At 41.4% G+C, this 121896-nt stretch overlaps 4 protein-coding genes across 14 annotated transcripts; 3 read left to right on the forward strand and 1 right to left on the reverse strand.

The window, feature by feature from the left end:
* The first annotated feature begins 3236 nt into the window (after positions 1–3236).
* ALG6 (ALG6 alpha-1,3-glucosyltransferase) lies at positions 3237–27815 on the forward strand. Of its 4 annotated transcripts, none has more exons than XM_054212712.1 (15): positions 3237–3298; positions 6346–6457; positions 10105–10189; positions 13620–13709; positions 14638–14726; positions 17230–17312; positions 17992–18056; positions 20324–20509; positions 21016–21151; positions 23360–23445; positions 24010–24094; positions 25209–25279; positions 25916–25984; positions 26135–26333; positions 26595–27815. In XM_054212712.1, exons 2-15 carry the CDS (start codon positions 6376–6378, stop codon positions 26790–26792), a joined length of 1524 nt encoding a protein of 507 aa, XP_054068687.1. In that variant the 5' UTR covers positions 3237–3298; positions 6346–6375; the 3' UTR covers positions 26793–27815. The 4 variants fall into 4 exon arrangements, with proteins under 4 accessions (XP_054068687.1, XP_054068686.1, XP_054068690.1 ...); XM_054212711.1 differs by lacking the exon at positions 3237–3298 and adding an exon at positions 3326–3403; XM_054212715.1 differs by lacking the exon at positions 3237–3298 and adding an exon at positions 3435–3455.
* Positions 27816–29216: 1401 nt separating this feature from the next.
* On the reverse strand, positions 29217–63598 carry ITGB3BP (integrin subunit beta 3 binding protein). Of its 3 annotated transcripts, none has more exons than XM_054211535.1 (9): positions 63501–63598; positions 59031–59073; positions 54143–54281; positions 47225–47294; positions 43862–43940; positions 42641–42734; positions 40602–40661; positions 32612–32665; positions 29217–29700 (listed from the first exon to the last, which is right to left on the reverse strand). In XM_054211535.1, exons 1-8 carry the CDS (start codon positions 63503–63505, stop codon positions 32613–32615), a joined length of 543 nt encoding a protein of 180 aa, XP_054067510.1. In that variant the 5' UTR covers positions 63506–63598; the 3' UTR covers positions 29217–29700; position 32612. The 3 variants fall into 3 exon arrangements, with proteins under 3 accessions (XP_054067510.1, XP_054067509.1, XP_054067508.1); XM_054211534.1 differs by having other exon boundaries at positions 29217–30929; XM_054211533.1 differs by having other exon boundaries at positions 29218–30715.
* EFCAB7 (EF-hand calcium binding domain 7) lies at positions 63484–92782 on the forward strand. 5 transcript variants are annotated; one of them, XM_054211525.1, is made up of 16 exons: positions 63486–63728; positions 63954–64062; positions 66223–66250; positions 66404–66591; positions 70861–71072; positions 72148–72234; positions 73093–73288; positions 74369–74493; positions 78968–79109; positions 81147–81256; positions 82260–82417; positions 82621–82754; positions 84700–84848; positions 86679–86888; positions 90782–90889; positions 91986–92782. In XM_054211525.1, exons 3-16 carry the CDS (start codon positions 66228–66230, stop codon positions 92058–92060), a joined length of 1917 nt encoding a protein of 638 aa, XP_054067500.1. In that variant the 5' UTR covers positions 63486–63728; positions 63954–64062; positions 66223–66227; the 3' UTR covers positions 92061–92782. The 5 variants fall into 5 exon arrangements, with proteins under 5 accessions (XP_054067504.1, XP_054067500.1, XP_054067501.1 ...); XM_054211526.1 differs by having other exon boundaries at positions 63486–63688; XM_054211529.1 differs by lacking the exon at positions 86679–86888 and having other exon boundaries at positions 63484–63728.
* Positions 92783–94522: 1740 nt separating this feature from the next.
* PGM1 (phosphoglucomutase 1) lies at positions 94523–121464 on the forward strand. 2 transcript variants are annotated; one of them, XM_054211532.1, is made up of 11 exons: positions 94523–94834; positions 108957–109119; positions 109405–109551; positions 110734–110859; positions 111822–112012; positions 112441–112595; positions 113172–113287; positions 116448–116583; positions 117964–118147; positions 119683–119817; positions 120748–121464. In XM_054211532.1, exons 1-11 carry the CDS (start codon positions 94589–94591, stop codon positions 120835–120837), a joined length of 1689 nt encoding a protein of 562 aa, XP_054067507.1. In that variant the 5' UTR covers positions 94523–94588; the 3' UTR covers positions 120838–121464. The 2 variants fall into 2 exon arrangements, with proteins under 2 accessions (XP_054067507.1, XP_054067506.1); XM_054211531.1 differs by lacking the exon at positions 94523–94834 and adding an exon at positions 104720–105530.
* Positions 121465–121896: the final 432 nt, after the last annotated feature.

The following is a 121896-nucleotide window of genomic DNA, read 5'->3' on the forward strand; positions in this document are numbered from 1 at the left end:
GGCGAGGTCCTTGAAAATGCAATATCCATGCTAATCTTGCCTTTTTCTAAATCAGAAACGAAAAATAGGTCAGTAAGGTAGAACCTTCCCCTTCCATTTAAAATGTGACATTTAATCTATTTAAATAACTAAGTAAACTTTATTAATTCAGGATTTGGTAAGCAAGCTGAGAAAGGAGGCACTTCGCAACTTTATTAAGACGGCGAAATGTGAGAGGGAGCGTCCACGAACTCCAGGTTCAATAAAATCACGGTTTCCTTGAGCTTCAGCAAAATGGAAACAGCCGGGACACGCGAAAACCGCTCATCCTGCCCTCTCCACGAAGGGATTTCCACGGAGGGCTCGGAGCATCCCCCGGGAGCGGAGGCAGGAGCCTTCCCGGGGCGGGCGGGGGAAGCTCCGCGGTCCCCCAGCGCTCACACCCCCAGAGAATGGCAGGAATTCGAGAAAACAAGCCAAAACCTCAAGCCTTTCTAATCACTTTATTAAGTGTTAGTATTTCGCGGGGGGGGAGGAATCAGTCTCCCTGCAGGTTATGGTAGTGGTTCCAAACGCGTTTCCTGCCCTTCGAGGGGAATGAAGATGCGAAGGAACCGCGGCTGCAGCGATCGGTGCCTGCCCAGCCTGACAAACGTCCCCGCTAAATTACGGGCGGTTTTACGGTGCCGGGAACCCGGGAAAAGGTCAGATTGTGAATCTGCAATTGCGAGCGTCTCCAGACGTTTGTTCCCCCCTCTCCCCCCCCCCGCATCGCGGCTCAGAAAGGAAATCCTAGCCGAGTTGGAAAGCAACTTTTTATAGTCGCAGCCTCTCCCAGGGCTGCTTCCCTCCCGCCCTGGGAAAGGCTTCCTCATTATCCTGACCGCATCTCGCTCCAGATTTATGGAATACCCACATATTTGCCTTCCCGCCGCTCGGCTCTACATCAACCCCGAGAGCCGGGATGGAGGAGAAGAGCCAGCAGACGGGCTGAAGCCTCCCGAGAACGCCAAGGGTTAAGAAAAGCCGTTTATCTGCTCATTATCGGTTTCTCTTTACTCCTGAGCACCAAAGCCGAGCCCCGCTTGTCTGCAACCCCGCGGTATCAATGTGTCCTTAATGCCTTTTCCAGTCATTGATCTGGTCAAAGTCACCGCAGAAATACTAGTGACAGAGACTCAATTCCAGGCGACGTGACCAATGCAAGTATTTAGAAAGCATTCAATAAAAAAGCTTTCCCGGGGAGTGAATGATTTCACCTTGCAACAAAGAGCGCTCGGCTAATTGAAATAATGCACTTGAATGTGCAGCCGTGCGCTCCTGCTCGCCCATCCCGGCTCCGGCACCGAATTATCGATAACCCGCAAGGTAAAACCTTAAAAACTCTTCATTTTTTTTGGCAGTAGGAGCCCACGGGCAACGCTCACGGCCTCGGGGGTGGCCTCGCGGTGCGGGAGACAGCTTTAGGGAAGTCCAAGCATGGAAAATCCTGGAGGGAGGAGTAGGAGAGGGGCTGGGAGAGGAGAAATTGAAATAGGGACCCGTCACAGGGATTCTGCCCCGGGCTCAGGCTGGGAATTCACTTTGTGCAGCGCGTTTTCAGTGCCGTACATCCCGCCAAAGCCGCGGTGGGGTTCAGGAGGCGTAACTCTGCCCATCTTCCAGTTTACTTTGTAGTTGACAAATCTTTAGGACTGTGCTTATTTTGCCATCCCAGAGATCCCTTAGGATCTTATCAATATCCTAAAATAGAAGCATTTTCTTTAGCAGCAACATGAGTAATTGAGTAAAACAGATTTAGGTAAAATATGTAAAATTTAATTACCATAATCTGCCATTTTCAATAGGATCATGGCTCCAAACACCTTGACAGGCCAGAAAAACAGTGTGATTTTTATGTTTACCTGTATAAGACCACAAAATTCCAGTTTCTTCATACCGTCCTGCCTGGGGTGACACTCACAAGTGACGGTTGCCGAGAATGCTGAAATTATGGCAGGCGCGAGAGGGACCAGGATGTCCAAGTAATTGGCACCCAACTGAAAAATGGTTGGGCTAGTGGAAATTAGTATTCTACATGTTATTGCATGGGAAGAACTTCAAGGAAGAAGCGCCATCTCTGGTGGTATGCAATACTGTATGTTGCTTAATATTTATATATCAAGAAAAACCTTCTATATCTAAAAAAAAAAAATCTATGAAGAATTTTGCTTTCCTATTATCCCTGGTTACTTTAACGCTTCTATTATAAGTGATCGGGTGCTTCCTGACCATACCTCCACTTGGTAGCAGTTGGGTTTAAATCCTTTACAATGTTGGGTCCTGGGATTCCAGTCCAAGGAGAGCAATGCCGGCAGTTCACCTGGAAGGTCTGTTCATGAAAACCCCAGTGTGTGGTGTTTTAAAAATAGTCAGTTTCCTACTAAATTTCATATCCCAACCTCAGTTAGACACACAACCAGAAGAAAAACACAGCAAACTAAAGAAAAACAGAGACTGTAGTTCTAAATATCGGTAAGCGTTGTTTAAAGATGACCTACGAGCATTTACGTTATGCTATGTACTTTGTCACGACCTTAAAGTGAATCACAGAGGGTAAAACTGAAAGGCTGTAAAAGAGAGGCCTGTGGTGCCCAAGATCTCTTGTCTCCAAGTTGATTCCGAGACACCGAACACCAGACGCACGGAGCGTGGAGCTGCTCCCCGGCGCAGTCGAAGAACAAGTTTCCTTCTGCAAAAAAAAAAAAAACCAAAGAAACAAGCAGTTAGATTCCTTGCCTGAATAAAACCCCACTCTTCCTGTGTGTCGAGACTACGCTCTTCACCAGCAATACCGCACCGTTACGTTGCCCCACGTCCCTTGACCGCTGCGAGGGAGACACAAGCACCACCTCCGCATGCACATGAGCAACGTAAAACAAACAAACGAAGGCTCATCGCCTCCTGACAGCACCATCCGGGGTGACACCGGGCCCGGGGCAGGCCAGGTCCCTGCCCGGCGCTGAGCGCCTCTTCCACAGCGGCCGAGCACTCCGCCATGTCTCCTGAGGAACGCCGCCATTCCCGGATTCCCCGCCACCCCCGAGGAGGACCAGGGGCCGGCGGCCCTCTCCTGCCCACCTCCCGCAACCCACCGCACCCCGGCGGAGCCCGTCTCGCCGCCCCGAGGGCAGCCGCCACCCGAGGGCGGCCGCCGCCATCCCGCCGCCGCGCCGCGCAGGCGCAGACCCGCGCCCTCCTCCCGCGCGTGCGCCCCGCGCCGCCCTAACGGCCGGAAGCCGCTTCCCAGGCGGAAGCGCGTGCGCGACCGTTGTGTCCAGTAAGGAGCGGCGGGAAGGGCCGGGCCGTGGCGGGGGGGTGGCGGTGGCGTCCGTGTCCTCCGTGTCCGGTCCCTCAGGGCTCGGGAGGGGGCTGCTCGGCCGGGGTTAGTGTGTGGGGCGGGCTGTACCCCGCATCCCCTCCGGCGCTTCCCCCGGGTGCGGGGCTGGGGGTCGGGGGTCGGTCAGAGCGGGCTGAGGGGGAGGCAGGGAGGCCCCGGGCTGCGGCTCGCCCCCGCGCCTCTCCCTGAGGCGGCTGGGGATGAATGAAGGGAACGTGAGAAATAAAAGCGTTTCCTGACAAGGAACAGGGGAGCAGTAGGGTTGTGGAGCGGGTGTTCCTTCAACAAATTGCATTCTTAATTTAGCGTCTGTGGGCTTTTTGGTTTTTTTTTTGGTTTTTTTTTTTTTTTTTTTTTTGGAGGAAGGGAAGGGTGCTGCTGAGCTGCGTGCAGCCATCTCTTTGCAAACGATGGGTTATGCTAAGGGTCGTGCGTCCGTGACTGAGTTCTGTGAGTTTCCCTTTGGCAAAAGGAGTGGGTGGTTTCTATCGGTGCTATTTATCTGAATCTTCATAGCGGGCAGCGTGAGGGATAGCGGGCGTTTGGGGCTGTGATTTTCATCCTGTGGCATCTCGCTTGAGAGACCCTTTAGTTTTGCCCATCCTGAGGCAGAAGGTGGAAACTTTAAGTTGAGACTGACTAAACCAGCTTTATCATCTCCTGGAAAGTCTTATTTGTTTAACATTGCTATCTATGGGGTAGCAAAAATCAGAGATCCATGTTTTACAATCTAATAAAAGCACGGCTTTAGTTTCAGGACGCATGGAATAATTACTAAAGATTAAAAATGTAGGAAAGAATTTTTTTAGAACCACTTTTGACAGGGGAAATTTCAGTACCCCAGAAAATGATAGTTACCCCAAACGTAGGGAATGCAGAAGGAAATGAGAGGAACAGAGATGGGAGAATCTGCAGGTGAGGTTGTCATTGTGCAGGAATTAAGGAGATACAATTAATTAATACTTGTTCTAACTGAGATAGAAAGGAAGGCCAGATGTGGGTATTTTATAGAAGGTAAAGGCCAGGCTTATGACACTTGATTTTTGTAAGTTATATAGGACCCTGGTCTTACTGGGCCCAAGTTTAGGAAGCATGAGAGTTCATTTAGAGTAAAATCTTCTACAGACTCTACCTCAGTATCTTATTTAGATATATGTGCCAATCCTGCGGCTTAGGTGCAGGTGTAGCACTGAAAGCATGCAAATATCAGGATTCACCTATAGATGGTGATCCACTGCTGTCATAGTTTTATATTGCTGAAGTAATTTTTTTTTCCCCTTGATGGTGGTGTTGGGTCATACCTTTCTGCGACTAGTAAATAAATATGGATATAGTTTGAGCAGAATAACCTAAACCTGTCTTAGATGTTGCTTGTCTGTTGCTAAAACAGCAGTTCAGTACTGCTGCTGTGTGGGACTTTTTTGTGGTTTTTTTTTTTTTTTGGCAGTGGCAAGTGTATTAAACTCACTTAAATCTGATGATGGCTCTTCTGTGACGAAAGTCTTTGTCAGTTGTACCCAGGCTCGTTCGCTATTCTGTAATGTATCTATTGCTGACTGGGGGGGGAACGGTGTTATTGCTGCTGATCTGGCAGAAGTACAGCCTTTGGATTTACTGCTGTCTCTCACTGTCAAGACTGGAGTAGTTTCTTCAATTTTTTTTCTAATGGAGATGAAAATATTTTTGATTCTCTGTGTCAAAGCTTGCATATTCTATAATTAATGTTTTTTGCATAGGGCAACATCATTACTTTCCCGTTTCTTGATTTCTGAGTTTGATGCACGTGGCTTTTAGCAAAATTTCTTAGGGTTACTAGATCCCTAGTATGGTCAAGCGAGCTTGGTGGGAGAGCAGTCCTCCTGCTTTTTTCGTTAGAAGGATGAAGATCCCTTGAGCCTGGTAGGTTTCATCTGGTGTATCCTCTAGGGAGAGGTTGCTGATGGACAGTGGGCTTATGCTTGGGAAGGGAGAGGTGGAATTTCAAGCCCCTTTTTGAGTATAAGGGAGACTGAAGTAAGACTCAGATCAGGGATTTTTGATCATTAACGCCAGATGTTTGCCTTCCTAGGTCAGTAGTATGCATTTAATTTGTGGTCATGTATTGGCTCATGACTGTATTCCTGTGGAATCAGAACACGTGATACAGAGTTTACGATGGGCTCTGCTTTTATAATGGCTGCAGGAGAACAGATAATACCTGTTCCAGCATAAGACCTGCCAGTACACTGTTAACTTTAAAATGGTTTTCAAATATGTTTAAACCAACAGAGAAGCCTATACCAGGTCTGTATGTTGCGTAATTTGGCTGTGGTGGTCTTAGTCAAGAAAATAAGTGGCATTAACTTAATACTGGGGCATTAACGCAACGCAGCCTTTAAAACTGTGTGCTTATTAACAGTATTTTTTTTTTTCTAGTGAGTTATTGATCTGTGACTTTTTATAGACTTCTTTGAAGAGGTTTTCCTTGTTCAGTGGCAAATATTAGTTTGTCAGCTACTTAACCTACATGATTGGCATGAGTATTTTGGGTACCGACGCAATCTTTTTTACTGGTCTCTTTTAGAATCTTCTCTTGTCACTTACAGGTAAAACATGCTACATGTTTGCCTAACAAATTGTGTGGAGCTTATTAAGATGATGCTTAAGTATGTACCTGTGTGTACAGCGTGGTGTTGATCTGGTATTTGATTTCTCTTAAGTGGATTGAAATCTTTTACCCTTCTTCTTGCTGTTTATGCATTTTGGCAGATGCCTTTTCAGCTTCTAGCTCAGAAACGGGAGAAATTGTTTCTGGGCAGCATTTCGCTTCCCAGTTAGAAATTTTCCAGTACTGAAACCCCCTCCTGATTGCAGCGTGCTTCCAGACGCAAGATAGTGACAGAATGTTTCTGGGTGGGGAGAAAACTGGGACTGTCAGTAGTGCCATTAAAAGCCTAAGGAACAAAAACTTGGACAGTATTGTAGCAATGATTATGGTGTTCTTTCAGGTACCTTTTGGCTTGTTACAAAGACCGACTATGGAGAAGTGGAGCTTAATGACAATTACTGTTTTACTAGCACTTACTGTACGCTGGACTGTATCGCTTGGTTCTTATTCAGGTAATACGTGTTCACGGTCTGTAAAACAACCACATGAAGGTGAATTATGGAGCTTGTGATAAATTAAAATAAACTTGCATGTAAAATCATAAATAGGAAGCAATGTGTTATTTCAAGTACTGTCGTATTTTAGTGCCTCTCTGTTTCCCTAAGGTTCATATAATACCTTATTCTTATTTTTCTGAAGTGTGCAGTGATTAACATCACAGCCGCTTGGAACAAAATACTGAAAAAAACCCTTTGCAACTTCTGTTTTTTTGGAGGGAGGGGGGATGACGGTCAGTAGTGTTTTAGGAGGAGCCAAAGAACAGCTGGCTGTTCACCCCTGTGTCTTTTTTGTTTAAGTAGCTGCAGAATATTATTGCAGTCCAATTGTACATTTGTTTAATCTTGTCCTTTAAGTTCTATAACAGATATAGCCGTAATTTGTATTTAGATAAACTGTACTGGTGATAATGAAGACAGTGTAAGGGTGACATGGAGTGAGCGATTACATTCTGCCTTGTAGCTATACTCCCTTAAGATTGTTTATAGCATGAACTAGAGCTATATTCTTTTAATAGATGAGTTTTTCTCCTCCCCATCTCATAATGCTTGCAAAGAACTAGCAAGGTTTTTTCCCAAACCTCTCAATGCCGTTCCTACACTTCAAATAAGCTTGCACAAAGCTTGCTCTCTGCAATTTTTTTTTTATTTTTTTTTTTTTTAAATGAACCATTCCTTTCAATCCCCATCAGCTAAAAGAATCGCAAGCTAAGTCAAATTCAGCTCTGGCTTTCTGTTAAGGCAATTGGGAGCCTCGTTTCCCGAGTAGTTGGAGCTGTTCAGTAGTATTCTAGTGATTATAAACTGGTAACTCCTGGGTTCCGTTTATCTGAAGGACTTTGTTTGAAGATAAGTTGCATGCATACCTTCTTGCACAGTTCTCTTATTTTGAGTTTGCTTTCTGAAAACGCCGTTATGAGAAATCTGTTCTGTAGGTAACTGAGGCTCTCTTTTACCCATCTGTAGGCAGAAAAGCAAACAGCCTGTCCTTTGCCATACCATATTAAATTTCTGTTGTACTGCAGATGCTTACAATTACATTGCTAACTAGATTTTTTTAAAAGCTTATTTAATTTCAAGCCAATCAAGATTCCAAAAGAGTCTCAAAATAATGCCTGAACTGAAACAACAATTTTAAAATCTTGTTTCATACACTATGATTGTATAATTTCTTTTGGAATAGGAAAATCTGAGCCCTATCCAATCAAGCAAATTATTAAAGCATGTGCTTAACTTTGAGCATTGGCTGGCTGGAAAAAAGACAAACCTGAATGTTAGAAAGAGCTGTCAAATGCATAAGTACAGTGAGGTGGTTTTTTTTCCTCTTTGACTTCCTTCAGATGTAATAAACCTTTAATGACAGGAGGAAGGAAAAAATCGGGCAGGGTAATGTTTAAACTGACATGGTCCTGTTGTTTTGCTTTCACTGCTGATCAATGCAATAAAGTTGAGCGAAGGATTAGAAGTAGTGGTCGTTCTCTGAAGCAGACTCTGGTAGAAATGCTGATTCGGCATAGTCTGAAGCCACACGCGGCATGGATGGCCAGAAGCAAAGAGGTTAATTCTGCCCTCATTTACTGTAGAGTCTCGTATCGTTGTATCATTTCCATTCTGTTGTTACTTGCCATCAAGCATGCTTTTGGATCTGCCTCTGGAATTAGTGATGGTGAGAAAGCAGATAACTAATACCTAGTTTTGAAAGGTTAACATTTACAATGAGCTTAGATTAGTTGGTCTTGGAGAATTATTGAGGAAGAACTTCATAGATAATGTGTAATTTTTTTTAATGCATTGCCAAACTCCTGCTAAACGGGTAGAAGCTAAATAGCCGTGTTGAAAGGCAGCTTCAGACCCTTAAAAATGTCTGTTTCCAGGTAACAATAAAAGTGAGTAACACCACTCTAAATGTAAAGTATTTGTGACCCTTTTAAAATATAATACTCTGTTTTTGTTATTTCTGAATGCTGTTTGGCTGTGTACATGATGCCTGCTGTAGGCAGAAGCTAACTATGCATTCTCTAACTGATGTGTGATCAGTCTCTGTATTTGGCTTTTTAGTAATTGATCCTTTGGATTAAGATCTCTTTTGAATATTCTGAAGCCAGATCATTTCTTCTCCTCTTTATTTTTTTTTTTTTTTTTGAGGGGGAGAAGCTGAAGTAAAACATGCTTGTGTTTATGTTTATATGTGTATATACGCACAAACACACACACATACACACTCGAAAATTTGGCTAACACCTATTTTTGTATTCTAGTAATCCTATGACAGGTTTTTTGTTCCACTAAATTTATAGTTACAGGATGGCCACCGATAAGACTGCTATTCTCTAGTGACCTCACTTATTCGGGAAACTTTTAGTTGAGTATGTCATATGGTGGAGATAATCTACTACCCAAGAATAAATTAGTGGAGATAATCTGTTCAATCCACTACCCAGGAATAAATAGTACATATCTGAGCTAGTGTGACTCCCACAAACATAGATCATGTGAAAAAAATATAGATGGCTTTCCTATATTTTAAAGAAACTCTTAAATCTCTGTCTGTCTGGTGTCAATATTTTACTCGAAGTACTATCAGTCCAGTTTCTGTTCTCAATAAGTGCAGGCTAATAGAAGTAAATAAACTCTGTGATAAAGATGCTTAATATACTGCCATTATCAGAGTTAGGCTTACATTGAGAGAATTGTTTATGAGTAGACATCTGAAGTATTTGCATTGATAAAGCTTTTTTCTGTGGAAAAAAAATATATCTTAGTTTCCTAAGAGACTTGTGTATGCATGTGTGAAAAGTGTCCTTTAACATAATCCACTTGCAGAACTGCTACATAACAATCACTCAGTTGAAAAACGTGTGAGAGAGAATTCCTGTCAACCAGAATGGAGCAGCTATTATTTTGAAAGCTTTGTAGATGATAACAAAAAAATATTCTAAACCTATTCTGTGTACTGAATGGCCTGATTTAGTAAATGGCTCATTTTTATTAACTCTTTATTAAGAAGCACGGGGAAAGGGACAGATGCAGTATTATTGCTAGTGTTACAAAGCAGGCAGCAGAGGAAAGGGAGAGGAACCTGGGGGACTTGCAGCAGGTCCTAGTTCTAAGTAAATTTAAAAATAAGGCTGGCTGTTACTTTTAATAGCAAAGTACCACGACATGGCTGAAACACAAGGGAGAACATTGTCAATTATTATATACTAAGAAAGTGAAGTAGTTCACACAAAATCAGTATAAGATGTCCTTTATGTACGTTTTCTTATTTCGGAGAAAGTGCCACATTTTTCATCTACACTTGGAAATGATTTTTTTTTTTTTTTTTTGTCAGGTGAGGAAGCAATTCTTCACAGTGGAGTATCTTGATAAATGCTTATCGCAGAAATATCCAGAGAGCCAAAAGAATACATAACTTTTTTTTTTCCTCCCTGTTAGACTGCATAGCAGACTGCATAGCAGATGAGGGCTCTATTTTGTTCTCAAATATCAGAGAAGAAAGGAGAATAAAATTAGTAATATATTAATATGCAAATACATATCTGGAGGCAAAGCAATCTGCATAAACTGAATGAATTCCTGCATACTCTGTCATTTCTTTTTAGGTGCAGGAAAACCACCTATGTATGGAGACTATGAAGCTCAGAGACACTGGCAAGAAGTTACTTACAATTTGCCCATCAGGCAGTGGTACGTAGTGCTCTTGTAGTTCAGGTTACAAACGGGTAAATGTAATGAAACTTTGGTTCGTGTCTTACTTTAATATACCTTTAAGTTTAAGATCTCTGCAACATCTTCGATTGTTCTCTGAACTGTTCTAAAAACCTTTTTATAGTAATATAATATCACCCTGTTCTTAGACGGAGGTACCATTTTCTTCACAAAAAAGAAAAAAGCTGAAATTTGGAGCTTTGACTTGCTAGCTGTGAGCTTGTATGATAAAATATTCTGACTGGTAGGACTTTCTGTGAAGCTCCGGCTTTGTTTTGAATTGACAGGAAAGATCAAGAAGCAATTTTTTAGAGATCATAGAGAAGCTTGTTCTCCTGGCTTAGAAAAAAATCATTTCGGCTTCCTGAGTTCCAGTTCTCTAATGCACAAAAACTTCCGTGATTATCAGCGCTACCAAAACGAACTGTGCTCATCTCTGCCAAGCTACGAGGCTTGCCAGTAAATGCAGAGACCTGGATTCTTGTGCTGGAGGCACTGGTTGTTTTCTACGCCTGGGAGTTTGTTGTTCACACCCATGTTCTTAATATAGATTTTAAAATGTGGGTGCCTGGAATCTAGATGTAAGGATAGTGAACTTAATTTATACAGATCACTTAAAACAGTAGGAAAATTATTCCAAATATTTTATTTATTTTTACATTATTCCTAATCCTCCTTAGAGCTTGCATGGAACGGTAAAAATTATTTAGTCCATATATATGCTACAACATAAATTGGAATACATTGGAGCTCCAGGTCTTCTTCCAACAGGGATAGTGGCATTCTGTTTGGTGTAGTTTTTTCCTCAGATATTTGTTGGGGAACAAGCTGATATGACAGAATAGAATATTAATTCAGTTGTATTTCTGTAAATATACGTGGGGCCAATTCTGAAAGTATGGTGCACTGTTGAACTCTGCAGATGACTCTCTGTTGTGACTTCAGATCATCCTCTTGTGTCTATATTATCATTTCTCTTCCACTTTTTTCTGGGATATCTAAACCCCTCATTGTGCCAGAGTTTGGATAATGGAGAGCTTACATAATAATAGACTTGGCAGCTTTGATCCACTCTGCTACGCGGAACTATATGTACTTAAAATTAAGAGTTATAGCAGTCATTATTTCTAGGCATTCCCAGGGGCCAGATGAAACTATATTGCAGGCTGGGTTTAGCCTATGGGCTGCCAGTTGGGCATCTCAGTCTTGTTGTATTTGCTCTTCGTTTTATTTATAACAGAAGTTTTTTGGATTGGGTCTGCTTTGGGAATTGAATTGCTAATACGGCAAAGTCATATTCTGTCTTGGGCGTTTGGAAAATAACATCTCGGCTGACATGCAAGGGATTACATTCTAGAATACTAAGCTGTCTTTCCCCTCCTGTATTATAGAAATACGCAGTGTGAAAAGATATTACATGCTCTGGTATGTAAAAATAGCATTCACATTTGAAGTTGAGATTGTAATCACTTCTAGTGCTGTTGTTTGTTTAGCATTTAGAAAAGCTGTCTACGCAGCAAGCACGTGCTCTTCTGTAAATTTGTCTAGGTAAATCTAGAGAGCAGATCTCTTGTGAGGGTATAGTCCTGTAAGATCTCTTGATCTTTTCACAGGCTTAATTGTCCCATTTAAACAGGCATGTATAGGTAATATAGCTGCATGTTCTGTGCTTATTCTCTTTGATCCAAACCAAAGATTTATTAAAAAAGTAATGCTGCAGTAAACTACGGTGTGGTTCGTACTTAGTTTCTTTGTGTGACATTTCACTAAGCCAGAGGCCGGAATTTAAGTATTTCTTTTTTTTAATATTATTCTTTAGAGTCTTGACATTATTTATTAAAGGCTACTTTAAGAACGTCCTTTCTTATTATACTGGTAATTAAAAGTGTGAAGGCTTTTTTGCTATATATTACTGGGTATAGGGATTGTTTTTTCTTTTGAAACTGAGTTTATGGCAGGTAAAATGAAAAAAAAAAAAAACCAAAACAAACTGGAAAGTTTACTACTAAGTTTGCAGACTATTACAGTCTGCCTGAAGAACCTGAACTGCCTTGGCATGAGCAGTCTTGAATTCTAGGATAAGAAGCAGAGGTGCAACTCAAAGAAACATGATTTATCATCAGTTCATAAGATACTTCAGGCAGCTCATAAAGGATTCAAGAAATATCATTTACTATAATAAATGTCAAAAATTGGCTGCATTTGAAGAGAGAAACTGGAGAAGCCAAGAGCTTGCCCCTTGGCAGTTAGACTAGTTAGTCTGTTTCACTGTGAGATATAAAGGGTCTGATGCCTTATTTTTGTAACTTCTGTTTTCCTGGGATAAAACCTTCTGTTTCTCATTTGGAAGAGGAGTCTTAATTCTAACTGCTGCCAGCCTTCCGTAGAAATACCAACACAGTGTAATTACAAATTGGAAAATCCTTTTCCTTTTTCTCACGTGATCCGCCTGAGTTTTGAGGTAGAACTAGGTAAAGTGGTTTGGCTGACAGATCGGATTGAGGCTGATGACCTTGTGTTGTTTATTCAGGAGGTGTTACTCTGATAACGTGGTGTTCCCTTCAAAGGAACTTTTTTGCCCCAACTCCTCCATTTGTGCTAACAGAATTGCATAGGTGCACCTGCTGTGGCATAGTTTTCTTCCAGAGCTATGCTGCTTTTTGTTTGCCTGTGTAATATCTTTACACTACCCTTTTCCACTTCTGTTCAGTTGCTTTCCAGCAGTGTAACTTCAACTGATGGGTTTTCAGAATTTTCATATTAAGGTCTGTTGAGCAGAAGCAGCTCACAACTTGCTGCAATACAGTCGAAAAGAGTAGCATTCAGAAGTCATTGTCACATACTAAATGTGCTGTCCAGGCCCAGGAAAAAAAGGAATCTAGGATTAATATAAGGAAAAAAAATCACTACTGAATTCCATTTCTCTTGAAATTTCCTTGTAACTGTATTGGTTTTATTTCCTTTTTGGCAAACTGACTGCTGTCTACCGGAATAATTGGCATGCATGAAAAATGTAGGTTTGGTTTGTAGATGGAGGTGCAGACCTGCAAAGCCTACCACATAAACAAATCTAGAGCTACAGTAGATGTATACAACTATTTTTATCCAGGCTTTGTCTTAGCCTCTGGATTTTTGTCAAACTCTGTTCACATTAAGGATTTTCCCCTCTCTAGGTAAGTGACCTCTAGCAGTTAAATCTTCCATTTTGCAAACACAAGTGAGTGTACTCTGAATCAATTTTGCTTTTGTGTTGTTGCTTGGGATTTTTTTTGCACAGAGTAAAATAAAGCAGATACAGAAATTGCTAACTTCTGTTTCATTTTTGAATACATTTATAAAAATATTTGGTTTAATATTCCACCTTTTCCTTGGGCTGGAAATGTAGATCCTTCTTTAAATTTTTTTTTAGGTACTTCAATACAAGTGATAACAACCTACTGTACTGGGGCCTTGATTATCCACCTCTTACTGCCTATCACAGTTTTCTGTGTGCTTACATGTAAGTTCATTATTTTAAATGCCTACTTCTGTGAAGAATACAAAGCATCACATTCACCTTTTTTTTTCTTTTTTTCCCTTCTTTTTTTTTCTTTCTTTCCTGTTGAGAGAAACTAGTAGCTAAAAACTACCACTCTGGAAAGTATTGTTTGCTATTTTAAAGCTAGGGAAACAGATTTTGTGTGTATCCCTGTTGCTTAAAATGAATACTGCTGTTTTTCTGTCTTGTAATTATTGCAAGGGAGACTGAAGGGTTACCTTTTTCTTTTTGCCAGGCCTCTAAATTTTAGCAGTTTTAGGTGTGATTTAGATACTTCATTTTTCATATAAGCCGCTGTTGGGTCAGTGATGCACAGAGGAAAGCGCTGTAGGAATTGGGTGCATCGCATGGGAAGCCTCTCCTGTATTGAGAGCCCAAGTGACATTTGATGACTGGATATCATGTAAATAGAATTCTGTTATTGGAATACTTTTTCCACGAGGGCTTTACTGCTGTTGGAATGAGACTTATGGAATAAGAATGTAGGTTAAAGTGCACAGGCACAGCTATGTGGGGCATCTATGTGAACTGTAAATGGTTTATATTTAATACTTAAGTATGAAAGGTATTTACAATTGTTTTTTTAAAAGTCAGTGGAACTAGACTGAAGGTGGTTATCTTGTCCTCATAAATATTGTATTCCATTTTTACTGTTCTCAAAGATTATTATTTTTTTTTAATTGTGAAATAGCAGCTAAAGTCTATAGCGTAAACTGATCTAGCGGTGAGGAAAATCTTTCATTGATCACTATTGCTCTTTGAAATATTTCTTCTCATTCATCTTAATTCTTGGAATATGCTCCTGTGCATGTCATCTTTATTGCTGAAGGGAGTGTAAAGGGAAATGAGAACTGTCTACATTTTGATGTGTCTGTACTTTGTTTTACAGTGCAAAGTTAATAAATCCTGATTGGATTGCTCTGCACACATCTCGGGGGTATGAGAGTCAGCCACATAAGTTATTTATGCGTACAACAGGTAGGAAAATTATATTTCCTTAGGATGATTGTACAGCTTTGTCTTGCTTACTAATTTAGCATGTTTAATATCATGCAGCTTCTCTGTCTTTACCAGTTTATTCTCAGTTCTTTGACTTGGGTGGCTTTGCAGGTCCATTTTTGAACCAGACTCCTCTGTTCTTTTCTTTTCTGCCATCATTTGTGAAGCTGATAAATTTAAAATATACAAACAAGTTTTCAACCAAATTGGTTCAGTAAAAATTCTAAAACAAAGCTACTTTTTTTTTCTTGTAGCATAGACGCATTCTTTAATTTTGAAAATAGCATTGTTGTTTTCCCTTCCATTCTGATAAGTACGTTTTTCATTTTCAGCTTGGCTTGGGTTTTACTGTAAAATTATTTTGCATGTAGAGTGGCATTCACTGACTTAACAGCCTCTTGAGGTCTCGGAGATCTTTATTATGAACTGAATAACTTATCTGAAAGGGAGAGATATTTGATACTTCTCTAAAGATGTCACTTTCCCTTCAAACGGTCACCACGTCCTAGAGATAAACTTCTGCTAACAAAAAAGTAAAAATGTATTTTACCATTTTTATACTAAATTTCATTTTCCTGTAGGCAATCATCTGACCATTTGATTATTTTGAACTGTCTCTACAAAGAAAAGGATAAAACAAGGGCAGAAAAAAATGTAGATAACTTAATTCAGTAGCTGTATCAGTAGGCCAGCAAACCATGTGGCCAGTGAGCTCTTGTTCTCTAAGCAATGGCAGATGCCATATTATCCTGTTACTATTTTCTTTCATTTTAAATCCGTCTTTTGCTTTACATAACAGTAGAGTTCCACAAAATGCTTTGTGATTGCAACAACAGAATTTGTTGTTCATCAGTAGCTTCTCTGTACTTCACAAACCTCTCAGTCTGGTCTCTAGTAATTGACTGAATTGAAAAAAAATAAAAATCGCTAGAACTTAATTACCCTTGAAATGGTCTTTATTAATTTTGAAATCAACTCACTTGACAAACCACTGATGGATCTAGGAGAACTAAAAACCCTTTTTTAACAATAGCCATTAGAAGAATTCATTAAAATAATTCAGAATGGTCAATGTCAGCTGTTGGTAATACACCTTTATTTTACGTGTTAGTGTATTTGTTTTGCTAATGCCTTGGGTATATTTGTTTAATTCTGGTTTAAGCCTGCACGATGATTCATCACCAAATAACTGATATCTTTAAACACACTCTTCCAAAGCCCATGACTCAAAAGAGGCAAAGTGTACTTCCCTCTTGGAATAGTTGCATATTTTCTGAGCACACCTTCACAGGTGGCTCTTTTTTTAATAAGATTTCAGTTTTTATACTTGTTTTGTACATCAGCAAGCAAATGCTGTTAGTTGAGTGCTCCAGGCCGTGCTGCTCAGTGCCATCGAGCCAGAGGGACACGGTCCTGGACTTGTGATAAATGTGGATGTTTAAATATTCTAAGGAGATATTGAATCTCAGCATCTACAGTTTATAGAAATAATGGAAGATTTTTCTCAGGCCCTTAAGACAACGCTCCAGAAGAATTCACCTGGTGGTTTAAGCAGGAGCAGGAGTTGACATAATTCTAGGCAGGTTAACCTGCTGGTTCTGTTTCCTTGTCGACCCTCTTACATATATTTGCTGTAGGCAGACGATCAAAGCCAAATGACTAGTTTTAGTCTATTTATCCACATCACTAGTAATTCACACAGATACAGTGGAGATTGTTACAATCTAGTGCTTCTTAATTATTTGTGTCTTCAGACTATCTGTTCCATCAAACAACTTGACTGGATCTAGCTGTAGTTGATTTCTTTTGAGAATTAAGAATGCCTTCTCTCGTTTCGGCATGTGAGGAACTAGAGTGTGCTCCCTTATTGACTGAGGCTGTGCCAGGAGCCAAAACAGCTGAACACATGGAAGCAGCAGCTTTTGGACATCAGAAATGATAGTGTTAGAAACATTAACAAGATCAAATTCTGTGGACCTCCTTCTTTTTGTCCTTTGAAGTGGAACTACCCAGTTTATTCTAATGAAGGACTCTCTGATATTTTAATGTTTATTTGCCTCTACTTTGTCTTTCTGAAAACAATTGAAAAAAACTCGCTTTGGTGTAATTGCCAGCTGTCTTTAAAACAGTGAGACATACTGTGAGGCAACGTAAGACAAAATAAAAGCATGTTCAGCTGAAGCTGTAGTCACACGCCTTTTGAACTTCAGTTGAATTGAATGACTAAAGTGAAGTTTTCAGTGAGGATACAGATGCAAACCCTACATTCAAAGGTAGGCAACAAGTCTTACTCCAACGCTGTGTAGTTATTGTAATCTGAGGGTTTTTTTACACCAAATACGACGAAGAAGTGGAGCATCGAGAAATTAAAACTGTAAGCAGAGTCAAAGATTCACAATCCAGATAAAAATACACAACGTGGATAGCGTTAAGACGAGGTATGCAGGAGGATTCTAACATAAAGTTAATCTTTATTTTTCAGTGTTTGTTGCTGATTTGCTGGTTTATATTCCTGCAGTTATTTTATATTGTTTTTCCTTGAAAGAAACATCTACTAAAAAGAAGGCAAGTATCTGGTGTGTGTGTAAATTAAAACCCAAAGAAAACATACTGTTAAAACAGGATAGAAATGTAACCGTATCAGAGTTAATTAAGGTATAGAACACTGTGATGTCTTCAATTGACGTAAAATGGATGACAATTAGTATATCTCGTATTAAAGGCTTTTCAGTTAAAAAGATTTAAAAAAAAGCTATTATCTTACAGCAATTATTTTAATGCTTTCAATAACAATAACAAGATGCTTTGAAGTTTAGTAGGCATGAACTCCTGAATTATTTCTTTCTGAATTTATTACTTGGGTAGTAAACCCAAGATTTGTGCTGTGACAGGGGGAATCTAGGAACTGCTTTGTCTTGCACGCTCCTTCTGGTAGAACGAATACACTTTGGAATAATAAGTCTTCTGATTTTTGGACTAATTCCAAAGGTTAAGGTGGGTGCAGGTGATCTTTGAGCTGGTTGGCAAAGGGCAGGCTGGTCTCCATTCAGTACTTTTTTATTTATGGAAAATCTGTATCCTTTTTTATTCCTCAAAATACGACTGACAGATTACTTGTAGAGAAGATGATTTCTACATATAGGATGCACCGTTTTTGTACTGGAGAAGTAGTATAAGTTCCTTGTCTGGAGTCTAACTTAGAAATAATTATTTTCCCCTTTCCTTTTCTGATCCTTCTTTCCAGGTTTCCAGCGCTCTCTGCATCCTGCTTTATCCAGGCCTCATTCTTATTGACCACGGACACTTCCAGTATCCTTGTTCTGCAGTGAAATCAGTTTCCATTTAAAATACCACTGTTCTTTAGTACTTGTCTTTAGCTGGGCAGAAGGGTACTTTTGTGTACAAAGTCATCTGAGGGGCTTCTGCCTACCCCAAAGCAGAGAATATTAAAGAAAACTGTAAGTCTTAAATATATTGGAGATAAATAGTTGATATTGGGATAGATAATCCGAACACAAATAGCTTATATTTCTGTCAGTCACTTTATTGCAGAAAACATCAATGACAGTGAAAAGAACGACGGTTTGTGCTCCTGTGATTTGTGTTTGGAGAAAGAATCACCTTAGTTCTTCTTGAGATGGCAGAGGAGTGTGTCAAGTGCAGTTGTGTAAAACGTTCAGTTCTATAAAGTGTGCCAGTCTGTCTTGCCTTTACGATTACTTGAGAGTGGATTCACATCACTTGATGCTTCACCACTTAAAAGGTAGGCATCTAATAGGAGTTGGGCCGTCAGAGCTAACTAGTCAGTATTGGTGGCAGACACCTTCACAGGTGGCTCTTTTTTTAATAAGATTTCAGTTTTTATACTTGTTTTGTACATCAGCAAGCAAATGCTGTTGGTTGAGTGCTCCAGGCCGTGCTGCTCAGTGCCGTCGAGCCAGAGGGACACAGTCCTGGACTTGTGATAAATGTGGATATTTAAATATTCTAAGGAGATATTGAATCTCAGCATCTACTAAATCAAGTTTACTAATTTGTGGTTCTCTTCCAAGGAGTGCATGGCGAACTTGAAAGATGATATATCTTAGAAAGTAGATTTGGAAGGGAAAAAAAAATCATCATGCTATTGGATATTTGAGTTACAGTTCAGGAATTCTGAAATTCTATTTTTGGTGTGACTCTCTAAAGATGTGGATCACCTGGAGACGTTGCTTACAAGAATGGGGACGGGAATGAATGCAATTCAACTTAGGTGAGAGAAGTGGTGGCCAGAAAAAGGCAGAGGGTTAGTTTTCTAATCTGCAAAAGGTGTACAAAGAGGAAGGCAATAATCTTTTCTGTTTGTCTGGTGTTGGACAGGGCAAGAAGTAATGGCCCTAAGTTACTGTAGGGAATATTTGGTTTTTTTTTAATACATGGAAAAATCTTTTGAACTTTAGTTACAGTGAAATGCTGGAATAGATTGTCTGTGGATGTTGTGGAATCTGCAGCCTCAAGATCTTTAAGAAAAGGTTCAGCAAACCTCATTGTCAGGACTGACACAGGTGTAGCAGACACTGCAGCGGACAGGTGTTCTGCGTGGTCTCCTGTGGTCTCTTCCAGCCCTGTGACTCTTAGATGAGTCACTATCTGTGACCGGCTCCTAAGAAGTCGAGAGATTTACACCTTAACTGCTGCTGCACATCTCTGCAAGATCACAGCCTTTTGGTATAACTACCCGCTGATGTGATCTCAAATATACGCGGTGGTTTTGAGTGGGAAATTGGAGTGGGCTGAAAACAACGTAGGCAATCTCGGTGTGTTGTCACAGTTATTTATATTGACAAGGAGAAAACAAAATATTGCGAAACTTCTGACAATACAAGTATCTTATTTGGTTTCTCTCGTTGTGTAAAAATAGCGGTAAAAGACAAAGCTAATCTTTTGTTGCAACTTGATAGTAAGTGTAGCTTAGTCTCTTCAAACTCAACTGAGCTTAGGAACCTGTTCTCAAAGTCCTAAGGAAGAAACGTTGCTTTTAGTAACTGTTATTCATTGTTTGTACAGCATTAGCAGCCGAGGGAACTGGTCGTGGATGAGGGTGCGTTGCGAGTGTAATATAATCACAAAAGCCTCAGGAATCCTTGAACTAAATAATATATAAATTAAATACTGATGTATTTGAATATTCTGCACGTACCTTTTGGGAGCTTGGAGGAGAGACTCTTGAAAGCTTTGTCCTTAATCATGTAAATTCCAATAAAAAAATATTTACCCTGATGTGTCTTACTTAAGTACAGTCATCAAAAACTTGGTTGACTGAGTATATATTATGCGTGTGTGTGTTAATTATACGATTTGTCCTCATTTTTGCCTGCGCGAGCTTTGAATCAAGCTCTTGGAAATACAAAAATTGCACTTTAAATAGAAGTAAAATTATTTCTGTCTCTGAACTTCGTAGTCACAACTGGCAATGTGTTTTTAAAACTAACTTGGAAAAACTTATTTTGCACGGTATTTTATGCTTGTCCCTCAGGGCGTTCGTTACTGACTTCCAGTAGGAAGATGTATATCTTGTCCTTGACATAAAAAACCATATACAACTCAGTGAGCCTGGGCTTCGCCTTGTGGGGCGTTCTTTGTTTGTCTTATGACTGGGACCTTTTGGGGTCAGTGGCATTTTGCTTGGCCTTAAATTATAAGCAAATGGAACTCTACCATTCTCTGCCCTTTTTTTGCTATTTACTTGGAAAGTGCTTCAAGAAGGGACTGAAAGGAAAGGGGTAAGTGACTTTAAACCATTTTATCTTTCTCAAGAATACGTGCAGGCAGCCTGGCATTGAGAATGTCGTTCTCCTTATTTGTATGCGGGAATTGCCGAATTAATTTCTAGTGGAAGATACTTACCTTGTTGTAATGTATTTCTCTCCAGCAAAATAAATATTTCTTGTTGAGATCTACATAAAGTATTTCCACTGAGCAAATAGCAAAATCTGTTTAGGTGTCCTTTCTTAGCACTCTTCATTCCGTAAGCTAATTTAAATATGGGCTGCAGCAGGCAACGTGATTAAATTGACAGCAGCGGCTCTGTGGTTCTCGCGGAGTTGGTATCACTAATCTGGGGATGATGAACTTTTTCTGTGGTACTGATACCTCTTCTTGTTTAGATTTGCCTTCCATTCTTTATCTCTTTTTTTAAAAAAACGTTTACGCTATAAATTAAGAACTGACTTTTGTTACCAGTAGCTGGATGTATCTTTTCTCATGTGAGCTTTTCTTTTGATTGCAGATTAGTGTTGTTAACTAAAATAGCAGGGACAGTGGTGGTTTCCTTTGCTGTCTGCTGGCTCCCGTTCTGTACCGACATGGCACAAATCATGCAAGTACTCAGAAGACTCTTTCCCATTGACCGAGGCTTGTTTGAGGCATGCATGTTTTCTTCTCCCCCACCCCGCTGTAAATGTTCTGTATTCTTAGATCCCTTGAGAAACCTTCATCGTGACCTTTAGGGATTTCATGTGGGAGACACACCACAGAACTAGTAATTTGAGCTGGCTTCTTCAGCAGTCATTTCTTGCCAGTTATTTAATCCAGTATTTAACCCCAGCTCAGCTGGCATCTTCCAGGATATTATATGAGTAGACAACACTTATCCCATCATCAAACCCATACTTCAATCCATACATTTTTCCATTGAAATAGATTCCACAGTAATTGACAGAGTCAGAAGATGTAACCGTAAAAGTTAACGGCTTCAGTCTCTGTCTTTGCTTCTGCATGGCTTTTTTCAACCGGACTTGTTATTAAAAAAAAAAAAACAGAAAAAAAACCCCAAAAATAGTGTTTTGGGTGCAGCCTAGATCTTCCTTTTTGACCCACCTTGTACTTCCAATGCAAGTTTCCACAATATTTTCCAAAAGTTTTAGGCCAGTTTTGCTTTTACTTTCCCTCAGGCTGTCGACACTTGCTGCAAGGCGCTGGGTACTGCAGCCTTTGTCCAGCAAAGCGATTACCCGCTTGCCTACTGCTGACCCCCCAGCAGTCTCCCCCATAAAAGGAAGGGTAAAGGGTACTCATTTCCCAAGTAACACTGGCTTATTGTTTTGCTTAATTAGAGCCTGAGCCTTAATATTACACTTTTAAAAGCAAATTCTCAACTTCAAGTTTAACCAATAAAATGAAGCTTTGAATTTTCAGGTTTTGATGTCACAGGGATTTAAGCAAATACTTACACGGCTTGATTAATCTTAAAATTTCTTTTAATATAAATAATATTATTATAATATAATAATTCTGTCTGAATGTCACAACTGGCACTTTTTTCTTCAAAAGTTAATGCTGATGTACCAAAGGCAGCATTTTATTTAGGCAGCTGTACAGAAGTCTTCTCAGCGTATTCTCTACTAGTTTATTAAAAAACAAACAAACGAGCCACCAAAACCCCAAACCAAACAACCCACTCCCCCCCAACGTAACCCCCACAAAAGATCACATGCACACACACACACAAAAAAACCAACCAACCAACCAACCAAAAAAAACCAACAAAAAAACCAACCCAACCCAATAACCCTATTCCTTGGGAAATATCTGGAATTTATAAAGCTTTGGTCACCAGACTTCTTATCCAGTACGAAGTTTAAAAATGAAATCTGTAAATGCCAATAACCAATGAGTGTGAAAGAGCTTAAGGATTTTAGTCTAATATTAGCCCAAATATTTTCTGAGTTGATCAGGGGAGTGACTTTGCTGGATGCTAATCTAGATAAAATGAGAAATTGTCCACGTAAGCAATGCGCAGTAAATTTATACCGGGGTGCGTGTAACAGGTTCTTTGAATCGGTTCCCATTTACAGAAGCAGTAACAAATGCTGATGGTTGTAAAATCGTATTGGCTATTAAGTAGGCGTCTTGTGTGTTTGCTGGTGCTGCCAAACCCTCTGTTCCCCCGTAATCCTCAGCAGATTTGAAGCGCATACTCTGTATCGCTGGTGAGCACAGGAGGACGATGGCTCAGTTGTTGGTGCTGGTCGCTCTCTTGCTGTTATGTCTACACAGCTGTGATTCAAGCAGCTGTTTAGGGATGAGTTTCACGAGCACGATAGCTGTAGTTACAAATTTAATTTTGAAAGTGATCCTAGCACAACTGCTAATGTCTTTAGACTTCTTGATTTATTAGAGGTTAACTCTGTCATTGCTAGCAAGCAGTAAGCACAGCTAAATACGTTCAGGTATGTAATGGAATGTGACAATACGCAGAATGTCTTCGCACTTGAAAAAAGATTCATATATGGCACTGTTTAATCAGGGACGGATCATTTCAGAGCCTTATTTTCACAAAATGTGTGATCTCATGAGTTACGAAGTAGTCTCCTGTGCTGAAGAATTATTTCTCAGTTATTTTAGAACGTTCTTTTAATTGAGTCTCTTAAAATTTTCCATTTTTGAAGACTGGAATAATTTAATGTACATCTAAGACTATGATGTATCTCTGTAAGTGTCTTTTTGTAGTATCGTGGTAAAAACACAACAATCCCCCACCTCCTAAGCTCCACTGTTGTCACAAATATAAATTTAAATGAATGAAATTATCATTAATTACCTTTTTTTTTTTTTTCTCCTTTCCTTTCCAGGATAAAGTAGCCAATATTTGGTGCAGTCTAAGTGTCCTTATAAAGATAAAGAATATAGTATCACCTCAAACTCAACTAAAACTCAGGTAAGACATAACTAAGTGGTTTAGGTAGTTTTTTTATTTGCATTATTTTTTGCGAAATGAGTATTTTTTGTCGAAGAATTAGGAGAAACGGTGTTTAAAGTCTTGAAAAAATGTTTTCTTTCCTATAGTGGACTTTTCTCCCAAGTGATAAGGGTTTCCCTAAGTACTGTGAGGAATATTTATGACTGAAAAACTTCCTCCTTATTTATATAGTGATTTAAGCTACTTGTTTGTTTAAAACTGAGTTAAAACTTTTATGCTTTCTCTTTCAAAGAATTACCTCTTTCAGTGCTTTTAGAAGTCCGAGTTCACAGTTTTGTTTTTGACAAAGTGAAGAATTCAAGTCTAGGTGTCCAGAGTCTGAAATATTAATGGAAATGCTTTATTCCCTTTTCGCAAAGGCGCTCAGTGCTCTTCTCTTGTGATTGAGTCTCCTTGAGGGATTTTGTACTTCGGAAAATTCCAACTGAATTCCTAACTTCCATCGTTTTTAAAAGTGATTATCTGATCTCGTGGATGTAGTTACTCATGTATTAAAACTGTTTTTCGTACAAAATTCTTTAGCTTTGCTGTAACATTCCTGAGCCTGCTTCCTACTTGTATAAAACTGACCGTCCAGCCTTCTCTGCGAGGATTTAAATTTGCTTTGGTAAGTGGATGTTTTTCATTGCTCTTTGTTTTATGTCCAGCACCGCTGTGCCACCACCAGTTCTGCTCACAGTCGCTGCAAGGTGCAGGGGTGCCTCTGCCACTAAATGCATCCTGTTTCTGATGAACAGAGGGGTTAAAAAGTGTTTTGCTGTCACATGTCCAGGGGGATCTGACCCGTCTTTTAAACCCAGACTTTTTTCCTTAGCCTCAGTTTTCTTAATTTAATGCTGTGTTTTTATTATCTTCCTCTGAAGAATCTTGAGAAGGTTCCGTATACATTGAAGCCTCATATAGAACTGGATTTTCTCCTCTTTTTGTTTAGCTTCCAAAGTGCTAGTTTTTCGTACTGCACTGGCTGCAAAATTCAATAAAATGTCCCAAGATGGACGTTGTCAGTTCATTAGTAGTTTGAAAAGAAAATGATGCTATTTCCAAAATCCTTGCCTTTTCTTAGTCATATTGTATCATTGAATTTAAGCACATCAACATGACTTACGCACAAACCTTGAAATCAAAATTATATGGAGCTGGTCCTAAGGTTTCAAGAGTTAGAAGATAATTTTTATTTTTAATTTTATGTGAGTACTGTTTGAGAATTTATCGCAACGTTGCTAAAACTAACATTTATCCTTTCTAAGAATTAGTTTATGTTTTACAGTGTGGTTTTATTTGGTGAAAAAAAAACCAGACTGTTTGTTTACTTTGGTGTATTGGCTGCTCATGATGATGAGCAAAATTTTATGTTAAAAAGGTGTGTGGCTTTCGCCATAACTGAACTTTGCCAGGGCTTCTGTGTGCGAATAGTCTGCGGTGTACCTGGTGGGGCTGCTCTTGCCAGTAAAGCTGAGCAAGAGTGAGGGCTCTTCACAGGAAGTGCTTTCTGAATAATTCTGGGTAAACTTTCAAACAATCTGTTTGTTTTTATGTATCGGTGGTAACAGAAGCAGCTCTGTGTGCTTGTAAATTGCACTGGAGTAAATGTAGCAGTTAATTAGAAAAATCAGATCGTTTAGCTCATATGTTCATGTAAAGTCTATGCCAGCAGAGAAACTAACCCAGTGCTTTGCATTGCGGTCACATATGCTAATACACCTCTGATTTCCTTTTCTAAGGTTAGTTGTGCATTGTCATTTTTCCTGTTCTCCTTTCAAGTACATGAAAAATCTATTCTTCTAGTGTCAGTGTAAGTAAATTATTTTTCTGTGGATATATTTTGATCTTTTTTTCCTTGTCTTGTTATTGCGTGCTGCTTTCTCGCTTACAAATGTATCTGATTTTAAAAACTCTACACATTTGATATTCTGAATAACTTGTAAGTATACAAATACAGCCGTGCTGGTCTCTGCGGGGCAGCGCTCTGACTGGCTTTGCCGGAGCAGGACGTGGCACAGAGCGTAGCTGTTTGCCCAGGGACAGGCTGCTGCGGGGTTGGTGCAGAGGGCAGAGACGTGGCTTAGCTGCCCAGCGAGGCTGGAGCCCGCTGGCAAGTTGAACTGGGCAATTGATACCTCACTAACAGCGATGGTAAAGGGGCCCTCTCTCCCTTTGTCCTTAGGGTGTGTTTTTCCCATCCCCTGAGCGACGCCCCGTGCCGGGCAGAGCGTTTGCAGGCTGGGGTTCAGTGGGGAGCAGGGCACCCCAGCAGAGGATGCCGCGCTTGGGGCACTGCCTGTGCCTGGATTCTCTGAGCCGGTGCCTGTGGGGAGTGGGCAGAGCTCTGCTCGGCCTCCCAGAGCAGGGGGAGTGCAGCGTCCTTGGGGAAGGCTGAATCACTGTCACTTCAGCATTTGCATATCTGTTTTTCCTCTTTTTGTTTTAGACCAGTCTGCTTAATCATAAATGAAATCCCCTTTATGGCTACGTGGTTTTTACTTGTATCAACTTTCAGGTGAGTTGGACACTGTTAACATTATTTAAAAACAGTGTTCTTCCCCAATTCTACTAAGTATAAATGTATTCTTTTTCCTCTTCTTTTTACGTTCTTTGAAATATAACTCGGAATGTGCACTCAATTCTGCGGGTAATTGTGTTTTAACAGTATGTTGCCCCTTCTGCTGAAGGACGGCCTGCTGCTGCCCTACGCTGTGACCATGCTGGCATTCCTCTCAGTCTGCGCGGCTTCCTTTTCCATATTTGAGAAGACTTCAGCAGAGGACCTGCAGCTGAAACCCTTCTCCCTTTCCCTGAAGGGCTATGTGTCTTGGTTCAAGTCTTTTCCCAAGATTGTCAGGAGTCTGGTAAGCAATTTTAACTCCTGTAACTCTCAGTTGCAGCTCTTTGTGGTACCGGAGCACTTGCATAAACCAGTTTTATGTCCGTAACCGTGTATAAAGCCCCGAACAGGGAAAGCCGCGCTATCTCAGTGTAGAGGTGTGCTATAATTTTTCTGCGGTGTCATCTATGTATAGACTGAAGAATACAGAGCACCCAAGTAATGATGCTTGCTCGTTTGAGGTGTTAAATCACCACTAGCTAATATATCATTCCTTATCTTACAGTTTCTTCTTTCCGTAACCCTGATGGGCGTCCTGTCTCTAGCCAGCGCTGCAGTGCCTCCTCCACACAGGTTACCGGACTTATTCCCTCTATCCGTGTCCGTTATTTCTTGCTTACACTTTTTATTATTTTTGGTGTATTTTAATGTTGTTATACTCTGGGACCCAAAGAATAGTAGAAGTCAGAAGAAAATCAGTTAATCAAGGACTAAACTGTGAAAGGGCAGAGTATTTTCAGTGAGCGGTGTCTGGCGTTGCAGGTGAACCTGTTTGTGATGTAATACAGTTCCTGTGGCCTAATGAAAATCAGGAAACGCATTATACGTATTTAAACAGAAAATAATCAGACTGTTTTAAAGGAGAAGAATTTTGAAGAGCTCTTGGAAATGTGATTTGGTGTGTTTTCTTCAGAAATGTAATACTTTTGTTACCATTTGTAAACTTATATATACCTAATAAAGGACCAAATTTTGAATTAATGCTAAAATACCCCAGTTGTGTTAGCAAATCAGCAAGCTGTCTTGTTAGCATTAAGTTGACATGTTTCCCAGCATTAAAAGCATAAGCAAGTAGAGCAGATTAAGTGGAAACTCTTGACTGGTGGCTCTGAAGTTGTCTTGCTGAGCGGTTTTATGACGCAAAGTGTTGTGTTGTCAGTCGTTGTTTCGTGTAGCCCACTGCTGTCCAGGCTGCTGTGCGAGGCGCGCTCTGATGCTGTCATCAAAGCAGGACACTGGGTTCTTCAGCTGATCGTGTGGGGAAGAAAACTTCAGCTGATCGTGTGGGGAAGCAAACTCCCCCTTCAGCAGTGTCACCGGCTGGAGATCTGTGCGTTCAGCCACCAGCTGGACCCAAGTTCTGCAGCAGCTTCACTTCACCCACAGCCTTTGGGTTTCCTTGTTTTCTGTGTGAATTTCCACATTACCAATACTTTCAGAATGCTGAAGAATTGCATAAGCCAGAGAAATGCACCAAGGCAGAGAAGCAGCGGCTGTGACGTTTGGGAAGGGGAAGGTTCTTGGGTATGTGGCAGGCGGGAGGACATCGCTTCCTTCGCTGCAGGTCAGCAGCTGCAACTTGGTTTTAACACTCACGTAGTTTTATGACTCTCAACTGTTTCTAAGAGGACTGAAAAGCCAAAAAAAAAAAAAGCTTGTTTCCACTGAAATAATAGCTGAGGTACTGCCGTGCAGGCACTAGGCTCTTCAAAATAAAACCCAAATAATGAACCCCCCCCCTTGTCACATATTAGTCTGCAGCTGTAAACTGAACTGAACTCCGCGGTTTCTCCCTCTGCCTAGTACAGCCTCCAACGCCAATAGTTCAGAGAATACAAATTGACTGAATAATTATATACATAACAAAGCATTTAGTAAAAAAGTAAATCGTAAAGCAAGTCATGGTAGTATAGTTTAATTAGGAACCCGACTATCCTTTTTCTTAATTCTGCTCTGACACTATATATATATATATATATATGTATATAAAAAAAAAAAAGCAAAGCCATCCTTGTTTAAAGCTTGTCCCCGGCCCTCCCCGCGCTGTCACATACCACCCTGTCACTGACATTAGCACATTGTGGGGCTGTCGCTGCAGCGTTGGTTGTGAGTGTGTGAATCAGCTGTTCTGGGAACTTCCAACTGTGTGAGTTATGAATACTGCAGATGAAGTGGCCACGGCCTGACTGTATTTATTCAGTTTTTCCAGCTTTACTTGTTGTGGAAAAAGTAGCCACAGCCAACATTATAGCCCTGGCAGATAAGACAAAAAAAAAAAAGCATGTTTGAGTAGTAACTGTAAGGTTATTGGGGGGAGTACAGTTCTGCAGTTTACCTACACGGTAGCAGTGCACTATAAAGCAACAAAACTTAAATATTTTCACAAGTATTTAGAATTTTTCTGAGGGTGTGACTCTAGCCATGGCATGCAAGAGCTCTGCCCACAGCATGGCCTTTCCTTTTAGAAGCGTAGGCCCGAGGGGCACTGATGTGTATCAGGACGCAGAAATAGGAATCTTTGTCTCCAGAGGCTGCGAAAGCTGAAAACCGCAGCATTCCCTGCAGGCAGGGCCCGCTGAGGCTGCCGGGGCGCAGGCAGGGCCAGCTGAGGCTGCCGGGGCGCAGGCAGTTTGAGGAACGTCTACTTCCACTGAAATAACGTCTGCAAGAGCAAGTTAAGGTGGCAGGACGCAGAGCGACTTCAGGTTCTAAGGAGCCTGTTCTCTTGCGTTCATCACGCCATCATGGTGCCGTCCTTCCCCCCCGTATAAAAACATTAGTTTTGAGTGTATCTCTTTTCTTTGTCCTTGAGATGGCCTCCAGGGGTGATAAAGTGAGAGTCATACGATCCACCTTGTGGGGAACTGGAAATGGTTCTTAACAGAGCCAGCTGTTTCTGAAAGGCAAAAGCCTGGTACACCAAGAGGTCAAAGAAACAGTAACTGCCTACATAGCTAAGGCATGCGTGAGGAGCGTTTGCAGCAGCAGCTTACTATATAACTCTGTATTTCCCTAAAAAATTATTAAATACCAAATTTCATGGTATTTAATGATTGCCGTGGTGTAAGTTAGCGCTGTAACTTCTTGTCGTCCATCATCACCTTTGCTGTTATTTTCATTACAAGTTTTATTTTATTCTTGTAAGGCTATGCAGAACAGCTTGATTTAGCCTGGCGTGCAGTTCGGCTACAGCCGCTTTTCAGATAATAATTATTTAATTTCCAGCTCCCGAGGTAACAGTCAGGTTCTGTAAACTATTCCTGGTGCAGGCGAACCCTCCCTGATCGTACAGAGCAATCGGCTGCCAAAGCCCGTACAAACAACAACCACCCAACAGCACAGAAAGCTTCGAGGAGAATGGTGTAGAAATTAAATTACCTTCAAACACTTACTAACGCTTTTTGCAATCAGACCGTACAGGTATTAAAGTGGAAAAGCACGTTTATTAATTAATAACTCCCCAAGTTTGAGCGTATACATGTTTAACCACAACCGGGAATACATTTATCATTTCAGTTCTCAGAATTTTAGTTGTACGAATCAGTTCATCTGTTCGAGTGCTTTGCAGTGGTACAAAGGCCCTTCAGTTGTGTGCGTTTATGTTGGACTTTCTAGAAAAAAAATAACATCATTTTACAGCACTTTTTCACCCTGAGCGAGGCTGCAGCTCCCGCACTGGTTTGAGATGAGGGTATTTGAGGTGGTTTTGAGGATAACGAACAAGAGGAAAAACTGTTTTCTAACAGCTTGCCCCATGTATCATTGACTAGCAAAACTGAACTGAACTGTTGACCTAAAAAGCAAACGTTATTAGAGCCGTGTACATTAACGCTTGAAACCAATGCCTTTATGGAGCGTGTCTTGGGGTGACTTTAGAGGAAACACCTTTGCAGGTGCCAGATGTCCCCAACGGTGGCAGCCACGGGCAGGGAGAGGGTTGTTTGTAAACAACTTCCACGTGCCCAGCACTCAGCAATTCCTTGCACAGTAAGAGCTTCCTCTCTCTTTTGAGCCCAATCGTCTTTAGAAAAAGTAAGAAGTTTTTAGGCAGGCTGTCACAAAACTCTATGCATTTGTTTAAATCGCGCTTTGCCAGCTTTTGGGGGGATGCTGAATTGAGGAAATGAGCGTGTGCAACCCCCGGCAGGACACACCATTTCCCACTGGGGGCCTGGCAGCCAAAGCTTGTCTTTTAGCAGAGTTTCTTCTCACCCAGTTCTTGAAGGGAGGGTTATATTGCCTTTTTTTTAAAAGCAAAACAAAACAAAACAGCAACACACACCCCCCGCCCCAAGGCAGCATAATTACATATTTGCAGTAAGAACATACAGAAAATACAGTTTATTTTCCATGCAGCAGCAAACCTAAATCAGCATTTTGTAGACACGCTTGCACAAAGCGCCCGTGATGTATTATTTGCATTGAGATGATCTGGTTGTGCACATTGTTAAGTTTAAATAGATGCCAGAAATTTTATCTAGATGTGCACCTGCCTAGCGCAACGAGCCCTCCCAAACTGGTATTTGCTGGGGAGATAGGTTTACAGTCATTTCTTCTCTCCTTTTAAGTACACTCCAGCAGATGTAGAACTTTGGGTTGACGTGGAATGCATTTTTCACATAATGCCTGCGTGGAGATAAGGAATGACTAAAATAAATAGCAATTAGACAACAGCATCATCATTCATGTGATCTGGTTAGAACCGTATGTCTGTCCCATGTCCCGCACTAGCCTCACTGTGCAAAAAAAATACGTCCTGAGGCGATGCAGAGCACCAGGCGGGCTCCCTTCAACTGCAGTAACAGCGGAAGATGTTTTAAGGGAATGCTGTAGTTTTAATCTGTAGGGAAAAAAATGATAAATAATGGCTAAAAGATAATTTAGCTATCATCGCAACTGTATTTTTTTAAGCAATAAGAAAGCAAAGGACTTTACAGTGTTGGTCACACGTGGGAAGGGGTAGAGACACCCAGAAAACGTAAATGTGCCTTTTTTTTGGCCATCGGGTGCAAACACAATATTCAGCAGCCAGCCGACACTGGCCGACAGAGACTGAGCGTGCTCTGAGCTGACTTCAGACTGAAGCCTTGTGGCTGCGGGCGGTCTGAGTTTAGCTGAAGCTAATGACCCAGTGTAAGACTTAAACTGGTTATTGTACCATAGACCAGTCACTCTCTGCATTCTGTGGGACTCAGAAATGATGCCGAAGGGTGAAAATGAGCTGCTAAGCAGGACACTCCGCTCTCCTGCACTGGGGCTGTCCCGCCATGGCTCTGTTCCCAGCCTTTGGTGGTGTAGCTGGTTTGGAAGGAGTAAGGAGTAGAAAGAATCTCTGGCCCAAGCGGCTAAGAAGCAGGAGGGTAACGTTAGCTTGTGGACTAGCAAAAAAGAGCTTTCAAACTCTGCTACTAGGTTACTTAGGACCACAAAATAAAATTTAACCTTCATCGGGAAGAAAAATGCATGTGCCTGAGCTCAATTGTACAGCTTGTAAAACCTGTAGATCTGCTTTTCCATAGTCCTCAATTACAAGCTTATGTTACTTTAACTTTCCAAAGGAGAGATGTTCTCACACCACACAGGGAATCAATATAATCCACAGACTTTAGAGACTTCTTTGTCTCACTAGACTTTATGAAAGATCATGAGCGACCAGTTTTCTTGTGCACAGGTAACATACGATGACAGACAAGGTCAGTCACTAACTGGGCTTTCGCTTACAACACTGGAGCAGAGACCAGCAGCCAAAGGAGGAAGGATTAAAAACCTCCTCGTTAACCGTGTCTCAAGGTGTCTGTTAGTATTTTGTTTTACGGTTTCTGCTCTGGGAACGCTAAGGAAGTTGATGGGGTGGATTGCTCAGCAGCGAGCCCGGCCTGTCGGCGGTGCCTGTGCAGAGGTGGGAGAGGAGGGCGAGGTGCTCTGGGGAAGGGGGTGGCTGCTGCTCTTCAGCTTCAACCAGCCCATCTGCCCCGCAGCCCACTGTCCTCGCCTGGAAAAGCCCATGGCTTGGAGGCCCCTGGTCAGCCAGGAGCGAGCGGAGGAGTTGTTCTGCGGGAAAGCAAAGCCTGAGCCCTGGCAGCGAAGTGCCGTGCCATCGACAGCACAGCGGGGCTGTGGCCGGCAGCCTCCCAGGCCAGTGCTGGGGCAGCAGTCATGGCGTTGAAGAAGGTATAAGCTGAAGTACACAAAATTTCTTGCTTTCGTTACATGTATTACAGCTGAATTGCCGTTCTTGAAAAAACATCCACTTCGATGACGAGGAGAAACGCTATCGGATGTTTCAGAGTGGGACAAGTTTCTATAGATTCAAGATGTCATTTTGCTTAATAAACCAGTAACGACAAATACCACATGCAGCGTAGCAACTGTTTTCCCATCAAGATATGACAGTCCTGACTGCAGGCCTACATCCTGGATCACTCTGCCAATGTTTTAAAATTAAGTACCTCAGTCCTTACAATTATTCAGCCTGTCCGTGGTGGCTGGAGAAGCCACGCAGCAGAGCCAGGGGCTGCTTACCTCAGTCAAGGAGCGACTTCAGGAACGCAGAGCTCCCGCCGGTCTGAACGTACACTGTGGGGCAGGAAAAATCAGCTTCGATAAACACAACAATGATGTTTACAGAATTTATGAAAATCCCCCCCAAATACGAGTTAAATAAGTTACCGCAGTGATTAACAGAACCCCTTTTACTTCATACAGCTACTGTGCCTCAACAGGAGGCCGCCCTAATTACTTGTGAGCGTGTACCCATGTGCTGCATCGTTACCAATGATGACAAAGCAGAATGGGTTACGAGTATGAGAAGCTGGTCCTTCTTTTTTCCTATTAATAATAAAAGAACAAATAAAAATTCAGCTGATTCAGCAGAATCCAGTCAAGGCTGGCATGAGAGGCACTGCCGTGCCCTGAGTCTTCTGAGGGGGTGGCAAAGAGAGAAGCAACCACACCTGAGCCCTGTCGCCAAGGAGAGCAGGGCCAGGGGAAGGGCCGAGCAGATGGCTGGAAGAAGCAGAGGAAAAGTGTGCAAGAGTAGGAAGGAACTTCGGGAATGAGAACATACGGGGAAAGGGTCTGGAAGCAGGTGCATCCGAGTGCCAAGATTTCCAAATGGCTTTTCTGCAGCAGATGATCAGCGCTGGTCTCAGTACCCTTAGTGTCTGCTGATGGTTCATGCTGCGTTTTCATCCCACCACCACAACAGGGTGAAGACAGAATTCAAAATTATTCGCTTTATATTAAACATACTGAGAACAAACAGATGCTTACAGCGGCTTATAGCTAAAGACTCCTGCTACGAGGAAAGGGGCTGCATAGAAACCTAGACAGAGAGAGGCATCAAAGCCACCAAAGCCCTGGGTGGTGGGGGGGAAGATTCTCCTCACTTGGCATATGTGGTGATTCCTTGGGTGTCCCACGCTCCCTCTGCATGCCGGGACGCAGGAGACCTGCCCGTGGATCTGACACAAGGTGCTGCAGCTGACCCCGACCAAGCCAGTTCTGTCCTAAGCTAGGGCTTAATAAGGCTACTCCATAAAAAAAAGCATCCGATTCAACTTTGCCTCCATTATAACTAATAAACAGCATTTGTTTACACAGATCGCCATCAAAAACCCACCACTAAATATTGCTGATTATAGGAAACTGTCCAGTCTTGTGTGACAAGTAACAGAAAAAGACTGATGTTTAATTACAAATTGCTATTATTTGGTTTCTTTGTGCTAAATACAACTTTCTAATTCAGTCTCTGTGAACCTTTCAATCACTGATTGCAGCACGTAAAGAACCCAACATGCCAAAGCACCCGCGCCAGGATACGCACTTCACTCTGAGAAGCTGCCTTAAAAACTGTAAGCTGCCCAGATTCATAAAAAACATCAATAACTCAGTTTTCTTTCCAAACATATACCATGACAGCACATTTGGACAAAACAGCCCTATTTATAGGCATATTTATACAGATGGCATTAAGATTTAGATATTGAAATAATCAAATAATATATGATTTACTACTCATACGCTCCCCAAACTTATAATGCTTGTTGTAGCAGTTTAAGCTTTTTTGGGTTGTTTTTGTTGTGTTTTTTTTTTTTTAAACGTGTGCACTAACAAAGATAATGGGTTGCTCTTAAAAAACCTCAACAAAACCGACAAAAAAGAATCCTAACAACCTTTCTCTCTCTTGATGTTTTTATAAGCAGAACTCCTAGGTAAGCTAAACTACATAAAAACAAGAACATTATCAAAAGTTGTGTATGAAAATGTGTTGTGAGCAGAGCAGCCGGGAAAGGACGGGCTCTGTGGAGGTGACCCGAAAGCCACCAGGGCTGCAGCCGAGGGCGACACAAGCACTAGCCGGGCGCAGGACCGGGCTCTTCCCATCAGCTCCACGTTTTCAGGTTGCGGAGGGTGAGGCAGGAGCTGGAGAGGCAGCAGGAACCTCACCCCTGCGTGGTTGGGTTGGTGGAAGCCTCGATGCCCTTCGCCGCGGTGCCTCGCGCCCCCATACCACAAAAGCATTAAAAGGGTACATTCTTCCCGAATTTCTTTCCCTCTCCTACTTTCACTGCCATTCTTCCGCAAGTTTGACTGCTCTAAAACATTTACAGATCTAAAAAGCAGAGAGAAAAAAAATGTTCACCTGTCAGGTGATATAAAACCAATCTTCTACTAAATGTGCCAGAATAATTTTTCTCCACCTCAACCACAGTTAAAACCTTCAGTCTATTCATTACTGTCTTTTTATAGTATTTTTATTTAATAAAACCTATTAAGACTACCATACAAATCTCTTTACTTATGCTTTTATCTTTTAACTGATCAATTTTTATATTGCTGACATCCCTTCTTCACCATTTGCTCATTTAAAAATTCATAGTATATGAGCTATGTCTCTGGAGAAAACGTCTATAAAATTTGTTACAGCTGGCAAATGTGTATGAGTCAGTGATAGCACATGACTAAATGCTTCACAGAAAATAAAATTTGTTTCTGTAGTAAGCAGAACTGTTTAAATGTTATTTATTTTTATGTTTCAAAGAAAATATATTGTGAAGTGCTGCATTGATTTAATACGCAACAATGTCTGTGTACACGCTGTACAAGGAAAATTTATGAAACCTTTGCACAACTCCTTTAATTGAATTTTCCAAATCTCTCACCACACACAAATAATCAATATCTTCTGCAGAGAAAACCAGTCAGAATTATTACAGTCTTTCTTTTCAATTTTGTTGTCATCAGCACATACAGAGCACCTGGATATTTGTAATGTCTGGATAGCAAGTTATTTACACCTCTTAAACGTATAATTGCTACTAAGTGAGTCCAAACTAATGTTTCTTTTCTTTTTTATTTAAAATAATTATATTCATGGGAGAAAGCAGTATTTATTCTCATGTAGGAGTTGCTACATGTAGCTCTTGAAAGAACTACAATTCTTTTTAATTTTTCATCGAGCTTAATACTCTAAAGTCTAGATCCACTAGAATTAAAAATTAATAGCTATTGCACCTGTAAAAAGGTACATAGGAAAATAGAGTATAAACAACAGAAGTGTGAAATTCATGAATAAACGTGGCTGACACCTAAATAGAAAATGCAGGTTGACAGTTCTATATGTATATACGACTGAGGCCTATAGTCGTACGTCTCATGTGCATTTCTGTATCTGCCACAAAAGTTAATAGCTTAATATTTCATCTACATAGCAGGGGATGTTAAATCTTCGGAGAGGTTTGTAATTTGCCCCCTTCCTTCCATCCAAAAAGCTTATCATGTTGGTGACCTCAGACCCAGACGCTTCGCAAATCTCAGGTTGCATTTGGAAATGCTCACTCTTAAGGTGCGAGTGGAATCCAACAGACCCATCACCTGCCGGGAAAGAGCGCGGCATCCGGGGCTCAGACAGGAACCTGGCCAACAGCTCCTTTGCCTCCCAGTAGACAAGATTACGCACTTCTAGGAAAATCACTGCCATTGCACGTTTTGGGGACCAGCCTAAGGGGGTTTTGTTACCTCTTCTAGACTGTAAAGGGCTTTGCATGGTTACAAACTAAAAGAAGCCCCACTCACACAAGGTGAGAGAAGATGTACGGTCAAATTTAGCCTGAGCAATGACAGCTTTCAATCCACACACTACAAATTAGAAGACAACACGCTCCTGCAGGTGCACTTTGGGGCAATCTCACAAATAGTTCTGATTGTCAGCACAGGAGGGCGGAAGGACATCTCTGGGTCTCTGCATGGGAACATTCAAAATAACTTACGAGTAAGTAAAACAGGCGAGCTGCCCTGAGTCCTGCTGTGCACCTGCATACTCACGCGGTCGGCACTGAAGCAGTCTGAATTCGGTTTTGCACAATGCAGTCCCAGTTACAAGTGTTCACACCGAGGTATAACTTAAAAACATAACTGAGATTAACTTTTCCCCAAGCCTACTTGTAGAAAAGTCCTTATGAGCAGAAATACAGATAGATCTTCCCCATGGAGGAGCAGACAAACAAGGCCGGGCTTTCACAGCCTTTCTGAGTTGGCCAAGAGGGCAACTCATGTCTTGGTTGGCTGCAGAACTTCAGTGAAAGCGCACTGAGGACCATCGGGGGTTGGAACTAGATGATCTTCAAGGTCCCTTCTAACCCGAACCATTCTATGATTCTATGATCTCTCTTCCAAACACCGTGCAGGGACACGAACTCGGAGCAGACATTTCTGATGTGTGGGAAAACACCAAACCTGGCCTTCAGTGCTAAGAACTGAAGTAAGCAGATCATGTGTAAACACAAGCTTTAAGTCTCCATCTAATAACAATCTACTTAAAAAAAAGTCCTTCGGCATCATCTTTGGTGCTTTTAGAGATGATGTACACCACAAAACGGCCGCTAGAGAGATCTTGTCTAACCTTTGCTGGAAAGAAGCCTAGGATTTAACTGAAAGGGCCTTGGTAGAACTAAGGAACTGCTGTTTGTGTCAGCATTAGCAGCTTTTCCCAAACAGATTAAAACTGTGGAAGAACCGAACCTCAGAAAAGCCCTAGGAGTAGGGCTTGTACAAGCAAGAGCAGATTGTTCATCCTTACCAGTCAGCTCAGGTATCGGTTCTTACGAAAGAGGCCTACACATCTGTTAGATAAAAAGGCCTTTCCCAATAGCTAGGTCCAACCCCTGCATCCATCTCATCGCTTGCCTGAAAAGCGAGTATTTGCCGTAAGCAAAGACAATCGTGGTATTTGTTCCGTTTCCTCTCAAGGAATGGAAACTGGAAAGAAACGCAGTTTCTGAATAAATTTACTTGTGAATTCATTCAGTTCACTTAACGCTTAGCCAGCTTGCAATGCTTACTTTTCCTAAAAAAGGTATAATGACATTTTTTCCCTACAAGTGGATACAAAGTTCAGCTGAGAAAAAACCCTGTGGTTTTTAGGTTAGGGTTTTTACAGTCAGAAAAGTCCACAGATACGTTCCTGAAAATATACATCTGAAGTCTGATGTCTTTCCCCCCAAAGATCCCAAAAGAGGAGGAGGAGGAAGGGTAGGTGGGAGACAGACACCCAAGTATGTCTAAAGGTCAACAAATGTATTCTACTTTACGGAATCACGGAATCACGGAATCTTCAGAGTTGGAAGGGACCTCTAGAGATCATCTAGTCCAACTCCCCTGCTAGAGCAGGATTGCCTAAAGCACATCCCTCAGGGCTGCATCCAGGCGGGTCTTGAAAATCTCCAGAGAAGGGGACTCCACAACCTCCCTGGGCAGCCTGTTCCAGTGCTCTGTCACCCTCACCATAAAGAAGTTTTTCCATGTATTTGAACGGAACTTCCTATGTTCTAGCTTGTGCCCATTGCCCCTTGTCCTGTCGCTGGGAACCATTGAAAAGAGCCTGGCTCCGTCCTCCTTAAACCCACCCTTTAATTTAACCCACCTCTTTATTTGAGAACAAGGTAGAAATAGATTGTAAACTTGATTTACCTTCACTCACGGCAACCCAGCAGCAGTCCAGACCCAAGCTAGTTAGTTGCCTGTACACAACGAGCCAGTAAAAAGTCCAAACTCAAACTGACAGGAATTGGGATACATGATGGAATATTGTATTCTTACCATTTTGTCTGTTTTGAGAAGGAACTCCGCTTATTAAGGAGGCATCTGTATTTCGCAGCGTTTGGGAAATGGGATTTTATGTTTCACCATATATACATAGTTTTCAAAAAATGGCGAGGGGGAAGTCAGTGTTACCTGGTCCCTCTCTCCAGCTTTGCTTTCGTTAGTAATTTCAAGTGGCCTTAAATGAAAATTTACCTAGTTAACCCTGATGTAGTCCCTTGGAAAGCCACCATTACTGTTGCAAAGAGTGCAAACTTCAGTCACTTGTATTAAAAACAATATGAAAGTTACGAATATTTAGAACTAAACTTAATAGGGGTGATCGTATTTGCCCATGGGCTTAGCAGGATGAACAACGTTGCAGAAAAGAAAGTATTTTTTATTTCCTTAAAAGACACAGTCTGAAAATAGTTTTCCTCAACACTGCAAGTATTTGATCTTCTATAACACTCACTTGTTGTTTCTTACTTGGACAGCAGACAGTCACGGACGTGATTTGTGTCCGTGTTTTTCTTGTCGGGAAGAAAAATATTAGTATAATTTGTAATAACCAGCTTAAGTAACTTTCCCATTCAGAACATACTCTTCACTCCTTGAAACTCTGAACTTATTAAATTGTCCTTTAAAATACGCATATCGCAACCTACACACTTATTCTCAAGACACATAAAGCGTGGTTGGGACTGCAACATACTGAGTAGATTTCATCTCTTGGCAGTTGCTTTATAGTTTGCTTACATTCTATTCAAAAACATTTTGTTTACTGTAAGTGCTAGTCATGGACAAACAATGATGCCATTTTTTATGCTGGTCACACAAAATGATATACTGAGTCCTACATAATGCTGCCCATTGAGCGAGGAATGTTTTGTATTAAGTTGTTTTAAGTAGAGGTTGTTTATGTAAAATAAATAAATTTCATGCCTCACCATGTGATGATAATGTGACATTCCGTCTGTACCAAGCCACAGAACAGTCATAAGCATAACTAATTAAAAATAATTATGAAAAACCACATCCAACACTAAAAGGCAAAGTAAAACATCTCCAAATGCTTTCATCACATACTTCCTCGCTTCTCCTACTACTGTATTTTCAAGACTGCAAAATTGAATTTATTCTTTCTTAAAGCAAAATTGACATTGAAACTTCATCAAAATTGGTCAACTTAAACTCATCATTCTATTTTCCGTCCTACTTTCACAAAATATCTCGTTTCTCATCTCACAAGTCTGGATATATGTTTAGCTTCAGGGGCTAGTTTCCAGAGCAAAGATGGAAGCACCCATGCATATACTGGTGAGCACCAAAAAGCAGCGCACAAAGGAAGCAACAACCGTTTGAATCTGCAATGGCCCATGGCGTTCACCATTATCGGTGCCAGACAGGGGCTGCGATCACTTCAACAGAAGGACATAGGGAGCTGTAAATAGAAACAGCAAATTGCACAAACGAGCCAAATTCCTTAAAAAGTGATGTCATTCCTTTTCATTTTGCGATAATCTGCTGGAGCCAAAGAAACTAAAGTTTGATCAATTTTCTCTCCTTTAAGAGAATTCCCCACAACAGAAAGAACTGAAGCCCAATGGAAGAGCAGATACAACCAAAACCAAAGGGGCTGCTCGTGATGTGAAGCAGTCGTGCTGGCTGGGACAGCTGGCAGAGCGCGCAGCAGAGGTGCCATCACCCATTCGGATTCTAGGTTAGCTCTATTTTAAGAGAATGCATGAAGACAACAGAAATACCAGAATGTCAGTGGTGAACGTTTGTTGATTTTACTGGGTGTGAGAAAAAAATAAATCTTGTGCGTATCCCCCCACCACCTTCCCAGCTAGGCAAGGCACTAAAGTGGCTATGTGGGTCAGGCTACATTAAATGCCACCAGATTCAAATATTTTCACAGCGCTAGTTATGAAGAAAGCTAATAGGTAGGATTTCACAGTCCCCTGGAGCGTGCTAAATACCTCACCATACGTATAAGGTGAAAAAGGTTTTGTTGCAAAGACTGTGTGTTACTTGGCTTATACACTGAGAATGCAGGAGGAGAGAGGAGAGCGAGGAAGGAGGAGGAACTCTGGCACACATAAAAGGTGTGTAAACTCTCTAGGACCTGACTGCACTTATTTCTAGACCATAACTCAAGTGCAAGACCATTAACGATTTCTTCTCCTTGCACGCTTTGATGGAGAAATACCCAATACAATGAAAGTAGCTGAAAAGATGAAACTCACATGTGAGTAGTGCAAAAGTTGAGGCTAGCCTGCACGCTTAGAAGAAATATATTGGATTATCATCATCTTCCCATATTAAAGGTTACCCAACTTATTTCAAGTGGAAAGAACTAAGACGGAATAAACTAAAAGGAATCGTCAAAACATCTGCTACGCAGGAGTTATAAAAAGTTTCTTACCTCGGGCAGGAAGTTTTCCATCGTTTCTTTTCAACAGCTGCAGTTCTTCTGCCTGACTCACTAGTCAAATAAATAAATCTGAAATCAGTAAATGTTGCCCCAGAGATTCCAAAGAAAGTAATATCTATGTCGCTTTTTTCACTTTCAAAGCATTTGCATTTTTCTTCAAGTGATGACCAAACCCTGCTCCTTATCTATGTATTGTGGTCAAAAAAATTAACAAACCATTTTCAAAATGAACAGAATTTTGAGAAGTTGTGCGTACAAGCCTCATACCACATTTTGTTCCCATTTTTGTCTTCTAGTGGTGACATGGTGCTTTGTTCCTAATTCAGAGATGGGGGGAAAAAGATGATTCCCATTTTGAAGGCAACAAGAAGGTAACAGAAAGAGTGGACATAACAGAAAGTGTCAACAATGGGTCCAACATTTGCGACCTTCTCCCGGATACAGAGTCTTACTGCCCTATCCACAGTGTAGGGTAGCAATGTAAACACAGACTATTTTCAGAAAACTTCATTTTGTATAAGAAAGCAGCTGCTTATATGCATTACAGTGGGAACTAGTACAGTGCAAACACATGCAAAATGAAAACAGAATGAGCATTGGAACACAAGTCAGGAAAGAAATGGTAATTTAAACAACAGTAGTTGCTGGAATCGTGTGGTGCATAAATTCCACTGCTGGGGCGCATCCACCTAATGCCTTAGAAGAGTCTCAGCGCTCTTCACTAAGAAAAATTCTCCAGCACCTGTAGCTTTACTGTCCAGCCCTTTCCAACTGCAAAGAAAGTAACAGTCCCAGTCACCCTGCGTTTTGCTTTCCTCAGCTAGTTCCAGTGTTTTTACACTCTGCAGAAAACAGAGCAACCAGACAGGGGGTAGAAAAATGTATAGCAGCAAAACATCACACTTGCTGCAGGTTAAGAAATTGTTTTATCATCTTTGCGTGCTTGTCCAGAGAGGGGCACAGGGACTATGTATATGCGTATATCATTCATATTCCCTGGTCAGCTGGAAACTAGGTTATCAGAGGTTGGTATGAAAAGCCTACAAGAACGATGTTATAGATGCAAAACTTTGAGGAGTAGTGGTGGTAAATGCCACACACCTGTAGCACAAACATGTCACGTGGGTACAGATAAAAGGTGGTGTGATTGTGAAAACAAATGAACAAACTGTTCTGAAGCATAAAGATTTGGGGCCCCTTTGGTGCCTACAGTTACCTTTCACCACTTTTAAAGGAATGGCCTGGTAAGGGAGATTTTTATTTCTTCTTCCTGAAAGCAAATAGCTTTTTTTTTTCCCTTCTGCAATTATCCCAAACTCAAGTTTTTTGCATTAGAATATTTCCCCATCACATACTCCCCCTCTAGTTGCAGAGGCAGTTGGGAAGAGAAGCAAGAACGCGCTTTTTGCTGCTGAGGATTCACATGTCCCAGGAACCTCGGACTTGGAGTAAGGACAAAAAGTTTCTTAAAAATGGGCACGTATAAATGAAAATCTTTCACTTTCTGGGTTTCTTTGGAAAAGTATTACAGATGTGCCAGCTGTAAAGTGCCCTTATCCCAACACAATAAGCATCTGGTATGTCCATCATTTAAAGACACATGAATAGCAATTTTTAAAGCCTGGAAACCTATGTTTGGCCTAATCCTCCTAACAGGCAAACAAACAAAACAACTTCCTTGCAAGAAGAGAAGAAAGGCAATGCAATCAAAGTGCAAACGTTTAGCCTAATCACTAGCTAACTACCCACTAAGTATCTAACTATTTACATAAGAAAAGGTGTTGCTCTTGCAGGTTTTCCCTCCCCATCTGTGGCTGTGAGTTAGAAGAGCGGCCGTTGGGGCTGCCTTTCTTTTATGCTCCTGGTTGGATGCACAAGGACATTTAAGGTGCATTTGTCCTGACCAAAAGAACTCACTCGTCGGAGTCCTGGGGTGTAACACAGAGCGGGATATGACACTAGGAAACGTCTGGAGTGATCATTGTTAAATTGTTATAAAGGGGATAAATAATATTGAAAATCCTCCTTACTTAGCGCTTGGGTTTTCTGCACTTCAGCACTCAAGATGCAAGACGAGTCAGAGACACCAATAATATTTTCAAGCTCTCTACTGCCCTCTAAAGCCTGGAAAAAAAACCCCGTAATTAAAGACATTGTTAAATCTCATTCCCGAACTACCTACTTCGACGTCTACAACTTATTAAAAACATCTGAAAGAAAGAACTTCTGCCAATTTCTCATAAGCTGCAAATGACGCGTGAGACTCCGGCTCACCGAAAGTCGACGGGACTACGAAGTTTCAGGGTGTCCGAACATACGCTACTTTTGAAAATGGCATTCAGGTGCCTTTGAAAGTGTTACTTTAAAATCTCTTGTTATTTACGCTTCATTCGTAAGTCTTCAGCTGTTTAAACAGATTAACACTTGATCCCCAGAAAAGCAATCTTGGCACATGCACAAGCTTGCTATAATATGTTAGCAAAATGGAAATCTACAAGCAGTTAAGATTCTATTGAACGCACTCCTCAGCATTTCATGGTAGATCTAAAAACATACACTATCAATCTCATGAGAAATATAAAGGATTTTTCAATAGAGTTTTCTAAATAATCGTTGCAATTAAAATATTTTAAATCGGTATCAGTCTTTTTTGTAAATAAAACATTGTCAGACCACATATACAAGTAAAATAAATCAATACAATACTTTGCGTACACCAAATTATTTCCCAGATATTGATATACAGCAGCCAACCCTGTGCTAAATTTACTCAGGGAACAAAATGGGAATACAACTGAAAAGTGATTTGCATTTTAGCATATATTAAACAGTCTATTAAATGATGATACATTAGCGGTAAATTAAATAGTACAATCACTTCAACACAAAGGGATATTTAATCTTCAAGAACATAAAAATCTGCAGTAATAATTCATACTTCAAGTTATAAATAATAGTTGAGAACTACTTCATATGCTTTTATTCATGTACAAAATGAGGAGTGATACAAATTAAAAACGGTGTACTTAGAAAAGCAACGCCTCTAGTTTAAAAAAAATAATGTTCTAAATTCTGGGATTTTTTTTGCATTTTCTGGATTTCCAAGTCAAACCTCCCCGGTTTCAAGAATTTAATTTGCTTAATTTGCTTCCCTATTTCTTAAAACTCAAATGTTGCATATAAGATCTTCATTTTTATTTCAAATCCTATATTAAAAGTAGATTAAAAAAATAAATCGGTGTAAACCAGACCTGTAGGCTTCTCAGGTTTGCTCTTATTTTCAGAATGCTAACCAACGATCTTTTCACTTTGGACTGCAATTCCATGAACCTGCATAAAAAGTTAAAATAGACCAATTTCAATCAATCAGCCACATCACCACTTGGTGAAAATCAGTGTTTTAAATGTTTCCCAGAGTTTCTTCACATTGTAATCAGGATGGACTTAGATAAGCTGTGAACAGATGGGCTGTGCAACCTGATTGTGTCATATAACACCAAATATATCTTTGGTTAGGATTTATATGCGAACTGCCAAAAATACATATAGCCTAATTTTAAGGACAGGAACTCAGGTTCAGCAATAGCAGAGGATTTTCTTATGATCGTGCAGGAAGACAATGGTAAAAACAGGAATTTAAGTCATTTGTTCCTAAGAACAGGAATTTAATCCAGAGGACGAGCTCCCCAACCCCATGGACTGCGAGACCGTACCCCACTGCTTGTAGACATAGGAAACGTGAGAAGTTAAAACTGAGCCCAATAAGGACGACATCGCATGATGTTATTTGTTCAGCTTTAAGCCACAAATATATTTTACTCCCAGCTTTCAGAGTTAAATGGGTCTTGCCATAAAGAGTAAAATAATATACAATCAGATTAGATCTAAATGGCAGACTTTAATGCATGATTAAGGATTTGCACTGAATATCTATTGAAAAAATTCCTGCAATGGATGTTTAGGCTATTTTCTCTTTGAACCATTAAACATGCAAATCAAATGGAGACAACAGAGAAATAATCTATTTACTGCTTCCTCCCACAGAGGGGAGAATCCCCCTTATAAGAACCCCCAAATTTAGAAACAGAACTACAGTATGAGAAAAACTTATCACTGTTGTATTTCAACATGAGAGCAGAAGGCTACACAAAAAATAAAATGCTAATGTCAGTGTATTGTACAATATATTTTCCGCCTGTAAAAATAAAGTGTATGGAAGTTCACATAGATATTACTGTGTAGGTGTTAGTTTATAAATGTGTTTTACTGGCATGTCACTAACTGCTAGTCTTCTGCAAATCTTGCAATTTTTAAAAAACATACTGAATTATTGAATGCAAACATTTACATGTCAACGAAGACTATGATTACTCAAATTCTTCTGCAATTCAAGGTTACTGCCTCTAAGAAACGAGTCTATATGTGTTGACCAAGGGATTTACTGAACCACAAAACTCGCCTAATTAATCGGTTTACAGCTTTCCACTGGTATAACTGTAACATTTTTAGTTTTTACTATCTAATGTGCCATCCAAACAATTCTACTACCTGTCAAGCTCCATCACTTAGAAGATACTTACTGTCCTACACCGAAAAAATTTCAAGCTAATGGTCAGGGAAAGCACCCATTACAAGGGAAAAAAAACCCCAAAAAACACCTTGAGAGTTCAAGTGTAATAATCAAAAGGAAGACTTACAACTTCAAACATAAGAAACATAATATTTAGTTGAATAAATGTCACAAATAGTATTTGTTAGTAAAAAAGAAACACATGCATAAAACATCTAGCCCCGAGGGAATTTTCATCTGCGACACCAGGTACAATTGTGGTACAAGTATTTAATACATACAAGAATACAGAAGCAGAGTAACAGAATCAACGTCTACTGAACTATACGATGAAAGAAACCCACTCAAGTACAAAACCCCAACTCTCTTACTGTCGGTTAACTAGCCTGCATGAATACTGCACTGGCATGGTGGTATTTCTTCCAGTAACACAAGCTGCAGCACAGGATTTACGGTATGACCTGTTGTCAGAAGCAGGAACACAAGGAAAGCACGAAGAACCCGGCCAACAAAGGAGTATGTGGGCAACGGAGGTTTGCATTGCACCGAGAGGTGAGCTCTTAGTGACAAACTGGGGTAATAGGAAACACACTGCAGATTTTGGAGACCTATAGACAGGAGAATTTACATAAAATATGAATTGGATGCGCAGGCACCAGGCCCGAATGAAATACAGGACAGTCACATTACACAGAATGATAAAAAAATATCTAACGTTGTAGAGGAGAGAAGAGGAGATGTGGCATAGCCATGTTCACGCTCAGCTGTGAATTAGACTTTCTCGGATAGGCATCAAAGATATACGTCAAGATTCCACCAGAGGACAATTTGAAGCATCAAGTAAAAAAGCAGGACAACACAACAGGATAATAAGATTTCAAGACCAAAAATGTAGACAGTGTTGAAGAAGAATGAGAATAAAGAATTTTTTAAAAAATTCTGCTAAAAGAGCTCACAAGAGTCCCTGGTGAATGCAATTTCAGTTAAGTAACAAGGATGGGGGACTACCTAGGATAATATTGTATTAGCAGCAAGAAGTATGAACACGCTCACTGAGGAAGGACACTTTCAGATTTTTAGCTAGACTAAAGCTTAAACTCTAAGAACTGTTACTGAGCATATACAACTTCCATATTAAAAAAAAAAATCGTAACTTCCAGGACTTCTGAATTGGGTAACTTCCCATTAAGATGAAAAGCATCCCTGATACAATCCAACTTACAGAGATTCACAGCTTTCCACTTCTTCACCAAGTTCTATCAGAGATGAAACAAATATTTCCTTTGTCTAACTCTTAGGGATGGATGTGTTTGTTTTAGCTGAAATACATAACACGTTTAGCCTGACATCTCACTGTTGGCACAGAAAATTTCAGTTCACTTTTCTGCTGAGGTTAGGCAATATTATAAACAATTAAATACGTTTTTCATAACAGAAAAGATCAAACAATACTAACAAAATGAGACACTAGAACCCTTACTTGTAATGCATTTTATCAATTCTCCTCCCTCACATCTATCAGGTTTAGGAAAGTAGTTTATCAAACACTTTACCTGAAATATTTATTTAAGTGCTTTACTAACTGTGGACTGCCCAAAGACCATTAACGTCAGGAAGCTTATAGCTTAAAATAAGACTGCGTGAGAAAAGACGAGAATTTTAAAAGATTTTGCAAAGCAAACGTGAAGTTTTCACCATGACCATCTGTGGCTAGTTTTTAATAAAGGCAAAGCATACCTTCTTTTCAGTAGTTTAATTACGATACCTCATTGTCTAGTAGTATGAGCGTGACTCCTGTAATTGGCAGTGTCATATGCCCCACACTACTAGTGAAAGACAGAACTGGCTGGACAGCTGTATCGCAAACCCTGCATTAATCTGTACCTGTAACTGTAAACCTGCCTTTCAGTGCCTTTGAATACCCAACCCTGTGGAATTAGAAGTATTAAAAAATAATAGCTATTAATTTAATTCTGTATGAAACGTTACTCTTTCACAAGTAAAAATCACGGCACTGCACCCACAATGCACTAAATACACTTACGCATCCTCCTCTGTTTGAGGCTGCCCTCTTCTGGATAATCCGCTTTCTGAATCGTTCTTAGCTCCATCTCCTAGGAGGTTCACAAGAAAGAAAAGAAACAATAAAGATGAAAATAAGATATCGAGCATTTGAAGCACATGAAAAAGGTGTTAGTATGAACCTTGACTGTTCGATGATCTTTTAGGAAGAGAAAAAAACCAAAACGCACTTACGAAACAGGACAGATTCCCTTATAATGACACACTCTTAGTTCACTGTAATTTACTTTTGTGTAATTTGACCTCTCATCAATTCACATTACATTTGTGGAAACCTTGGGATTATAGTATTAATAACTGGAAGCTAGTATAATTCTGACACATAGTGTGTCAGTGTCAGTGACACACTGTGTCAGTGACACAGTGACACTGTGTTCTACTCACAAGCTTTTTAATCCTATTAACTGCCTAAATACGGCATTTTACCACAAAGCATTATCATGAAAATACTGTAATGACTGAGCAATGAAACCTCCATTTTCCTTTAATAAAAAATGCCTGTCCCCCAATTCCATCTTGTAAACAACTACAAAGAGATACCACAAACTACTTCCAAAGGCTCTGACATGCTATATTGACAATATAATATTCTAGCTCATCATATGATGGGGCACGATAAATCATACGCCAGTTGCCATTATTCTGCATGGAAAAATCACATTTCTACATTTCTGTGCACTGATATTTTGAGCAGTTGCATGTTTCTGTGGGGAAACAGGAACAGGATATTACCACAAAAGTCCGTTCCCATGGATTTCTTAATAAAACCCAGGCTCACATGTGGTGTTGGTAAACTGGTGGACTGCCATTCTGTAGGTTGGGCATTCTTAAATGACCAGATTCCAAGAGAAGCGTCTAACACAGGCTGCTCTCCCAAAGCAGGTGGACAGAGGTCTTTACCATGGCCTTAACAAATGCATTGATGCTAGAACAGACCCTCTGAAATGAAGTGCTTTTCACGTTTCACTGTAATACGTCTCAGACTAAAAAAAGAGAGGCCGCACTAAGCATTAAACACTTTGATTTCTTCTTACTAGATCTAAATTATTACACATAAGTATCGGCACTCAAGGATAAATTAACTTTTAATTTTAATATTTTGTAAAACATTTAGAAATACTTCAGAATGACAAGGTGCTATAAAAATTTAAGCTGCTCCACTACAGTTGCTAAAGGTTAAGACCCCAAAAGATTTCATTTTAAATCTAAGAACTTGTAGAACTTGCACATATATCAGTCATCAGTTAGGCAACAGATACTACTTTTAGACCAGTACTATGGAATGGCAGAACCCTGGATTGATTTGAATAAAAATAAAACAATTTCAGATAAATCTTAAAAATACGTTAGCCAACAATGATGAGAAACTAGTGAATATTTAGTATTCTGTTATTTTAGAAGTTTATGTCATAAATGGATTGTGAGATTTTGGGTAGTTAGGCAAGATATGAATTATCAGGCAGCCCAACAGGACATACATAGGACATCATAAAGACCTACTATCTTACAGCTGTGTTGGTTCACGTCTTCTCCTAAAATAAATGTTACTTTTGAACAATCTTAGCATTCTGTAGGTATTTAGTCTTTTTGGAGGCACTCCTCCACAGTGTTATTCAAAAGAAAGTCATGTTCATTAGACAAGTAATTGCAATCTGACTCCTCAGTGAGGTAGACGCATGCTACTTTGTGGACTTCGCACAATGCAAAATAAGTTCTCATAGCTAATGGCATTAATTTTGTAATAAATTTCATTCTGTTTTCATAGAATCATAGGGTTGGGAGGGACCTCTGGAGATCATGTAGTCCAACCCCTGCCAGAGCAGGGTCACCCAGAGCAGGTGGCACAGGAACGCGTCCAGGCGGGTTTGGAATGTCTCCAGAGACGGAGACTCCACCACCTCTCTGGGCAGCCTGTGCCAGGGCTCTGCCGCCCTCACAGGAAAGAAGTTCCTCCTCATGTTTAGGTGGAACTTCCTATGCTCAAGTTTGTGCCCGTTACCTATTGTCCTGTCCCCGGGCACCACTGAAAAGAACCTGGCCCCATCCTCCTGACACCCACCCTTTAAGTATTTATAAGTGTTGATAAGGTCCCCCCTCAGTCGTTTTTTTTCCAGACTGAAGAGACCCAAGTCCCTCAGTCTTTCTTCATAAGAGAGATGTTCCAGTCCCCTAATCATCTCGGTAGCCCTTTGCTGTCCCCTCTCCAGCAGTTCCCTGTCCTTCTTGAACTGGGGAGCCCAGAACTGGACACGGTACTCCAGGTGCAGCCTCACCAAGGCAGAGCAGAGGGGGAGGATGACCTCCCTCCACCTGCTGGCCACACTCTTCTTGATGCACCCCAGGATGCCATCGTCCTTTTTGGCCACAAGGGCTCATTGCTGGCTCATGCTCATCCTGTTGTCCACCAGGACTCCCAGGTCTCTTTCCACCGAGCTGCTCTCCAGCAGGTCAGCCCCAACCTGTCCTGGTGCATGGGGTTATTCCTCCCCAGGTGCAGCACCCTACACTTGCCCTTGTTGAATTTCATAAGGTTCCTCTTTGCTCAGCTCTCCAACCTGTCCAGGTCTCTCCGTATGGTGGCACAGCCTTCTGGTTTTCTTACGTATTGGTCACAGAAAAATAGAATATAGATTATACTCTAACACCTCACTTACTGGTGATATGCATAATCTATTAACACACTACACTTAAAATAAAAGTGTCTTTTCAGAAAGAGAAAAGAAATTGTGGGTTTAAAAGGACAACCTGAAACCTGTGATATAAGAAGTCGTCTTATATACCACCATCTTGCAGCTAGATGAACACAGGGAAAAAAAAAAGATGGCTAGTACTACATTATGGAATAATTATCCATCTAAATGTCAGCTATGACCATGTGATCTGCCTTTTTATAGGCAAAAAGAATGTTCCCCTATGTCCATACTTAATATCAGTATAGACATATAGTACATGTTCACCTTTCCCATCAACATCCTAATATACAGGCATTTTAACGCGAGACATTTTGCCCCTCTTTTTCCTTTCACCTAAGAGATAAGGCACATAATGCAAATGCAGAGATGCTGAAAAAGTTTTAAAACTTACAGTAGATTTAAATGTTTGCGTATTATCATGTGTTGTGCCAGCAAAAAGCGTCGACTAAAACTAAAGGAAAGAGGTCATTAAAGCAGGTAATTACAAACATGTAGGGATAGCAAGATATCTAAAGAGCCATAGCATTTTTAGTTTTGTATCTGACTGCTATCGTTCTATATAATGTTAAAAGCTTTTTGCAAAGGTAAGTGTTAAAGTGCAGGTGAATATCCCGCCAGGCTGAGGTATAGTTTCATATTCTGCAGACAGCCACAAAATTAAAATCTGCATTTATACATAAAAAAGTAGAATTTTTTTTTCAGAACTGCTTTTGTGATGTGGCAACACTAACAGAAAGCTTACTGCTCCCTTTGCCTTAGACTGTGGTCAACGGGGACATAGATTGTTCTAATCTGACTCTTCCCTCAGGATACAGGCAATCTTAATTCAGCGATCATTAGTGGCTAGGTATAATATGCAGTAGCTTTGCTTGAATCTGAATACTTACTGCTTCATTCTGGCTGAGAATGGAGCTTGCCACATCATGACAAAACAATTAATTGAAGTATGGTATGACCTGACCTTTCCATGACATAGCAGATGCCAGCACAGGCATACCAACTGATGGCAGTAACAATAGCCACATCTCTGATCTGACGGAGAACACCTACTGGCAACTCTTCTCATTGAAAGGTTTCTTCCTACAGGATGAAGAGATTCAGATTTACCACAAGGCAAAAAAAAAAGTCACATAGGCTCTTTGTTCCACCCAGGAAGTACCATCAAATCCTGAGACGGGTAGAGGAGTTAATACACCCAAACACAAAATTTCCTTCTTACTGATGAAAGCAGAGACTGCCATAGAAATCTGACCTGTGAAGACTTTGAAAATACCTTTCTCTCTGAAGAAAAACAGAGTAGATAAATGTACATGTCAAAGACATAAATTCCCTAACAAACTAAGTCAGAGTGCTGCTCACTGGAAGAGTTACTTTTCACAGTAAGAAGAAAGTTGGAAAACAGTGGGGTTAGATTGCTATCTAACTTGGTTTAAACTCCAAGGAGAAAATTCAACACATAACCAGGGCTATCCGTGGGAATACTTAAGACAATGTTTTAAACAATTTTGATGAAGAAGAAAATAATCCCCAAAAGAAACTCTTTATAGTCTTTTAAGAATGCAGGGGTCAATACTTTGAACGGCTGATTAAATGTCACTGAAGATTTCTAGATGTGAAGTGGGAGTGTAGAGATACTCACTGTGCCAAATCACCATCTTTTTAGGAAGAAAGAAGTTGTCACTAGTTTTGAGAGAAGGAATTGTTCACAAGACAGGGTAGGCACTGTGGCAAAGATCCTTACTTTCTGGTAGGCAAAGTTTTACTCCCTCCATCCCAAACCGGGAAGTACATAAACTTCGTTGCAGGCCTGTCGTTGCAAATATCAATGTAGTTCTCAAAAGGCCACAAAATTAAACACATATCAACTGTATGTATCTTAAATTATGTGAAGGCAAGGGTGTCCTAAAAGACAGGTCCTTTCAATAAATCAGGTTTGCAGAACTAGTTGAGACATGCTATCACTCACTGAAAGAGTGGGGAGAAAATTAGTCTAATTATTCCTCCAAAGGTTTCTTGGAATGTCAATGGTTGAAACAGCCACTTCTGTACTAGTTGCAGGGGCAAACCCCCAATTCAAAAGCATAGCACTGGTGGAGAAGACAACCTATTCTGGGGAAAACTGGAATCAGCAGAGAACTCAGTAGGAAAATTGTGAGTATTCCAACCGTCAGCGAGTGCTCATAAAAAACTCGACTGCATTAAAACTGTTTGACAAACAGGTAACAAGGACACAAAGGCAGGTTATAATGAAGACTGGCAGCATGACAAAGAATTAGGATATAGCTGCTTCTGTTTAGTTTCCTAGCACGATACTAATTAGGAAAAATAAACCAACCCAAAACCTCGGCACACGGGCCTGTAACTGTGCATAGCTATGTTGCCACCAAAACACCCGACATTGCCATGCTTGCTCGGGTCATCTGCTATTTTTAATAAGGAAAAGGGGTGTAATGCTCACAGATTGCAGTATTTTCAGCTTGAAGGATTCCAGTAATTCTCATTTTTTGGTCAGCCAGCTTTGATAGAATCCCAAAATTTCTTGATCACATTCCTTTAAAAAAAGAAAAAAAAATCCCTTTTTTCCTAGATAAAAAAATCCACTTTTGTAGATCCATCATGAGAACATGTGTTGCAATACCTAGTGCAAAAATCTGCAGACATCTAGATAAATTTCAAACAGTGGTTATTCTATCCTGCTCAGAATATTTCTACTCATCATAATTCACGAATGTTAGTGAGGCCTCAATTACTGCACATAAATTCCAAAATATATGGGGCATAAAAAGCTCTTTAACCCAACAAAAAGGCATAACAAGAACTGATGGCTGAAAATTAAAGCCAGACAAATTCAAAATCAGACAGGAGAATTTTTTTTTTTTGTAATAGCAAAGGTAATTGAACAAGGAACTTGCTAACAAGGGAAGTGATGGATTTTTACTATTATTTTTTAAATAATTTGAATCTTCAAATCAAGACTAAACTGTCTTTCTAGGAGTTGTACTGCAAGGAAATAAAGCTCTTGGGCTCTATATGGGAAAGATGACAAGAAAGTCTCTTTGTATTAGTTTTTTAATATAAAAAAGACACACCAGGTGACCTAATGGTTCTTTAACACTTAAAAAGACCCCAACCTATACAGCCATAAAAGCAGGTTAGTCTACTGAAAATATATATAGTTCGCCTGCATCAAAAACTGTGACTGTGTAACTAAGTGGACATATATCTTAAAGTGAACTGGAAATAATATGATTTTAAAAAGGCATATTTTCTGAGAGCAAATGACATTCAGTGTTATGTTAGATTAATTAAAAATTGCCTTGAAGTGCCTTACTATGAAAAAAAATAGTAAAAAATTATGTAAAAGAATGCCAAGCAGACGAGTTAAACTTACTGAACTTCCCTTTTAGCTTTGATTTGATAAAATCTACGTAACTTTCAATATTGATAGAGAAAGACTCAGACCTGAGAAATGCTATATGTAGGTATGCATGCATACATGCAAGCATTTACCACCAGAAACCTGGAAGTACGTAAACCAGGCCTTGCATTGCAAATCGCAACACAGTTCTCAAAAGGCCACAAAAATAAACATGCATCAACTGCACCCATCTTTTCTTTACAGCTCTCTGGACCACGAGAGAGCCCAGACCTCAGCTGCGTATTATGAACAATGGATGGCACTGCCTTGCAAGAGCAAACCAGGACTTCCTTGCAATAATCTGAAGCAGCACATAGTACACAGCAATGTCAGAACATCTTCCCCTATAATCCAAAGAAGAGCAAAGTCACTCTCAGTAGCACGTACCAGTTCTGGCAATGAAAACTGGGACTTAGAAAGAAAGCAAACAAAGGACATGGCTACCATAAACAGGCCTAACCAAAGGAATTAATGGAATTATTGCCAAAAATGCCAGTATAGGCTTTTTTGTTCTGAGCCAAAGTCAAACATTTTTAATATTGATCAACAGAAAGCAAAACTTGTTTCACAAACAAGCTGTTTCATAAACACCCCCAAGATTTATACTGAAAAGATTCAAGCTTTAAAAATCAACATCAGCTTTTCCAAAAGAGATTAAAATTCTTTAAGAGGAAAAAGAAATCAAACATACCACATGAGACATAAGTTACTAAATCAAGCCAATAGCCAGAAAAATGTTGCAGTAAGAAAGGCAGAATGTTCAACTAACCATTTGATGGATGATTTCTGAGATTTTGTGCATTACGACTCGTAGGAGGTGAAAATGGACTCATTTCGCGTGTCCCTGTTGTCGGTGAATAAGAGCTTAGATTTTCCTTTCTGGTCTTCAAAGGTGTTGCATCAGATGGCTAAAATGTAGCAAAAGACAAAGAATCTAGATGAATATTGGCTAACGATAAAGAACTACCTATGACCACCTAAACATACAATGGTTGTAAACTTCCCTTCTGCAAATTAATTACATGCTGGCCTCTCCCTTTCCTATCAGTAGAGTTACATATTGCACCCCAAACCAGACAAAGCCTCTCTGAACATTTACCACCTGCTAATAGATTTTTCTAAGCAATTCCTAACTTTATGTGCTCCCATTTATGGAAAGCCCGTGTTATATGTTGTGGTGGGGTGACCTTCACTGGCTGCCAGGTGCCCACCAAGTCGTTCTAGCACTCCCCCTCCTCATTCACATTAGTTTTACTCAAAAGAATAAAAAGTTCTTCAAACGTTAGCCTCCCAGTTTTCATAAACAAAAAGGATGTGGTTTCCAGAAATTTAGATACTCTGGAATTAACACCTGGGTGCTTTTTGTTTCGTTTTTTTTTTAAAGCAGTCAAAACCTGGTATTATTTTTCCTGCAGTATTGAAAATTTAAGACACATGAACTATAAACCACTATTTTTAGATTTTAATTCTATCAAAAGACAGTTATTTCTAATGATTTTCTAAACAAGTGTTAATCAAAAAAACACCAAGTCCCTTAAATCCAAAATTTTGTTTCTGGCTTACAATTTCAATATGATATTCAATAATGCTATAAAAGGAGTTACCTAATGACGTTAAAGGAATTGTGCACAGAAGTTTTCAAAAGAACTAGTCTGCAATTCTGAAATATTAACTGGGGTTATCTGGGACACAGTTCACTCTCTATATTAGATGCTGAATTGCAACTCTGAGAAACTGGGATTTCACTGCACTGCTAATCTACAGAATAAAAAACCAAACCAGAACCACACTTTGTTTGCACATAAAGGGCTTCAGCTCTAGTAACAACTTGATTCCAACTACGAAGTTTAGCAGCTTTAAATAACACCATCAAAAAAGTCTGTCAAAAAGGAGCCATACACAAAAATACACATGGACACACAGCACTTAAAGGAGACACTTAAAGTCAGCAGTCAGCTTTATTGTACATGATTGTTCTGTAATCTCTTTAATTCATCTCTCATTTATTATTCAATTTATGTTAGAAAAAGTATAATAGGTAAGCTTTTTTTTTATAAGCTAATAATTACACTGTTTCGATAGCATAAATGAAATACAAGGTGAGGATCTGGGGTTTATATTCATTACAGAATGCACAGTACTTAAGCCAAGTTGAGGAAAAAGAAATTTCAAAAAAGCAGACAACCTGGTATTTCCACTTTAGTAACTGATATTTCCACTGCATTTTCAAATTAATAACTCATTTATTCCCTTTCCATACTTCCCATATGTTGTCCTGCTTTGCTGGAATAAGACCCTCATCCTACTCCTTTTTAAACCAGACTAAACGAAGGGTATACTAATCTTCCAGTCCAGTAAGGATTTCTCAGCGCATGAATCTCCTTGGTGCTGTGGGAAAAGGGCTACTGGGGACATGGTTGAGAGCTCAGAGCGTGGTACAGGACAGAAAGACAACTCTGAGAAGGCCTGAACCTTGTAGGTGTAAGGTCCCACAAATATCCCCTGGAAAATTTAACTACAGCAATTTTAGATTTAGGAGGCAAAAGCAGTAACCAGGTAACATGGGTGAAAGCCACAAGTCATACCAGGATGTAAGTCATATCAGATCACAAAGCTACATATACAAAGGTGACTTAAAGCCTCTACAATCCATCAGGAATCCAGGACCTGGGAAAAGGCTACATTTTATTACTGAGTAAATTAATGATAGAGAATATTAATGTTTTCATAATTAATCTTAAATTCTTGAGGTGTTATAAGGAAACTGCTTCTAAAAAGTATACATTTACAGAAGAACTAGGAATATGAGTCGTACCTAGAAGTATAATGGACAATTAGGTAACCCTCAGAAGTCGTCTTCTCGATCCTAGATGGTTAGCAGTTGATTTAAGTGTCCTGAAGCCTAACACTGCTATTTTCCCACCTACCTAGATATGCATACTCTTGTCACCTGTATGAATGAGTGTTTTTATCATGGCTTCTACTACCTTCTCGACTTTACCAAAATTACAGGATGAGTTCTAGAAGTTAACATATCATATAAGCGTTATTGGCTTTCAGTTTTCCACACCGCAATATTATTAAATTCCTCTCGATTATATAAAAGTACAAGAATGTTCAATATCCCCTCTAAAAAGCAAACAGCATAGTCTTATACCCCTTTCCTGCTCTTCACTACTGAACTCCTATTAAGACACCCTGATCTTTTAATTTCCTTCATTTGAAGGCATTTCTTGTGCCACTTGTACCACAGTCTATGTTCACACTCATTTTCTTCCACAGAATGATATAGGTTCAAAGATTATTATTTCTGCAATTATACTTTAAAGTAGAGTGACAGTACATTCAATTCTAATTCAAGTGAAGACAAAATACTGATTTATGCAATGACATTATACTTACAGTGTTGCTTGCTACTCTATTTCTTATATATCTTACTGCACTTCTACACAAAGCTGCAGTTTTGATGTTTTTCTTCTCCTACTCTGCCTTGAGTGGTTACCCTTAATCTAGAACCCAACAGTATTAGTCATTAGTAATATGACTTACACCGTATTTCAAAAGATCTAATTTGCTGCCCACTTACCTAGCTTTCTTATAGCTCCTGGATATTACTCTGTCTTGTTTTAGTCTTGAATACCCTAAATAATTTCACACCAGCTGCTTATACTCTTTTTTGCAGTCTATCAGTATTTAAACAATATCGGATGGAAATCTTCAGTCTGTTGTCACTAATATTTTGCCACATTCAAGCAGGTTACAGAAATGTTTCAAATCGTCTTAAATGAAATATTAATTATAGTAAAGTATCAATGCCACTTTAGGCATATAAATGTCATCAAAACTCTTTTGTAACAGGGAGAATCTCCAATCTGCTTACACTTTCAGGATATTTTTCCTGCTAGAACAGCAGTCACCTCAGCCACCATATTTCTGGATATGAAGTAAGACTCCACTGAGCAGCTACCTGGAAAAAGTTACTGTAGTACTTCAAAGGACAGTATTTATTTGGCAGTAAGAATTTTCCTTCCAGGAAGGAGAGTCGTGGTCCAGTTACACAATTTGTTAATGACACCACACTAACATCACAAAATCTAAAAATACTAATTTCTGATCTGGTTAGTTCAGGCATGCTTTGGGTACTGTGACCAGCAGGTGGAATGAGGGCCTCCGGAATAACAGGAAAGAAATTGTAGAAACAGTAATGGATGTGGCAGAGCTAAAAAAGATACTTCACACAAACCATGTGTTTATTACCTTACATCCTTCCTACCTCCTACAACGTTATTTAATTATGGTATACTTTAAACACTTTAAATCTTTGACATGTATCTGTTAGAGGCATTGTATGAACTAAAAATCATAGTGTAAGCCTACATTACTGAGATTCCAGTAAAAGTTTTTATCATTCAGATGGGCTTTTGTTAAGCTTTTTGCTGCACAAGAACCTGAATGCAGGTAACCATCAAGTAACTCTTTCGTTTTATCTCATGGGGAGGGGGCAGGGAAGGAACAGCTTTAAGGCAGAAAGGGAATTGTGTGTAATTTCAGCTGGACCACTCATCTACAAAAACGTTACTACAGCCCAAGAAACAGATGCAAAATTACAGTCACAGCTGCATTCTGAGCAGAACAAGTTGGGTAATGGTACACTAAGCTGCTAATTAAATTGCTAATGATTTTTTTTAGTGCCACTGCGGTACTTTGCCACCTTTGTTTAAATTAAAAAAAAAGTATCTAGAAAATTTTTAAAATTGCGAATTTCTGTTTTGCTAAATACCAACGAGACCTCCAAATATGTGCTGCATATAAACAAATCTCTTCAAAGTGACACAGACATGGAGATTTATTGGGAGCTTATCTGCTGACCAGCTATTTCTCTATCTACTTTTCCAAAATTTTCCTTCCTTTAAACACTGCCATTCTCACAAGCTCCTCTGTATGGATGTCTGCAGCAACACCCACTGTTGGTAGGAGCAGATAATAAACTGACATATGTCATGACATGCTGGTACTGAGAGTATACTATAGCTGCATTTACAAAAAATAATAGCAACAGTACAATTTTATTTTTATTGTGATAACTGTGGTGAAATTTATTGCAGTGTTAGTACTTTATTGTTTCATTATGCCAGATTAGCTGAGGGAGATAATTATATCCTTGACATGAAAACGCCTTTAGTGTTTTCATTTCAATTTTGCAGTTTGTAATATGCAGATTACAGCATTATCATAATTCCATATTGTTAGATGTACAATTACATGGCAGAACATTTGCTTCCAGGATAACGGAGCTAATTTCTAATAAATAATTTCACCAAGGATCTTAACTCATTCAGCTCTTGGGTAAATAGTGATGGCAATAAAAATATGCATATTTCTCCATTATTTTCATGTGATTCATGCAGATGTACATTACTTAGGGCCAGGCAGTTACATGACAATGGAATACAATAAATTTTATACTAATATTTTCAGCAGTAATTTTGTGCGTTGTTAGGATTTTTCTAGACAACATCGAATCTGTAACAATACAAATGCAACTCTAATGATGTATCATGTTTATATACACACATATGTATGCATATAGATATAAATACACACACGTACATATATATATACAGCCCAGATGATTCCATACACCAAAAAATACTTACATCATCTTTTTTAATGGTGTCCAACTTTAATGCTCTCTTAACTCTGAAAGAGAAAAATATGGACAAGTTTTATGGTCACCTAGACACAAAGATTGCTGGTAGTAAGGTCTATAATCTGTAATTTTAAAGACATTTTCCTTTTTTGTGTTTCACATTTTTTTATACTACACAAGAAAACTAATCTCATCCAAAGCAAATACATTAGCTGATTAAAATACTGTGTAACAAAAACACTGCCTGTTTAGAGGAATAAAATGTTTGCATAAGAAAATCCAATTCTCCATTTTATACTAGAGATAAAAACCAAGACAGTGAAGTAAAATCACATTGTATATTTGTCTCTTTCTCAAAGACTATAAACAATGAAAAAATACAAAAGCATTAATATTTACATACCTTCTGAGCAAGGGTTGAAATTATTTTGCCATTAGTAGAAATAATGTATTAGGCATTTAAAACAGGTACAGCCAAGGTGAAAAAAGTAGTTCTTCCCATCATTTTAGCTCTTAACATGATTCAGTGCTACCAGACTATGACTTAACCGGGGAACAGATGCTCTATGTCTTTACAGGTCCCCAAACCATAAGAAACTATTTTCTAGTCTTTTTCACTATACTGATTCAGGAACATGCCAAGCTCTCTCTGCAAAATCTGCTCTGCTGAACTGGATGCCCAGCTGTTAATGGCAACGCTAGAAGAGGAAAGCTGAATATTTATAATACTTTATATCGTACAGCTGTCTTCTAAAGAGCAGTCATCAAAATTTTATTGAATGCAGACTAAATGCTCAAAGGAAAGAAAGGTCAACATAAATTAAGACTATTTTTCCCAGAGACAACTGAAACTTTTTAAGCACATTCCTAAATCTTAACAATAGTTTAAAGCATTATATAAAACAACGAGGAAAAAAATTTAAAATCTTTATAAGCACAGACCCCAAGAAACATATATATTGTATCAAATTAAACAAGATTTAGAAAATGCATCATATTTCAAGAACTTAGTTCACAGTTTTCGTCTTGGAAAAGAATACTTTGACTTGTAAGGAATTAAGATGACCTCATTCCAAACATATAGTTTTAAAATTTATGTTACGATTCCAAAACTGTAAATTAAAGCATTGGAAAAATGGAATGAAAACACATTTTTGAAATATAACTCAGGTAACGGTCTTATATAAATACTGTTTCACAACTATCTCTATTACAAAAAGGGGAAGAGAAGTATTCTGTCTTAAAAAAGCCAAGTAAACAGGTAACATTTAAATTAAAAAAGCGTGGGAAATTCTTGCCAAAGGGCAGTCAAAGCTGTAACAGTTTGATGGAATTCTTTACAATGTATTTCTTTTTTAAATAGAAACCCATATTGCTTAAGGAATGCAGACTCCATTACATCTTCCACCCCAGTGGCAGCAGAGAAACATTATATTTATTAATACATGTACTCTGAAAGGATGCTCTAGGGGCCAATGCATTTGCATGTTATACTAAGGCATGTTATGATGGAAGTTTTTATGATGGACTTCAAAAGAAGCTGGAAGCCAAAGTAAAGCAGAATCTGGAGTCAACATAGCTCTAGGATGAAGATATATGAGAAACTACCTGAAAATCCCACCAGATTATAAACATTTAGAAAATTTCTTAGAGAGAAAGTTGTGGACTGGTCAAGACTGTGTTCTTTCAAGTCTGCCAAGTACTGTGTACAGCGATAGAGTTGCAGTCAGCCCAAAATTCTCTCTTCTGGCCTGCAAAGCCCCCGCAAATACCCTGAGCTATGGCGACGAAGAGGCAGCCTCATTCCACGCAAGCACTTCAACCTTGGAAGGAGCTGCATGGATAAAATTTTGGCATCAGGAGGTGAAATTTGCCTTGCTTTTCCCACTCCATCCTACCCAGCAGCCTGGTTTGCTTCTGGGCTTGTTTTTAGTGATTGTCTTTCTGACGCCATAATATGAGAAGGTAAATCTCTGGTGACTGTGATTCACTCAAAATAAGTTAAAATTTGTGCTCTTAGTCTACACGCGGTCCCTGGCTAGGACCATGGACACAAAATTCATCCAGACTTCTAACACTAAGACTCAGTTGGCCAAAGTGTCTTCCCTCAGATTTTTCAAAAGATGCACATGGAGAAAAAACAATATGAGCATTTAGGTGCAAACAAAATTCCTAAAGTATTTTAGGACCCACCATGGAGGAACAGCACCAGCTTTAGTTTGGTTTATCTTCTCTATATGGCTCAAAAAGCCTTGCTTTGGCTATGGCGTAGAATCAAATGTCAGAGTATGAATAAGAAAAGGACACAAAAAGATGCAGTATATGTGATGACAGTACACAACAACTTATTTACCTGAGTTTCCTACCCTTGAATTCGTTCAAAATTCCCTCAAAGAAAATTTTATTTTCTTAACTATGCAGAGTATGATGGCACATGTTTATAGGTAGCCGTACAACCTGCAATTATTATTTTCCCCATAATATTTATAAGGTTAAATAACTACATATTAGTTCTATAGTGTATTATCTATCAGGTCATACTGTCAGTTCCTTGCTAATACTGGGAGACCTTTACTCACTTGAATAGTGCTTTGATGAAAGCACTTATCTGCTTAACTGTGGGAGTGTAGGTATGCAATCTAACTTTCTATAAAGAAATTGATATTTTAATATTATTTTTAATTACACATACACTTAACTTTCCTTCATAATTCATTTATGAATTAATGCAATGGTAGCAATCACATACAGTATCATGGACTTGACTATATTCTTTCATTAAAAATACCCTAGGGATTATTGTAGCGCATTTTGAAGGCATTTCAGTTAGCTTCCTCTTAAGTTTCTGCTTTACTGGGGGTGGGGGGGAAACAAATCACCACAGAAAATAGCTCTATGCTATTTACGTTTTGCTTCATCTTCAAAACTTGCCAGTAAAAACGTCTTACTAATTGTAAAAGCGTAAAGAATATATGATCATTTTCTATGTTCATTTTAAATGGTAGTTAAACTCAGCGTGCAACCAGCGAGAAACAGACTTACTTACACACCAAAATATCAAAGCTTGTATATTGTTAAGTTTCCTTTGTATTACTACTGTCTGGCATGATTACTTCAACCACCTGTGGTCAAGAGAAAGACTGGCAGAAGTTGGAACCTATGTTAGCTCTAACATAAGTGATCTTTGAAATGGCATGAGGAGCTGTAAACTGGGACAATATCCCAAGCCTATATATAGGCAGCAGAAGTCTTACAGCTTCACCTTACTGCTGTTGAAGTTAGCAAGGTCCTACACATTTTCTTTATTGTTATTCAGAAGCCCAAGATTAGCAAAGATACGCAAGAATAGCATCAGACTTACATGACTATTGCTTGATAAATTGCTAAGAATGGTACAAATAAGAACAGGAGACACTACAAAGAGATACAGACTGATGGAAAATGGATAGGGAACGTGTCATGGCCTGCCATAACTTCCCACAGCAGCCTGCAGCACAAACCCCTGGTGTCAAACTCAACACAACCCATCTGTGACAAGGCTCCTGCCCCTCTTCCACCCCTAGAGTCATAAAATTATTTAGGTTGGAAGGAAACTTAAAGCCCACCCGGTGGCACTCCCTGCCCCGGGCAGGGACACCTCCCACCAGCCCAGGTTGCTCCAAGCCCTGGCCAACCTGGCCTTGAACCCCTCCAGGGATGGGGCAGCCACAGCTTCTCTGGGCAACCTGGGCCAGGGGCTCACCACTCTCAGAGTGAAACACTTCTTCCTGATATCTAATCTAAATCTACCTTCTTCCAGTTTAAAACCATTCCCCCTCATCCTATTGCAACAGGCCCTGCTCCAGAGTCCCTCCCCAGCTTTCCTGGAGCCCCTTTAGGGCCTGGCAGGGGCTGGAAGGTCTCCCCGGAGCCTTCTCTTCTCCAGGCTGAACCCCCCCAGCTCTCTCAGCCTGTCCCCACAGCAGAGGGCCTCCAGCTCTTGGATCATCTCCGTGACCTCCTCTGGCCCCACTCCAACAGCTCCATGTCCTTCTGCCGAGGGCCGCGGAGCTGGAGGCAGCACTCCAGGAACACGGAACATACATAAAGCATTACCCATGCCAGTGGGCATTGCCCACCCAAGCTCCATCTGGACAAGGCCCTGCCCCGAGGAACAACCATCTTAACTATTCCCGGCCCCATCCAACAACGGGAAGACGGAGCTAGAAACAAAACCCGCCCTTCCCCAGGCAGTAGCCTGCTCCTCCGCTCTCCGGGACGACGCGAGGAGCACACTTCTCCTCAGGGAACAAGCTCCCAGCCGTACAGAAGCCGCCAGGCCGCCGGGGAGAAGCGCTCCGCCTCATCGCGTCCCACACGGGCCCTGGCTCCACCGCCCGCCCCGCTCCGCTCCAGCGGCTCCCGGCGGGGGGGGGGAGGCCGACAGCGGCACCCGGAGCCGAGCGGACCCACTCGGCCACCCCTACCCGATACCTACGACATTGCGGTGCCCGGAGCCGCTCCCGCCGCCTTTTGCAAAGCTCCCGCCTCCCGCCGCCGCCGTGCACCGGCCAAACGCCGCCGGCTGGAAACGGCGCCGAGAGGGCGGGACGCGGCCCCCGGCTCGGGCGGGCCGAGGGCCGGCTCGTCGGGCCCCGCTGCCCCTGCTCTCGGTGCTGTGTGACGGTAGGAGCCGGGCCGGTGGCGGCCTCCGCCCCTCGGGAAGGTTTGTTCTGGGCTGGGAGGTGAGGTGCGGGCAGAGCCGGCCCCTCAGGGAGGCTGGGGACGCCGGGCAGGGCGGGAGAGTTGCTTCCCCATCTGTCGGGCGCCGGCAAAGGGATTGTAGCGTCTTTTGCGCGATGGTGGGTGATAAATTTTGCTCAAGAAGATGCCTGCGCCCACCGGAGAGGGAGGTAACGAGATTTATGTGGTAAAAGTTTCCTCATTTCAGGGGAGTGAGGCCTGAGCGCTTGGGCTCGGAAGGCTAAGGAGCCGCAGCGCGAAGCTTCCCTGTTGGTGCGTGTTTGCTGTGGATGGAGGTGAACCTCAGCCTCGGAAAGGTCAGTATTGCCAAGAAGGGTATGACTTAATTCCTGCTTGGAAGGTGGTTTTTATTTGTTAGAATCATCGAACTAACATTGAAAGTAATAGTTAGGCTGTGTTGTCCTCCCGCCTCAGCCGAGGCCGGATTGCTCCCCTCTGTCTGTTTTGTCTAAAGTGTCATTTGTCCAGTAAAAATGTAACCACCTAAACCAAGGGGCTGCTGGCAGTGCTGTTACTAAGCTATTGCTCACTGGATTTCTGAGCGATGTGTTGGCAGCGCTTCTTGGCAGAACTGTGGCCCGTGTAAGAAATATCTGGGTAATGGGAAGTCTAAGGAGTATAAACGAGAGTTCACATTTTATAAACTAGTTACGGGAAAATTAACATTTATTCTTCTTTTCCTCCTTGACTTTAACCCACTCCCATTTTGTGTGTGTAACACTGGCGCTTAATTATAGTGACACCCGTTTGCAGTAACCAGACTGTATCACGGTGTCCCTATGGGGTCCTTCTAATGCCAGTGTAATATTAAAGTGTCAGGCAGGCGGCCTGTGTATTATAAATAGGGTACTTCATCCATGATAAGCGATTATTATCTTTCTTTCCCAAGTGTAAAAGACCTATATAACTCAAGAAGGTGCGAGTGATTTAGGCCTCCTGAGTAAAAATCCAATGAGTCCTGAAGGGGACCCTATGATGTCGTTGTCTTGTTGCTGAACTTGGGGTATTCAATTTATTATACTGGAATATGTTTTCTGAAGCCAACATTGGGTAAAATAATATGAGAGGCTGTTAGACCAACAGTACAACACGATTTAGTGTCCCTCTGTGATGGCCTTCTAAAAACCTTAATCACCCTTGGTAAAAGCAGAAAGGCTGCTGTTAAAGTTTACTGGCCATTGGTGAGCAAACAGTATTAGTTACTGCTTTGAAACATTTTAATAATTTAGAAAAAATGCATTTCATATTTTTTCATTGTTTCACAACTATATGGGTAGTGTTGTATGTAAAAGACTTACCTTACACGCTTTTATGCACATTCTTAGCGTCAGACTTATTTATTTCTATTAATTATATTTAGATAACTCTTAAAGGTACAATTCAGTGTATTTAACTTCATGTACTTGAAGGATTAAGGGTTAAAATTTTGACCAGTTTTACTATTAGCCATATGTTTAATCAAGTTATAACTGTAAAAACGGAAAACAAAATCCCATTCTGGTATGGGAACCAGAAAAAAGCATGTAATCAATTTAATAATTATTAGATCACTTTTTAAACAATGAATATTATATAGTGTTTGTTTATGACATTACACAGTGTCTCTGCTGAGGCTATGTAAATCTAGCCAGTTTTCCAGCTAAATCAGTCTTGGAAAGATGAAAGTCGACTTTTGAGTGAGGGAGGAAATCCTGACAAATATGCAGTGCAGCATAAACCAGTTACATGTAATTTGCACTGGAGGACAAAGGGAGTTTTTACTCTGCTGTTAACACCAAGAATTATAATAGAGAATCCAACATGACATGAGTCAGTCATAATCATACAGCTACAGAATGCTCTCCAGTGACGTAAGCGCTGCATCCATTCTCGATAATGTTTACTTCGTTATTGTTGTTTGGTGAAAAGGTCTTTTAAATAATTCTGTGCCTTTCGCACCTGTGGCCATGTTTAAACTGGAGTGTTTTTAGGAAAAAACCGCGAGAAGCCACTTTTGCTACTGCTGGTGAACTGTAGCAACAATGAGAGTGGCACTGGGGACAAAACAGTGGTAGATATGATATGTTCATTAATATACTGTTGTGACAAATCATGCTAGGCATAGACAATGGTAGTAAAGTCATCACAGCCAACAAGTGCACTTCTGTACAAACTTTCCCATTCTGTCATTAGGAGAATTTAGCTAACGTGGCAAGAGAGAAATTGTCGTAGAAATGTGTAGTAAGTGTGTAGTATGGACAAGCCCTAGTGGTTTACTTCTAAACATGGATATCAATGGTTTGTATTACAGATAACTTGAAAATTTGTTTTTAGGCTTTCAAATAACATGACTATATAATCACTGTGATATAAAAATGTCTGAAATTAAAATAAAATACAATAAAATGAAACTTTTGACTGCCAATAGAGAATAAACTGTTGTTAATAAGTAGAGCTCAAGCTATTTTTGTTTGCAGATCCCATGGTGCCTACCTACAAACATAGGTATGTATTCTCATCCCAGATTTAGAGAACCAAAAACATATGGCCTGGATGTTAGGATAATTTGTATTAGTCTGTGTTTCAGAGGATAAAGCAGAGACGTTATTAAACAGGCAAGAAAGTAACAAACACTAACTGTAATTGTATTCTTCACAGAATGGCCAGCAGTCCTGAGAATAACGCATCCCTCTCTGTTCAGAAAGTCACACGCTCAGAGAGTTCCCAAGCAAAGAAGTCCCAGCATGCAGAAGAAGCAATCTTTTACATGAACTGCCGAGCAGCCTATCTAACTGTTTTGAAAAGCAGTTTAGAAAATATTAAATCAAAAGAACAACTCAGTTTAGGTAACGATTAGATATTTTTTTCCCCATAACTATTGTGTGTGGTGATTGCAGCGGGTAGTTTACAAACAGCAGTCAGCAATTCAGCTGTGAGAGTATCCCAGCGCATAAACTCAGTAACTGTTTTAAGGAATTTACAGTAGTTTTAGATAGGGTTCAGATTTCAAGTGTTGGTGGCTGTATCTTTGAAGACATTTTCATCATTTACCTGTTAGAAAATATGTCATGTAGTGATTTTTTCACCATTCCTCAAAGTTTTTCATTTTCCTCAAATCCTCCTTCTTTGTTGCTAGGTGTTGGATGACTCGGGGAAGTGGGAATAGCATACAGAGCTTTTCATCTGTAAATCACCAGTATGAATGAGCAAAAGTCAATACCAGCTGACAGTTTACAGGGGACCTAAGTGAGCTGTTTAACAACACCAAATTTGATGGTAGCATTGTTGCTTGCTTGAGGTGGGCCTAGGTATTGCTTTTTGATTGTGACATTTCTGCAATAAATTTTTTCCTACTACAAATTATTAAGTGAGTTGGTCTCAGTTCAGTTTATAGGGGGCAATTGCTCCTTATTGCACTGTCACAGGAAATCTCCATGATAACTGGCATTAATTGGCACAGAGGTTTGTAGACTCATAGGAAAGGTTGTTACTGGAGAAAATTTACCCCTAAATTACTGGAGGTAGTTTACTGGAGACAGTTTACCCCTAAATTACTGGAGGCAATTTACCCCTAAAGGTAGTATCACAGATCAATTCTAAGCCACTTTGAGTAATATGTGAAAATAATTGCCTTTCCTCTACCAATTTTGTGATCAAATGGACTGTTTCAGGCACTAGTGTTTCATAAGAATTCTTACTTTATTTAAACTCCTATTGAATTACAATGTTCCCATAGACTAAAATGAAAAGTTTTGATTTTTTCATCCATATTATATTTGTGTATAAGTGTTTTGCTGTCAGCAGTACAACAAGAAAAAAATATCTCTGAATGCATCAGCTGTACTAGATAAAGATGTTAGTAGATACTGAAAGCTGTGGAGCTTAACAACTTTTGTTTTGAAAACCTACGGAATTTTAAAGTTCGTTGCATGGAATTATTGGGAAAGTTACAAAAGTTTACCTGAAAAATGGTAGTTAGGGCTGTGTATTGGAAATTGATATCTTTTTAATATACCTTAGTGACCAAGTAAGATAGGAAAGGAGTAAGATAAGTCTGAGTAATAACCTCTGAAATATGTTTCACTATCCCAGATGAAATTTCTCAAGTAAATACAATAACAACTTTTCTGTCTCTTGGAGTTGTAGGATTGTGTACCATGTCTTACCGTGTTTGGGGTTTGTTTGGGGATTTTTTTGCTTTGGTTTTTTTTTTTTTTTGGTTTTGTTTTCTCCTTCTTAGAGCATTTTTGTCCTTTCATGAAAAAGTTTATTCATGGTTGGATGTAATGGCATGGGATTGTGTTAGGAAACTTATGAAAGTGTCTTTCAGTCCTATTTTCAATTTGGAGTTTTGTGATGTGAAAATCTTACCTTGCTTTATTGGAAAAAAATATTTCCAGTTCGCATGGTTCACAAGGAAAGCATGAGAACATAAACCTTCGGTTAGATAAAGAGAACCGAAATGTATCATCATTTGAAAACAAATGATTTTTATTTGGTGGGTTTCAGGTGCAGCTTAGAATGTACTTGGGATGGATGGTAGTACAGGTTGCTTTCTCAAGTCTCCTCAGATTATGATGCCAGTAAAAAGTATGTTTATTATGGCATTGCAGTTGTTTGTAATAAAAAAAAAAAAAGCAACGGCTAAAGGGAAAAACATGCTATGCTATCTAGCAGAGAATCTAGTTTTATCAGAATTCTAGTGACCGTATTTTTTTCTGCATATGTAAGGAAATATTTTTCACTAGTGGCTGCATGCTTGGTGCCTAAAATACATGAGGTCTCCACATGGAATCCACCATTATAAAAGCTGAGTGTACTTCTCTGATGCACTGATTGTTTGTAGCTTCTTTCCCTATACCAGTGCATAAAATTCTATCCATTAGCAAGCACATTCTTTCAGCATGTGATTTAGTGTTATCCAGGCTTTCTCAGCTGTTATAAAAGTGCCTTTATAATATCCTAATGATAGTTTTGGATAATCTGTATTTTAAGATAGGAGCGGTGTGAACAAATGTCGTCTCTTTTATATATGCTTTGGCTTTCATCTCTATCCACATGCCACTTCACTAGATAGCAAGTGTTTGGGCCTTTTTGGTTCCAAGGTCAACTCAGGAAGGGCAATTAGTGGTTCAGGCTCCCAGTCTTTTCAGAGATATTTAAGGACTTCTTTTAAAATTTGTAAGCATTGAGAGTTATTATAGACTTATATTGCATCTGAAGTAAATTCTGGCATTTATCAAATAAGTGGTGCTAGTGTTTAAGCTCTCTTGCTACATGATGTTTGGCTAATATTGTAAACTGTGAAATATTCACTTAGAGATTGTCTCTGCAAAATTTCATTCATAGGAGTCTTACTTATTCACGGACAGTAGCTTCATTTCCTGTGTTGTAATATTATTTAAGGTATTTAGCAGAATCAGTCAGTAAAGAAGTATAAATAAAAGGTGCAGTCTAATTGAACTTTCACAAATATAAACTGGGGAGGCATGTGGGGTATGGCAAGTGCTGATCTCCCAGGATATATAAAAATACAGAATTGTCATATACTTGAAGGATACTCTGTTAAATATAAGTGAATACTGTGCTATATCAATATTCCAGGGAACTTTGCTATCCCCGTAAACAAACACACAGAGCAACTGCCCTTCCTTGGCTGACCTTGACATTGAAATCCTTAAACAATTGCTATGTGCCCAAGCATTGCATGGATAAAGATGTAAGCTTTGCTGTATTCTCCTGACTCCGCCTGTAGAGGTGATAGGGCAGAAATCTTTATTTAGTCCTTGGCATTCAATCGAAGATTAGCAACAAAGGTGTCTGGTTTTGTTTGTTTGTTTTTATGGTGACACGGTTGCCTACTGAGATTTGTAACAATGCCACCACCTCGTTTCACAGATGCTACTGAACTGCTCTCAGCCAGCATAGACTTGGTCATTGGTCAGCTGGCTAAAAATCAAAACTGCTGGCCTGGGTAGAGATGAAGGATCTCTTGTGTTTCCCTAAAAAACTTGATTATATGGGAAGATACAAAAGCATCCTTCCAGTTTCAGATAGACTGTGCATTTGAATTTAATTTCAATTTAACATAATACCTTATTCACCCTGGAAACTGATGCAAGTATGTCTTCAGTAAAGGCTTTTAAGAAGCTAACTAGATCCAGCAAATTCATTTTGAAGAATGCCAGGCGTAGGAGCGGTGGGGCTGGTTGCACGTATGGTATTGGCTCTTGGCCTTAACAATGTATGTCTGTTAGTATCATTTTTCCTTTACGTTTGAAATTCATGTTGCATAATTTGAACGGATAAGTTCAAATGTATAGGTATGACATAAATGATTGTTTTAGATGAATTCTACACTAGATCTCAATTCTCGACAAAATAAATGGAAAGATTTATGTGTATCTTGGTAGAAACGGGACCTAATAATCTGCAAGCTTACAAATAATAGGTTCTTGATATTAAGGCAGGGGATATAGACACTGGGCTGAATTTTACACTTGTCTCTTGAGGAGCCTGTCTTTGAATTCATGGATGTTTTCCTTAATTAATGCTTTGAACCCCTTGACTTTCTTTAAGGGAGACATCCCATTGAGTTTAGTAGAATGGTGCACACGAGTAAGTGGAAGCTGCAGATCAGAGCCTTTAAGCAAAATAGTTCCTGCGATATTGTTGTGTTATAAAGTCACAGACTACTCTCTGGTTTCTTCCTTCTTCTGTAGAAGAAAGTGGATGTGATTCTCAGCAGTGCGGCGTATGTCATCTCTGTGCTGGGTCACCGTTTGCGAGGGATGATGTAGGATGCCAGGCACTGCCTGTTTGATGACTCCTTTCAAAAGAATATGCAAGTGAGCTCATCTGCCCGTCAGGCTGCTTGAACTTCACTGGTACAAGCCACAGAATTCAAGGCCAGGGAAGGTCACAGTCAGTCTGTATCAGTAGAGTACGGGATTGAGACTATAAGCAAAACTGTCCTTCAGACCTGCTTTTCCCTTGGATTGATTTGGCTTAAAAAAAAAAAAAGTCTGAACATGGGAAGTGATTAAAGGATGTTTTGAGAAAACTCCTTTACTGACAGCTGGAATATCTAGTTAATATTATGTTTTATTGTTCAGTACTTCAACAGGCTGGAAGAAATCCATCTCAGAAGACAGTTAATAAATATTGGACTTCACAAACAACTACACTGAATTTTGATGACTTTTGTACCATTTTAAAAAAAGAAAAACCAGCTACAAAAACAGAACTGCTTGAAGCATTTGGAAAAATAGACCCAGATAACACTGGGTATATTTTACATGATGAACTTTATAAAATTCTTACAACGGTAAGCATCAGTAGAAACTTAATTATTCATCTTTAACCATTTGTAGAAATTTTTGGAAACAATTCTGAATGTGTAAACAAATATTCCTGATCAAAAGAATGAATAACTGATTCATGTTTGGATTTTGGTTTTTGTTTGTGTTTTTTTTTTTCAATTTTATGTCTAGTTTTCTGTGGTTATCTATGATATTTCTTCCATTTTTTGCCGTTACAGTCTTGCCATTGATAACCTGTCAATCTCTTTCAGCAAATGCGCCTTGGAGGTGGAAGCTGGTGGAGAAAATATTTTTAATGCTTTCAAAGAACGTTTTGTTGAAATCCTATCTATACTGCAGTGGAGTAACAGAAAGGGAAGCACATGTCCCTGCATTGGTTAAGTTAGTGCAAGTCCCTCTGTTCTTTACAGAGGCCCTCTGCAGCCCTTTGGGGTTATGAACTTTTATCAAGACAGCTGATGACATACTTGTGCGGTTCTCACCTCACAAGTTGTCTATGTGTGTACAGATAAAAAGTTAAAAAATAACATTTATCCAAGCTATACATAAAATATTATGGTCAGTGTCTTGGTTTTATCACAGCTATGACGTTCTGTAGTTCATTGAGGTCTTAAGATAAGTTGTGCTAGGGTGGGTTGATACTTTGGTTAGACATTATGCATTATCAGCCCAAAGCATGCAGATGTCAGAAGACTTACCTGTACATGTCATTGATGTGGCTTAACATAATCACATTAAAAAATATCTGGAACTAGATTCCCCAGAAGATTCCCCAGTTTATGGAAGATTTTCTGAAATTGATGTAAGTATCATTCACAGTAGGTTTCCAGAAGACACCACAAAATTGTATAAACTGATGCAATTCATCTGTTCAGTATTTAGTAGCATTGTAGGGACATAATTTTTTAAGATGTTGACCTCTATTTTGATGATTCAAATCCACGTCCATTTACATGTATTGCAAGATAAGACTCCCTGAAAGGATAAAAAGATAATCTTTCTTTGTGTTTTTATTAAATGTGTGCTGTAGGTGAACAGCATTCTTTATTAGGAACCCAAACTGAGTTGTTTTTATTGCAGAGAGGTGAAACAATGACTCGGGATGAAGCGAGTGCCATTATTAAACAAGCGGATTTTAACTGCGGTGGCAAACTTGACTACAACAAGGTATGGCAACCAGAGTGTTTTGTTCTTGTGTCTTTGGCTTGATGTTTTTAACAGTATTAGCATTATCAAACACAATACATACCACCTCTCTGTGTTGGTCCGTTGATGACCTTACCCAAGCCCCCCCTAACTGCCTATGTACTGGAACGTGGGCTGGTATATATTTCTGTTTCCCACACTTTATCTCACAACATGCTGCCCTGGATATTATCCTTGAAAAGGTCACTTGCTGCAAGTGAACTTAATGTATTGGGCACAGCCTAATATTAAGCATGAAGCCTAACAGCATGTGCGAAGATAAGAGTTAAGGAATGTCAGGATAAAGAAGACAATTGTCAGCAAACTTAGCTAATCAGTAAGAGATGCTATGTCTGTGACATTTCATAATTTCTTGTGTGTGGGACCTTATTGTATATGTTGAACATCTAATTTTCAAGATGCAACTTCTTACCAGCTTTTTTGACATCACCTCTAAGCAATGACTAAGTTTTGAAGTGAACAAACAGTCCACAAAGATTTGTACATAAATATAGTTTCATAGGAGAAAAACAACCCCCTATTAAAAATACATGTTAAAAAAAAAAATCAGTCTTCAAATATGTAGAAAGAAATTCTCTGGGGCTGAAAGTTGCACTCAATTTTCATTCAGTAGTGGACCTCCTTGTTGAATCATGTCTCCATTTTACTGTGTCGCTTGAGTGGTTGCTCTGATTCATTAAAATGAAAATTAATATTGTGCTTTTAGAGAAAATGCATTACATCTGTTGACCTGTCCTTTCCTTACTAATGTTACATTTTAATCCTTAAAACTGTGAGAAAGAATGTTTCACTTTACAGATTACTTTTCTTTCTTTAAAGTTTTGTGACTTGTACATGACAACCAGTGAGCAGTGCTGCAAGACTGCACGAGAGAAACTGGAAGTTGATGGTCGACTGAGGCAGCAGCAGTTTGGAAGTCAAACTGAAACTTCTTGTGAAGGGATCACACTGCCAGTGTCAAAACCATCACCAAGAATCTCAAGGAAAACTGATCACAAACTAGCACCAACAAAAGGTATTTATATTTCACATTGGGAGTTTTCATTCTGTTGGAGTTCATGCTCTCGGTCAACGAACAGTGGAGTATTTATTTAATTTTTCTCAGGTTAGTGAGGATGTTATTGACTAATATAAATTTCTACTGTGGCAATCGCTTAAACGTCTCAGTAGAATATCTGACCCCCGTGTTCAGATGGACTTTGGCTCCATCTATGATCTGAAGCTCTCAAGTTCTTAAGGGTGAATTTTGTTGAGTCTTATGTGACACAGTCCAGAGGGAAGAGAGAAAATGAATGCTCAGATGTTGCAACATAGCAAGTTATTTATTTTTTTCCCAGGTCAGAGATGAAACCTTAAACATTTACCAATAAGCAGTCTGTTTGTTTCAATTATTGAGGCTACTTTTCAGGCACAATCAATATGAGAGTTTAATGTTCTTCCTGAAGTTGCAAAGATACTTACAAACCTTCCCAAACTGGAAAAAGACCACAGGCTAACAGACTGCAAATGTACCATGTATGAAATATTGGCATGTAGTGTGTGCTCTTGTTAGTTGCTTCAATTCTAGGCAGTACTGTAGAGGTGCAAAGACGACAAAACAGTAATGAAGACTGAGTTTATGTAGCTAAATCAACAATTGTACCAGCAGAGTTGCCCCAACATAAGGAACCTGAAAGTAACGGCTTGGAAGTGATTGCGTTGGGCAACTGTGCATAAGCGATGTGCTGTCTGGCAGGGAAACTACATTGTCTTGGAAAGAAATAACTTTAAATTAGAAACAGGTTAAACCTCTACACTTAGGACAGATTTACCTTAATTCCAAGGTAAATGGAATCATGTGGTAACAATTTCTTGTCCTTCAGGCAGATTTGGATTCCAAGGTTCTGCCATTCATACGCCTGTTAACCTGGGATGTACAATCAGGGAAGTAAAGAATTATTAAATGTTATATAATTATAAGGGAAGTCAGCTTATGCGATTTAAGTTTTTGTCATCCGGTTTTTCTCTGTGTGCCTATAAATGCAAGGCTTTATGATAAATAGCACGAGGAGTAACCTGAAAGAATGTAATAGTAACTAAATATCTATGTTTATAGGTGATAGCAGAACTCCTTCAAGACCATCATCAGCTCAAAGTTGCAAAGCATCCGTTTCTACCACTATCAGCATGGGGGCCGGTAGCAACAGGAACACAAAGCTAATTGAGCCAGACACAATGAAGGTATCATGTAAGCTAGTCCTATTGAAATTATGCTGTTTTCCTCTAGGCACATATGTTATTGCATTTTAAATAAGAAACCGTTTTTCTCTGATTTTTAGCTTATGTTTTATTAATAGTTTGTCAAGGGGAGCTATGAACTACTGAGAGGTTTCTTCATACATATTATTATTAACGTTTTTATATACTGTTGGTTTTGCTGACATCTAGTTATTGAAAATAATTTTTCAGGTGTGAAGGTTTAATAGAACAAAGTGTGTTTTTTATAAATGAAACCACTGTTGGATAAAACATTTAATGACTTTTTGAGAAATTTAAAATTTAATAATTTATTAGGTTGGTGAGAACTTTAAATGCTTAAGTAGTCTGAAAGATTGTGTATCATAAACCTTTATATGAAAGGTAATTGGAAATAAATAACAGATCTGTGAACATATTCAGTTTGTTGGGCATTAATTTGTAAATATATGCTGTAGCCTGAAAATATTGGTTTTTAGTTAGACTAATATGTTCTATCAGTATTTTCTTTTAAATAAATCACTCATTCAATATAAATTCCTGTGGGAGAAAGACAACAAAGTCACTTCCCTAAGTCAATATTTGTAGAGTGTTAATATTGATCTTTTTCCTTTGTTTTCCCTTTCTTGACTGAACCTTTACTAGTTTTCTTTCAACAGAAAATAATAGCTGTAGAAATATAAAACATTAACTGGAAACTGCTAGGATACATTAAAAATGTGCACCTTGAGACTCCTGTATAAAAGGGAAAAAATGGTTATGACCACACAGTGTAACTGCTGCTCGAAAACTGAACTGATTGTTCTCATGAGTTACATTTTTGTTTCAAATAACAACTCTGTATTTGTTATTGAACTCTGAAGTCCTTTATATCTTCGACATTGCTATACAGTGACATTTGTTCTATATTAAAATTTAAAAACATAGTCTCAAAGGAATTTTTTGCAGTCTGTTTAGGTATCTGGACCTCCATGCAATTTAACCTGCAATTTCACCTTGTTCAAACATGATATGTAGTATATAAAACCAGCGCAGTTTCCCAATATTGGATTCCTCTTTCTATGTACAAGCCAGTAAGAACTGACTGAAAAAAAGCAGCTGTAAATACCGATTGCTATTGATTAGCATCACACAAAAACTGAAATCATTCAATAAACATGAAGAGGTATAACTAGAACTACTAATTATTTTTTTTTTAACCATAACTTTTAATGCCATGATACAAACTGTTAAAATCAATGAATAAACACACAGTGATTCATTTGTGGCGTGGTTCAGAATCTAGCATCCAAAAATTATTTTTGTTTATCTTATAGTCAGAATTTTTTTTCCTGCAGTTAACTTGTCTTTTTGGGACAGTAAGAAAATATTCCCATGATGAAGTTGGACCAATGCCAACTTTACATTTCTGACAGAACAAAAACAGTGGAAGTCAAAATATGGTGAATGTCTAAATTAAAAAGCCCCTAGAAAACATGGAATGTTTCATAGTACATTCTTCTACGTATTTTCTTTTTGTCAGTGGAGTTTTGTGACATGTTCAAAGACATGTAAATAACTTCAGGGAGAAAAAACAGGCAGTTGCAGAAGTGCTGCAGAAGTGCTACAGATGTGCATAAACAACATGCTGCCCTGTTGGGCTTCAACTGTAGCTGAATCAGAATTAATTAAAAGATGGCTAATGAAGATCTTAGATTTCCACAAAATGTTCTCTGTGTCGGTTTTAGTCAAGATTTAAGGTTATTAATAAAAAAAAAAAAAAGCGAGCAGTGTATCATTTTCTAAAATTTCTTTGCATTGGGTAGCTAACTTGTCCCTGCTAAGGATTCTCACCTCTGCATTCCGCTCTACCGAAGTCGGTGAAAGACCTCTACATGCAGTGGGTAGCAAAAGAAATGCCTGAGAAAATTGTTTTTCCTGAAAAAAGTAGTTACATGCGCGCACTCGTTGGTGAAGTAGCCTCGTGCAATTGAACTGGCAAGTCTTTCTGTGCTTGTGGAACAGGTTTGTACAAGATAAAGTGTTGAACTGAAGCTCTTTGCTTTAATCATAGGAACAATTCCTCTCTCAAACATTGCTTTTTATTTAGAATTATGCATGACTGTGTGGAAAATTCCAATAATAACTTAAATTATAATAGCGGTGGAATCCATTATTTGGGCAGTGGCCAGCACTGGCAGCAGCAGGTAGTACCTAACATTTCTTTATGATTAACATTTCTAATACAGACGTTCCCCACTATGTTAGCTGTTATTTGACAACTCTTGTTATGTTTTGAAGTGACATACTAAAATCAAAACAGAAAATAATATTTTAGCTTCCCCAGTTTACATACCTGTTTGTAATTTGACGTGGATAATTTAGAGAATATAGCACCACCTTACGCTCTCTGCAAGAACAACAGTTTAGTACTTGATTCCTAAAGCACTGTCAAATCTTTGCTTTCTGTTGCTCACATCTTAACCTGCACGTTGTTCTTTGAGATGTTTTCCCTGCTTACTTGGATTGTTTGATGTCCCTGTTGTAGCAATATCTATGTAAATGCAAAACTGCAAAAATGGTAGTCTTTCATCTGAAATAACAGCTAGAAAATGGAGGGTAAACAAACAGGACAAAGCTACTCTCCATGGACTATCTGGGAGATGATGGTTTGAAGACCACTGCCATAGTGAGAGAGGGGGAACAGAACGTGGCTGTTAAAGTAATTTTGGTACGTGAAAATTGTCGCAGTATCTCTTTGACTAGTTATAGTACATTTGGACTGCTGTTTAAACTTACGTTATGCTCTTTTATGTCTCAAAGAACAGCCACGTTGCTTCATTAGCAGACCTTTTGACTTTGGTCTTTTCAGAATGCCATTAATTTTTCAAAGAGTTTTGTACGGTATTAACTTCTTGTTAGCTTGCTATAGTCTCTAAGCTTATCTCACCTGCGTCAAGTTTTATGGAAAAATCTCAATTTACTGCATATAGACTTTAGATGAAGTTATGAGTCGTGCAAGTATTGGAATAAACAGTTTACTGAGAATGGAATGGTACTGGAATGATTTAACAGATTAAACTACATATTTGAATTCTAGCACTGATTTAGATTGACTCTAATGTTACTATTAACTCCCATGTTAGAAATGTTTAGTATAGAGGAGTTGATCCTGTTCCCACAGAAATCAGTGGCAAAATTGTGGCACAGGACTTGAAAGCGCTTAGATCTGTGAGTCCCCGAGTAATTTAAGTTCTTAAGAAAGGTAGAGTTGTGAATGGAGAAATCTAAATTCAGGATCGGAGCTACATGTATTACCAACCGAGTTACTTGGCATCCTGGGTGTGCGTACTCTAGTAAAGTCCAGTTCTTGCCTGACACCTTTAGGTCATTGGCTGTAAAGTACCATCAATGGAGTGTGAATGTGTTGTAACAAGAACTGGTTCATTAAGAGGAGAAATTAAATGTAGCACTGATGAAGGCTGTTTGGCCTTAGGCGGAGTTAGTAGTTAGCCTGGTTACTGAGAGTTACATGCAGACCTCCTCTGTTTTTTAGAAGCTCTCTTTTCAAATCTGTGTTAGCTACCTGTGACGCTGAACACGAAGCAGAGGTTCAGCCACCTGGACAGAGCTCTCTGCTGAGACTGCACTGAAAGATTCCTCCCGCTAGGCTCCGCTCAGAAACATTATCTTCCGCTGCTAGGAGAGTTACTAGAAATAACGGACTTAATCCAGACCAGGGAAGGCAAATCAAGAATGTCTTGCGCTCCTCAAGGCAGCAAAAATAAAGTCCTCCTATAAGGACTTTATTTTTATTTTGCTAAACAAGTATCATTCAAATGATATTGAAATTGAAAACTGAGAACTGCTGTTTCAAAAAAAAAATACAAAAAAAAGAGGTGAAGCATGTAGCTGTTTGAGCATTTCAGCAAAATCATGGCTTCTTTAGGAACCCTATTATTCACAAACACAGCAGTTTTCAGTTTATGTCTCTCCAATAGCTTTGACAGAAGCCAAGAAAAATCACTTAATTTGACCAGTACTTGTATTTGTGGTTTGTCTGAGCAAATAACTCCTCCGTCGTTCAGCTAATCAGTTATGTTCTTTGCTTGGTTGGCCTGATGGAACTAATGTAGCAGAATTCCAGCCTTTCAGTGGTAAATCACACAGTTCAGAGAATTTCATGAATTCAGTTTGATTCTTCCTGGCAATTAAATTTCATTTCAACTATTTGAGCATTGGGGTAATCTGTATGTTTTTCAAGCATTTTCGCAAGTGAAGCAACGTTACTAACTGCTCTGCAAAAATTGACTACAAGGAGGACTATTTGAGAAAATTAAAAAAAAAAATTAGATCAGTGCTGCATCTTGTGTTATATTTTTATGCAGGATTTACTAAATCATCAGATTAATATTTCAGAGAAGGCGTTTTTATCTTGATCAAAGATGAAGGCAACATCTAATATTTGCTTGGTTTCCAGGAATGGCAATGTGCACAATCCAAAGGATGCTTCTACTTAGAAGAAGATGGTGAAATCATTAGTCACAAGTACAGGTTGCACTTACCTCAAAGGTCTACAGTATGTATTACCATCAAGCCTTTAAACGTTCGTCAGGTAGAAGGTACATGTATTTCTATTTCTTTGGAGAATTTTCCCCTATAAAAATATTTTCTCTCCTCCTGCTGATACATCTCTCCCTTTCTCACTTTCAATACTTTGCGATATTTTGTGATCTTGCAATATAGCAATATTTTTCTCTATGGAGAGAATCCTATTGAAAATATAACTTAACTTGTCAGACCATATTTTCTGCTTTGTCATTTCGTGCTCACTGCCTGGGCAGTGAAAATCAGGTAAGTCCATTATGTTTCTCTTTGCAGTGAGACAACTTCTTAGTTTATTTTTGGCCATAGATTTGTGAAGTTTCTTACTACAAAACTGAAGTGTTAGCACTGTTTGCAGTATTTCCCTTTAAGGTGTTGATGTACTTTGTGAGAAACAACAATACAAAACTTAGTGAATATTGTGTGAAAGATTTTGTATTGTCCACCTCAGATACTTTTGTAAATACTGAAAATAGGTTATGGCTTTTTATATCAGTATGGTACCTTGATGTTTTGATTATGAAACTTGTCTGAGGGATTTATAGCTTAGTTTGCCTATTTTAATTTTCATTTTAAGAGTGAAGCCCAACATTGGAGCCGCCTGAGATTAGTCAGCCTTGTGCTCCTTTTTGCCAAACACTATTGGCTTTATTCTATCTGGTGATTTATGAAGGTGCTTTATCTAGTTGGTACGTTGGGATTTTTCTTTCCCAAGTAGATTATTCCCTCTTTAATCCCATGAAACAGGAGCCATTAGATCCCAAAGATGTTTTAGAGTCATCTGGACTGGCTGTTGTGCTACAGGTTGGTAACTGATTCTGATTGAGGCTGGTAATAAAAATGTCACTGCAAATAATTCATGGAAAGTAGTCATCTCCCAGTTACTACCTGGCTGAAATGGGAAGTTGATCAACAGACTTCTAATGGCGAGGAAAAGTGATCTGATACTAACAGATGTGTGTAACAGGATGTCTCAGTGCCCTGCTCATAACTCTTGTTTTTTCAGGTGGCACCCTTTTAAACTGTGCCTTAGAATAGTTCTGTTGCAGAATTGTCCAGACATTCTGTGGGACCAGAAGAGTAATTTAAAAAAAATAATAAAAAAAAAAAATCTACTTTTGCACAATATTATTGTCCTGTGTGTAGAAATATCTTTGTGTTTTGTTGTGAAGAGGAAGGCATAATATTGGTATGTAAGGAAAGGATTCATGTTAGCAAAGCAATTACCTTTTTATGAGAAATCAAAAACATCTTCAAATTTTTAACAAAGTTGTGTGGTGTCTAGCTACTCTTTCGTATTCTTGACTGCTAACTGTAGAAACAATAAGCCCCTGCATTCATCGCTTTGCTGTGGTCTGATTAACTTGAAGACCACTTAATAGCTCATTGATTGATTGCCCTCAGGAACCGAGCAGCTACCAGAAATCAAAGAGATACAAATGGCATCTATTCAACATACGTAAGACCAGGCCTCCATTCCAATCCAACCCAAGACAAACAAATCATACACGATCAGAGAAACAAATCATGCATGATGCCATGTAGGAGGATCTTGCTATTTAATCTTTAAAATTATTGAAGTTTATGCTTCTGAGATTGCTATCTTCTGGTATCCCTAGCTTTTGCGCATGATCTGGGTTTCCAGTCAAGATGAGTTTAACAGTATTTTACAAAACATACATACAGATATAATTTTGGTAATGTCCTTAATTGCAAATATCTAGGAGCCTTAGTATAAAGAAAAGTAATAAATAATAATGTTGTTCTAATGGCAGAAAACCATGAAAATAGCTTCCTTAACTACCAAAGGTTTTACTATTAGAGCTATTAATAGTAATCATTATCTGTAAGACAATCACAAGACTTGGAACAATTTATCTGATCCCCCTAAATAGGAAGGAAGTCCCGCTAGCGTATAATGGATTCTTTTTTTCCATCTTACGTTAACAAGGATCAATATTATAAATACCATGGAAATATCTACTTCGGGGTTCAAAGAGAAACAATTTTGTGTCATTATAAAGCATTTGTATTGGAAATGTTTTTCTTTTTAGGAAAACCTTGTCACTGGTTGTCAGTGGATACAGCTTTGTATATTCTGAAGGAAAATGAAACCCAAGAAAATCTACAGCTTGTGAGCTTTACTGAACAACAAAACAAAGAGGTTAGATGTTTTTGTTGTATTCCTTTTTTAATTGTTGTATCTTCAGTGTATGTGTTAATGGTGCATGGGTGAGTTCCCATGTGTTTGGAAGGCATTCAAACTGTAACTAATCAGACTAGAGGAGAGAAGAAACACTTGTTCTGTGCATGTTCCCTTTCAAAATTGACAGAACTTACGCAAGCTAGGATGTAATACTGTCTTAGCTGTGCCCTTTGGATGGGCTGAATTGCAAGCCCCTTGTGTAGAAGTTTAGTGAAATTCCTGTGAGGATCATATTATCATGTGGTGTGTTGGCAAGTATTGCCGAGTTGCTGATTGTCTATATAGGCACTCTGTGGAAACTCACCTGTTCTCCTGCACCTTCAAAAACAACATTTCAAAGGTAAAATTTGTTAAAATTTCCTTTAATTTTCTTTCTCCTTGCCGTATATATGATGTAGAACTTCACAGTGCACAGAATATTCTTATCCTATGGCAGAAATAAGGGAGGAGAAATGGCAGCGTTAAATTACTTCCCCCTTCCAAGCCACAGGGAACTCAGCTTGCTTCTTAAACCCTAAGTTACTTGTGACTTTTTACATAGGAAATTTTTGGTGCTAGTTTGAACAAAGCTAATAAATCAGGGAGGAAATGAAAAATTCGGTGGGTTTTGTCAGCCTGCTTCTGACTGCTTTTCTTTTAAACTTTAACAGTTAAAGACTGTTACAAAACTGAAAAATGATAGGACTGTTATTAGACACTTCCAGTAATGACTGTTATCCCCTCATCTCTGGTCCTGTACATTTTTCTAACTTTTATTATAACTAAGACATGCACTAATTTTTGTGTCTTTAAAATGGCATCACACAGCATCTCACTGTAGACATGTTTTCTTTAAGGAAAGAACCTCGCATTACCAGTGTTTTCAAGTAATTAATCACTTTTGTATGAATATTCCTACTAATAAAGAAAGGTATCATTTGAGAAGTCACTTACAAACTTGTCCGTCTTCTTTTAAGAGTAGATGTTTGGATGGAGAGGGGAGCTTGGATCAGGAGTTTACTGGCTACTCCCATTCACAACGGGCTGTAGGCTGAAGAAGGTAAAAACACAAATTACTGGAGAAGCAAAACTGGTGTATAGAGGTGAAGATGGAGAACTGGTTCTGACCAAAGAGTTCCGGTGAGTCACATTCCCAAAGAGGCATGGTAGCTATTATAAAAATATATGCTCCAAATGACACCTAGCTTTTTAAAAACTGTATTTTACTAAAGTACTGTTTGTACAGAATATTCTCAAATAGACTGAATAGTTATGGATGGTATTACGAGACAGTAAAGGAAATAGAAGTATTTGGAAATAGTTCTGCCTTTTTCATCTTTTAGAGCAGCTTTATTGGATATATTTGAGACAATTGATTTGGATGGAAATGGCCTTCTGAGTTTGGAGGAATACAATTTCTTTGAACTGAGAACTAGCGGCGAGAAATGCGATGAGGAAGCGTGGGCTGTATGCAAGGGTAAGTTCATTAGGGCTATCAATCTACTTGCGAGCTGTTGTTTATAGCATCCTACTCTGTATATAGTATAGAGGAACTGAGTATTTTGCAGCCTATACCAAGAACACATGTAGATATTGTTTTCTTCTCCCTTTGTTTTTCTTTTCTTTCCTTTTCCAGTCTCCTGTCCATTGTCTTCCTTCATTCTGGTTTGTGTGCCACTGACCTTCTGCTGAGGAAATTCCTCCCATTGCTAATTGCAAAGTATTGTAGGTGAAAGACTTTATAGCTGCCAAAACCTACAGGTTTTCTATCATGGATCATGTGGTGAATTAAGCTGTAACAGGTACTCGTTTAATCAGTCTCCTTTCTGCAGATTAAGCTGTTACTGCTTTTGTATCTCATAAAGTGTTGAGAGAGTCATTTAATTAGTGTGTATATGATGCTTTAAAAATGGCATGTAGAGCTTAGGATGATTGTTTAGAAAATTACACATTAGAAAATGCCTAGTGCAACTATATTTTTCCTTCAGATGTAAATAGTTTTTCATTTAAAAATCTGTCTTTTGAAGGTTCGCGTATGGTGTGTCAGTTTGTCCGAATCTCGCTATATGACAGCGTGAGGTTTTGAGACTTCCATGAGTGAGACAAAGAAGCTGACAGACAGTTAAGACACTTCCAGCTGTATTTTGTTTTCTGGCTGCTGATACGTCTCGTCAGTGTTACTGGGCGTTTTGCCAGCTTGCGGGAGCAGTATTAGGCCACAAGTGTCGATTTTGAAGAAAAAAGGAAGTTTAGCTGCAGTGAATGGACAAACTGGAAATTTAGAAGCCATTGTATGAAAATTAGAAATTTCTATAAGAAATGTAGTTTTTCTGCAAATTATGTCTGAAATGCCAGTATGGCATATCATTATATATCAGCCCATGTCATGTTTGATGTCATGTTGTTGTCTGTGGTAGGCTATGACATATTACTTAATCTGGGCCAAAATACTTTAAATCTGGCGAGTCCTGCTAACTTTCTCCCCAAAACATTCAAAGATACTGGATTTTTTCCTAAATGATGGAAAGCTCATACAAAAATACTTTTCTATAAATGAGTTTCTCGTCTCTCTCATCCCTGTACATGCTTTTCCACGCTTTATGACTTTGCGTTATGCCTCTGTGCGCTGGTCGCAACATGAGTAGGAGGGGTGGATGTGTGTGTGAAGTGTACAAGAGAGGAAAGAAGAGAATATGGTGAATGTTTTACCAGGTCATTAATCAGTTGAAGGGTTCAGACGAATAGCATAAATCTTGACACCAAAGTTAGCCATTTATTATAGCATCTGTACCCTTAGATAGATTTATTAAATTGGTAATCCCTTTTTAATAATATATAGTAAAGATTTAGCATTGTTATGAAGATGAGAAAACCATTTTTAAAAATCTCTGACACAAGGACATTTCAATTATGTGTTTGCTGACATTAGAGTGGTCGATCTATGATATTCTATCGAGAGAGGGGTGTTAGGGTTACTGGCATTTTATTGCTTTTTAGGAACTAAGTAAATCATTTCTATATCGAGGACCTCAAGCACTAAGGGTGCTGGCCCCAGCAGACTTTAATTTCCCATTCCTAATATACACCATACTGCTAATCTCAGCCACAACAGATACTGCTAGCAAAAAAGAAAAAAAAAAGAATCAGTATGAACTCTTTCTGTTTTGAAATCTCACCCTCTTTTGCATTGTACAAGGGACAAGCTGTTTCTAGTCATTGTCTAAAATCCACAGGAAAGCTCTGCAAAGAGCACGTGTCTGGTCAAGGACGTTCCCAAATAATATTGGAGAACCTGAGGCTGCAAGATGGCTCCATTTTTTTAAACCGCGTTAACAAAAGTGGGAGTTTGGCTCTGGAAGGATAAAGGGCGTTTATAAAGAGAACAGATGTTTAAGTGCTACCTTATATTTCTTTTTAAACAGAGAATTTTGATATGAAGAAGAATGAGCTAACAAGACAAGGATTTATGGATTTGAATCTCATGGAAGCCAATGACCGTGAAGGGGATCCTAGTGACCTTTGGGTCACTTTATTGTCTCTGGGCTACAATAAAGCATTAGAAATGACAGAGGTATGATAGCCATATAGCAAAAATAACTGCTTCACATACAACTTGCTGTACATGTTTAACTGCAGTACTGTTTCTGTCTGTCATAAATTGATTTCAGTAGGTCAGTGATCCAGTCCAAGCTGTTAATACAGGGTTCACACTATGACTTTCAGTAATTATGGTATCCTCTTTCTTAGGATAACACTGACATTGTTGAAGGAGGAAATTTGCCTTTTGCTTTAGAGAAAGACAGTATTTTGTGGGGTCGTAGAGGAAGGAATCTTGGGCTATACCTGTTGAAAGAATTCACGCACCTTGCTGGTGGGAAACGATAGGAAGACAGTGATGGTAAACTGTGACCTGTCAGCAAACCTACAAAATGCAGGACTTGCTCTGCTTAAAATAGTCACTTTCCTGGTCCAAGCCACAACGGAAGCGGATAAGGAGAAAACTTTTTTCCACATGATTCAGAATTCTTAATTTTCAGACATGGCTATTTCTGTTACTGTTGCCTTTCACAACAGTGTCCGAAGTTGTTCAATATAAAATTGTAGTGAAAGAGCTTCTGGTGGGACACTGTTTACTTTCCAGGACCAGGAGTTATTTCCCTAATGTTTCTGTGTTCTTACAGATTTATATTTTTTTTTTCCCCAAAACAATATCGGTGTCGGTGTTAGTAGTTCTCACTAAAGAAAGAGGATATGCTTAAAGAATAGAAATTATGAAAAACTAAAGAAAACATTAAATATGCAGGTAACTTCATCATTTAACTTTCATTCACAAGAAAAGCTGATTTTTTTTTTATCATACTCTGGTTATTTCTTCAGTTTTTGTTAAACTAAATCAGGTCAGTGTAGTCACCGTGTAAGATATACGTGTGTATGAAACAAATATAGAGAGAGCAAAACCGCTCATTATGGTAGAGAGACTTCAGTTGTCTCTCAGTGAAAATATTGAGCTCATGGTGAATGATTTCTTAATGAGTAGCACTTTCTCCTTTTCCTGTGGGTATGGTTAGCAGAACTGCAAAACTGTATTTCTGCATTTCAGACGTAAGAGGGAGCTATCCTCTAAGAAAGAAGATTTTGGGAAGGTTTTTATCAAGCTAGAAATTTCTTACAGGTATTTTGTGCCTTATACTAGCTGTGGTTTATGGCTATAGCCTTTGCTTTCCAGACAACATAGCTCTCCGAATGCTTTAGTCGTTCATCTAAAAATGTATATCTACTTAACCCTTTAATTCCTAGATTTCAGGTGGTTTAAGAGATTGATATTTCAGGAGCACTGAGCCTCTAACAAATTAAAGACAGAACTGAGAAATCCTGGTGGATTCCAATAGCCATTTGAAAGAAACTGAGGTGCTATTACTGAGTCGAAGAAAATGAAGACTCCTGGTTGTTACTTGTACTAATCTTAGCCAAGATACTGTAAGAGCAGAGTGCTTAATGCAACATTGCAGATATTTTAGATCTGTGTGGAGTGGCAAAAATAGCAAGAGCGTGACAGGTAAAGGAAACGGGTTTATTTCAGACACTGAAATACCTTCATACTTCGTCTTAATTCCTGTATGTTTTGCTATCCAAGGAAGGGTTTGCTGTGTTGGATCCAAATGTGCCAAACTGCATATCGAGTGTACTGTGACTGGCATAAAAAATATTCGTCCTGAGCTTTCATTTGGTTTAAAAGATTGCTGCAGCTCTCAGGTTTTGAACATTTAATATTCAGTGGCATTCTTGTATTTGGATAATTCTACTTCTGAGCATACATGAAAATACTTAGGAGCTGTGGAGGAAAACCTGAGGAGAAAAACTACAGATAAAGTGATGATGAAACTCATTTTCTCCATTGCAGGCATGCCCCTTTGTCATTGACATCTACGCAGAAAAATGCAAACCCAGAATTAAAGCCATATATCTAGAGGCAGGCAGCTGGCAACTCAACAGGGCTATTTGCAAGTCTGTTGTTAATAAAGGAGAGGCCAAAGTAATGGATGGCTGTGAAAACATAATCATCTATACCTACAAAGTGGGCAGGAGAATCACTTCTGTTATTGAAAATAAGGTATGGCATGAGACTTCTGTAAGGGACTTTATGTTAATGTCTTATTATTGTTGTTCTTCCCTCCTTCCATCATTTTTGAGAATTATATTTTCCAATATCGAGTTTTTGTATCTAGTTCAAAAAAAAAACCAAAGATGCAAAGCTCTTTTGGATATATGACTCGGACTTCAAAAAAGTCTGTATCACTGTTCTTCAGAGGGGCAGCTTGTTATAACGAGGCAAGCAGTTTTTACTGTCACATAGAATCGAAATATTTGCTTGTGTTTACATTCCAATTTTTCAATATTTTGATAATTATTGGAGAAATAAGATGTTCATAATACGAGAAAACAAATACTAAGAACAGGAAATACAATTACAGAAAGAGCAAAGATAAATAGCACATTTGCACTATTTAATATTTTCAGTGTGTATAAGAAAGTAAAAGAGAAATGACTTGCATTGATTGTGTGTTATAAGTGCATTATGGGTGAATTGTTAACGGGCTAGTCTTACACATTCACTTTATTACTAATCCAAGCTAAGAATTGTAAATCCAAGCTAAGAATTGTAAATCCAAGAAAAAGTGGTTGGTGAGAAGCAGAGATTTTAACCCTTTTTGCATAGATCCTAACAAATGTGCTGTTCATTCTCAGTTTCATTTATATCAGGAACCATGAGGAAATAAATTCAGTGCAGTAAGATGCTAAACTTAAGATGCTTTAAATCTTAAAAGATCACAACAAGAAGTATATTTTTAAATGGGCAAACATGCAAAAGGGGGTGGGTTGGTGGACTAATATTAGGACTGAATGCTGAGACTCCTCGGAACTACAGGTTTAGATCTGCACTTCGCCCTTTAGGGTGGATATACTGGAGTTATTTATATGTTTGTGGATATGTCAGAGAAGTAGATGAGGTCTGTACTGAGGCAGCTGGATGCTGTCTGATTAAATTCGCTGACCACTGCCCTTTATACCATTTAGGCTTCATAAATACCTCTGTTCTGCATTGTAGCAAATAGTTGCACTTCCCTGAAAATCTCATTAGAATTTGTAGACTGGAGGCTTTTTTTGTATTGTAAAAGTCTGGAAAGAAATAATAAAAAGACAGTTTCATGCATCCGTCATCTTTTAAGCTTCCCGCAGTGCAAGTAATCTGATTATATCTTCAGTTATTGTGCTGATGATTTCAATGGAAATAATTGTTTCTTTGTTATTTCTGTAATTAAATTAAGGAAATATGCTAGTTTCTGAGGGATTCTGTTTTAGTCTTGCATTTAATCAGCAGGGAGAGAAAGGTGCCTGTCTTCTAACCCTCCCTTGTCAGGGTGTGACCTGGGGAGATTAAAAGACTTCATACAGAGCCTCAAATTTAGAGAGCAAGCAGTACCAAATCTACTGTCTGCCCATTTGTGTGCCAGAAGAAATAGTGAGGCATTTTCTATTATCCAACATACACACTTACTATAATATACGCTCTGTGCTAGGTGAATATCTGTGACCTTCTTCCTGTTGCCATAAGTACCTTCCTGTACAGATAATTCTTTTGTTTGCCTTTATCTCACTGCCCTGTAGAAATGAGGGCTTCACCACAGTGATGCCAGAGCAGCTAGAGCAAAGTAAAAAGCAGCTTAATACTAGACTGTGTTTACATTTCTGCAACGATACCATATTTCAAGAATTACCATATTTACACTCTGCTGTCCAGAAACCCTTTGTAGCGTGAGCACCAGAGATAGATAGATCTTTTTTTTTTTTTTTTTTTTAGGTCAGTCCTTACCAGTCTAATAGCAGCTTCTTTGCTGCATGAGGCTGATTGTGTAAAGAAACTGCATTCAGATGTTCCAGCATCTCTGTCAAACTGAGATTTCTCTAGAGAAAACGGAATGGGGGGGGGGGTATAGTAGCATGTCCTTAGGTCTTCTGTATGAATATTGCCTGGGATAAACTAGTGGTTAACGAATTTTCTGTTGCCCAAGCCTTCAGTTTTATGTACTGGATCCTATTTGCATAGCTTTAGCAAGAGTATGTGTTCTTTAAGTGATTATACTTACATTAATTTCATAGAACGGTTAGAGTTGGAAGGGACCTTAAAGATCACCCAGTGCCACCCCCTGCCCTGGGCAGGGACACCTCCCACCAGCCCAGGTTGCTCCAAGGCCTGTCCAGCCTGGCCTTGAACCCCTCCAGGGATGGGGCAGCCACAGCTTCTCTGGGCAACCCGTTCCAGTGCCTCACCACCTTCGCAGTAAAGAATTTCTTCCTAATATCTAATCTAAATCTACCCTTTTGCAGTTTAAAACCGTTACACCTCATCCTATCACTACACTCCTTGATAAAGTGTCCCTCCCCATCTCTCCTCTAGCCCCTTTAGGGACTGGAGGGGGCTCTAAGGTCTCCCTAGAGCCTTCTCTTCTCCAGGCTGAACCCCCCCAACTCTCTCAGCCTGTTCTCACAGCAGAGGGGCTCCAGCCCTCATAGCATCTTTGTGGCCTCCTCTGGACCCTCTCAAACAGGTCCATGCCCTTCTGATATTGGGGGCCTCAGAGCTGGACGCAGTACTCTAGATGGGGTCTCACAAGAATGGAGTAGAGGGGCAGAATCTCCTCCCTCGACCTTCTGGCCCTGCTTCTTTTAATGCAGGCCAGGATGCAGTTGGCTTTCTGGGCTGTGAGTGCAGATTGCTGGCTCATGTTGAGCTTCTTGTCAACTAACACTCTCAAGTCCTTCTCCTCAGGGCTGCTCTCAATCTATTCCCCACCCAGCCTGTATTTGTGCTTGGGATTGCCCCAACCCATGTGCAGGACCGTGCACTCGGCCTGGTTGAACTTCATGAGGTTGGCACAGGCCCACCTCTCAAGACTGTCCAGGTCCCTCTGGATGGCATTCCTTCCCTCCAGTGTGTTGACCGCTCCACAGAGCTTGGTGTTGTTGGCAAACTTGCTGAGCGTGCACTCAATCCCACTGTCCATGTCGCCGACAAAGACATTAAATAGCGCCAGTCCCAGTAATGACCCCTGAGGAATGCCACTCATCACTAGTCGCTACTTGGACATCAAGCTGTTGACCACATCCATCCAATTCCTTATCCACCGAGTGGTCCATCTGTCAAATCCATGTCTCTGCAATTTAGAGACAAGGATGTCATGCAGGACAGTGTCAAAAGTCCATGGAGATGATGTCTGTTACTCTTCCCTTATCCACCAACGCTGGAATGCTGTCTTAGAAGGGCACCAGATTTGTCAGCCACGATTTGCTCTTAGTGAAGCCATGTTGGCTGTCACCAATCACCTCCTTATTTTCAGTGTGCCTTAGCATAGTTTCCAGGAGGATCGGCTCCATGATCTTGCCTGGCACGGAGGTGAGACTGACCGATGGCCAATTTCATCCAATATTTTTGAAACTCTCTATTAATAGAAGTCTTCAGAAATGGCCCGTAGGGGATGTTGCAAACAAAAATTGGGCAAACATCCAGTGGTGCTTTTCCAGACTACTGTCCTAGCATCCAGTGATGTGCAGTTCAAGGACTACTTGAGACAGAAATATTTTCTTTGTACTTAAAATCTAGTATGAATTTGTCCAGTCACCTCTGAAACCATGTAAACTGTTAGAATCTGTAACATTCTGTGGCAAATACTTTTCTCACTAAATGGTGTTCCCAGGTTGTATCTTTGTAAGTGCTGAAGTTATTTCAATGAGTCTTAAATTACTTTTGATAGTGGCTCTGGGCTCTGATGATGCTAACGTACATTTGAAACTGCTACTCTTGAATAGATGTCGGCGTCCTTAAAGCGTTTCTGTCCTGGGAAACAGCAAAGTCAGAGGAAATAAGAGGAATCTGTAGTTGTTACATAAAGAGCAGCCACTTAACCATTAAGAGTAATGGGTTCCTTCATGTCTTTCCACTTGCAGTCTGACAACAAAGTGATTATTCATGTCAACAACGAGCAGAGTAAGAACTGCCTAAGTAATAGGGGACTTACTGTTTTTGCTGTAGAAGTGGCACCGAAGTCCATGATGGTAAGATTTTTATTGTGTAGCCAACTTAAAATCGAAGCAAAAAGGAAGAATCATGTGACATCTGTACAGTTTCCTTTTGCGGGTCTTTTATCATGATAATGGGCATGTGGATGGTGGCATCTTCATCACCGGTACAGATCAGATATAGTTCTTGATATTTCAAAGCGGAATAGGTACTTGATGTATCCATCTTTCCCTGTGCAGATTGCTATAAAAGCCCACAGCTGTTCAGTTTTTCATACCTGTGCCTGTTTGTTGTCCATTCAATACATGTACCATTTACTAACATTTTTAAATATTCTTTTTCTAAGGCTTTATTATTTTATTTTTTTTACTTAGCAACTTTTAATCAGATCTATTGATGTCTGTGAGAAATAGACCAAGCATGTGCAAGTCAGAAACAAATATATAGGTTGCACTCCTTACGCACGGTGTGATTTGCAGATGGCTAATATTTTTTTAGACTCGACTTATGGATCATGTTTAGCCACAAGGCAATTTGATCTGCTGATCCCGGTTCCAAAGCTGCACAGGCTTTAGCGAAAATTCTAAAAGAGGGTTCTAAGGGATAGAATGAGGTTGGAAATGCGTTACAAATGCCGATGATATTTTTCTGCATTCATTTATGAAGAAAATCCCGTTTTTATTATTCTAAAAGTATGGTCTCTTCCTTTCAAAGGAGAGTCATCCAAACTATTTTATATTTCACAGCTTTCCAGTGTGGATGCATCCAAACCCCTTGTAAGCAGATACAGTCCCATGACACAGGCAGGGTGGGGGCCTATTCTGATAGTGCTGCTGACACTTTAGATGTCTATAGCCTGATCCTGTAAGGTGCTTTATTAATTTTAATTTCACCTTCATTCAGTATAAATAGTAGATTCGGTGTCCCTTATCAATATTTTGCTGTCATGCAATTAAATTCGATACTAAGTTTTGAATACCAGCTGTCATTATAGATAAAGAATGTTCGTCGTTTAATGTTAGCGATACAAGTACGGAAACTGTTCGTTTTGCTCACGTAGCACTTCAGGTAACATACACACAGTTCTCCAATAAATGACTATTTCACCTCTGTTTTCTCTCTTGTATACAGGTTTCTCAGCACGTGATGCCGCTGAACGAGCAGGAAGAATGGCTTTATAATTGCGTGCATTCCCTCTTACGTTAAACATTCCAGTTAGAGAGTCCTTCAGACTAAACCAGGATTTTTTCTGGTAGTTTCTAGGCAATTTATGGTATTTCCCTTCTCCAAAAGCTGGCATACATTTATGCTTCCCAGAGTTTGATTTGTTAAAGCCAATGAATCACATAAGCACTTATTTCTGGTATCACACTTCTGCTAATGGCTTTTAAGAAATGTATAGAATCATAGAATCATTCAGGTTGGAAAAGACCCTTGGGATCATCGAGTCCAACCATCAACCCCACTCTACAAAGTTCTCCCCTACACCATATCCCCCAACACCACATCTAAACGACTCCTTTAGTCGTTTACGACTCTTAGAGTCGTGATAGCATAGGGATGGAATAATTGTAAGTATGTAATACCCTCTGACAGACGAGTCATTATACACCGTCTAATGAAACACTTTGGCATGAAAACATTAAGACAAGATAACAATTAGTACTCTTCAGTAACACAGCTGGCAGTTGTAATGTAATTGTGTTTTATGAAGGATAGTTTCCCTAAATATGCTTTTATTTTCTGTAACATGAAATGTAGTTCCATCATGTGCTGGAACCGTTTCACTGAGAAGAAAGTTGCTTTGTTGAATTGGTCTGGTGGGTTCCTAATTAAATGCTATTGTGGTTTTGACATAAGAAGTATAAAGGGGTGGGGTTAATGATTTTGTATTGCCACCTGATAAAGGATTTGGTTCTTTTTTTAAATTTTGTTTGCTTTTTTTTGTCATTTGATGATAATATGCATCTTATACTTGTTCTGAATAATTACTGACTGTTTTAATACTCTTTTTATATAAATAAAGTCTGCCTTTTAATATGTGATAATGAAATACCATTATTTGAGGAAAATGATGGTTTTGTTTTAGGCTCTTGACTGTTAACAGCGATGAATTATTTCCAGGGTTGCTGAAATAAGGAGACTAAAGTCCACCAAGTGTAAGCTGCAATAGCAATGACAAGCAACTTTGAGGTACTAAAAATATGCAGCCGATTATGTTTTTCTAGTTCCTCTAAACGTCTGTTAATGGGGGGGGGGGGGGGAAATGATGACCCTGGCCACTGGATGCTTAAAAAGTGTCTGAGTTTAAAATAGACATTAAATGTATGTGACCTCATCTGCAAGGGCAGCAAGTAGTCTTGCAAAGTTATATTTATCTGCCAGCAACTCCTGCGCTCTGCTGTAATCGTACCCTGGGCAAGTAAATGTCAGCTACAAAATGAGAGCTCTGCTAGAGGCCGGCTGTGATTTACACGCTTCAGCAACTGGTCCTCAGGCAGCTTTACTGGTGACTGCTTAGTTTTCCTTTTTTCCTTTTCTTAGCTGGTACGGCAGATATCACTTTCGTTTTCAGAATTGTCTAAAAGAAGTAGAAGTTGTAGTAAGAGGCCCCACAAATACTTGGTGATTTCTAGCAAACAAACCTGAGCTGTGTAAATGCCGCCTGAGGTGAGGTGTGGCGGGTAGGGCAGAAGTTCCCGGCTGCATCTCTAAGCAGGAGCTGGGAAATGATGAGACACTTTCTGTGTACAGGAGACAGGAAAAGTGAGGGCTCCATTATTTGCATTTCTTTTGTTTATAAAATCAGCCTTGTTAGATGTGGCGGGAACCCATATGCTACTCTTTCTGTGTTTTAAGTTAAAACAGAAGTACTTTGCTGAGAAATCGGTGCACGTGAAAAGATACGGTTTTGCTGCAGGCAGGGTCTAGTTCAACGTGACACAGCAGTAGAGCGGAACCTTTTCTTTTTCTGATCCTCTTGCTGCTAGAATGAGTTTAATTATTATTATTATTTTAAGTGGGAAGATAGGCTAGCTCTCCAGAGTAGGTTCTACCTTTCCTGCGCAGGAGGAGATGAGAACAGGGAGCTTTTGTATCAGCAGAGTCTTTTCCAGTTCACTCTCAGTCCAGGTACCGCTAAGGTAGAAAAACATTCTAGCGTCTCTTTTTAAGGCTGAACACAGGCACCGGCCTCTCTTCTTCTGAGGGGAGACATTTGAGAGAAAAAGTGCCTGTAATTTGAATTTCTGGAATGTTATCTTCAGTGCAGCTGCATGGCTTTGCTAACGCTGGGTTCCCCGACCACCCTTTCTGGGGGCATTGGGTGGCTCTCCTGCTTGTGTCGGTGGCCAGTAGAGGCCCGGGCTGCCAGGACCTGTGGTGACATCGCGCTGGTGGCCTTGGGGGACACGGGCCCTGGAGGCGCTCGGTACCGTGCGTCCCAGCCGGGACCGAGCCCCTCAATCTCCCTCTTCTCCCCGCAGGGCCCGGCAGCGCAGCACCGCCGTCCTCCTGGCGCAGAGAGCCGCCGCTCGGCAGGAAGGCCGTCCTCCTCTCGCCCGCTCCTCACCGCCGGTACGGGGCTGGGGGCGGGAGGGATCCCCCCACACCCTCTCCGGTGCTGCCGGCGCCTTTAAGGGGCGGGCGGCGGGGCGGGCGCGGTGGCGGGGCCGGCTCCGGTTCCCCCCCCTCCCCGAGCCGCGGCCGCCCGGAACTCGCAGCCTCGGCCGGCCATGGTGCAGATCGTGACGGTGAAGACCAAGCCGTACGGCGACCAGAAACCCGGTACCAGCGGGCTGCGCAAGCGGGTGACCGTCTTCCAGAGCAATGCCAACTACACCGAGAACTTCATCCAGAGCATCCTGGCCACCGTGCCGCCGGGCGAGCGGCAGGAGGCCACGCTGGTGGTGGGGGGGGACGGCCGCTTCTACATGAGGGACGCCATCCAGCTCATCGTCCGCATCGCCGCCGCCAACGGGGTAGGGCTGCCGGGGGAGCCGGGGATCGCTGGCGCTTTGCGTGGCCGTGGCGTGGAAGTAAAGCGGTGAATGACACAGGAGCTGACGCAGCTCAGCTTGTGTTTCACACGCTAAAAATTACCCGGTGGTTTTACCCCCCTTCGATAGGCGCAGGAGCCATCAGGCTTCCGCGAGTGCGGAGGTGGGATGTGAGTGCAGCTTTCCTCTTACTGCTTTTTTTCTTGCTTGGGGCGATAGTTGTGTTTTCCAGCAAACAGCACAAACCAGCGGCACGACGTGCCAGTGGTGAGGTGCGCTGGGTGGGGAGCAACAGTGCCTTCCACCGCACTGGACTGCGTCTCGCTGCTGGAGACTTCATCTCTGTTGATTCCACTTGGCCCTGTCACTTGGTCAGCTTGAGAGAAGCCCAGCAGGGAATGTGATGTAGGTAGGGATGGCAGCGCTGAAGCTGAATTTGGAAAGGGAAGCTTTTCCCTCCACTTGGTCTTTTCCAAATGAAAAACGTTCTCTTCCCCTGGGACACACGACTCCTCCTCGTCAGCAGCAACCTTGCTTCCTCACAGACCAAGGAGAGAGCTGGGAATGCTTGGTGGTTAGGGTAGCACGTTATGGTAAAACTTCAGAGTTACCTACTTCGGCTGCCGAGGTAATCAGGTGCCTCCGTGCCTCTGTATGCCTGGCTTCTCAAAAAAAAAAAATTAATTTGAGATTGCTGTCTTCTTATGGCATAAAGAAGCAAACAACTGTTTCTTTTTAAGCCATGTAGAAATTTATCTTTTGTGACTTGTGGTAGCTGGTCAATTTTCAGTCTGTGTCCCAGCATCCCTTAACAGCACTGGCCTTGTTGTGTGCATCTGTGGAAGTGATGGATAGTGCAGCCTTCCCTGACGGGGAAAGCAACAGAGACTGGTTTATTTATTTGTTCTGAGAAGGGCTTGGAGTTGAAACGTACAGTGTTCATGCCTGACTGCGCTCATAGACAGCACCTTAGATCCCTGTGAATGAACAGACTGGGAGACTTGTTCCCTGGGATAAAGCCTTAGTTTGTGCAGGTTTCTGGATATGCACCTGGGGCCTGGTGGGATGTGGCAGCCTTCCAGGCACTGAGTTCTCTGTCATCTGTGTCTTAACTGAATTCCAGAAGCAAGCAGGGCCCGATGGTAGACTATGCTAGGTCCTGATTAGGTGTCTTCTTGGGAGGGGGTCGAGAGCCAGTCACCGCTCGAATCCTCCACCCTCATCGTGCAGATGCTCATGTACGAGCAGCATTACGGCACTGAGCTGTCTGCCGGAATTACAGAAGCCAGTTCCAAGGCGTGCACTTGCTAATGGGCATTTGTCGTGTAGAATTTGGTCCGCATGAATTCAAAGTGCTAGGCTCTAAATTCAGAAAAATGTTCTGGAAAGGCAAGAAAGGAAATGGGAAGGTAGAGGAAGAAAACAGGTGGAAGAGTATGTGGGTTAAGAGCCAAAACGCTAGTACATGAAGTGAAAAGTTTTACTTTAAAAGCTTTTCATTCTGAATCATTAATTTATAAAACAAGATAATGGCCACAGCCTGAGACAAAATGCTAGACTATTTCAAGCAAAAATCTGGCAGTATTACAGCATTACCAGTCATCTACAGACGCAGGTTCTCTATATGTTGGTTGTAGCAGAACAGAGGTAGTGGTATAGGCTTGCCGACGTGCTGTAGAGTGCCATGAAATTACCCCATTTCCCCCTTCAGAGATTTAGAGAGGACTGGCAAGTCAAAAGCACTGTAAAATTGTAGGTCTAAGTATCTCACTTAAAAAAGAGGAGGAAAAAGACCTCATCAGGAAGCATAGAAGAGAAGAGCAAAATATCCCCCAAATTAATAAATGAGCAGCAGGTAAAGCCTGAATAAGTCAGCAGAAGGAGGTACAGTGAAGTGATTTGCAGAATACGGAGCCATTGAAAACTTGATATACAATTGCCGGCTAAGTGTGAGTGGCACTGGCCTAAATAAGACAGTGCAAGTATCACATTGCCAAACTTAAGAATGGCGAAATTATCAGGTCCTAAGAAATTAGGTGACTAAAAATAAAAAGTTTCTTTAGCAAATGCAAAATGCTAGTTTGTAATAAGTTTCTATGTATCTGCTTTCCTATTTTGGAATGGTTAGGGGATGCTTGCTTCATGAGTTTTTCTCTATAACTGAAAGTACCAGTTCCCTGATAGTTACCACAGTGTAGTTGAGTAAGAGCCTGTGAAAATCCTGTTTCTTCATAATAAATGTGAAGTAACTGGAAGTCACCTGCCCTTCAAAGGGAAGGGTGAACTACTTCTGTTAACTGGTAAGAAAGTGTACTGCAGAACAGGGAACACGTGGTAACTTGTTCCTGGAGACTGGTTTTGTCTGAGTGCTGGGGGTATTTGGAGGGGGTCTCCTGATTCCAGCAGCCAGCTCTCGGAGAAAGTCTCCGTCATCTCATGCTGAAAAGTACTGGGTAATGTAGAGAAAACTCCAGAAGTGGCTGCACTGCCCTGCCTGGACACCTGAACTGACAGTGGTGTTTCGTCTGTAGAAAAAATGATTATTACAATGCATGTAAGGGGGACTGGTGTGTAGGTATAGTAAGAATGTGGTAAAATTGAAACCAAGAAGTTTTAGCTTTTCTGATTGCTGGATTGCCAAGGTATGTTATACCAGGCCGTATTTGCGCATCTAAAGTCAGCCAGCCTGCCACCTGTCCCAGAGCAAGTCCTGGAAAACTGTATTTCTGGTCCTATGGAGTAAGAGGTGTTCGGATTAATAATTTAAAATCATGTGACTTTTAAGGTCTGGTTGAGTGATTTTTCTCAAGCCACAGGAGAAACCTGAGGACTACAGTTTATTATTTTTAGTTTTATAACTTAAAAGGAAAGGATGCTAAAGTGAGTTTTAGTTTTGTCTCCATCTGGAATGGTTAATGTATAACTAAGTACTTGTATTTGACTAGCAACAACTCAATTTGTAGTTGTGTGATTAAGAAGTGTTTATTCTATTTATAACTTTGCGTTTGTACAAGTAAACTAAAATAGAGATTGTTGGTTTTGCTGTTCTCGGTTGGCATCCAGCGTAGCCTCCCTATTTTGTTTTGGTCTGTTGTGCCAGGTTTCCTTGATGTTATTCCCACATAGTTAGCGAGTCTGACTCCTTAATTACATGAATAAGAGCTTAAAAGCCCCTGTTGGAGCATCACCTGGCAGAGTAGAAGTGTGGCTTTGTGTCAAAAACATGCAAAAATTACAGAATTGAAGCTATACCTCTAGATCTGATCGTATAGCTAGCAGCAGGTTGATCCACTAACACCGTCACCCGCTAGTGAACAAATTTACTGTGCTCCTGGTTCCTTCTTAAATAAACAAATTTCAAAGTGCTGCAAAGTAGCTACATTAAAGCAAATTGCTTGAAGGTGTTCTGAATGCCAGGCAGTGCTTTGCATGTTAAATGCTAGCCTGGTTTTGTTTTACTGCTGCAGGACAAACAGTGCTTTTATGAGAAATACTGCTCTCTAGCCTAGAAAGTTTGGTTTCCTGGCTTGGCTGCTCTAAAGCTTTTCTCCACTCAATTATCCCAGGGAAACCAAGTGTTTAAACTCAGTTGCATTGCACAGCAGCTCTTTATTTGTCACTGCTCTACTTGTGTAGCTCTGCCCCCTTTTACTTTGTGCTGTTCTCCCATAGTCTCCAGACCAGTTCCCATTCTGATGGTGCCACAGAGCCCATAATAAGCGCTACGGTGTGGTGCAGGCCTGGAGACCCGCGTTCTGGTCCTGGCTCGAGTGTGGCCACGTCCCTGGCCTCAGCCGTCCCAGCTGTGGAAGGGGCATGGTGGGACCAGCATGTCTGTGATCTGCTTTGGGCCTGCTTATGGGAAGTGTTCGTTATTGCTCACCCCTGTCTCAGCCTCACTTGTTTTTCTTGTCTATTTTTTAAGAAACCTGTTACCAACATCTCTTCTGCTTGTTCCTGGCTCTGCATAGTCCTGTGTGGTCAGCCTTAGCCATATTGATTTACAGACCTTCATCCGTCCTGCAATTGGCATCGTTGTCCCGAAGAACAGACTCCCTCAGTCCTCAGGGTCAGATCTTCCCTTTAAGTAAAGCTACTGATGCTAAAACCGTCAAACTAAAGTCATCATAAAGAAAGTTCTTCCGAAAAGCAATCCCTGTGTACCGGAATTAGATGCAGTGATGCTAGATTCTACAGGCCATTAAGGAAAATCTCGGTTTCTGGTCTTTCTTATGTTACTGTTTTTCTCGGAAGCAGAAGGGGAAATAGAGATCTTATATGTGAAGTAAGGAAATAGATACCATTTGTGCTATGAGCATTCCCATGCAGATATATCCTGGCTTCAGATCACGGTGGGTTTTAGAAGACAACTATGCATGCAGCAGCTCTTACAGCTTGGAGACTGCTTTTGCGCTAGTTTAGCTTCATTTTCCCTCTAAACTTAATTGACTTATATCAGTTTACAATTAAAGGTTATTAAGGCAGTGGTCGGGTTGTCCAGTTTCAGTGCCTTTTGGAATTTTAAACTCTACAATAATGAAAGTCCAGCTCAAGGGAAGAGCTAAGGTGCTTTGCGGCTAATCTCTGCAAATCCAGCAGACGGAGAGTTGAAAGTCACACTGACGGGTTTAACCATAATCTCCTGGAACAATGACTCTGTATAACCAGAAACCTCAGCTCTGGCTGTGCTGGTGGGGCAGCAGGACAGGGTCTAATGCCCTCTCTTTGTCAAGGCAAAGTTTGGAATAGGTGAGCTGGACTGAATAGGTGCTACCCATACGTCTTATGCCAAGACTGAGCTTCACCAGGATCAAGAAATGTGCTATAGTGGGTCCTTGCCATCCTATCCTGGTTCTCTCTGAGCTGATCAATGTACTGATTAATGCTTCAAATGATGAACTGGAACATATCTTAGAAGTAAAGAGAAATAACATAGGATATCAGTAAGAAGTGCAAAGAAGGCAGCATAGGCAGATGTAATAAAATGTGACCATAATGTGTACGTTTATAATCATAGTACAAGTTGCAGAGTAACGTACTAAGCAGCGGATCTGATGAGCAGACCGCAAAGACTGTTGGCGGCATCATCCAGTTAGCCAGAAAAACAAATGTCATTCCTAGATTTTTAAAAAGGGTTGTTGTAAGTGAAACCCAGGAAATTAAGTCACGGGGAACGTAAGCCCTGATCTGGGGTACCACCCCTCAGAGAGGATGCTGGCTGCTTTGGGGAGGCTCCAGCAGGAGCGACCTGAGGTTGGGCAGATGGGGCCAGTGACGAAGGAATGAAAGAGTCTTCTTAGCCTAGAGCTGGGGAAGCACGCTGGCAGTCTGCAAACCTCTGCAATCGTGCTGCGGGGAGGGAGGTAACAACTTGTTCTCTGGCCTGCTGGGGACAGGGAAATAATTAATATTGCAACAGCAGAAGTTTAGGTTCAACATTAGAAAGCATTTTGGAAGCTTAAGGCTAATGAAGGCAGTGGGTTGCCTGGGGACGTCATTGGGTTTCTGCCTGGGAAAACCTCTAATGAGAATGGGTTGGGTAGGGTTGACCCTGCCTTGATCCTCTCCACAGCCCTTCCAGCCCTCTTTCCTGCTACTGTACTTCAGCCGCTTCTTACCCCTGGGCCCACAGACGAAGCTTCTCTAGCACATCCTAGTAAGTTTCTGAGAAAATGCTCGTGTATGTCTTGTCCTCTCCCCTTCCATCCGTGCTATTTCCTGCTACGTATAGCCACCTCCCTGTCACGTATACATACTGGGGGTTACTAGCTTGCTGCCAGGCAGCAGCTTGGTGCTGTACGCCTCAGACCTCTGTCCCTGATCCTGCAAGGTTTAACCAGATGTGTCTTTGCTCCTCATGCTAGCATCTAGGCAAGCCAGCCACTGCCCCCCCTCCCCTCTACAAGTTTGTCTGCATTTTGTAATTGTGGATTTCTTGGGTTCAGGTGCTGGTTTCTGTGAGGACCTAGGGATGGGGGCTCTCTCACAGCGGGCTGGGGCCAGGGATCCCAGAGCTTTCCTGGTTCTGCTCGAGGTAAACCAGCTGGAATTCCTCTCCCATTCCCTGGTGCAGGGGCAGGACAGCAAATGCCAGGGCAGTTCAAGGTAACATGCAGATTTTGATATGCTTTGAAGAGCTGGCCTTTGAACAGAAAGTTTCTCAGTCTTGGTTGTTGGTGTGTACTCTCCTGGCAAAGGGATGATCAGCCCCTACCAGTGTGACAAACCTGGAGCCCGTCATGGTATCCATAGCAGCCCTGCAGATGGTGCTTTCACCCCTAGCCCTGCAGAGCCCTTTGCCACCCCTCTGGCTTGTCTCTTCATTTTAACCGGGTGCAATGGAAGCACAGAACAATGTGTCGTAATTCTGGAGTGACTTGTATGTACGTGGTTGCATCTACGTACACTTGTGCTGTTGAGATGGTGCCAGATATTTTGCCTCTCCGGAATCTCTACAGCAACTTCAAAACCTAGATTTTTAATTAGCTCTTATGGAAGCAAAGAGTTTTGCAGTTGGAGCAGCACTCTTGTATGACTAATAGGCTTGCAGTTGATCTGTTTCTTTAACTTGGGCTCCATTTGTCTTGACATTGCCAAATGTCACACGCAGCAGTGGCTGCCTGGACCAGCGTTGTGCTTGGGCAGAAAGAGCATGGTTTTGGCAGCTGCACAGCGGGGCTGTTCAGGGCTGTTGGCACCCTCTTACGGCGAGCGTGCAGGCAGCAGTGCAGGGACCAGAACTTTTTTGTGCGCAAGAGCTAGGGAAATGTGTTTTCTGTTTTGAAGGAGAGTCACAAAATAAGTGCAAAAATACCTGATTTGATTCCATTTGTTCCCTGGAGTTTCATGCAGTGTAACTTTTTGATTAATTACAGAAAAAGAGCCCACTGAATGGGGAGAGAGGAATTGGAAGATGCTGAAAGGAGAGGAGAGGGGCTGCTCACAAAGGAGAGGGCATCATGGACCTCGGAGCAGCCTGACCCAAGGGTGTTTGCAGGGGATGAGAAGAGAGAATTACTGTTCAGTCTGGCTTTTGCACAGTGGGCTTTCCCCCCCCCCCCCCCCAATTATTTTGCTTGCCTGAATATCAAAATGTAAGATGGTGTCTCGGAGGAAGGCTGTGCTGAGGATGGGTTCGTGTTGGAGTGGGAGGTTGAGAGAACCCAGCTGCCTGGTCCCAGGCTTGGGGAGGGTCCAGACAGCCGCGGTCCCAAGTGGGTTGGATGAGAGAAGATGGCAGAGCTCAGGCAGGGGGAGAGGGGATGGGGCAGGGACCAGCAGTATCGAGCCAAGAGAGGAGCTGCGTGCTCTGCAATGTTTTACGGAAGTTTAAGTCCTCTCAAAATAGTCTTGTTTGTCTTTTTATCATTAACCAAAGTCAACAGTGAGTTCATGGCTTTAACTCTATCCTTGCATGTCTGAAGTGCAAGACAGTAGAAGAGGACCTAAGCTAGCAAGTGTCCCTGCCTGCAAAAGATCAGCTGTTCGGAGGCGGAAACACCCTCACCAGCCTCTGACACCCATGAGGAATAAGACACCTAGGAAATAAGACCACAAGGAAGAGTTAAGGAGGTTGGAGTTGTGTACTGTAGCAAAGAGAGGGCACTCAGAGTCTGTATGCTAAAGGTTTTTTTTTTTTAATATGTGAGAAGTTGTCAGGAAGATGATTATGATCAGTTTGTTTTCTGTGTCAGCTCAGGACAACATAAACCCCAGCAAGGAAGATGGACAGCAGATTGTGGGAAAACGCTTCTAACTACAAGGCTAATTATGCACTGGCCCAGCTTACCTAGAGAAAAAGATTTCAAGAACAAGTTGTATCAATTTTTTGGAGGATGCCCTAGGTGTGTTTGATCCTGCACCAGTTCTAGGGAGGGAGCAGATGACCCGCTGAATTCCTTTCCTGCCTGTAAGTGATCTGTAATGATCACAGTCATCCAAGCAAAGCCTCCCAGATCACAGATCAAATGACCCTTCCTCAGTCTCTGCTCCAGTCCCTAAGGTGGTCAGGGTCCACCTTTGGTGAGCTTTTTCCACCTCTGAATCTTCTGGCAACTGTGGGATCGCTGACCCCGATACCAGTCCCGGTTGGCCAATTACTGGTGATTTAGTTTATCCCCAGTAGTGATGCACATGTTGCAGGAAAGCCCTGGGACCAGGTGGGCTTGGTGTATGTGCTGGTCTTGTCCCTATGCTTTATATGCAGTGTTTTATATTTTGTTTGATAGAATGTGTTTCATTTTATGTACATAAGCATGGCACTGATGACCAATACCTTCCTCCCCAGCTTAATTTAATTTGATTCCTTTGTCCGGTACCTGTGCACTTAGTTATAAGCACAAAATCCTAACCTTGCCTAGGCCTTTTCCCTGCCAGTAAGTCCGTGTGAATCTCCTTCATTCAGCCTCCGGAGCTTGTAGGTGGCCTGTGCCCTCCTCCTGTCACTTAATGCCGCGGCATTTCGCAGGGCGGTAAGTTCATCTAGCCGGGAATGTGAACGAAAGAGCTTGCTTAGGCCTTTTCCTGCCAGGGGACTGACTGGTGTGAGGCTCCCCGTTAGCTCATTTTGGGATGTGGATTTTGTTTTCTGTGCCACTAGAGGGAAACCTGTGCCTTTGCATGAAAATAAAGGGCATCTCAGCTGCAGGATGCTGAGATAGCATGGATGTATAAAATAGAAGCCAGTGGTTTCTAGCTACATAACCCGGGCAGTCTCGCTCTTGGTGTAAAATATGTGTTGTCCTAGTTCTGCAGTACCCGTGCTTCAGTGTGGTTTGGTGGGGAAAAGAGAAGAATTAAGGAATCAGATTCTGAGCTCTGCAATGTCCCGGCTTTTGTGTAAGCCAGCGCTCGCCCCTTGGCCAAGCTTGGGTACGTGGCTGCGTGGGGCAGCCTTTGAGATTCCTGCAGGTGGCTGAAATAGCTTTCCTTTCTGGGATCAAACCTGAATTAAATTCCCCTTCCTTGGGAATTAAATCCCTTCCCTAGGGAGTAGACACGAGAGCTTGCCTGGCTCCTTTGGCTCTGTCACAGGACCTGGCTGACGCCTTTGCAGAAGGTCAGGTAGAGCCTTTGTCTCCAAAGGTGTTTTTCCGCCTTCAATTATGAGGTTTTCCCTCAGTCTCATACGAATTATCCAGCTCGATTTTAATGTACTGATAAATATAACCCTGTGGAAGAAAATCTGTTAGTTTTTGGAGCAATGACAGAATTAGCACCTCAAGAAACAGTCCAGTGAGTGCCTTCATAAATCGTCACAATTCAGCTGTGAACACATCTCCTTTTCCCCCCCTGCTTTTTAGTAATGGGACAAACCGAGTCATTATGAAGTATATGTTCTTTAATTGCTCCAGTATTATCTACAAATTGTTTCCAGCAGCTCAGACAGAGGAGTCCGAGTGTTATTGAAGAGGTTTGGAGGAAACTCTGATTTCAGTCTAGCATTCAAAGTTACCTTCCCCGTGTTCAGGAAGATGATGCTTCATAGAAGTTTCTTGGTATCTGAGGCTCTTCTGTATGTGTTAAAGCTGCTCCAACATCAGCTTTATCAGATGCAGTTTTCCAAAACATGTGAGAGTTTTTTTGTGGTTTTAATAACTCTGCCCGTGGTGAGACGTGTGGCTGTTCAGCTGACACCATCGCTCCTGTGGCTTTTTAGCTGCTCTGAGTTTTTCTTAATCAAAGAAAGGCTGTCCCACTGATGGTCGTGGATACCGTCCCTGTGTTTGAGAGGGAGCCCAAGGAGTAGTCAGGCTGTATGAGCAAATTGTAGGTAACAGATCTGTCGCCTTCCATTTTAAGAGTGACCTTTAACTCACCAGACTTTGCAAAATAACTCCAGCAGAGCGCTGCCATGCCCGCTGGAGCCTTACCTCCCGGGGACCCGCCGCCCCGGGGAGCGGTGTGACGGCCGGCCCAGGCCAGCAGCCTGGCGCTGCCGTGCAGATCTTGCTTGGCTGGTGAAAACGCTGGGCTCCGTGCCGGGGCAGCACATCGGTCCATGCATCCGAGCAGAGGGCTGAGCTCCTCGCCACCTCCCCCGTTGCCCTGCCCGAAGGGAGAACCAGATGGATTGATGGTGCTGGGCTTCGGTGGGTGATAGCCCAGAATGGCAAGGAGCTGTGCCTGTGGAGAAAAGAAGATGATAAAGAAGACAAAAATCTCTTTTTCCCAGCTGTTTCAGTGAGGGACAGCAGCGTGGAATTGTGTATTCTCCGTGACATTGATCCTCCACAACAAGTGCAAGAAAACGTCTTCAGTTACAGAAACCACATTCAGCTCAAGGTTCAAGGAGCTATTTTTGGGTCCTCAGCAGCTTCACTGAACTTCTGCCTGATAGGTGGGCCATTGCTGGTGTCAAGGTTGATTTTTGTATTTTGGCATAATTTACTTTGTAAATGCATTTTTATGAAAAAAGAACATGGAAGACGCTCCTCTACCTCTGATGACCTTGCCAACAGCTCCTTACAACGATCAGAAACCAGGAACCAGTGGATTACGGAAGAAGACCTTTTATTTTGAATCCAAGACGAACTATTTGCAGAATTTTATCCAGAGTATATTTTTTTCCATAGACCTAAGAGATCGACAAGGATCTTCTATGGTAGTTGGAGGTGATGGGAGATACTTTAATAAGTCTGCAGTGGAACTGATAGTCCAAATGGCTGCTGCCAATGGGGTTGGTAAATGTTAAATGACTAAATTCCTGTAGTTGTGTGGCTGATAAATGCAGAAAACCATAATAAATTAGTCACTATGAGATTTGATTTCCCCATAGATTTTATTCAACTGCTAATAGTTAACTTTATAATGGAAAATGAGATTGGTAATACTGAAATTGCCATTTAGTCATTTTTAAGGGATGCAGTTGGATAGAAGTATGTGGGCATACACATGCAGCAAAGAAAATAAATGCTGCTTGGTTTTCGTGTGTTCTTGTTTTGTGTTTTGACATGCCATGAGCTGTTGGCACCTGTGGATTTTGTAGTCTCTTCATCAACCCTGACATTGTTCAGAAGCAAAGTAACTGGTGGAGCCGTGGCTCGCTGCTCAGTGTCAGCTCGGCAGAAGCTCGTTCAGCGTTGGTCTGAGCTGCTCAGCAAATTGAAAAGGCAAAACATGGTTGTGCGTTTCTCACCAGGTATAAGTTGTGGCTGTGTGATAAGTACTCCGGGAGCCTTTGAAAATGGAAATAAGATGAGAGTTAGTGAGTGGCAACCTTTACAGTGATCTCCGAACGTGCTGGAAGTCTGTATTTTGGAAGCAAAACAAATGGTTCGTCTGTTGGCAGCAGAGCAGAGTTTGTGCACTGCAAGACTCTTGGGCACTGGGGTTTTGTCTTTGTTTCCTTCTGCTTTTTAAGAAGAAAAGGCTCTGCTGTCTGTCCGGGATCTCTTAGTGTGGAGCAAACTTTATGCTGAGACCTGTCTGTTAGGAATTTGACAGAAAAACTTATCTGATTGCAGCAGGGTAATTAATAGTGAATGGGAGAATAGGAGAGAACTTTTTTTTTTTTTTAAAATCAACATATTTTCCATCTTGGGGAAAAAAAAAATCCCTTGGCATTGCAAATTAATGTATTCCTCTTAAATCAGTGTATGGGCTGAGCAGAAGAGCTGGAAAATGTGCACAAAGAGCCAGGCTTGCTGCTTGGACTGCTTGACGCTGCGGCACGTTTTCTGCTGGTAAAGGTGAGGTTAGACTGGTCTTCACCAGCCGAGACTTTTCTCAGGCATTTTTTCCCAGCAGCACGGCCCACGTCTGGCTAAAATCTAGTTTTGCTGCTGGTTTTGCTATTTTTCATTGGTTGTTTTTATACAGTCTGGCTAATCCCTGTGACTCTCAGCATTGTGCTCATCTTGCTCCATAGAACAGAAGGGCTGAGCACAAGGATGGTTTCAAATGTAAAAAGCCACGAGGAGAGCGCGCGTATCGTGCTTTGAGTACGCGAAAATCTCTTTGTTGGTGTGTGGCAGAGACAGGTCCTGTTACCTCTACAAATGTGGGATCAGCAGGATTTCCAGATTGGCCCAGGCACACTTGGTATGTCGGTAGCATCACATTGCATGGCTTAAATGATGATTATTTCGCTAAAGAAAGTGACCAAAGTAATTTGTCCTCTTAACCTGACTTGTGTAAATAGAAATGTCTGTTCAGAGGCTGTAACTATGGCACAGTATATAGGATTGATGCATCTTGTGATGCGTCTCTTTTACAGAAAGAGGACTGGAAGGGTGTGCTGATGACACAATGGAGCTGTAGACACCAGCTTCCTTGGCCTGGAAAACGTGTTTTTGGTGTGAAAGTATCAGCTTGTGTTACCTGGGGGGAGAAGGGAGGCCACAGGAGGTCTCCTTTATTACCCGTGTGCGTCTTAGTGGGGCTTTCAGTAAAACCAGGGGGGAAGTGTTGCCTGGATTGCTTCGAAGTACCCTAACCCAGAATCGCCGTACAAAGTGGGTCTGTTTGTGAACAGGTCTGTTTTGAGCAGTCTGTGAGAGGTATTTCTGCATCGTTACATCCTTAGATTTTTCTCATAACAAATTCCAGAGAATTATAAAAGATTTAAGTGTAAGTTGCTCAGCATGCTGCTACACCAAGCAGCCTTTTCCAGTGGCCACCACAAAGGATTTAGCATTGGCTGGGTGGGGAACAACAGCTGAAAACCTCTGAAAGCCAAGGAGGACCCCAAATCAGAGGGCAGCTTGCCAGTCCTCCGCAGCATCCCTGGAGCTGCGTGCGAGGCCTGGCAGAGCACCGATGAAGAGGGGGGTTGCGGCTGAACGTGACCCTCGAGGGGAAGCTGGGAAACAAAAGATGAAGTTTTTAGAGAGGAGCCTCCTGGAGACTGCGTTGATTCTCGGTGAAGCTGAAGGAGCAAGACTTGGAGGCGGGAATAAAACATGAGACAAGGTGTGCTGGCTTGGGCTGAGAATGGGGGGGGAAAAAGCAAAACCCACGTAGGTTGAGCTACTTCAAATTAAATGTTTGGCGCAATAAACTAGCGCGATCAGCCTGGCAGACAGGCACCGTGAGGGCTGTAATATTACCTACTATGGCCAGCTGAAAGAAGGGCATTTGCTTTGGGTTTATAAACTGCTGTTTCGCATTTGTGCTGCTTGTTTGCTAAAGGTGCAGTTCTTTCAGCGGCACCTTGCTCGCCCAGCCGGGCTGTGACAGCTGTAGCATGTAATGACCGATCGGCAGCGGAGCCGGGGCTTAGCACCAGGCAGTGCCGTGGGAGAGGAATCGCAGTCATCCAGTGCCCTTGGCTTAGCACCGAACGCGGACCTTCGGTCTGGGAACGCTGCCTTTTGTTTTCTGGTTTATCTTGTGTTTGAATGAAATTCCTTCTCTTTTCTCAGTCGTTCGCAGGGTCTAATCTCCTCGGTTGATGGAGAGTAGTCTGGTATTTTTTTTTTTAAATCTCTGTCACCTCATTTGGGGGCTATGGTAAGGAGCGTGTTCTTACAGAAAAATTTTTGTTTTCTGTTTTATTCCATGAACTCCAGCAGCCGGATCCCGATTACCTTCTGTTGCTTAGCGCATTGGTCTGGATTTAATCTCAGTGATATTACTAAATTTATGGGAAGGAGGTGTGTTACCCGCTGCGAGTAAGAGAATCTGCAGCTGGTCCCATGGGAGCAGGGATGATGTTCGATTTTTGTTTCGTTTTGGCTTCTCTCAGTCCCATTGTGTCTTTTGACAGCAAAGTTCGAGACCATAGCCAAAGGGTTGGCTTGGGTGGGTTTTTTTTGGTTTTTTTGGGTTGTTGTTTAGATGCCTCTGGAAAGCTCAGCTTTTCAGTGCAAGCTGCCATTTCCAGTTGAGCTGCAGCATTCATAAAGGAAAATGCTAAAAAGGCAGAACAGAGCGGGGTCAGATGCTGACCTTCACTGTACACAGCGGAGAGCTTCGGCAGCCTCCCAGGAACAAGCTGTTTGCTTGCAGGGAAGCATCACCTCTGCCGTCAGCTCTCCTCTGCCATCAGCACGCCTCCTGGGGGCTCTGGTTTTACCTGTCGCCAGTGTTTGGGGTTTTGGCAGTTTTTGCCGGTTTTAGGATTTGGGACTCACAGTGGTTTGTTTTGCTCTTTAATTTTCAGATTGGCCGCTTGGTCATCGGGCAGAACGGCATTCTCTCCACCCCAGCGGTGTCCTGCATCATCAGGAAAATCAAAGCCATCGGTGGCATCATTCTGACGGCCAGCCACAACCCCGGCGGGCCCAATGGGGATTTTGGCATTAAATTCAATACTGCCAACGGAGGTAACATCGCTTGGTTCGTTTTGATTTGCTCTGTTTCTGTTTGGCCGTTTCTTGTGTTGACCCCAAGGAACCCTAATTTAACTGTCTTAATACCACAGAGTTTTGGTGCCCTGAGCAGTGGGTTTCCCTAAACAGAGCAAGTGATTGATCTGTTCCTCTCACACCCTGATATTCCTCTCTAGGGGAGGTATTCCCAGCCCCGGGTCTTCTGCTGTACTTCTGAAGTGGACGACTTTTACAGTCTGATTCTTTAACGTCTTCCCCCTTGACCATTTTATCTTGCAGGTCCTGCTCCCGAAGGTATCACGGACAAAATTTTCCAAATCAGCAAGAAAATTGAAGAGTATGCGATCTGCCCAGATCTCCAGGTGGACCTGAGCACCATTGGGAAACAGCAGTTTGACTTGGAGAACAAATTTAAACCATTTACAGGTAAACAACTGTTCTTCCTCCTGGAAAGTTTCCTTTCAGGTGTTGTGAGTGCGGACCAGCCATGGACGGACAGGGACATTTGGTGTTTTGGGAGGACAGACGTGGCCATTCTGACCTCTCCTTCTCATCTGTTGGATAAGCCAAGCAAGGACATCGCTCCTGGTCACCCTGGCATCCTGGCAATTTTTGATTATTTTCTTTGGCCTGCATCTTACCTTCTGTAAATACTTTAATTATATCATTGTTTCTGTCCTACAAAAGGTTGTACTTTGGTAGTTAAATCCGATCCATCAAACTTCACTAAAATCAGAGTCTATTTTGTCCGTAAGACTATCAGTAACATGTACTTGCGAAACAGACAACTCTGCAGTTAAAGTGCGTTTTCCTGATTAAAAATTATAGCATTACTGTTTATTCTTTGTAATTTATTTTGGTTTTTTTCCCCATGGCTTCCCGTACAAAAGCTCTCTCTGTGGGTGGGAAAGCCATTACATTTCACAGGTGACTTTTGTCAATTAGCAGTGAAATATGAAAATACATTAAAAAAAGACTTTTGAAAAACACTTACTGCAAGTATTTTTTACCATCTCTTAGTGACCCGTGCTTGTACTTAAAAAAATAAAAAATTAAAACAGAAAATATAAAAGTTGGGATTTTTCTCAGTCCCCATTTCTGCGTAGTGAGATTTTGATGTTAACGGGGTTTTCATGGCTCTGTCTTTCTATGGCCTGTTAGCTGCAAAGGTGCAACTCACTTTTTCAGACTATTAGGTCCACAGTTCCTGTAGACTTTGGTGGAAATTGGAGATCTGGTTTTATATATGTATTTTTTCCCCTTTTCCTCTAATCCTGTGCTCCAGGTAAGCAGAGTGGGACTGAGCCCTCTCAAAAGAAGTGCAGGGAGCCGTAGCTGGGAACGGTGCTTGTCTTAAGGATTTTGTTGGTCTGTTTGGTCTGTAACTCAATTAGCAGCAACAGCCTGTAATTAAATTCTTAATATAGGACCATTATACCATTATTATTGTCTTTATGAAACGATTCTATGGGTTGTTCAAAGGCTTTATGCTGAGCCCTGGCCCTTTGCGCTAAGGACTGTCGGCACACCGCCACGTGTTGCAAAATCGTTTTTTCTGCAAAGATTTCGGGCTCTGAGAGTTGGTCTCTATTTACTTTTTCTTCCCAGTGGAAATTGTGGACTCGGTAGAAGCTTATGCGAATATGCTGAGGAACATCTTTGACTTCAGTGCGTTAAAGGAACTGCTTTCGGGGAAAAACCACCTCAAGATTCGCATAGATGCCATGCATGGAGGTACGGGGGCACTTGGGATTGCGGGGGGCTGGGTGTCCCCGGGGTTTTGGCACTGACTTCAGAGAGAAAACTTTTTTCTGGTGTTTATATCCATAATTTGTAAAATTGTTTCTTGTTTTGCAACACGTTGCATTTTTCTTTTTGCAAGCGAACTGTTTATGGCTTTACATTGTTTTCTTTTGTCAAGTGCTTGGACTTGGGAGATGTTTGGGGTTTGGCGGGGGAGGGGGGATGCTGTGTCAATCCATGTCAATCCACACCTGAGACAGAGATTAGCGCCGATGCTGGGATCCGAGCTGCCCTGGCAGGCTTTGCATCAGTCCATGTCCCCTGGAGGTCACAGCGGTTAGGCGAAGGTCTGCCCTTAGATATTTGGTCCCAAAAGTGGGACCATTGGACTATTATATAATTTAATATATATATGCCAAGCTTGTGAGTCTCTTTCAATAGACGTTTTCAGGAGCACCCTAGCTTTCTTAGCATCTTGTTTCTCTTGTCTCCAGGCTACTCCTGTTCCTGTGCTCACTTATTTTTTATTGTCTACGTTATTAGCGTTTGAGAGCAGTAAATCCTCTTGTACTGCTGGAGGTCTGTGAATCACGCAGGCGTTTTGTTCTGTTCTATGGGGCTGTTGCACTAATACCTCGGTGCACTTGGGGCACAAGCCCTTCACAGTGGCAAAGGCTCATCCTCACCTCTAAACCCATGAGTGGTCTCACGTATTTAGTGGGACAGCTGAAAAGCTTCCTTTGGCAAGAGCTTGTGTGCCTGGACGGACCAGGCTTAAGCACACCTATGCGCTGCTTGGGGCTTTTGTTGGGAGCGCTTGTACTTGAGTACCATAAACCTTATAAACTGACCCAAAGTGAGCAGACCGGAGGCCCTGGGTGGCTACGTGGCTGGTGCAGAGCCGCCTGAGGGCAGAGGCTGACTTGTTTCCTCTTTCTGTTTTCCCGTGATAGTTGTGGGCCCTTACGTGAAAAAGATCCTGTGCGAGGAGCTCGGAGCCCCAGCAAATTCAGCTGTGAACTGCACCCCGCTAGAGGACTTTGGTGGCCACCATCCCGACCCCAACTTAACCTACGCTGCTGACCTGGTCCAGACCATGAAGACAGGAGAGTACGACTTTGGAGCTGCTTTTGATGGAGACGGGGTAAATGGGCTGTTCTGTACTCACTTTTTTGCCCTCTAGTCAGTTGTGGGGGGAGCGACCACTCAGCTGCTTTTAAGAAGAGGAGGATGAAGGCGAAGATCTTTTTTTTCCTCCTCTTTCCCTTCTGTAATTGCAAATAGAAGTGAACCACTTGCAGTTTGCCACCATGGCAATAGCTGGCTACTGTGTTAATAATGAAATCCAAACTGTATTTAAGTAGCTTTAAAGGCTGTGAAAAATCAGCGGGAAGGTGAAATACTATACAGGTGTTGCAATTTAACTTTTTCAAACCTTTGTATTTATTTCAGTGCAGTCAAAAAATCTGAGTTGCGTTTATAGGCTGTGCCTGCCAAGTAGAGCAACTTCTGCCATTGCAGCCTTTTTGCGCTGGGCGGGGATGAGAGCTGTTTCTCTCTTGTCTTCACCAGGACCGCAACATGATTCTTGGGAAACACGGCTTCTTTGTGAACCCCTCCGACTCTGTCGCCGTCATTGCTGCCAATATTTTCAGTATTCCTTATTTCCAGCAGACCGGAGTCCGTGGCTTTGCCCGGAGCATGCCCACCAGTGGGGCTCTCGATAGGTAACATCTACCTCTGTGTGGCGGGAGAGGGGAGCCCTGCCAAGGAGAGGGACTGTCCCTTTTTTGTGGTTTAACACGTGTCTGTAGTGGGGAGTGAGTGCATGGTCCGTCTGGAGGGTGAAGCAGTGCCAGGGCTGCGGGCTGCCTGCCAGGGGAGGCAGTGGAGTTTAATGAATTAAATCCTGTTTGGGGACATGGCGGAGCTGGGCTCTGCTCTTGGCTCTTTCTCTTCTCTACAGATAAGCCCGATCAAATGATCTTCCCCACCCTTTTTTTTATTTTAATTTGATAGTGTTACTTTCTTTGTTAAGTGCTCTGAAACCTATGACTTAAAATTGCTTTAGAAGAGCTATGTGTCTATATCTATTCTTTAGTTACGCATCCCGCCCATTTCCCAAACATTACACCGGGATAAAATAGAGAATTGCTGTACAAATAAATGTTTGTTGTAAAAAACCACAAGAGTGGCATGACCTGCCAGCAGTGTTACCCCAAAAGAGACACCCCAACCGAAGGTCCTACTGCAGTGTTTCACATGGGAGCTGTGGTGTGACTTAACCTTCTTACCTTTTGAAGGGTGGCCCACGCTACAAAGATCGCGTTGTATGAAACTCCAACTGGCTGGAAGTTCTTTGGAAACTTGATGGATGCAAACAAACTGTCTCTGTGCGGAGAGGAGAGTTTTGGTACTGGTAAGTCAGTGTTCCTGATGGCACTAATGATGGTATTATTCTTCCTCTTAGTTCCTTATTGCGCCGGGTAGCTCAGGGTTTATCTTTCATGTCTAGTTGTTAATACTTCTAAAATAATAAAATAATTTAAAAAAAAAAGAAAAAGCTTGCAAGAGTCACTGGTGGAAAGGAACACAATGCTAAAAGTTTTGTCAGGCAAGAGCTAGTTCTCCTTTCAGTTATTTAGGAAGGCATATGTAGATATGCAGGAAGTTTAAGGGCCTCTTTACTAGCCCGGTCATTGAGTCTATGGGGATTAAGTGCAGTGTTAAATGTATTTTTCAACTCTTGGTGGCCAGGAAAACCTTCTAAATGTTTTCATTTCTGGAAAGAAATATGGTTTGGAGCATGCAGTTTTATTAGGGAAGGTTTCAGGTCACTATTAAATCTCTGAGCTTAATAGGGCCCTCATTTTCCTGTTCGAAAAACAAGGTATGATTTATAAAGTTTAAATTAACACTTGCCTTTGAACAGTCTAAGCAAGTTATTAGGTTACTGAGAAACAAAGTGAACATCTTAAGGAATTTACTAGGGGTGTGCACGTGACACAAAACTATTATTTGTGCAGGGAAGTTAAAGCGAGCAGATTTTGCTCTGCGTCGGAGCAGCGTGCTCAAAACGCGCAGTGTTCCCGGGAGGCCTCGGCAGTTTCTGAGTCCTCCCATGGCGCCTACCTCATGGTTTTATCGTCCTGCCTCTGGAAATGGGACCTTCCCTGCACGCAGGAGGTCAGCACCTAAGCCACGCACAAAGGCTGAGTTTTATCTGGTCTGAATTCTCCTCGAGGTCTTGTTTTTCTTATTCTCTAACGAGCTCTGAAGAGCGGGGGCAGCCGGTGGGATATGCAAGGCACGGGGTCTTGAGGGAATTTAGGTTGGATGATTTCAGGCTCGAACCTTGTGTGTTTTGATTCCACCACCCCATATTTCAGAAAAACATTTCAGCCTGCGCGTGGGTGTCTCGCAGGGCGGGGATGGCCTTAAATCCCCAAAATGCCTGAAATCAAGTGCTTTGTGGAACTGGGGTGCACAACTTGACATGGAAGGATTACCCCGGCTTTTCTGTAGCTGAGGAAGTGGCATCGCAGACTCTGGTTGGAAGCGGTTTGCTGTGGGGCTGAAGCAGTCTTCAGTGGCACTATTTTCACAATCAAATGCTATTCTGATGCACGGGATTTGGCCTCAGGTTGGAAGGAAAGAGGAATTTCAGAAAATGTGGTATCTCTGTAAAGAAATCTTGAAGTAAATCGTGAGTAAAGAAAGATTTTTTTTGGAGTTTTGCCCTGAATGATTTCAGCATGCGTTAAGTTTATGTTCTGGACTTTGGCTAATGAGAGGGCACCGGCATTTCAGTAAATAAATAAAAACAAAAAGCAGCAAATGATTCATGGAGCTGCTGATAGGAGATGGTCTCTAATGAGCAGCTCTCTAAAATTGTTTCCATCTTTTATTGTATGAGCAATGAGCTCATAGTTTCTCTGCGTCCCCCAATAGGCAAGTGACTCGACGTTACAAATAGAAGCGACTGGTTCCATGTGCAGCAGGGGCAGAGAGAGAGGTTTGCGATTTTGGCCGTGCAGCATCACGTCTGAGTGGCCAGGGACTGAAGCAGGTTTTTTGTGGGGGGCGGATGAAGAAAGGGCCCAGGAGTGTTGGACTCCCCGTGCAGTGCAAAGGGGGTTTGTCCATCTGGCAAATGCGCTTTAAGGAATGAAAAGGGGCGAGGGAGGTTGTTTGATAGTAAGTTAATGAGGAGCTGTTTGGAGCCGGACAGAATGTGAGTGCTGAAGGGGAGAGAGGTGAAGGAGCAGCCAAATAGACCCAGTAAAAATTGAAACAAACTGTGACCTGGTGGGACTGGAGGCCGGGAGCAATTAGAGTAATGCGACATGACAGAATTCCTGCTTGCTTTCTTGGGTATTTTATTCCAGCAATAAGTTGATACATCACATGGGACTTCTGTTTATTTAGCATTCCTCTCCATCACCTCTCTACAGCTCTCTCTGCTGTAAAGGACCCTGAGGATAATTTATCGCTGCGTCCACAATGGTGGGATTTGTGTAAAGCACCACGTAACCCCCAGCCTTTTTCCCCAGATAATTGCTCACTCTGGCAATTCTTGAGAGGGTAAAATGGCAGCTCTGTAGCGCTCTCCGCATTAGCAGGCGTACCCTGGCTCCTTGGGATTTCATTAATACCTGTTTGGAGGTTTTCCAGAGCTCAGCAGATAAAACTCAGAAGTTGTGCATCCGTGGGGCACAGCGCCAAACTCGCAAGCCAGAAGCACGGAGGCTGGGTTGGATGTATTCTGGGCTGCCATTTGATCCCTCGTTTAATTTTGGTGTTCAGGGTGCCGTCTATGTTGGAGCACGCTCTCGGGTTTCCCGAGGGCCTGGGTGCCCTGCAGTCCCTGCCCTGCCCTGTCCGGTGTGCTCCCAGGGCAAGGCTGGGCTGGCCTCTCACGGCCTCCTGCTCTCTCTGCTTGCTCTGGAGGAATCCTTTTCTAGCCAAAAGAGGGTCTTTTACAGCCTTTCAGCGCCTGGCGTGTGGGGCCGAGAGCAGGCATGAGGCTGTCTTCTGATTTCTGCACGTGAAGAAAGCCTCTCCATTTGCCAGCCCCGGTGGCTGGTGCTGTCCCATTTTCAGAGTCGTTAGGGTCTGGCTTCCTCAGCGAGGGCTGACATTTTTCTTGGTGCTCAGCCAGAGTATGTGCTGATCAGAGTATGCTGATTTGGCATGAGGTACGTGACAGCTGCTTGAAGAGGTTGATGTTAGTCCTTCCTGAGCTGTTCCTTTGCGTTTGCCTTTCTTTTTCTTTTTTGGATGACCTTTTTACTGCGCGTTCCCCATTACTTCCTCGGGAACAGAATTAAGGATCTGTGAACAATGAGTGTGTGTGTGTGTTAAAAGGGGCCGAATGTTTTATTTGGGCTATAGCTAAAAGCAGATGATATCTTGAACCGTTTTAACAATACAGCGGGGATCAAGCTCGTGAAATGCCTTCCATTTGTGAGTTTGTACGGCTGCCAGTTGGATGGAGGAGAGAAGACAAGGTAGGGCTGTAGCACAGACCCTCGCGTGAAAGGAGGTGGGAAATGTGTTTCTGCTCTGGTTCTCTGCAGGCTCCGACCACATCCGTGAGAAGGACGGGCTGTGGGCTGTCCTGGCTTGGCTGTCCATCCTGGCCACCCGCAAGCAGAGCGTGGAGGACATCATGAAGGATCACTGGCAGAAATACGGCAGGAACTTCTTCACCAGGTGAGGAGGGCGCTCCTGACGCCTCACGCTTACCTCTGTCCTGTGTTCAGCCCTCCGAGGTCAGGGCCCACCAGCGCGTGCTACCGCGGTGCTGTTCCTGCGTCGTCACACTCGCGGTCTCTGTCCTGGTGCAGTAATTTCAAACTCCCTGAGCAGTTTGCTGCTGTATGCAACATGCCTGGGTTCAATAAAACAGCAGGTATTCACCTTAACCTTTCATGATGTCCAGTTTAGGATTTGTTATTCTAAACATAAATCTAGGCAGTACCAAACTCTGCAAAGGCTGTACATTTTATATATGCAAGGTATCTTTTTTTTCTTTTAACGGAGATTTTTTCCTTGCAAGAGTCTTTTTTTTGCAATTGGAACAGTTTTCTGAGACCACAAATCACAAGTTAATTTGTAATATCTTCCGTGATGGCAGTGTCTTATTGAATGGATGCCCAGCTCCTAGGCCGTTACTTACCTGCTTGAGTTTCTGTCCAGTCCCAAAATACTCTAATTTAAACTACGTTAGACACGGAAGATGAAAAGGGAAGGAGTGAGAACACATAAACAAAGGTGGGAATGCTGTCAGGAGTGAAAGCATAAGGCAGAAATCTTTCAGCTTGGAAAGATCTACACAAAAATTCTGTCTCAAATTGCCAAATGAAAGAACTTGCTTCCCCCCGACACGCACCACACCACAAAGCCAGCATACATCTGAGGCATTTAAACCTGTGGAAAAAATGCCAAGGTCTAGAATAAAAAGGCAGTCTTTTAGCACCAGAGGTGTGCCTGCATAGCAAGCTAAGTGCGGTGGTAGGCAGGTTGGCAAGCCTGTGCGTGCTCCATCTAGCCAGCCAGGCAAAGACAAGTGGCACAAATCACTCCGGCAATCAGAGTACGAAGGCTGGGATCCCGATGTGTGCTTCAGCTGCTCTCTCTGCCGCTCTTACCCGGGTTAGTGAGATCAAAGCTGGCACTGGTGTGTTATCTGCTGCACTCGCACCTGTGTTTGGCTGTGGGGACGCACAGGAGGGTGTTCAGGCAAAATAGTTGTCCTGAGGAACCTGTCGAGATCCTATCGGCAGAATTAGAATAAATTCTTTGCAGTCAGCGTTGTTAGAGTCAAGCCCTCTGTCTTCCATATGCCTAGTGCAAGACAGCACAATTTGCGCTTTCATCTCTCCTGACGCCTGTAATACGTGGCAGGGTATCCCATGGATTTGTATCGGATCGTAGCCGTATTGCTGCACAGATCCTCCTCTCTTCCTTCTCCACCAGTGAGGGCGTAGAGAACATCTATGGGGCAGACCGCAGTGTTTAAACAAGGGCGTCACAAAACATTGCGACTCCGTACAGCCTCCCTAATCTTTGTTGTGTGGTGACTGGTTGTAGATATGACTATGAAGAGGTGGATGCAGATGCAGCTAACAAGATGATGAAAGATTTGGAGACTGTGATGTTTGACCGCTCCTTTGTGGGCAAGCAGTTATCCTGTGGTGACAAAGTCTACACGGTTGAGAAAGCCGACAATTTTGAGTACAACGATCCTGTGGATGGAAGTGTCTCCAAGAACCAGGTGGGCACAGCCTGGCCTGGGCTGAACGTGACTTCAGAGGGGCGTTGTGCTGTGTATTTTGGGCTTAAACTTTGTCTGTTACATTTGCACCTGCTTTAAAGTCAAACATTGCATTTGTCCCTTGGAAAATTTTTGCTGGTGGGATCCTGCGCTGCGTGAAGGGAAATTGCTGCCTTGGAGAGGGAAGGATCTGGAGACTGCTCCTGCCCCAGCAGGGTCTGGAGAGGGAGTAGAGCTTCCCCACAGCCACTGTGAAGGGGAATCATAGAATCACAGAATGGTTTGGGTTGGAAGAGACCTTAAAGCTCATCTTGTTCCACTCCCCTGCCCTGGGCAGGGACACCTCCCACCAGCCCAGGTTGCTCCAAGCCCCGTCCAACCTGGCCTTGAACCCCTCCAGGGATGGGGCAGCCACAGCTTCTCTGGGCAACCTGGGCCAGGGGCTCACCACTCTGAGTGAAAAATTTCTTCCTGATATCTAATCTAAATCTACCCTTTTCCAGTTTGAAGCCGTTACTCCTTGTCTCATCACTATGTGCCCTTGTAAAAAGTCCCTCCCCAGCTTTCCTGGAGCCCCTTTAGGGACTGGAAGGCTCTAAGGTCTCCCTGGAGCCTTTTCTTCTCCAGGCTGAACCCCCCCCAGCTCTCTCAGCCTGTCCTCCCAGCAGAGGGGCTCCAGCCCTCAGAGCATCTTCCTGGCCTCCTCTGGACCTGCTCCAACAGGTCCATGTCAGGAGTGACAGAGCTGAGTTGAGGGCGATGGGTCAGTGGCTGAGAACCGGGTTGTGCTGGATGAAGGGTTCAAACCCCACTGCAGCAGGAGGCATGAACCCTCCCAGTATTGTCTTGTCTTTATAATACCTTCAGGTATTGTCTTGTCTTTAGCAAATCCTCCCCAGATGCATTTGTCCCCGAGCTGATGGTGCTCCTCACATGCTCGTCCCTAAGAGGGCAGGCAGCAGTGCGGAGCGGCTGTAATGCGGGATTGAGTTCCCGGCTCCAGAAGTCACGGGGCTATTGAATACATGTGAGATGAGTAACCTGTCACCAGAGGTTATTGAATAAAGATGTTCTGTAGATGGATTGGTTTGACAGCATAATGTGGAAGCATAGTAAGTGGGAAGGAATAATGGAGAAATCCTGCAGGAATGATTGCCTTGCCTGTGGGATGACAGGAGCGTTTTCTTTATATCATATTTTTGTGGGAGAGCGGTGGGTTGGTGTAATGCTGTGCCTGGCAGAGAAATCAGTCCCTGGCTCTCGTTTCCAAGCAAGCGCTGGGGCGAGAGACCTTACAGCAGCAACGCGCTTCATGGTCAGGAGCTCTAGCGAGTTCTCCAGAGTGGGTGAGGAGGGACACCAGCTCCTCCGGGAGTGGGAACAGGATAACAGGAGCCTTCTGCGGCTTCCCGAAGAGGAGGAGCTCTGGGATCGTGCAGGTCAGGCACAGCCACGCTGGCTCTCATGGAAAATACCTTGGGTACCCAAGAGGCGCGTAGCTGAGAGTCCCGTCTCCTCCCCTTCTCCCTTACCAGGGCTTGCGGCTTATCTTCTCCGATGGCTCCCGCATTATCTTCAGATTAAGCGGCACTGGCAGTGCTGGAGCAACCGTGCGGCTGTACATCGACAGCTACGAGAAGGATGCTCAGAAAATACATGAAGACCCCCAGGTAAGCATCGCATCTCAGTCACGGCACTGCTGGCTCCCAACTGTCCTAAAAAGCTTCAATCTTTGCTTAGCACTGCTTTGCTTACGGATGTGTGGAGGTGCGAGGTATTTTGGAATTGGTATCTTTAATCCCAGTATAAACAGATGTACTAAAAAAAAAAAAAAGCAGCTCTGTGTGGAACAAGTGTTCCTTATTCAGAATCCCTCCCAGCTGCTCCTGCAATCACACGTTAGTTTTCCCGTTTCTGTTACGTCTGTGGCTGGTGGCAGGTGGGGGAGGACACTGTTTCAGTCCTCAACTGACCTTCTAGTTGAAATGTTGCATCACTAGGCATATAATGAGCTCATTCCTGTACTGAATTTGGGAAATATTTGTTCAAAACAAATAAATGGGGGTAAAAGGAGGCAGTCATATATAAGGTTGCACTCACCTGTTGTGTACTAAAGATAATACCTGTTCTTTACAGCATCATTTAAAAATGCTGTTGACCTCTCTTGTAGGAGGAAAAGAACCTTCATTTTATATTCCCCAGCAAAGAGTCTGTGAGCTCTTTTTGCATAACTTACTGTGCCATTATTGACAAAAAGACTAAAAAAAAAAGCCCCCTGCATTCTGAGAGGCACAAACTAAACTTGTGATTTAACTCTCCTGTGCTGGTGGCACAACGAGGGCGGCAGCAACACCGGAGCTGTGCTGGGATTTTTCTCTCCAAACCTGCCTGCGGTCGTAGCGCCGCATCCCTCACTGCGCCCTTGCTCTCGCGCGTCCCGCAGCTCCCGCGGTGAGCCTGAAACAGCCCCTTTGACCAGTGCTTCCGAGCGGTGGGTGTCCCGGGCTGACACCAGACGCCCGCGAGGGAAGGTGCGCCGTACGTGGGCTGTGTGCGCCGCTCTGCTGCGCGGTTCTGAGCCATCTCTTTCCTTTCTGCAGGTCATGTTGGCACCTCTCATTTCTATTGCACTGAAACTTTCACAGCTTCATGAAAGAACCGGCCGCACCGGTCCGACTGTCATAACATAAAGGCTTGGTGGGACACCGTGCCGGAGTGCGCGCCGAGTGAAGGAAGTCAGCCCGTCTCCCCTTTTATTGTCAAATCTCTCACTAAAAGAGGAATAGTAATTTTATCGCTGTATTTAAGAACACTATTGAACTGCGAAGGATAGACAATAAACCCCAGCCCCTGTCAGCACTTTGTGCGCACGCTGCTGTGCTGCTTTTCTGCGTCACACAGCACTGCTGGCAATTGGTGTATGGTGCTCATTAGCGCAGCCTTTTGGGTTAGCATATGTACTTTTTTTTTTTTTTTTTTTCCCTTAAACAAAAGGCTCTAGAAATAACAAAGAGACAAAATTCTTCAATAATACAGTTGGGTTTTTTTTTCCTATCTTGGAAGCTTTCCTGGAAAAGCAGCACCAATACTTTATCCTTGCTAATACATCGTCTTTTAGATGTGATGTCTCTGAATAAGCGATGGCTGTGTATTAAGGCTGAGTATTTTTCGCTTAGGTGGATTTTTCCCTTTCAAAACCAAATTATGTAAATTGACGCCCATTTGCCTTCTGTGTAAGAAAAACCCCACAACAAACCCTCCTCACAGAAATGAGCAATAACGAGCATTGCAGGATATTAAAGTGATATGAGCTACAATTACCGTTCAGTGCCCTTTTCTTTTCCTACCTCATGATAGGCTCCCTTTCGAAGAACAAAAGATTGTTTTGATGAGCTCGTTTGGTTGAACGTGGCTTGTAAAATCCTTGGAATAATCAGATTTGCAGGCATTAATGTGCAAAATCTTATCCAAGGGCACAGAGAGGGTCACTTTGGAAGCAGTTGTAGCTGTTCGACGTTAAGGCCCTGCAGCTGCACCTTCCAGCCCTTTTGCTGGAAGCCATCCCCTCGGAGCTGAGCCGTGTTCCTGCTCCTGGCCCCCCGCTGCCTTGGCCCTGGAGAGGGCTAGACGTGCCAGTGACGCTGCCTTAGTGTCCCTCATCCATGGAGGTGACACCCTCCAGCAACGGGAGGGACTTTGGAAAAGAATCCCAGGTAAACCCACAAGACTCCATTGGTTTACTCCCTCCA

This window comes from Rissa tridactyla, chromosome 8 (genome assembly GCF_028500815.1).
Source record: "Rissa tridactyla isolate bRisTri1 chromosome 8, bRisTri1.patW.cur.20221130, whole genome shotgun sequence".
In the NCBI taxonomy this organism is placed as follows: Eukaryota; Metazoa; Chordata; class Aves; order Charadriiformes; family Laridae; genus Rissa; species Rissa tridactyla.

Coding starts and splice junctions, on each gene's coding strand:
- PGM1 (XM_054211531.1), top strand. CDS start 105,273: ATGGAAGACGCTCCTCTACCTCTGATGACCTTGCCAACAGCTCCTTAC. Junction 105,531..108,956: donor AAATGGCTGCTGCCAATGGG/GTTGGTAAATGT, acceptor TTTAATTTTCAG/ATTGGCCGCTTGGTCATCGG. Junction 109,552..110,733: donor CAAATTTAAACCATTTACAG/GTAAACAACTGT, acceptor TTTTCTTCCCAG/TGGAAATTGTGGACTCGGTA.
- EFCAB7 (XM_054211525.1), top strand. CDS start 66,228: ATGGTGCCTACCTACAAACATAG. Junction 72,235..73,092: donor GCAAACTTGACTACAACAAG/GTATGGCAACCA, acceptor CTTTCTTTAAAG/TTTTGTGACTTGTACATGAC. Junction 73,289..74,368: donor CAAACTAGCACCAACAAAAG/GTATTTATATTT, acceptor CTATGTTTATAG/GTGATAGCAGAACTCCTTCA.
- ALG6 (XM_054212712.1), top strand. CDS start 6,376: ATGGAGAAGTGGAGCTTAATGACAATTACTGTTTTACTAGCACTTACT. Junction 14,727..17,229: donor GTTATTTATGCGTACAACAG/GTAGGAAAATTA, acceptor TTTATTTTTCAG/TGTTTGTTGCTGATTTGCTG. Junction 24,095..25,208: donor GAGGATTTAAATTTGCTTTG/GTAAGTGGATGT, acceptor TCCTTTTCTAAG/GTTAGTTGTGCATTGTCATT.
- ITGB3BP (XM_054211535.1), bottom strand. Junction 54,282..59,030: donor ACACCATTAAAAAAGATGAT/GTAAGTATTTTT, acceptor GCTACATTTTAG/CCATCTGATGCAACACCTTT. Junction 42,735..43,861: donor CAAACCTGAGAAGCCTACAG/GTCTGGTTTACA, acceptor TTTTTTTTCCAG/GCTTTAGAGGGCAGTAGAGA.